Source organism: Hyperoodon ampullatus (genome assembly GCF_949752795.1).
Source record: "Hyperoodon ampullatus genome assembly, chromosome: 18".
Classification (NCBI taxonomy): domain Eukaryota; kingdom Metazoa; phylum Chordata; class Mammalia; order Artiodactyla; family Ziphiidae; genus Hyperoodon; species Hyperoodon ampullatus.
Window position 1 is genome coordinate 34,597,253 of NC_136931.1, and position 132,645 is coordinate 34,729,897.

Sequence of the window (132,645 nt, forward strand, 5' to 3'; positions counted from 1 at the left end):
ACACCTTTCTGCAGGTGAGCTGTACCTGGAGGGAGGAGGCCTGGGTTCAAATCCCAGCTCTGCTACCCTTGGCCATAGGAGTGGCAGAGTCTCTCACACTCTGGGCCTCAGTTTTCTCATCAGTAAACTGAGGTGCTGATACCCAAGTTTGGGGGACAGCGAGGCACATGTCCTCACGGCCAACAGGCCAAGTTTCTGAGGACAAAATAGCAAATGCGCCCAGAAGGAAGGCTCGATTCCTAGAGCTGAGGAAGCCCAACCATGAGGTCCAAACAGGAGAGACAGAGGTGCTCAGGGGGCAGAGCCCCTAACGACCCTCCACGTTATCTCCCCACCTCCTGGTGACAGTCTGCAAAGCCACCAGGCAGGAGCAAAAGCCGAAGCCCCCAATAGCATACGCCCCCAGACAGTCCTGCTGCCCAAGAACTCCCAGGCTGACTCTACCCCAGCCTCTAGGGACCACAGGCTGTCACTCAGTCTTGGGGTCTAGAGACCTGAGTTCCAGTCCCAGCTCTGCCACTAACGTGTTCTGTGACCCTTACCTGATCCGGGCCTCGGTTTTCCTTCTGCCAAAGGAGATGGTTATGTCAAACCTTTGAGGCCCAGCTCTGGGCTGGGCTAGGAACGGAGGCTAAATCATAAAACAAAGAGAACTGAGGAAAAGTTGAAAAGCCTGCTGTGTTGTCATCTGGCCCCAGAGGGCTAATTCCAGGGGTGGGGTAGGGAATTGTTCCTTGCTCCTGAAATCCTCCCTTCCACTCTTCCTCTGGATTAGGCATTACCCTCGTCAATCTCTCCTCTAAAGCACAAATACCTTGTCACCCCTCCCCACCCAAGGCTCCAGCCGCCAGGGATAATAAATCCAGTTTGCCATTTCCTGTGCCAATTCTAATGATGGTTAGTGATTGCATGGGAGGAGTTCATCTATTCATTCACGCATCTTGACAGAGATTTACGCATTCACTCCTTCAGCAGATGGGCACTAACACCTTCTATGTGTCAAGAGGAAACTCAGCTCCAGGCGCAAGTTTTCAGAAGGCAGAGACCTTGGTGCCCCCTTCCCCCAGGTGTCTGCAAAGGGCTCTGCACACAGGAGGTGTTCAGGCAACAATGTTTACTAATGGACCAACTAAACAGCCAGGTTCCCATACTGGAAAGAACAGTTATATCTTCCCCCAACTCTTGCCTGAAATTCCACCATTAGTTATTCATTCCTTTAAGCACTATCTTCACTAGGATCCCCCTTTAGAACAAAAACACTTTCATGCCCATGTTTCATTCCTGATCCCTTTCCCCTCGATAACAAAGAACAGAAAGGGGAAGTCTAGCTGGCCTTCAGGGACCTCATGTGGTGCTACTTCTGCCCAAGATGGCAGAACACTGGGCTTCCCACGGCCCACCCAAACAGTGGGTCTGCTGGTGACAGAAGATTTAACCCAGAGTAGCCACTGTCCAGGAAAGGGCAAGAAAGATTTAGGTTTAAGTCTTAACTTCTGCACTGCTAAGTTGCCTATTTAAAAAGTCAGCAGAGCCCAGAGGAGGGAGAGAAAGCTGGAGGCATAATTTATACCAGGATGATTTCCAAAGAGTAAGAAACCATGAAAGAATTCTCATATAATGCTGTAGTGAGTAAGTCCTTTCTAACCTGACACAAAACCTAAAAGCCACCAAAGAGGTCAAGGCGCCCCGGCCCCCTCCCTGCTCTGGAAGTGGCCTAGCCTCTGGGGTGGATACAGCAGTGTCAGCACCTCGGGACTGCTTTCTGGGGTACAAGCAGCATCAGCATCTCATGGGCCCACACGCCCACGCAGAGCCTAGCTGGACCTCAAGGGAGCAGCTGTCCACTGGGTCAAGGAAAGCGGGAAGGTGGGCCTGAGCCAGAGAGAGCTTCCAGGCAGCACCGGGTCCTCACCCCAAGGCCTTTAGGGCTGTGGACAGGAGAGGAGAGGAAACACAATGCCCGGCCCTCCAGACATGCCCTGCACACCCTGAACCCAACTGGGAGACAGGGCAGGAAACCCGACGGGAGGCGCCCCTGCCATCAGCCTCCAAGCACCTGCTGGGAAGAGGCAAGGTCCTTGCATCCGGACCCCCAGGGTGGGTTAGGGGCGCTCTCCCTCTGTTTCCAGCCAGGGTAACCAACTCTGGGATCCTAAGCTCCTCGTCCAAAGCCTCCTGGCTGGGATGCAAACTCAGAGCTGCCCACTCCAAGGCCCAGGCTCCTTCCTAACCCCGTGTCTGCATTTCCTGAGGTGTGCTCTGCCCAACAGCAGGGCCGTGAAAAGCCACATGCACGCCAGTTTCTGGTCACAGGCAGTGCTGGGCTTAAGCATTCTCTTCCTCCTTCTCTAAAGATACCCTGTGCACATTAGCAAATTCAAGGTTCTGAGAAGTCCTGCAGGAAAGCAAGTTGCTGAATTAATGAACACAGCTAAGCATTTCCCAGTCTTTTTGGTTCACGAGGCCCTTTTTGCATTAAATCTCTAAGGAATCCTCTTGGGGAAATGATGACTTTGGCATCTCCAAGACTCGGCTCAGGGATCCTCCCCCAAGAAGACTCCCTGGCAACTGTGGCCCACAGAGGCCACTATCTGCCCCTTTTCTGAGAGCCTGGGAGCTCTCTCAAGCTGGGCCCCGACTCCCCCACCTCCACCTTCCCCTGGGCTGGGCTGCGTGGGCACACAGGGACCAGCCCTGATCTTGGCCTTCACGGTAGCCTTCGGGGAAGACTGGAGGAGGCCCTGCCCTAGGGCAGTTTTCAGCTGGGGAAGCAATCTGCCCTGGGGAAGAGAAAGTGGGAAAAGGCACTAAATACCAACCAGGAAAGACCCGCCTGTCATACTTCCTGCCTCTCCCGCGAAGGGCTGCGAAGTGCCCCCTACCTCAGTCTCCCCACCTGCCATAAGCAAAGCAGTGCGGGGGGTGGAGACCTAAGGCCCAGCCCCGCTCTGCCGCTCGCCCGCTCTGGGCCTGATTCCTCCAGGGGCAGGGAAGGCCCCCAGGGTCTGCGAGGTCCCTTCTCACTGAGACTACCTACCAGAGAAGCTAGCCACAGAGAGGGCAGTGGGAAAGGCACATGGAGAGGCACCTCCACGCAGAGCTCAGCAGGCCCTGTGGGGGCCGTGGCCTCCCCAGCACCCGTGAGGCATCACTGTCTATCTTGTCTGCCTCCCAAAGCCAGTGCCTCCCCCAGAGGTCCTCCCTCGGACTCCTGCCACACCAGCCACTAAAAGTGCCCGGCCCTAATCCAAGATGCTAAGACCCCCCTTCGCCAAGGCTTCCTGAGAACTGTGCGAGGTCAAAGGGGCACATGGGGGGCAGGGGCGGGAGGGCTGCCTGGTGAAGCCCAGCCCAGAGCCCGGAAGAGCCCTTCTACAGGGGAAGCAGCCCCAGCCGACCTCCCCTGCACCCCTAAAAGCCTGGCTTCCGGAGCCACAAACACAGGGGCTCGGGAGCCCCTCCCCACGGCTGTCCCCCGAGCCCAAGCTCCCCATTCCTGCTTGGGCACCCTTCCTTCCAGGCTCCGCTGGGCACAGGAAGTCGCTGTGATGGAGGCTCAGTCCCCGGCAGCCACATGCCCCCCAAACCCAAGCCTCCCCTGGGATTTTCCACCAGGGCTCCCCACGCCTGTCCGCGACCCCAAAGACAACGAGCCCCGTCCTGCTCACCCCCGGCCAACCAATTCCTCCAGGGCTTCCTGAGACCTTCTTCACGGCTGTGTGATTTGACTTATTTCGGTTCCCCAAACAAGCCCCACCCTTTTGTCTCCAGGCTCAGACAGCCTAAAAGCACTGCCTACCTCCCCACCCCCAAACTCCCTCTGCCTGGCAAACTCCTACCTGCCCTTGAGAGCCAGGCTGAGCTGCCACCTCCTCCAGGAGGGCTGCCCAACCTTGACTCAGTGTCTGCACTTCCCACCACAGAACACGGCCCCTGGCCTGTCGCTGCCCGATCACGTGATGGCTCTACCAAGGCCATGTCTGGCCACGCGCTGCCCTGCTTTCAGGACCCAGCAGTGCCTGGCACATAGCGGACACTCAAACCCCAAGTTCATGAACTGAGTCAAATACAGTCTGCCCTGAACTGCAGGGTCTGGCCCCCAACCCTGGTGTCCCTAGTCCCATCTGCTTGAGCTTTGGCAGGTCACCTGCCTCTCAGGCCTCGATTTCTCACCTGAGCGATGGGGACGAAAAATTCCCCCACTCCCCAGCCTGTTCTGGCAGTGAAATGACCTCGTGGCTATAAACTCCTTATAAATCCAGAAACTTCGCACATGGAAGGGGGCCAACCTTGCTGTGTTGTTTCTACCACAGGAAAACAGGCCCCAGCCTAAGGCTCCCACACTGCGATCCAACAGGTGCCCACTGGGCTCCTGCCTGTGCCAGGTACCAGGTGAAGTGCTGAAGCAAACAAGATGGACACAGGGTCCCTTGGGAGCCCATGTTGCGGGGAGGGAAGAGACGTGTGCCAAAGAAGCCACACGAGGCAAAGAAATGCCAGGGTGGGAGCGGGCCCAGCCTCAGGCCGGGCAGTCAGGAATGCAGGAAAGCCTAGTGGTTGTGAGCACAGGCTCTGAGACCAAACAGGCGAGAACCCCAGCTCCACATCAGAGGAGCTGTGTGACCTGAGGCACGTTAATTAACCTCTCTGGGCCTTGGTTTTCTCATTTGTAGAATGGACTGGTGATGGTACCGAATGCCCAAGGGCCTCACACAGAGGCTGGCACACAGGGAGTGCTGTTACGTGGGTCGGCCCCAACTGGCTCCAAACAGGAGGGGTGGGCCTGAGAAACTCTGACATCACTCCCACTCCATCATCTCCAGCCGGGCCCAGGAGAGAGAGAGAGAGAGAGAGAGGAGGTGGGCCTTGGCGGGCAGGAACACGGCCGAGGACTAGGGCACCCACAACAAAGACCTCAACAACAAAGACCTGGGGGACACACTTCGAGACCCAGGGGCCTCAGCCTCACTTCCTGTCAGCCCCCAAAAGGCAGCTCTTCTCTTCTCTTGCTCCCCTGCTCAGAAAGCAGGGTCGTCTGACAAAGGGATGCCGGGGTGCCAGCCCCTGTCCCAGGCCTTGCCTGGCACTAAGGCACCCCTTCCCCAGGGGACCTGGCAGTGGCTCCAGGGAGTCTGAATATTTCAAAAGAGGGCACTTCCCCATTAGCCCAGGACCCCATTAAAGCAACGCCTCCAGATAACTTATTCAAAGGGCACCTCCTCCCCCAGGCGGATGGGGCCCGAAGGAGAAGCCAGGGAGTGGGGTTTGGGCAGCAGCGGGGGGTGGACCCGGGAGGTCCCTGGCCCGCACAACAGGCAGGTGCGCAGGAATAGGGTCACCCTGACTACTGCAGAGATGAGGAGACTGAGGCCAGGAGGAGAGGACGACCACCCCAAATCCACATCCCCCACTGAGCAAGGCCAGGGAAATGTGCCTCCAAACAGCTCTGACCAGGAAATCACACTCGCCCCGAGGCTGTGGAGCCCTCTGGGCCTCAGTTTCCCCATTTGTGCAGAGAAAGGCTGTACTCCTGGATTCTGGGCCTCCCCCTGCTCGGCCAGCCAGTGATGCCAGGAACCGTCGACCCAAGTCAGCTGCACCTGAGGTAGTGAACTAAGCCACTTCCAAGGGGCAAGAAGGCCTGGATTCCTGGAAGACAAAGAGGCCTCCAGCAGGTACTCTGGGTCCTGAAGGTGGGTGGTGGCACCACTGACCGCGTCACCCCCGGGGGTCTCACGATGCCCGAAAGCCAGGCCTTCCAGGCTGCCACCCCCAAGGGGGCACGAGTTCCCCCCTGGGTCATCCACCCCATCACCTCCAGCCCAGCTCAGAAGAAAGCAAGAGAAGGTGGGCCTTGGGGGCCAGGATCACGTCTGAGGACCAGGGCACCCGCAACAAAGGCCTCAATTTGTTTCTTTTTCCTCAGGCACAGCTGCAGGGTAACTCCTTTCAGAGCTCAAGGCGGGTGGGCAGACAGAGACACGAAGAGGAGGAGAGAACGAGGAGGGTGTTCCTGGTGCCCCCAGCACCGGCACCAGCAAGAGGGGGTCTCAACACGGAGCCCAGGGGGAGGGGGAGGCTGCCAAGTAGAGCAGACACACTTGCCCCCCGTCTTCTCCTGAGCCCGAGGACCCCTGAGGGGGGGACACGAGGCAAGGCGGGGCTCGAGGTGGGGAAGCACTCTAAGCAGAGGGGATGCATGGCAAAGGGCACAGGGGGCAAGCCGACCTGCTGCCCAAGCCAGGGGGTGGGCCCAGAGTGCCTGAGACATAGAACTGGGGGCGGGCGGGTGGTTCGCCAACACGGCCAGGGGGGCAAAAGCCAGGAGAAGGGGTTCCAACGTGACACCAGACAGGAGGAACCCACTGACGCGGGTGTAAGAGGAACCCAGGAACCCCACGGGCCTCCTCTCCAGGGCTGTCCCACCTCATCTTCACAACAGGGTGGGCTCAGGTCTATCCCCCAGCACAGCACTTAGTGCCCCAGAAGACGCCTGTGAAATACACCCATCGGAGATCAGCACGTGCAGGGAGAAACGAGGATCCCAGGCTTCACGGCGAGAAGGGCAACCAAAGAGGGAATGAGCTCACCTCTGCCCAGGGCTCACGCCCCGCCCCATCCCGACACCCTGTCCTCCTTGGAAAGCTTGGGGTGGGTGCGGGCGTGGGGAAAGGGAAGCCCAGGGAACGGAGGTGCTTCAGCCCAGCAGGTCTGCGCCCGGGACTGGGCAATGCCCCAGCCATGACGTAGCCCCTTGTGAAATGCGTGGGCAGCGGCAGGTTGAGCCAGATGCCAGTGGCTGTCAGGTGGGCACCGTGCCACCCTCCTTGGGGGGTGTTGGCAGGAGCCACAGGTGGGCAAGCGGAGCCTCTGCCAGCAGGCTCAGCTGGGAGGATGGGGGCAGAGCTGGAGGACCCCTGGAGGGGCTGGCAGGGTTCCACACACACAGGCTGGGGGGCTCGCCACTGCCAGGGACCTCCAGGCCTCGGCTTGCTGGTCTCAGATGCCTGGGAAGCATTTTTCACGCATTTAACTTTTCCAGCAACCTGCCTGGGCGCTGCCATTTTACAGATGAGGAAACTGAAGAATAGAGAGTCAGTGATTACCCCCAAGGGCTACCGGCTACCAGGGTGGCCTCTCAGTGACACCCCTCAGCTGGCTCTGCCCATCCTCACCTCCGAGGCTCCCTTCCCTAGGGAGGTCCACCCTCCCACCCAAGGCAGGACGGGGCAGTAATGACAAACACCTCCACTTGGGTAGTGGCTTCTCTGTGCCAGCCGTACCACGTACATCCCTTCGTTTAATCCTACAACTACCTGGCACGCTGGGTAGCATGAGCAGCCCATTTTATAGATGCAAGAAACTAGCTCAGCCCCTTGCTCATCTCGCACACTGCCGGGAGGAGGCACAGTGCGGCTGAACCCAGGCCATCACCCAGCTCTGCCCGGAGACGGGCTGGACGCGGTGACCTCCGGAAGACCCAGCTCCTCTGGCGACTGTTCAGACGCCAAGGCCTCATTCACTGAGCCAAACTAACTCCCAGCTCTTTCTACATAGGCCTTTTTAAAGACAGTAAACACCCCAAAGGTCCACCATCAGCACTTCCCTCTCATCCCTAAGACCCGACCCCACAAAAGGCTAGAATCGGCTACTCGGACTCAGGTGCCCAGTGTGACCCACTCTACCTGCTCCCTCAGGGGGCCCTGGAACTTTCCCGGGTGAATTAAGCACTGCCCTTGGCCTGGGCAATGGGATGTGGAAAGCCACCTTCAGCTCAGTGCGATGTGCCCAGGACAGGAGGAGAGAGGTGAGGGACAGGCCACTGGCCACCCCTTCATGACCCTTCATGACCCCTGGTAATGGTGGGATGGCAAGTCACGGAAAATGCAAAGGGCTGGGTCATCCACCTCCCCGCTGAGGCAGGACTCGAGCACGGGTCCAAGAACACACAGCCCAGTTGGGGCGCGAGCCCTGACAGCCCGGCCACCCTGCAGCGGGGACAGGTAAGACCCTCCGCCAGGAAGGCTCCCCCGCACCAGCCCTCCAAAGCCACCCAGAGCTCCTGTTCAGCTGTGCTGCCCCCCACCAGCCTCCCCAAAGGCACAGCGTCCCTACCCAACCCCAGGCTTCTAACGCGGCGGCTCTCCGTAAGGTGGTGTGTGCAAGTGGACGCCCCCGGGGACCGACTCCCTGTGTGGCCCAGGACGAGATGGTGCCCTGTTGGCCTTGGGCTTCTCCTCCGTCAACTGGGGACAGATGACACTACCACACAGGGTGGTGGGGAGGCAGGGAATGGGTTAGACCAATAGTTACAAACTGTAAAGGGTGGTGCACATGCCCAAAGTGATGTCAAGGTGGGCCTCTGTCTCCTCTTGAGAAGCACCTCTGGCTTGTGTGGAAGCCCCACTCCTGCCCTGTTCCCCACCCCCTACCCCCGGCTCACTGCGCCAGCCCCCAGCCCCGTAGGGCCCATAGGAAGAATGCCTCTCCCCAGACCCACTCCTGGCAAAGAGGCCCCATGAGACCACCCTCACCCCCGACCCCTGGGAAAACGGCCGCCAGTAAACAGTCACTTCTTTTCGATGAACGACCACTGGCGACTTCCCCCCCAAAGCTCACACCTTCCCCGCCGAGGGCAGAGAATGCACACAATCTGAGCGTCCCCTCCCCTACACCAGGAGCCACAGGAAAACTCCAGGGAGCCCAGGGCCCATCTGGAGCGGGGAGGCCCGCAGCCTGGTCAGAATGGAGGGCGCTCAGACGGGCCTTCCAAACTCCACGCCCCGCTGGACGCCTGCACTTCCTGTGGAGCCAGTCCCACTATACTTCCTCTTAAGTCTACCCGTTTCATTTCTCTGTCTTCTTCGGCCTTGTCCAAGGCAAAAATACATGCATGAAGTCACAGATCCAACGTCCTATTTCCAAATTTTTTTTCTGAAACGTATTCAAACGAATACCTACATTTGAAGCATGTTCATCCACATCCAGGCTAAACTGCCCGAGGAGCAGGGTCCCCACCCTGAGAAATGCTGGTCTGGTCACCCCTCACATCGTCCACCTGCATGTCTGTGGCAGAGAGCTGGTGACAGCCCACAGTCACACAGCCATTCCAGGCAGAGCCAGCCTGGGCTCCGGCCACCCGTCCAGGCCTTGGGGACCGGGGTTCTGTCTCCCAGAGGCCCAGCCCAGGCCTCTGCTTTCCCACCCACCCCCACTCAGGGCTGGTCAGGAAGGAAGCCCCCAGGGCCAGCTGTCCTGAACCCCATGTGATGACACGGACAGGAGATGCCTGCTTCGCCCTGTGTCTGTGCACGTGTGTTTGGATGAGTGGGCAGAAAGATCCCGAAAGACCCACTCCCCATGGTCCACATTGGTGGTCCCGGGACCTTGGGCTAGGAGGACTTGGAGGGAAAGAGAGACTGTTCCATTTTCTTGAGACATCTTGGTTCTTTGCCTCATGGGCATGCATCATTTTCAGGGTTTGGTTTTTGCTTATTCTTTTTCAATCTAACAACATAAATTCAGTTGCACTTCCCCAGTTAACTTTTACTTTCATTGAGAAAAGTAAAGTGTACTTGTAAGGGTAAAATTACAACCCTGTAAAGAAACGCGGGCACCTGAGAGACAGTCACGGCAGTCTAGGTGGACCAAGCCAAATAAACACCAGCACAGTCATAACAGCACCTTCCGGTCAGGCCTGGAAAAACCGGTGACAAGGCACCTCTTTCTTGTCCAGAAGCCCCCTGACCTTGCCGTCTGCCCAGCAGCCTCCAAAGCCTCCCCTACCTCCAGTCCAGACCCTGTCCATCCACTCCCAGTCTAGGCCCGCCTGGTGGGGAGGGGCGCTGCCCCGTGGTCCCCTCAGGCCCAGGCCACTAGGACACCTGGTGCCCCAGCTCCCCTCCCCACATTACCTGGCTCTCCTCCAGGGCCCCTCGGCAGCTGGGCCAGGGTCACAGCCAGCGTGGCAGTGGCCACCGCCTGCCCCTCCTAGGCCAGTGTCCAGGCTCACACGTGTGAAGGCTCGTTCCACCAGCTACCTAACGAGAGTGAGTCACATCTGGGACCCACAGCTTCCTGCTCTGGCGGTGGGAGCAGCAGAAAGCCTCGCGTTCAACCCTCAGCTCAGGGCCTCTCGGGGGGTGCAGTGGGGCTCTCCCAGCCACAGAGAGCCCTCAACAGGAGTGGGGGAGCTGTCAGGCCAGGCTCCTGACTCCAGTGACTTCATGGAAATTGGAAGCTTTAAGCTGGAACCATATTCGAGAAGTAAAAAAATAAAACAAGCACCAAAAGCCTGCATTAGAAGCCCGGCGACAACTTATGGAGGCAGGGAGTAAACGCCTCCCTAATGCGCAATTAGAAGCAAGAGCGGCCTGGCAGGGAGCCGCATCCTGGCTCTGCCACTCACACAAGGCTCTGAGCCTCAGTTTCCCCACTGGGATCATGGGGTGCTCAGTGGTGAGGCAGGAGACTAGGAGGGGCTGGGAAGCAGGGCGCACAGACCTCCCCAAACAGAGGGGGAAAGCGCCTCCTGGTCCTCAGGGAGCCCTCTGAGCATGTGACATGGGGACCCGGGATCATCTTCTACCTTTTATCCTGACAGTAAACCCTACTGTTTAGTAACAAAGTAGGGAACGGACCCCAGTTTTCCTGGCTGACACGCCCTGCCCTCCCCAGGTCTCCCTTCCAGCTCTTTCCTCAGAGGAAGCAGACGCTTCTCTGCTGACCTGCTGCACCCCGAGGCCCAGCCACCTGGCACTTGACACCTCACCCCTCATACCAACTGCGAGGTCCCAGCAGGCAGGACCTGTGCACACAGGCTAACGCACCCAGGATCACTATTTAAACACTGACTGTGTGCTGGGCACCATGCACAGCCTCATGAGGAGGTCCTGCTATTATGCCCATTCTATAGAAGAGAAAACTGAGACTCAGGCTACTCACTTGCCCAAGCACACACAGCTTAAAAAAAAAAAAAAAGGCAGAGCCAGGATTCAAACTCAGGTCTGTCTGACTCTATGGCCTAGGCTCTCTCAACCACTCACATCATGACCCTCCCCAGAAGCAAAGAAGGGCTTCCCTGGAGACAGGCTGATCCAAATCCCACTACGCCCTCCTTGGCAGGTGCCCTCGCCCGAGATCTCCAAGCCCTGGCACTCGGTGCTCCCAAACCTGCCAGCGAAACTTCCCCAAAGGAGGGGCAACTGAGGGCTTTCTCAGCATCAGGCAGGGAAGACTGGTTTCTGTTCGCTCAAGGTGCCAGGCACAAAGCACAGCCCAACCCTCTCCTGTTCCACTCAGTGGCACCCGCCCTCCTCCCCGTGGGCAGGACTCCTCTCTGGTGCTGGGGACACAAGCGTGACTTGGACACAGCGTGCCCACCACCAATGACATGGCACAAAGGTCTGGGAGAAGCATCCATGAAGGCAAGATACGTGGTCCGGAGCTCAGGGGAGAGAGACCTCACCCACCTGGGGGAGGTTCAGGGCCTCCCTGAAGAAAGGGACCCAAGAGAGGGTGTCCCAGGCCCGGGAGATGGCCCAGCCAATCCCTGACTGGTGCGTGGGAGCAATAGGCTGTAGAGAGTGGCAAGGCCGTGAAATAGTGGGCAAGAAGGAATAAAACTGCAGCAAAAACAAGGCAGACACAGTTGGCAGTCGGCCAAGAGACAAATAACACTGAGCTCTGAGCACATAGTTTGGCCCCATTTGACAAACCCAGATGTCAATCCCTTTCCCCTTGGGAAGAAACCCCAGAGCACCCCAGCGTGTTTCAAACTCCAGGCAGAGTTATGAGAGGGAGTGTAGCAGGGAAACCATCAATACTACAGGCACCACACCCCAGAGCAGCCCGAGAGGGGTTGGAGCAATCAGGCCTGGCGATTCGCCCCCAGCCCAGTCCCTTGTCCCATGAATGTGGGATGAAGAGGCTGAGAGCTCTGCAGTCAGAGTCCCCATCAAGTGACCTTGGCCAAGTTACATGATCTTGGCCGCTCAAGGAGCCCATCTGTAAAGTCAGGACAACATCATCCAGCTTCTTGGGAGGCTGTGAGGGCTAGTGAGAAATGTGTATAAGGCACACAGTAAGTGCTCAGTTATAGCTGAAGACAAGGGAGGCTGCACAGAGGGTGCTCTCTCAGTTTTAAGCCCTAGATCCTGGCTCTACTGTACGCCTGTCCTGTTCAAAGAACTTCCATGGCTTCACGGTACCTCCTGAGTCAAGTCCTGGCTCCTCCTCTCGAGCCTCCACACCTGGCCCAATTCGTCTTTCCATCCTGATCTCCTTTCACCCCATGATCCAGCTGCCTCACCCTGCTATGCCTTGGCTCAAGCCTTTCTGTCACCAGGAATGGTCAAAATGCTACTCATCCTGCCAAGACAAGTACAAATGCCACCTCTTTCAGGAAGCAATGCCCCATCGTCGCCTCCGCTGGGCCACAGTGCCCCAGGCCTCTCCTTAGAGGATATACACTGTTACCTTCCTTCTGTAGCATCCATTTCCACTTCTAGTAACAGCTCCCTATTCCTATGGAGAACCAGCACTTCAGGGGTGGGCTCCTGATCAGTGTCCACTGAGGAATGGGCGTGTGACTCAAAATGTTGAATTCTGGGACTTTTGTTGGAACTAAATGGAAAAAGAAGATGCTCTCGTTTCACTAGGCTGGGAGGATATGAGCTGGAAGCTGCTGGGCTCATGTGTGCCACAGTGGTAGTCAGCCTCCAGTGACCCTTGCCTCCTGGTGTCCACGCCCTTGTATGGTGTCCTCCCACATTACCTGGGCGACCAACAAAATACTGCAGAAATCACATGTTTGACTTCTGAAGTCATGAAAAATACTTTGGCTTCCACCTTGCTGCCTCTTGGATTACTCCCTCTGGGGGAAGCTAGCCAACGTGCTGTGAGACACTCAAGCAGCCCTGTGGTGAGGAACTGAGGCCTCCTGCCCACAGCCAGCACCAACCTGCCATCCATGTGACTGAGTCACCTCGGAAGCAGATCCTCCAGTCCCCGTCAAGACTGGACTGATGCACTCTCACTGTAGCATCCCTACCTGATCAGAAGTGACAGAGGGACACCTCTTCTCTTCCAGCAGACCCACCCATCCCCAGTACCAGGCACTTAAGAGGCCTTCATGACATTTCTGCCAAACTGACCTGCACCCAGAATCTCCTAACAAGAACATAAAGCAGAAACGCAGAACCCACTCCGTGCAGGCAGCAGCACTCCCCCTGCCTGGGAGGACAGAGCAGTCTGGCTCAGTACTGGTGTCAGGTCTGCTGGCCCCACTCCTCCAGGCCCCCAGCTCTTCCACGCTCTGGGCCAGGAGATCCCCAAGGAGACAGCCTCACCGAGGCAGGCACAGCCTTGTGGTCCCGTCACTCACCCTCCTCCCAGAATGATTTTTCACACTGGGGGGGTGGGGTGCATTCCAACGCAGTGACTCACCTCTGGCCCCTCTGCCATCATCTCTTCCCAGTCGACTGCAAACTCAGGGATGTGCTAGGATCCCTTCCTTCCCCAGGCTGGGAACATATGGAGATGCTCTAGCTCACTCCTTCAGTCCAGACGAGAAGGGGCCGACTGAGGTCATGCAACCAGTTACAAGTTATAGGATGGAACAAAGGCCTTCACTCCTAATCAGGGGTGGTCCTAAGGGGTGAGATACAAAGCCACTCCAAAAAAGCACATGTGTTAATAAGTAAACAGCACCTTTGCAACCAAACTCAGCTCCCTTAGCCACTGCCCCGCCTATGCAGAAATCTAAATAGCTGCTGCTTGTCTCAGTTAGAATGCCAGTCGAGGAAAAAATGAACAACCCTGCATCATGTTGGTGGTACAGCCTGCCAGAGGGCAGGGGGCTGGCTCCCATGACCCCCATGGCCCCAGCCTCTGCCAGGCCTCGGGGACAGGGCTTTGGAGAAGGAAAGGGCAGCCCAGGTCACAGGGTGTTGAGTAACTGCAGAGAATCCTAAAAGAACAGATGTGAAAGCAACTGCCCTGCCAACCAAAAGTCCTTATTTCCTTTGAAAAACTTGGCAGCTGGGCTACACCAGCGGCCGCCTGTCCTTCCCCACACCCCGTCTGGTGTGCACTACTGACGGACAGGGAGGAAGACCATGACCCTCCCTACAGACCCTGGGAAGGAGGTTATGGAGGTGCCACGAGGTGAAAACAGACCTTTCATTCAACAGTTGCACAGATGTACGTATATTTTTTTACACAGAGGAAAATCCGGAAAAATATACTCCAAATCTTAGGAGTTATCGCTAGGTGATAAAATTTAGCACAGTTTTAATTGCATATTTTCTCATTTATGCCTGTTTTCCAATTTTCTCTAATGAAAATATACCTCCCATGTAATTAAAAGATAACAGGGAAAAGCAACTACTATGAAGAAAAAGCAGGAATAAGGAAAAACAATGGCCTGAGACTGGAAGGTCTCCACCCAATGCCAAACTCAGCACCACCTGTAACCAAGTGAAAATGGAAAGTTTTTATGATAATTTAAAATATTACTACCTTAGGGACTCCCCTGGTGGTCCAGTGGTAAAGAACCCACCTTCCAGTGCAGGGGAGACAGGTTCAATCCCTGGTCAGGGAACTAAGATTCCACATGCCGGGGGGCAACTAAGCCCGTGTGCCACAACTAGAGAGAAGCCCGCATGCCACAACGAAGAGCCCGTGCCGCAACGGAAACATCCTGCGTGCCGCAACTATAGATCTGACGCAGCCAAAAAAATAAAGAAAATAAATTTAAAAAAAAACAAACTACTACCTTAAAGCCATTGAAGATCACAAAAAGAGATTGAACCAGACAATGTGAGCCTCCCAGTAGAAGTCTGCAACCCCATTTCCAATGTGCTCTTGTGTGGGAAAAAAGGCCAAACTAAATTAGATCAAGGCTCCAGATACAACTACCAATCTATAGGAGGTTCGGTGGATAAAAAACACATTAAGCATTATAGGAAGCAAAAAAAAAAACATGGCACGAGAGAGAGTGAATGAATATCAATCATACAGATGAAAAAAGACTTGAGAAATCTATCAACCAATCTCATTACATAGACCTCATTTGGATGCTGATTTTAAAAAACTCAAATAACATATATATATATTTTGACACTTACGAAACAATTGGAAATTTGAACACAATACACTGCATGGATAGCTATGATCTTAAAGAATATTGCTAAGTTTTAGGTGTGGTAATAATACTCTGGGGGTTTTTTGTTTTGTTTTGTTTGTCTACTCCTTCTCCTTTAGGAATAGTTCCTCGGTATTGCATGTTCAGTTCCAGATCACTACAATAAAGCAAATATTGCAATAAAGTGAGTCACACACATTTTTTTGGTTTCCTAGTGCATATAAATGTTATGCTGACACTATACTGTAGTCTATTAAGTGTGCGATACCATTATGTCTAAAAAATGTACATACCTTAATTTTAAAAGACTTTATTGCTAAAAAATGCTAAGGATCATCTGACAAGGCAAGGTGGCCACAAGCCTCCAATTTATAAAAAAAAAGAAACACGATACCTGCAAAGCACAATAAAACGACGGATGCCTGTACTACAATTTTTACAGATGAAGTGATATGAGGTCTGAAGGAGGGAAGTGTGTGGGAGGAGAGATGACTCCAGGTTGGCCAAGAGCTGGAAACCGTGGCATCTAGGGGACGGGTATGTGGGGGTGGACGTGCTATTCTCTCTTCCTCTGTGGGTGTTTAATTTTTCCATAATGGAATGTTGAAACACTGTCACTGTAAGAGCTCTGGCATCTTTTGTCTCATTTGAGTCTCACTTGGTGAAGGCGACACGTTCAGCCCCTTCCTACAGATGAGGAATGCCCCCCACCCTGCCCCCAGGGAGTCTCAGAGCCAGTAACACAGAATCAGCCTCAGCCCTGCTCCCGACTGGGAGGGGTGGATGCACTCTCAGCTTGAACCCTGAGCAGGGCAGAGACACCCCCAGGCCCCTCTGCGGAAGAACAGGAGGCTGCAGGGCTGCAGACTCCACCGCCAGGTACTAGCCTGGAGCAGCGGCCACCTTCTCCTTCGCCTCCACCTCCACCCAACTCCCCACACAGGAGCTTAAAGGCTTCCAGTACCAGCCTGGGCGGCGGCATCTTAACCCCTCTTCTGGCAAAGCCCTCCGGTGGGAGCCCCTCCCCGTCGCATCCTCTGACTGCAAAGCAGTTTACCGGGGGAGTGGGGCGCCCAGGACCTCCACGCCTGCAGACACGGCCCAACCACAAACCTGAACCCAGTCTGCAGTGCCACAAACCCTACAGAAAATAATCCCCAGTGCGTACAAAGACTTAACTTATGGGCTACTTAGCGCCGTGAGCTAACTGCAAAAATACTGGAGAAAACCCTAAATGTCCAGCAATAGGGGACAGAGAAAATCAACCAGGGTTCCTAGTATACCAAATGCTGGAGTGGGCCTGATACGTGTCTGAGAACTCCAACAACTCCACTCCCAAAGCCTGGGGGCAAGCAGGACAGACACAGTAAGAAATGTTGTGATGCTCATTTTTTTTTCTTGTCATATGTTTAAAAAAAACCCCAAAAACAAGAAATCATCTGGAAAGACGTACACCAGTACGCTAATAGGTTACATTAATGGGTACAGATTCTGGCTTTTCTCCCCACTTTACTGCTTAGGTTTTCTGATTTTTTAGTAATAAGTGTGAATTATTTGGGTAATTAACACAAAATTCAAGCCATTTGAAAATAAAAAATGAGCTGACCTTCTCCTCCTCCCCAGGAACGCTGCTCAGTCTTGGCCCAGGAGGCAGAAGTTGCCTGGCTGTGGGACTTCTCAAGGCCACACGGCCTCTCTGAACCTCAGCTTCCCCATCTGTCAGACACCAAATCCACCAAGTGAGCTCTTCCCACCTCCTCACAGAGCCTGTTCCCTCCTCTGTGACATGGGTACAGTAAGGCACACCCGCGAGGCCACACAAACACCACCTGCCTAGCCTCCCCTCCCCCACTGGGGACTGGCGCCCTCACTTCCAGCCTTGCTCATTCCTCTGCCTCTTGGGCACCTGGTGACCCTACACCCAGCGTGGTGGGGAACCAGGGGCATCAGAGGCCAAACGTGGAATGAAACAAGCCCTACGACCACACCCCCAGATCTCCAGCTGCTCGAGGCTGACAGGCTAGTCCCTCCAGTCCTCTGACCACCCTCCAGGAAGGCGGTATAGCCCCGATTTACAGAGAAAGAACCAGAGACTCAGAGAAGAGAAATAACCGCCCATCTACATATACCAAACCAAGATGAAGACTGCAGCCTGGGGGCCCTTCTGTGAGCTCCTCCTACACCCTCCTCATGGGGTATCAGCAAACCACCCCGCACCCTTTCTGAAGAGCCAGGCGCACTGCTTAGGGCTGCGGGCAGGACCGAGGGAAGACGAGGAACGTGGTAGGACACACCAGGCTGGAGCCACAGAACTTCCGGCTCCTCCTCCCCCTCCCCTGCAGCCCCCCAGCCCCTCTCCACACAGCTGGTAGGCGCTCAAGTGTAGGTTGAGCAAAGGACGTGCAATGCTGCACCCTCTGGCTGGAGGCGCAGGTGGGCGGAGGGAAGAACCCAAGGTGGGGCACCAGGAGGGAAGGGGAGAACCCAAGGTGGGGCACCAGGAGGGAAGGGGAGAACCCAAGCCTTGGCCTGGCACCCTGGGATCAGGTGTACAATGGCACTCTCCCAGGAGCGCAAACTCAGAGCCCCCAGAGATCAGACGGGACATCAACCAGTGATGCTGGCTGGCTGGCTGGCTGGCTGGGGACTAGGGTAAACTGGAGGCCCAAGCTCTGTGTAAAGAGAAGCTGCTGCCGAGCTTCAGCCAGTAGCTGCCACAAAGGAATGTGGCCAGTGTTGCAAGCCTTCTGCATTATCAAAGGAAATCAGAAATCTGGGTTTTTACAGAAACAGACTCACAGACATAGAAAACAAACTCACGGTTACCAAAGAGGAAAGGGCGGGGGTGGGGGTGTGTGGCTACACTAGGGGTATGCGATTAATAGATACACACTACTGTATATAAAATAAACAACAAGGATTTATTGCATAGCACAAGGAACTATATTCAATATTTTGTAATCATCTATAATGAAAATAATCTGAAAAATATGTATTTTTAAAATTTTTATATATATAATTACATATATGTAACTGAATATATATATATATTACATATATATAACTGAAAAAAAAAGAAATCTGGGGTTTTTTTACATAAAATCTCATGGTTGCAGATGCTGGCAATTAATCCAAAATAAATTTTAAGCAGTTCTCCTATCAGTGCTCTGGGCTCACTGCTGTGTGGCCCTGAGCAAACCACTTAACCTCTTTGGGCTTCAACTATCATCTGTAAAGTGGAAAAATAACACAGGGTATTGTGACAATGAAGTAAGACAAAGACAAAGATGTATACTTTGTCCATATTAATGATAACAAAAAGCAACACTAACAATAACAGCTAATGTTCAGGGAGTGCGAGGCACTGTCCTAAGTAACATCAGTTAAAGTCATTTCATTCATACTATTAGAGAGGCATTTTTTTTTAACTGTGTATTTCGAAACAGTTTCAAACTTTCAGAAAAGTTAGATGAAAACTACAAAGAACTCTCCTATACTTTAATTCACGTTTGCCTATTTGTACCATTTTCTCTCACTTTCTTTATTATCTGTCTATACATACGTTTCTCTTTAATATTTGAGAGTGGTTTGCTTATACCGTGAGCCTCTACCCCTAAATACTTCAGTGCATGTTTCTTAAGAACAAGGATCAATATAGGTATCAGGTCATTTAATATTGACACACTACTTTAATCTATAGTCCATATCCAGTTTCATCAGCTGTCCTAATAATGTCCTTTCTGTAATTTTTTTCAGCCCAGGTTCACATAACTGCATTTGGTTGTCACGTCACTTTGGTCTCTTTTAATCTGGAACTGTTCCTGGCTTTTGAGATCAGTTGTCTTATTCTGTCTCCATTTTATAGATAAGAAACTGAAGCTCAGAGAGGTTGAAGCACCTGCCCAAAATCACACAGCTAGGAAATGTTGAGCTTGGACTCAAGCCCAAGAGGTTCCCTCCAGAGCCTGTGTTCTTGTCCTCCAGGCATAAAAGCTTGCAAATAATGGCCTTTGTTGTTAATAACCGGAGACAGTGGCTCCCTCTGCAAACAGGTGGATGGCTGATCATGGCCACCTCACTCAGCAGGTGGTCATTAACTGAAGAGGTGGCCTCCTGTGCACACACTGGCTGGACCTCCTGCTGCCAGCTCCCCACACTTGGCAATGGCCCTGGCCCAAGGCCCACCACCCCACCCTGTGGGGCCCCATTTAGCTCCCTCTATACAAGCTGGGCGGTGGAGAGCTGAAGGGGACCACAGCTCCTACCTTGCTTTTTCCCCCTCTTAAAGTGACAGTCCAGGTACAAACGCCCACGTCCCAAAATCAGAGCAAGGCAAATACCCCAGGGACAGAGCCTGAAGTCAAAAGGACCCTCAGGCCATGTCCCTGACCCACAGAGCACCAGACTGAAGGGGACCCCTGAGGTCAGTTGTCCAAGAGGGGGCTGAGCACATGCTAAGACACACGACAGAGTTGCACTGGAGAGAAGGGTTTATAGGAAGAAGGAATAGCAAGGGCTGGAGGTGGGAGTGGAGCTCTCGCGGCAAGGACTCAGGACTCCAGGGCATCACGCTGCCTGTGTTACGTGCAAAGAGGACCAGGAGGCTGTGGGCTGATCCCACAAACTCAGCTTCCTCAGGGAGGATCCACATGGATGTGGACTTGTCCACTCTTCTCTGGCCAAAGTCCCTACCCCCAATGCCAACCTAGGCCGGGCAGCATCAGCTTAAAAAACCACTCTCTTTGGTTCCCAGATGGGTGTGGCTCAGGGCCTGGAAGCTGCCACCAGCCTTGCCTCCATCACCTCTAGCTCTTGCCCACCCACCAGCTAGGCCCCATCAGACAGCTCTCCAACAGTTGGTCGTGAGCCACAAATATCAGCAGACTCGCAGTGGGAGGGGCAACACTGTCAACAAGAAGTTTGCAACTTCTGCCTGAGTTCCAGGCCATTCTGGAGACTAATTTGTGCTGAAATATCTCAAAATCCTGGGACCTTCCCTTTGGATGCCCTATTAAGTTCCGAAGTTTACCGACCTCACCTGCAAACCCAATTCCAAGTTTCAGAAGCAGAACAGGTCTTGAAAATTTTCCAGAACAAACAAAAATGGAATAGTTTTGCTTTTCTTCTTCATTGTAGACAATTTTGAAAATACAGAAAGTATGAAGAAATAAGAAAATGACCTATCGACAAACTCTCCCAAAGATATCACAATGAAGACCCCTCCGTCCATCCTTCTAGTGCACAGACCGGCCTGCCTGCTCTGTGAGTCTCTCTCTACAGAGGTGTTTGGGGTCAAGGTGCAACCACTCTGTCGCCCCTACTGGCAGGGGGCAGGGATCACGCCTAACTCGCTTTTCTGCCTCCTACCAGGGCAGGCCCGTCGAGGCTCCCTTGCTGGAGTGAGCCACGGAGGCAACATAAGCCATTATCCCCCCATTAGCAGTCCCTTTGAGGCCAGCTGCAGAGGAAGGGGATCCAAGAGGTGAGGCCAGCAGCAAAGTCCAGAGCATCTCCTGGTAAGGAGTAGGAACAGGAGGAAGAGAGAGGTGGGCAGGTAGGTGGGCGGGCAATGTGCTTTACCCTTGAGGGGGATTTAATGGGCTCACTTAAGACTGCCTGCTGGGGTGGGATCAGGCTCCCAATGGGGACTTAGTCAGACTCCACCAGCACCTGGCCAGAACAGGATGGGAAGACCAGAAGACCAGGCCCTAGTCCCCACTCCAGGCCTAACTTGCTACAAGACCTTCAAGGACTTCAGCTTTCCCACCCATAAACGGTGCTCATCAATCTGGCCCTAACTCACAGGATCAAACGGTACAAGGGACATGCCATGGCTTTGTAAGCCATCTGGCCTCAGAAATTGGAACTCTCCCACCTCTTCCTGCCTTCCTCCATAAAAGGCCCAAGAGCAACCGCTCTCAAAAGCCCAAGGGCCTCGAGGGCTGAGGAAGAAGACCCAGCCTCTGAGGATCCCAAACATTCAGCATTGGGGGAGGCAGCTCCAAAAGTCACCCTGTGGACCCAACTCCATGCCCCAGACCCAGCTGGCCACTCCTGTGGGGCTTCCTCACTACACTGGGGGTCCTCCCCTATAGTTCCAGGTCCACAGCGGGAAACGCTCACCTCTCCTAGGAGGGCACCTGCCCACTTGTGAAAGCGGTGATTGATTGAATGCCAGAGGCCCTCATCTCTGAGCCCAAAGCCCCAGCCTGCCAAGTGCCCTCAGCCTCACGCCCTGAGACCATTGCAGTCCTGCTGGTCATTCATTCGTTCATTCATTCATTCATGCTTCTGTTGACCATCATCCTGGACCAGGTCTGAGGAGGCTTCAGCAAGCAATGAGGGCCCTGAACCTAAGGCCAGTCCAGATCTGGCCATTCCAGGCACAGCCTAACCACCAAGGGCACCAGTGGTCCTCACCTTAAAGGCTCTACTTCTAGTGAAAGGGCCCAAACTCTCATTTTCCAGCTCTGGCTCTGGGACTCAGAAAGAACATGAATTCTTCGCCTTTGAGGAAGGGGACCCAAGATATACACCAGGAGAGAGAACAACTCCAGCCCACACTGAGAAAGGATCCATCATCTCACCCCCAACCAGGGATGGTTACCATGCCGTTCGCGTAAAAGGGTAGGTTTCGGGAGTGTCCCAGTGGGGACGCAAGCCAGAGCAAATGCCTCACCGGCTCTCCCATCTACACACTGCCCCCCTTAACTGGTGAGGCGTCCTGCTCACTGTGGCTGTGACTGGACTGCTTCCAACCCCAGGCCGTAGTCTTGCCCTTAGCTGAGCCTTCTCCCTTTGAGTTATTTTTTACTTTAAACAGACCATATTGACCCTCCTGGGGCCCCTGCCTTGCCTGAGTCTGAGAAACCTGAAAAACCAGCCCCTCTTTTTTACCATCATAAGCCAATGGGCGTTCCAACAGAGTGGTCGGAGCGTGCCAGACCCAGGGGGGACGCAGAGCCATGTTCCTCAGTGAGGTCTCAGTCTTGTCATCCGGAAAGTGGGGTTGGGCCCCAGTTCCTGCGCTGAGGTCCTATGTGGGAAACGTCTCCCCGCAGTGCCTGAGCGAGGGGGCATCTGAGAAGAACCACCCCAAGCTTGGGCCAGAGAAAGAGCAAGACCGGGGAATGGGGCGGGGGTGGTTCCGCGGGGCGGGGGAAGGGGGCAGTGGGCCGGCCCCGCGCCTCTCCCCGGCTCCCGAGGCCCGGGAAGGCAGGCCGAGCGAGGCGCCCGGCTGCAGCCGCCCCCGCCCACACCCACCCCTCCGCTCGGGTGCTGCCTGGCGGGCGAGCAACGAGGAAGCCGCAGACGCCCCCCACGCCGACGCCCTGCCACGCGGGGGTCCAAGGACCCGGCCGGCGGACGCGTCCCCAGGCCCCGAACCGCGGCGCGCGCCCCCTCGGCCCGGCCCGCCCGCCCGCCCGCCCAACGCGCCTTTCCCCGCCGTCCGGACCGCGCTCACCTGCCGCCGCCGCCGCAGCCGCCGCCGCCGCCCCGCTCCTGCGCCGGCCGTCGCCGCCGCCGTCGCCGCTGCCGCCGCCGCCCGAGTGGGCGCGCCGCCGCGGGCGGGATCGGGATGTGCGGGCGGGGGCGGCGGAGCGGCCGCAGGCGCCCCCCGCTGGCCGCCCGGCCCAGCCCGGAGCTCTGGGCCCCGGGCCCCGCGGCCGGGAGAGAGGGCGGCCCGGACGCCCCGGCCCCCATTCGGGCGCCGCGTGCCGCCACCCTGCTCGGTTTTCACCAGAAACGCTGAAAACGCACAAGCATCCCACAGCCGCCGCCCGCCTTCCCACGCGGGTGTGGGAGCGAGCGGCCAGGCACCCTCGGAACGTGAGCAGGAAACAAAACCTTTTCAAAACACATTCTCTTCCTCAAAGCCACGCACGTGTTTGAACGCGCCAGGTGCAGCCCCACTCCCAGAGGAAAACACTTTCTAGCAAATTCTTTCAGCTGTTTCTGCTCCAGACTCCCATCCCACCCCCACCAGTAACGCCGTTTCTACAAGGACCCATGGACTGTGGTCTAGTGCCCTCCTGCCAAGATGAGGGAAACTAGTCGAAACCTACTGTCTCGCTCAGGCCTTAAACTCCTAGGGGTCCGGAGGCGGGAGCTGCCCCAGCACCTGCGAGAGTCAGGCCTTTATTGACCTTCTTCTCTGGCACCGGGAAGACCAAGACCGCTTCAGAAAGTAGCTGTCCTCAGAAAGCAGGTGCCGTAACCTCGTCGTGATCGCACTCACCGCTGCCTACATCCCGGGTGAGGCCCCAGAGCTGGCAGCAAAAAAATCTCTCCTGTTTCCGAGGAACCCAGGCTGGGAGAACAAGAAATCCCTCCTCTGAGTCACCACTGGGAGGGACAAAGGAGGCTGACTGAAGGGGTAATCAAGAGCAGGAGGCGTTTAACTCATAGACCTGCATGAGTTTCTCCCTTCCCACTTGTCCAAAGCGCCCTTATGCCCACCGTGGAATCCCGAGGCTCCCACTTTGCTGAGAGGAATCACGTGAGCATCTGTTATACCCATTTCTCAGGTCCAACCTCAGAGGCCAGAGCCCCACAGGAAAGATTCCTGGGAATCTGCAGTTTAACGAGCCCCCAGGTGATCCTATGAGAAGCAGATTGATGAACTCTGGTCTACTTGGGACCCTGTGGTGGAATCCTGGAGCCAGGTACCACAGCTTACTCCAGGGGGAAGGAGACCCTGGATGTGTCACAGCCTTGACCCTGCAGTGGGCCTAGAACCCAGCCCAGAGGCCACCTACTTTGGAACTATTATGAGGAATCAGATGATGGGATGCTGGAAGGTGAACATCTGATTTCCATTCCAGATGGCAGGTGGGAAGATCCCAGCTGAAACGTCTGTCCTCAGCAGCAAGCCCTCCCTGGAGACTGGTCAGGCACCTCCTTGGGCTCCCACAGCCTCTGGGTGTCCAGACAGTGGCCCTTGGCCCTCTAGGCTGGAGCCCTGGTGCGGTCACTGCTGCTTCCTGAGGGCTCACAGGGGAAGGTTTCCCAGCTGCTGGGACTTCCCTCCACAGGAAATGGGAAGCCCTGCAGTGCACAAGATGGTGGGCACACCTCATGCTCAGCAGAGCTGACTTGGGAGCTGTGCCTGCCTGCCTCCTGCAGCCCTTCCCCCTCAACCACCCAGGAAGTCAGGGAACCCACCTGTGTGCCCCAAGGCCTCAAGAACAGTGAGTGTCTCAGCCCCGCAGCAGTGCGTTCTGCTGCGTGAGGTCAGCCCTGGAGAGTGAGGTGGAGCCGTGGGCATGGGATGGCCCAGTTGGGGCTTGCTCTCAGCTGTCTCCCTCCATTGGCCTCTCCATGCAGAGCTCTAGAAGCCTTCTGCCCTTCGTGATGGGGGGTGGGGCGGGGAGCGATGCTATGATTTCCCACCCTGTTGTGTGTGTCATCTTTATGCAACTCTGTGACCAACTCTCTTGACAGCGAACAGGAAAGCGGAGCCAGAGAAAGTGAGTTAAGCATTGATGCTTGCAAAAGCACTCGCCATGAACTGCCAGGATAGCTCCATCACCCCATCAGTGCTCTGGTCACCTCAGTGGCAGTCACCTCCTTGCATACTCAGTCCTCAGTCAGTGATTCTCAAACTATAGCCAGCATGAGAATCGCCCAGAGGCCTCGTGAAAACACACCCTGCCGGGCCCCACTTCGAGTTTCTGATGCAGCAGGTCTAGCAATGGCCACCGAGAGTTCTACCTTCTACCCAGCTCCCAGGTGATGCCAATGCTGCTGGTCCTCAGGCCAGCCTGTGTAGCAAGGCTCTAAGGCACTGGTCTCCAAATATGGTTGGATCCTATTCCCAGAGATTCTGATACTGGGGTAGGTCTGCGAATATGCATTATTAAAAAGCCCATAGTGAGTTTAGTTCATGACGAAGATGGCACTTGAAATCAGAAAGGGAAGGAATAGCTCCTTCAATCCATAGTGTTGAATTGGCTACCACTGAGGCAAAACTATTAGAAAGCACCTCACACCATACTAAAACAGCAGTAACAACAACAGTCAACCAGTAGAATCAGATCTTTGTGTATGAAAACAAACCTTATAAAAGAAGATATTTTAGGGCTTCCCTGGTGGCGCAGTGGTTGAGAGTCCACCTGCCGATGCAGGGGACACGGGTTCGTGCCCCGGTCCGGGAAGATCCCACGTGGCGCGGAGCGGCTGGGCCCATGAGCCATGGCCGCTGAGCCTGCGCGTCCGGAGCCTGTGCTCCGCAACGGGAGAGGTCACAGAAGTGAGAGGCCCGCGTACCGCAAAAAAAAGAAGATATTTTAGTAATTTCAGAGTGGACAAGTCTGCATAGGAAATCAAATCCACACTGAAAGGCTGCAGTTAAAAGTTGAACATCTCTCTCCAGGTGAGGGGTCTCCAAATGTCCACATCGAGTATGTTTGTGATTTTAATTATCCACTGTGTTGAAAACCTCCACAGCACGTTTGTCTGAAGAGTCCCTCATTAACTGCCCCAGGGACAGAGTCCCCCATGGAGGGCCGGCATCTGCCACTAGAAAACCATCAGCATTTGTTGCCTGAATGAATTTCTGTGGTAGGCAACAGTTCAGGGGTCTTGATTCACTTGTGTAGGGAGAAGATTCAAAAACCTAAAATAAATCACTACAATGGAAGCTATGATTTGCTTATCTCAGCAAACTCAACCCTTCTCTTTATCAGGCCAAGCAGGACAGCATGCCAAGTTGGTGCTTGTCATTGCAGTCCTGGTGCAACTTCATCACTCATCACTACGTGGAGCCGCGTGAGCCTTCCCAGCCAGATGGTCCTTGTCACTTACCGCTAAGGAAGAAGGAGCTTTCTTCTTGCCCTCACTCCCCCGAGTAGCACTTGTCATGGACAGGTGTTCTTTGAGTACCTGTGGAATGGGCTATGCAGCTATCAATTTTTAATTAGAAAGGGGATATGTACTTCACAGTAGAAGAATGAAACAATCCAAAGATATGAAGGATTGGAAATCTGTCCTCTCCTTCATGCCACTCCCTGAGAGAATGGATTCTCAAGGCTTGGGTTATATTCTTTCTACACCCTTCTCCTTGGCAACCCAATTTTACGTTAGAAAACTCACCAGATTAAATCATTAGGCTGTACACCTTAAACTTATACAGTGCTGTAGGTCAGCTGTATCTCAATAAAATTGGGGGGGAACAATGGTCAGAAAAGATGGTGGACTGAACCCGTTATCTACTCCTGCTACCTCCTTACACCTACTAAAACAGCAATGAAAGGATTTTTTAAGGCCCATAAAAATGAAGAGAATGAGAGGGGAAGTAAAGAGTACAAATCTGGAAGGTGGAAAGCAGATGGACCAGTGGTACTGACTTGGCAGACACAAGAAACTGAATCATCCACTGGCAGTTGGGAAGTAAGACTCAATCCCAGTTATACTGGAGTAAGCTCCAAAGTCTCAGAAAGTGGAAGTGCTGGGTATCTCAGGAAGCAAGGTACAGCTCAAGTAAAGAGGGTAGGTTGAAAACCTAAGAAGCAATTAAGAGTGCCAGTCTCTCCCCCACCCCTGACTACCACCACCCAGCTGAGTACCCCTCCCCAGGCAAGCAGAAATCTGCAGGGTTTTTCTCTAGAAAAGCTAAAATAGTCTCTGGATTGGACCACACCAAGCCCAGCTGTGGGAAAAGAGAAATTTAAAGGGCAAATTTATACAGGAAGCTGAGACATACCCCGCCCCAAGCCAGGCCTCTTCTCCACTCAGCTAGTCCCAGGGGGTTGGCAGCCAGACCATTACCCCCAGGCTGGAGGGATTCTCTGGGGAACCCCTGAAGATCCTCTCCTCACCCCCATCAAGCCTGATCACCCTGAGAGAAGCACACAGCTGGCTGCCACACTAAGTGCAGAGCTTCCCACAAGCTTGTTAGGCCCCATTCTTACACATGTGCAGGCAACCAGAAGACATCAGGAATCCGAGGAAAGCCTCTAACCCAGGAAAACAGAGTCCAAGACAGCAAGAGGGGGAAAAAAGTTCACAGAGACTATACAGGCAAACAATAACTGTATCATTAATATCTTCAGAGATTCAAAAAATACATTTGTAAACATGAAAACGAATAGGGTACTATTTTTTGACAAGGAACATCTGAGGAAAAAAAAAGAATCCTCAAATGAAAACATGATAGCAGAAATGAAAAGCCAACAGAAGCGTTGGAAGATAAGATTGAATAAAAAGTCAGAGATGGAAAATAGGGAAGAAGAGAGAAGAAAACGAGAGATCGGTCCAGGAGACACAATATCGGAATAATTGTGGAGTTCCTGAGAAAACAGAAGAAAGGAAGATAAGAATTCAAGATTTCCCAGTACTAAAGGTCATGCGGTGTCAGATCAGAAGGGCCCGTACTATCTAATGCCCCAATACAAGTGACAAAAATAGAACCACCAAATTTCCATAGTAGTGAAATTTCAGACCATTGGGAACCAAAGAGAAGTTCTTAAATGTTTCAAGAGAAAAAAACATACAAACAAACAAACAAAAGGTTACAACCAGCTTTTCTCACAACAACAGTGGGAGTGATGAAGGAATGCTTTCAAATCCTGAAGGAAAAATGCTTTCTAACCTAGAATTCCTACCCAGCCAAACTATCAGTTGAGCATAAATGAAGAACAAAGACATTTTCAGATGTTTACTGTCTGTGCACCCTTTTCCAGGGTACTGGAATGTGTGCTAAGGAAAGGAGAGGGTTTATCAAAAAGAGGGAAACGGGATACAGAGAACAGGAGCTGCAACACAGGATACGTGATAGGAATGTCCAGGTGGAGGTTGGACAGACCAGGGTGACGTGTGCACAGGCACAGCAGGCCAGAAGCTCCAGGAGAGATGCCTCTGATGCACCTGAGCATTTAGAGATGCTTAGAAAATTGGCAGAGTTTAGGGTGAATTAATGTGGAAAACTGAAAACAAAAAAACTCCAGGAAAAACAAAAAAGCTTGTGCATAAAAGGGAGTCATATTATCATCCAGCTCAATGGATAAGAACAGCATCTACACAGTCACGATAACGCAACCACTGTATATTGTGCTAAGCAAAATTCAATATAACTGTGTTGGGAGGTTGGGGCACAGAAGTTTGGGGTTGGTGAGAAGTCAACACACACACAAAAAATCAAGAAGTGTATTAAAGGTATGTTATTTAGAGACAAGGAGGTAAACACTCCACCCCCCAAAAAAGCAGAGAGGGAGAAAGCAGAGGGAGGGAATGGGAGACAAACTTTTAGAACGACTGGTTTTAAACTATAACACAACTCCTGCTCTGTCCCTATCCACCTGCTTTTCACTTCCTTGGCAGGGCCCCCTCATGCCAGCCTGGCTGCCTTACGCACCCCTATCTCCATAGGCTGTTCTGTGTCGCCTTTTCCCCTTCACTTAGGTCTTCCTGTGGAGATGTCTTGCCTACTTATATGAAAGCACTGTTTTCCTGAATTGGATTTTAGAAAACAAAGATGCATGATGTAATCACCTTCCAACTATTTTGAGTGCTTGCACAAAACCACATTCCTAAAGATACCTGCTGAGTGATTTAAGTACAAAAGTGGTTTGCAACCCACATTGAGCAATAGCTCTTTTGAATATTGATTGACACCATTTGATTAGGCCACTTGATACTTTTAATCTCCTTTCCCTTCATTTTCATGTTGGCATTAAACACTGACATTTTTATCTCTGATGGGTTTCTCTTCAACGTTTTAATCCTGTGTTTTGTTTTGTTGCGGTACGCGGGCCTCTCACTGTTGTGGCCTCTCCCGTTGCGGAGCACAGGCTCCGGACGCGCAGGCTCAGTGGCCATGGCTCACGGGCCCAGCCGCTCCGCAGCATGTGGGATCTTCCCGGACCGGGGCACGAACCCGTGTCCCCTACATCGGCAGGCGGACTCTCAACCACTGCACCACCAGGGAAGCCCAAATCCTGTGTTTTCAAATTGGAGTTAGTTACTCGCTTTAGAAACACACATATAACACAAATTTATACTATTTCCCAAATAGATTATTTCACATATTAATTTGGGTTGTTGACGAAAAAATTTAATAGTCAATCTAAGAAAGAAATGGTAAATTTTACTTGGGCCAAACTGAGGATTATAACCCAGGAGACAGGATCTCAGAGAGCTCTGAGAACTGTTCTGAAGAGGTAAGTGGCGGAGTCCAGTAGAGATGTGATTTTGCCAAAAGGCGTATGTGCAACCAAGCACACATCTTGGTAGACGGTCGCTGCTAGCCACAAGAACAAACATCTTAGCTAATGGTTTTCTAAGTATGGGAAGATGCAAGAAACTGGGTTCGTAAAACCTTCTGAAAATATCTAACTATCTGAAGGCCAGTCTCTCAGTCTTCTCAGAGCACAAAGTGCTTCATCTGATCTTCACGTTGAACTCCTTTCAGGGTGTACTGGGGGTCAGCAGCTGCGGTGGCTAAGGACTGGATGGTGGGCAACATTCTTCACTTTACAATCCCTTGCCTTTTGTTCTTAATTTTGACCAAGTTTTGGGAGGCATTTCGTGACCAGTTTGTCCCATGATGCCAAGAATGTTCGTTCCCTGGTCAGGCAAGGATTTCGTTGATAGGCCACTCAATTTGCTATTACTGGACTAGGCCCTATGAACAGTAACCAAAAGCCTCTGGACCACCTGTCTTACTAGTCTGTTATGGTCCAGGAAAGTTCCCTCTTCCCACATCTAGAGTTACACTATTACAGTCATTATCTTGCATATTTGATCAATTGTTTCAAGTTGCTTAATCATCATTAATTTTATCTGAGGCTAGGCACACATTGGTAATGCAAGAAACAGTAATCTTGTAAAATAGGCAGAATACAAGTAACATAGCTAGTAACATTAATAAGGTCATAAGTAAGTATTTAAGAACTTCTATTAGGTGCAGCCCAGTATATCCCCAGGTCATCTGACCAGTCTGTTCTGCACCAATTGCTATCTTTAAGGGAAATGATATATTGGCATTGTACAGAAAGTTCACCAAAGATGTCTGCATGTACAAGATTATTATGACCCCTTACAGGATAGAGAAAGGAATGTTATCGTCTAAGGAGTTACATGGCTGGTACCAGAAGGAGAAAAATTCATCTTTATGGTTGAGCAGGTATTTCTGCCCTTGGGGAGGTCTCATTAATGCATAATGCAGATGCATAAGGCACACCAGAGGGGAGGGAGGAGGCCCAAAGAGGCAGAGAAAATTTTTCTTTCTTTAAAGAAAACCATTTAAAAATGCCGATGAAATAAAAATTCATATTTTATGGCAAGACAATTTAAAAATAAAAATTTTTTAAATTAGACAAGCAAGAAGTATAAAGCATTCTCCTTATAAAGTGAAAAATGGCCCCAATTTAAAAGTCAAGGGCTTCCCTGGTGGCGCAGTGGTTGAGAGTCCGCCTGCCGATGCGGGGGACATGGGTTCGTGCCCTGGTCCGGGAAGATCCCACATGCCGCGGAGCGGCTGGGCCCGTGAGCCACGGCCACTGAGCCTGCGCGTCCGGAGCCTGTGCTCCGCAACGGGAGAGGCCACAACAGTGAGAGGCCCGCGTACCGCAAAAAAAAAAAAGTCAAAGTTGTTGCGTTCCTAAGCTAACCTGGAAAATATAGAACATCTCATCACAGACTTTATTGAATGCTAATGAACACAGATTACAGCAAAAATTCTACAACTGCAGCCTAAGAAAGTGATTTCAAGGGAAGTATCTCCTTAGAAGATGAGAGCTCCTAAAGAGCAGGGAGATCACCATCTGGAATTTCCGAAAGCTACTGTTCATCCTTTTTCCAACAAATTTTTTCCAGCAGATTTTCCCAATAAAATCCAAGGCAGTTTTTTACCTACTCTTGACCCAAATAGCTGGATCCCTTTTCTTGCCAGAGTTCCCTCTCTTGGCTCACTGTATGATTCATTCTACTCTAAGACAGACAACTTATTTTTAGAGAGAATTTTACGGTTGTTGCTGCTACAGTCACTGAATGGTCTTAAAAGATTAAGTTAGGGGACAGGTGGGGGGGAAAATGATCAATAAAACTAATATCTTTTTATCAGTTTTGCCAAGGGCAACTTTTTACGTGGAAGTACAGAAAAAAAGTAGCAGGGTGTAGTTTCAGACGACCATGTTGCATTTATAACATTTAAATCCTAGTAAAAATATCAAAAAGCAACTCATGAAAAGTCACCTAAAAGATAAAACTGGGGGAATCCTTTTTTTTTCTCAGTAAAAGTTCAGAAGAAAAAAGCCATCAAACAGCAACACTTAATAAAACCCCTATTCAAGTCGAGCTGAAAAGTACTGGACATTTCATAAGCGCTTATTAGCTTATAAGAGCCTTGGGGTATCTGACATGTGAATTTACCAAAGCTACTTGCAAGCAAACGTCAGCATATAAAAAGGAACGAAGTAGATCTGTATGTGCACTGACATGGAAAGATGTCTCTATATGGTAGGGGATTTGCAGAATACTATAGAATGATACCACTTATGTAAAAGGGGAAATGACCCCTCTGAAATTATATTTGTGCAGATATGTTTATGTGTGAAAATGCATTTCTTTTTAAATCTTAAAGTATACATCCCGGGCTTCCCTGGTGGCGCAGTGGTTGAGAGTCTGCCTGCCGATGCAGGGGACGCAGGTTCGTACCCCGGTCCGGGAAGATCCCACATGCCGCAGAGCGGCTGGGCCCGTGAGCCACGGCCGCTGGGCCTGCACGTCCGGAGCCTGTGCTCCGCAACGGGAGAGGCCACAACAGTGAGAGGCCCACATACCGGAAGAAAAAAAAAAAAGTATACATCCCGAAATATTAAAGAAGCTGGCTCTAACATTAAGGGATTAAGAGGGTGAAGGGTAACTAACTCCTTTTATGTAGCTATTTACAAATTACATTTCTTCACAATGAACATACATTCACGTATTTGTTGAGAAATTAAGTAAATTCACTGTGTCTGGGTGTATGGACAAAATCATCCTGTATATTCAATTTATTTTCTAATTTACTTTGAGAAATTTCTGGGGTGCTATTTAACAGGATTATACTTTATTGCTTTTTTTTTTTTTTTTTTTTTTTTTTGCGGTACCCGGGCCTCTCACTGTTGTGGCCTCTCCCGTTGCGGAGCACAGGCTCCGGACGCGCAGGCTCAGTGGCCGTGGCTCACGGGCCCAGCCGCTCCGCGGCATGTGGGATCTTCCCGGACCGGGGCACGAACCTGTGTCCCCTGCATCGGCAGGCGGACTCTCAACCACTGCGCCACCAGGGAAGCCCTATTGCTTTTTAAAAGAGAACATTTCCAGTAACTGGAGTGGGCAGTCTGGATTTACCAGCCAGTTGCCTACAGACTGCTGAGCTACTCTTCACCCAGAACCAAGCTTTGTAGTCATCCTGAAGCAAACTATTCAGGGTTTTCCCCACCACCACTCCCTTGCGTTCCAGGGAAGCACCACTGGTCCATGCCATAGGACTGCCAGTTCTGCTCCCTGGGTGAGCATAATTCTGAACACATGCTTTAGTTGCACTTGATTATTAACCCTGCTTCTTTCTGTTCCTTGGAGAAACTAACATTTTCACTACTCTATTGTAAGAGTCTCTGTCATCTGCTCCATTGAACAAATGGCATCTCAATTTCTTAGTACAGCAAGCACAACCCCTTACATTAAAGCAAAGAGTAAAACTGGGTTGGTACTTGCAAATATCCAGATCTGAGGGAGTCCATCCCCACAGTCTTGCAATGGCTATGGGGAGGCCAAAAGGATATCTTTGGCTAGGACATGGGCAAAAGAAAAAAAAAAAGCATCTTCAAGCAGCTTCTTCTCCACTGCTGGCATTTAAAAAAATGAAAACCCACAGAAATGCTATCTGTACAGATACAAGAAAACCTCTTACCAGTCTAAATTGGGCCATCCTTAGAATTACAAGATAATTTCTTTTTAAAGTAGCTATTCCAGTCTTACATAAAGGCTCATACCAGAGGTTATGAAGATAAATCAAAGCACAAAGCCTTTATTGAATTGCAGATTATGAATAATAAACCCAATGGTAAGCACTGGGGGCAGATGTGTGCAGAAATGCAATTTATAAAATTTTTAAGGCGAACAATTGACATCTTTGAAGAAATCATTGTTAGCTTAAAAAAAAAAAAAAAAAAAAAAGCTTCCAGATGTGCAATTCATTCAGAGCATTCAGGGTAACCGGTGCCCAGTGATATGACCTCAGGAAATGTCGAGATTTCATAAATCACTTGTATCAAATCTCTTTTTCTGGTAAATTCCTTACTGCCTCTGCAGCGGTAACTAGACAAGATTGCAAAGCTTTCAAGATGATTCAAGCCTCCAGCACCTCACAGGAGTCCGCATTTCTTAGCACAGAAGGCAATGCTAATCAAAGAAGGAAATAAATAAAAGGTTATTAAAAACAACCACAGGTTCATTAAACTGCTAAATACGTGTATCTATGTATATTCCACTCAAAAAAAATGTTTATCTCAATAGTCCTTCACATTTCATATCCAGAAGCTACACTGGCTGCCACCTATCCTCTCATCTTTAACACCATGCGGTAAGACGGTGCTTTTTAGTAGTGAGTACAGTGTGAAGACTCTGATATTTGTAACAAGTCTTTGAATTGTTTTAGGATTACAGGACTTTCAAAAGACTTCTTTAAAAAAAGTGACTGGAAGTTTCAGTATGTAAAAATCAGAGGGAGGGGATCTTAAATTTCAGAGATTATGTTTAGGGACAAAGAGACATTTTGTGATAAGCCGCAACCAAATATAAAAGGTAATATGAAATGATTTAGGGAACAGCTATGAATTGCACAGAACCCAAGCAGAAAGCTGAAGATAAATTTAAACTCAAAGGAAGTGGTTGACAACCAAAAATCTCATTCTCTTCAAAAAGTACGGCTGACTAATCCATAAGGGACAAGGACTACATTTCACCAAATTACTGGCTTTATAGAATGCTCCTCCTGGGCCTCTTTCTTCTCCCCTCCCCACCCACCCCACCAGTGGGTAACGACCAGCTTGTTTTACTTCATAATCTCTCGTTACCACAGCATCTTTAAGATAAAACAACACTCCTAACAAATTCATCCAGACTGTTTCCTTAGTAGAGACCTTCCCTGTAATCAGGACACGTAGAAGCTGCTGCAATGAAAAGAAGCCATGGCTGTGTGGAACCAAAAGGACTTAAATTAAAATGCAAAATTAAGATGATGTGCAAATACCAATCAACACGTTCGCTGAAATACACAAAATAAGAGAACACCTGACTTCCCTGTTAGCATCTGTTCTTATTGACATGGCTAACATGTCTCTCAGTAAATCCAGGAGATACCTCAAGTGTTTAGTCATCAAAGGGGATGCACTATCTCCATCTCTCTGGTTCAGCCTCTTTCTAAAGTGTTACCTCCTTCAGGCTAGTAGATTATGGACTAGGCTAAACTTAAACTTAATAAGGCACATACTCAAGCAGAAAATATAAAGGCCAAATACTCAGAAAAAACAGAAACAAAAACCCAACCTGACATGAGTAAAACAAACATTAGCACATTAGCAGTTTATGAGCTAAAAGCCGTCCTTAAGTAAATATTTAACTCTGGATATAAAACAGATCAGCAGACCTTATAAGCAATTCCTTTGGTTAATAATTTTGTCAGCATTCAATGTATACAGACATTTAGTTCATTCTCTTTGAAGAAAAAATGTTGCTTAAGGTGTAAAGTCAGGACAGCTCACAAGATGGTCGAGAAAAAGGCTTCTGGGTGATGTAGGGTTTTCAAGTCATGCAAATGCTCTCCGGGGTAAAATCTGGCTTCTTTCTTAGTTATGGTAACTACCAAGTAGCATATTAGAATTCATTCTTTAACATTATTCCTCCCATAAATGTTCTGACAAAATTGCAGGCAGTTAAGAGTCTTGAGGTTTAGAAACTGAGACAAGGTAAAGACACCACTTCCAAAGAATTACTTACACGTATCTTTGATCCCACTTCAATGCTACATCATCCTCTTTCTACACATTTCACTAGATGTCACTGATGAAAATTAGGATAAAGAGTAACTGTTAACTATAACTTTCCTGCTCAGGTTTAATAGAGTCATTTATTGAATACTCCACTCACAAAATACTTTACGAGAATGTTGCTTTCCACTAATTCAAACAGTTTAATGAGAGTAAGAACTGATGGATAAGCATAAACTCTTCTGATTATTAATTTTGACATTTTAATATTTATCACAGCAAAATTGGGACTATTTTTTATGCTTTACCATTTAATGCTTGAAAAGTTAATTGAGAAGCAACCAATTTCCTATCAACATTCCAAGTTAGTGACTGAAACACTAAGAAATCAACAGCATGTGATAACTGAGGGAACTGATTGGTTTCAAACTTTACATCAATATTAAAGTTGAGAAGATACGTCATGAACAATAAAAACATCAGCAAAACTTATCCCAAAATAATATCCATGGTGATTCCTAGGGATTTCTACAGAGCAACTTAAAAAACTACATCCTAGTCATCGGGGAGGTCTTTGCAATGAATACACGTCACAGCAATAGGGTCCTGCAGCTCAGAGCAGCCATACTCTCTTGTGACCCACCTACAGTTCAGAACCCCCAAACACTAAGCCATAGGTTAAGGCAATGAAAAGAAAACACAAGGAGATTTAAGACTCCAGAGGAAAAAAGGCTATTAAAAATGCTCTCCCTACCGCACGTGTTTTGCTCTGTGAAGACTTTATCTAGGAATATCTGGAGCCAAAGCAAATGACCTAAATATTAAACCTAAATATTAATGAGAGGCTCAAAATGCAAGGAAAGGTAAAACACTCAAAACAGGACAAAAATATAATATGGTCAACTGGTGAAGACTGGAGGGCGACTACATGTAAAACCAGTGGATCCCACAGATCAAAGCTAGATTTGCAAGCCACGCGCAACATCTCCAAACAAATCAAAGACACTAAAAACTGGGCACCTCCACGGACACCTTAAAAATGGAAGAAAAAATGCATTTACCTTTAGCATCAAAGCATAACCACTCAGGTTTTGTGCTGACACCTCTTTGACCCATCAGCACCTCTAAAAACCAGTATTTTGAAAAGTTTATTATGACTTTTTAAGGAGCTTCCACACCAACCAGGTACACATACGCCACTGCCAGGGAAATGTCACCACAGTGAGGCAGGATTTGTAAAACCCCATTCTACAAGTACTAGCAAAGGAAGGTTATGACTCATGGATATGGATGGACTATAATATTTAAATGGCACATTTCTGACATATTCACAAAATCTTTATAGAAAGTATTTAAACTCAGAAAAGAAAAAAGACAGGAGTCAAATACAGAGATGAAATGTACAAAACAAATGAGCAGGCAAACTAAAAGTTCTTGAAAGTATTTTACTTCAGGTTGAAAAATGAACAGCTTCCACACCGTTCATTGCAAGATACACAGTATTCACGAATACAATGCTGGTCATTTGAGGAAATGTACACACCTCAATTTCTCCTTCATGCTTTTCTTTTAGAAAGATACTGTTTACCAAAAAGAAACGTCAGCAGTACAGGAAAAACTATTTTCCCAATAAATTTACGAAAACCTAAGATTCCCAATGGAATCAAGATTATCTTCCCGCTACCACCACCTTAATATAATCACATGCTTATTGAAACACTAATATCTGCACCCTAAGAGTACATTTACTTTCAACAATGAGGGTGATTCTTTAAAAAAAACTTCAGTGTGGTAAATGTAACATGGATCTCTGCAAGTATTAAGTGTCTGAAATAGGCAGCTAATACTGGATTTAATATTATTTTATAAATAATTGTTCCCTTAGCAGTAAACATAAGTCTACACATTCACAATAGTCCTAGAAAATAAATACTGTGATTACGCACAATATGTTATGACAAACTAGTTTCAAAAAACAGAAGCTCAACATCTTGATAAAAATTCTGATCAGAATAAAATGTGACTCTAAAATTTAAAACATTGTCAAAATAACATCACATTTAAAATCTTCCACGGTTTACACAAGTATTATGAACTTCCAGTTTTGGAACACATTTTTTTGTTGCGAATTAAAATACGAACTTACTGGAAACTGTTAATTTCAGTGATGACATCAGTTTTGGTCTTATTTTAGCATTATTTGCTTTATAAAAAGTTGCACTAAGTGTCCATTAATGGTCTGATTGGTCTTCAGTATTTCATAAACATATATAAAAGAAATTCCTAAAAGCCAATAGTACTTTATAGGTATATATTTATAAAAGAACCTCATCTCAGAAATGGCTGTAATTAACAGAGCCAGACATAGTGATGCTAAACGTAAGAGTGTTCACCTTGAAAGAAAGCATTTTCAGAAATATCACTTACATTCTATTAAATACTCCCAACCGAGTTCCAAACTCAACATGTGATGAATAACAGAATTATACATCTCATTTGCACTCAAAACTGACCACAACCAAAATTTACAGTATGATTGAAACAAGCCAATGTTTAAAAAAGTTTTAATTAAAGGTAACAATTCCATGAAAGGAGAGGATAAAGAATGGGATGACAAGAAGTATTTGGTCTTAATAAGGCAATACAAAATAGATCCATTATCAAAGACCATTTAATTTTTAAAGATCAACAATACCAAAAGCATAAAGTGGAGTATAAGAAAATAGTTTTTTATAAGTATGATTTAATTAAAGCTGTTTACAGTTATTCTCTCCCACAGTAGTTAAGCATGAATTTAAAAAAGAATAAGAGATGAGAAAAACAAGCACACGCAGCACACAGGGTTAGAGGAGCCAGCATGCAACGTCTGTGGAACTCGAGGTTTCACTGCAACAGGAATGGGACCAGACGTGGGTGGCCTTTTTTTTTTTCCTATTAGGAAGAAGAAGAAAAAAAAAAAAGACTGCAAAGGAAACAAACACAAAGTCATGTAATTGCCCATTGCCCAAGACGACAGCACTATAGAAAACAGTTGCAAGTTAATTCTTAGAGATGACTAGAGATTTTTCAGTGTTTACACAAAAGTACATAGTACATTTTTTTTTTTTTTTTTTTTTTTTTTTACAAAATAAAGTAAACGTCATTTGCCACCATAATCTTTTCTTTAGAGAGGAAAATTTTTGCAGCAGGTCACAAGGGTTCTATTAAGTCATTTGAATGTTGAGGAAACAAATTGAGTAATAGAACTAATCACTTCCCTATAGATGGATGTTAAGATGACAATTCAGATTATTTTTCAAACTAATCCTGAGAAAAGTCTGTTTACAATTTAAACAGTAATGTTATGTAAAAAGTATTAACAAATCCACTATTACAAATATCAATTTCCTATATGGTCATCTATATATACACACAATAAAATGGTAAATATATGCAAAAATATTAAAAAAAAAAAACATGCACAGATCACTTTCCCCTTTGAAATCTGGACTTCCTATAAGATACCTGTTTTCCTTCCCCACCCCATCCTCTGAAATTGTTTCTTGTTTCTATCACCCTACCCACACTGAATAATACTATTCCCTATAACTCTGCATAAAGCCAATGAGAAATAGATTTATTTTACATTCAAGCTTTAAATCTTAAAATGACCCTGTTATAGCATATGACTTATCAAATGAGCAGCCTTTTTTTTTTCCCCCTTTTTTGCTTGCTTTTTGTTTTTGCAGTTGTCAGTCTTCATGATCCATTCCGTGGCGAGCTGGGAAAAAACGCAGTTGCTAAATCAACGTCTGAACAGTGTAAGGCTCCCGAATGTTTCCCAGGAGTCCCTATCCAACTGTCCTGAGCATGAGATCATTGCACACAGAAGACAGTCCATCGTACAACGCCGACTATCTACAGAGGTCTGAGAGGGGAGCGTCCCTCTTGTGTTTCCTCTTTTTGCCATGGTAATACTGATTATTTGATTTGCCTTGATGTTGTTTGTTTGTCATCAAGGAACCATGGCTTGTTTGGGTTGTACCTTGGAAGCCTTTGCTGGAAGAACGAAAGAGCCTTGCTGATCCATGCTGCAGAGAAGGAAAGCGGTCAAAAAGACATCAGTATTGCAGATTCCACAGAGCACCGGCTAAGACCTACCTCGGGGAGCTTTCACAACCAGGAATATGCTGACTCATCTAGCAGGCAGAAAACGATGCTACAGGGGTTAACTCTCTCGGGCTCTAAAACTTTTAAATATCAAAAAACATAGACCACTTCTTCTGTTAAGAAGAAGCCCTGTCTTTTTAACAGAGTATATGGAATGTAAGGCTTTTCTTAAGGAGCCTATCAACCAATACACCACGTAACAAATGGCATTACTGGAAGAAGCTGTCAGACATGCAGGTGTGTTGCCAGGTCAGGGGTCATCACAGCTGGCCCCTCCTTTCCTGCTATCACGTGTCACTTTAATTGCCATTTCTAAACGAGCCTGTGTTTGGTGCACATGACTATAGGTAAAGTGGATTCTGCGAGTCACGTCACACATGAGGTGACTGACATTAACAGTCAATCTGTACCGCCAAGGGGCCTTCCCCAGGGTCCCTGATGTACTGGGAGAGGGTGTGATGGCCTTAGGCCAGAGTCTAGTACGAAATGACTTCTTCCCCTCATTTTGATTCATTACTCATGATGAATAAAATTTCAGGCAACTGAAAAACTTACAATAGAGTGTCTATGGCCTTTTTAAGTCAAAGCTAAAGCTAATCAGCTGACCGTGGCTGACTGCTGTCTGATCATTTCAACACAGCAACTAGGTATTGAATTTTAAAATAAAAAAGGATATATTATTCCCAGATGTGCACAACACTGCAATGAGATCATGCAAAAACTTCACGTGAGTTTACTTCAAGTACAGCTGAAACTTTTTATAACTTGAAGCAATTTTTTTTATGTTGAATCTGTAATAAGGTGGGTTGGCTGGGACACCTTATAAGGACCAGGTGCTAGACTCCCACAAAGGTTTGTGTTACAATGGTGTCTCACAAAGATCCTCAGGACATCCTGTTACTAGAAGCACTGTCATGCTTTGGCACCTCTCAGAACAAAATATGTTTGTTTTTTAACCTAGAGCTTTCTTTAAACCCATAATATGTATATGAATACGTATGTATATATGTATATGCATGTACAAAACTCTAAATATTCTATACGAAATATTAACAATCAAAAACACAAACTCCACACACCTGGGATTTGTTGGTGCTGTTGGATATGTTAGTGGTCTGGGCGCTCTGCATTTTCCCGCCTGCCTGAGAGGACTCCAAGGACACATCCTGCGACCCTACCCGGTTCCCAGTGGACGGGCGGCAGAGCAGCTGTTTCGGGGTTTTGCACGGTGTCGCATCGGAATCCTAACACAAGTCACATGAATTATAATGTGACACAGTAATAATTTAGACATTCAATATTAAGAAAGGAAAAGAACTTCAGCTAAGCACTCTCTGGACTAAGTCTAATAAATATTTGGGAGTTAAAGGAAGCACACTGAGGAATTTATAAAATTAACTGCTTAAGTTTTCTTCTAAACATTTAAAGTGGCTTATTCTATCAGAGGGTTTCTGTTCATTGTTAAATCCACTGCCCACGCCTGACCTTGTTAATCGGCCTTGAAGGAGCTCATAGAGGTCCAAGTTTATTTGCATTTTTATTTACAGAAAATGAACCATGGTATAGTTGAAGGAGCATGATAAAGAGTGAGCACCTAGGTCCCAGTCCCTGATTCAATGTCTTCAACCAAATACAGAACAGTCACTTTACAAAGCTCGGTCTCTCAGAGTCTGCGATGACAAATCAGTGCTCCCTCCCCCAAACACACCGAGCGGATCAGACTTCCCAGAGACACTGGTCTGAGCCCACCTGTTTCTGGGCTGCTGGGGCCATGACTGCTACTCTCTCCTCAGGTCTACCCTTCCCCTCACACTCTGCCCAGCATTTCAGAGACACATACTCTCAGTCCCTAAGGCTCCCTCTCGAGGCCGTGTCTGCTTTCACCCCTCTGTGTCTGTGACATCTAGCTCAGCATCCTGTCCTCCACAGCTCTGCTCTAGGAACCAGAACTGCCCACAGGTAGATCCTGCATGTGAGCCTTTATGAGTCCATTATGATAAATGGTCATCGTCGACAACAGAAAACTATGCCTCTTCCATATTCAGATTATTTAATGTTATACACTTAATGAAGCCAATAAAGCCCATTTTATTAATAGATCTTGATTTTAAGTAAACTCAGGATAAGACAGAAAGTAGATTAGGGATTTCCAGGGCACAGGGGGAGAGAAGAAATTAGGGACTGCTAATAGGTTTGTTTTTGGGGTGATGGAAATGTCCTGGAATTAGATAGTGGTATAGCTGCACAATATTATAAATATGCTAAAAAAAAACCCACTTAAGTTGTACATTTCTAAATGGTGAACAAGAGAGCATATATCCCATTTATATAAAATTTTGAAACAGACAAAACTGATGTATGGTATTAGAAAATCGTAACGGTGGTTACCTCTGAGGGTAAGATTGGGAATTTACTTGAAAACATCATGAGGGAACTCTTTGGGGTGATGGTAATAGTCTGTATCTTGTTAGGATTTGGGGTTACACATGTGTATGCATTTGTTAAAATTTAGTAAATGTATAATTAAGATTTCCTTATACGTTAATTTTATATCAAAAGAAAAAACTGGACAAACACTGAACTGTGGGTTAACGATGAGTACACAGCACTACTTTGTGGGAAGTGTGCTAATGTCTGCAATACTTTGAAATGTGTCAAAGAATAAGATGAACTGGTGAATGAATGGACAGCTCTGTGATAAGCCAGTAAAATGTTAATGGTAGAATCTAGTGGTGGTGTATATGGATGTTCACTAAAATCCTTTCACTTTTGGCTGTATGCTTGAAAATCTGAACACAATGTTGAGAAAAAGTACAATCATAAAGTTATTAAAATTTCCCAGGAACAAATAAGAAAATGAGCTAGCCTTGGCTCTCTAGATAGAGTTATACCCCCGACAGAACTCCTAAGGGTCTAGGTTTAGAAAACGATGTCTTCATACTTACGACGTCACTAGAGCTGGACTGTGTAGCGGAAGAGGAAGACACTGGACCTGATGAAGAGTTTGAAGAGTGTTTACTAACAGATTCCGAAGTTTTGATTCTACATTTTCCAAGGGCTTCATTTTCTTCAGATAGATTATTATTACATTTATCTAACTGCTGAGTATCTACTATCAAGGTAACACCATTTCCTGAAAGAGTGGCAAAAGATTGGAAAACGTTTCTTCCCATTAAGCACACACAACACAGAAAAGCCTCGAATACTCAATCGATGAAAAACTCTTACCATTGCATGAAGGCTCAGGCCTATTCTGCAAGCCCCACTGCTTTGATATCCAGTCTCTATATGTGGCAACTTCATCTGTTACTCTAATTATTCTACCTAATATGCTGCAAGTGTTTAAAAAAAAAAAAAAGAGGGGAGGTACATTAATTTGAAGATAAGAAGCCACAACCAATTTTGACCCAATGGGCTGATTTTAGTTAAACTTTTACCTCTCCGTTTCGTTGTTGGGATAGTACTTTGCTATTGGCGATACAGCATGACTCAGAACAACGTAGGCATAATCAAAGGCCTGTTTCACTTGCATGGCCCCATATGAACTCCTTCCAACATCATTACCTTTAAAAGAAATATATACGTAAGATATTAAAACTTACCGTGGCTTAAGATGAACTAAATGTTTGTGAGTCCTCTCCTGGGCGGGCAAGGGCACTCACTATCCTGCTGGAGCGGCACCCAGAATCTGAGCTGTCAGTCAGTCCCACAGCTCCCCAGGCTCTATAAACGTGTGCATCACGCATAAGTATGTTCTTGTGGCATATAAATTGCCTAAATGTCTTCTGACCCAACAGGACTATCCCAAACACAGTCATGCAAATAAAAGAAGTAACTGCCTGCTTTTCCGTAAGAGGGAAACCAAGCTAAATTATAAATACTTATTTTTTGCTTGGTAGGTATACAGACATCTCCTTCACCAAATTATGAGCTCCTAAAAAGCAAGGACCATCTTGCTGAAAAAACCTTTGTGTCCTTTATGTAGGGCAGGTTCCCAGTGAACATTTCCTCAATGAATAAACACAGAACTTTCTTTTTTTTTTTTTTTTTAATTGGCCGCACTGCACGGCATATGGAATCCTAATTCCCCGACCAGGGATCGAACCTGAGCCCCCTACATTGGAAGCGTGGAGTCTTAACCACTGGACCGCCAGGGAAGTCACCACACAGAACTATTAATGTTTATAAGATGGCTCATCAAGCCAGAAAAGGGCTCCTAGGCAACTACTCTATCTCTTTTAACTCCCTTTCCTTACTCATTTTCAAGGCCAATACATTAAAGCAAATGACTAAAAGCATTTCCATTGAAGTCCGATAACACGGAATCTAAATATTTTACAATTATATCAGGAAAAAATATTGCCCAGAAAAACTAGGATACAAGCAAGCAAACACAGCATCATGAAAGCACAGGAGGAATTCATTTTCTGCTCACTTTTAAGCCAACATAAAGCTGGAAAAAGCACAGGGAGACTATGCAAAATTAAAGAGGTAAGAAGGGGTCCAAAGGGAAACTAAACTATCTCTTGGTACCCTTTCCCTCATGAATTCTGAGACATATGAGCGTGCTCACTCCCTCTAAGGACCTCAAAATCCTCACTTAAAGCACCGGCTGACAACTGGTTAGAATCAGGAGCAGTGAGGACGCAAGAAAGAAGAAAAATGGCACCAAACTGGAGATGCACAAACCCACCCATATAGTTAGTACCCACTCTCCTTTGCCTTTAAGAGTCGAATGGATTCTACTCCCAACTCAACTCATTTGCAAGTATGCAATGTGTTTTTCTGCTGTGTGTGTGTGTTTATGTTCATGTGTTTGCTTATAAAATATTTTGAGGGCTTCCCTGGTGGCGAAGTGGTTGAGAGTACCCCTGCCAATGCAGGGGACATGGGTTCGTGCCCTGGTCCGGGAAGATCCCACATGCCGCGGAGCGGCTGGGCCCGTGAGCCATGGCCGCTGAGCCTGCGCGTCCGGAGCCTGTGCTCTGCAACAGGAGAGGCCACAACACTGAGAGGCCCACGTACCGCAAAAAAAAAAAAAAAAAAAAAAAAAAAATATTTTGAGGAAAAAAATGACTACAATTACAAGTTAATGCTTAATTTTTCATCTGAAGAGAGTTTAAAGTACAATATGATGACTGACAATGCCCTTTCCTTCCTCTTTCTTTTTTTGGCCGCACTGCGAGGCTTGCGGGATCTCAGTTCCCCCGACCAGGGATTGAACCCAGGCCCTCAGCAGTGAAAGCGCAGAGTGAGTCCTAACCACTGGACCGCCAGGGAATTCCCAATGCCTTTTTCTTTGAATGTCCATAAATTTACCTAAATTCAATACCTGGTTGTAAAGGATCTTCAATATAAAGCATGGATGGCCTGTAGCCGTCTAGCATATTTTTCTGTACTTCATCTTTGGCCACATAGGAACCACCATCCTTTATCCGGATGCCAGTCTTTAAATAATTGAAGTGTCGTCCATATAATTCAAAAAATTCTATTAAGAGAACACCATAGTTTGTATTGGGGATGCAAGCATCTTCCCTGGGATGTAACTAAAATGAGAAGAAAAAGAATTATATTGGACTTTCTCTAAATTCAAGGTGAGGATAATAAATGACATTCTAACTTCTATAAACAGTATTATTATAATTTTGGTTTAGTATAGCAGCCAATAGGTCATGGAGTTAGAGCAGGCTAATCATAATAGTACTTCTGTTATAGACAACCTAAATTAAAGCCCCATGGGTGTGGGGGGACCTGGTGGGGGACAATTTATAAGGCTGAATTTTACAGCTGCCCCAGGATGCTGAGAGCGCGGGCTTGGTCCAACATCAGGGAAGTCATTCTGACTCACCAGCAGAGTCACGCAGTTGGCAACACTGCGCCACATAAATACGCTCACTGATGAGATCAAGACTTCTAACTCATCTTAACCAGACAGCAAATCTCAATTCCAGATAAACTTACAAGAGTAGTTGCTGAGAAGACATTCTTAATTTTGGCATTTGTGTTACTATTTACACCTGTGGAAACCACACCATATTTCTGCATGCTAAAATTTGCAGTGAAAAGTCTCAAAAATACTAGAGCACACGGGATTAAAAATTTTTTTAAATATTCTTCCTTAGGGATTTTAAAATACTTATTTGCTAAATTATAAAAAGGTACCTAGTTTAAAGGGAAAAGTCATTAAGTAATCAAGGGAGACACTCTAATTAGAGCTTGATTTAAATTTTTTCCAAAATGATTCCCAACTGATTTATTTTAAAAATGTTTAGTGTACACTAGTATGGTATAACTTACCTGAAGGAAACTCACTGCCATTAAAAAGAGACTATAAGAACCAATTCCACCTGTAAATACTTCATTAAGGTCCCTCTGTAATAAGAACTGTTTCAATACTAAAACCAAGTATGGTAATACAGGATATTTCTGGAAAAGAAAATTGTATTTTAAATGAATTCCTACATCAATAATAGCTCTAAGCATTAACAGCATATATGGTCTCTAAGTATAAACTGGTCCTTACATTACAAACTTTGGTGGACATATGTAATATACTTAATTTTCTATTTTAAAAACAAGCTATAAAAAAGTAAGCTATAAGTAATTAAGGATTGTCTCCTCACATCTAAAATCTAAAACATGTAGACGTAAATGACAGCACCCAAGCACTCACTACAGGACAGAAATGCTAGCAATACATATTGTGTGACACTGATTTATGACCATTACTGAATAATATTCAATTGTAAATAGGTAACAGAAACAGTACAGGACAATGTCTCAATTCTTTTTTTTTTTTTTTTTTTTTTTGGCCACACCTTCCAGCTTGCAGGATCTTAGTTCCCCGACCAGGGATCGAATCCAGGCCCCATGTAGTGAAAGTGCAGAGTCCTAACCACTGGACCGCCAGGGAATTCCCATCTCTTAAAGCACTAAATCAGTGGGATTTTAAAGAATCACTTCTTGTAGGTGGCACTCCATAGGCAGACCAGGGTCCTTCAGATGACTCTGCAGAGCCCAGAAGCAGGAGCCATCCTGCCTGCTGTTCTCCATGCTGGCAGGTGAACACACAGACACACCTTCTGTGCTTTACAAAGGGTGAGAACATCCATGCTGGCAAATATGGACAGTGTGAGCCTGTCTTTCACTCAGGCACACACTCATGAAGTACTCTCCACAAGCCAGGCCCTAGGCTAGGGACGCTGAGGGGAACAAAGCAGGCACAAACATCAAGAAAGAAGTCAACAGCCATTACCTAGGGGTGGTAGAATTACTAGTGATTTCCACTCTTTTCTTGACACTTACAATGAAAACAAACTGCTTCCATAAGAAAGAAAAGTTTATACTTTTGCAAATCATGTCAAAGTAAGCAAGCATGAGAAACAACAAAAATATGGAGAAATAATCATTTTTAAACACTACAGTTGAACTCAGAAATATAGTCTCTTTAAAGAACAACTAGGCGGGCTTCCCTGGTGGCGCAGTGGTTGAGAGTCCGTCTGCCGATGCAGGGGACACAGGTTCATGCCCCGGTCCAGGAGGATCCCACATGCCGCAGAGCGGCTGGGCCCGTGAGCCATGGCCGCTGAGCCTACGCGTCCGGAGCCTGTGCTCCGCAACGGGAGAGGCCACGACAGTGAGGGGCCCGCGTACCACAAAAAAAAAAAAAAAAAAAAAAAAAACCAACTAGGCAAATTTCCAACAGAATTTTTTCTGCATATATCCTCTGACCCAGAAATTCCACTTCCGGGAATCTTCCTACAATTTATTAGTGTAAAGAAAGATGTAGGCATGGAAGGATGTCCACCAAGCACTTTTTGTAACAGAAAAAAACCACTGGAAGCAACACCAGGGAAGTGCTACACAAAGCACAATAATCCTGACAAGGGACAACCATGTAGTCAGTGAAAAGAATGAAGGAACCCTGACTGTGCTGATACAGAAAAACGCACCAAAATATTAAGTTAGAAAAAAAGTATTAGACATCTTTATATAGTGTTCTATATTCCTTTTGTTAAAAATTTCAAGAAGAGGATAAAAAGCAAAGAAAAAAAGCCAATGAAGGCACATCCTATGAAGCTGATCTAAGCATATAAGGTATAAGGGTGACTCACTTTTCACTACCCTTTTATACTGGTAAGATTTTTTATCATACGTATTATTCTCAATTTTTTAAAAAGTTTCTTTCTGGTAAAAAGAAACTTTATACACACCCAATACCTCCAAAAGAGTGGGATTACAGATAATATTTCTTTTCTTTTTCTGCTTTTCTATACTCTGCTCATTTATACAAGAATATAATGTTTACCACAGGGGAGTTAACATTTTTTCTGACATGAAAAGAAAAAGGTGAACCTGAAGAGCTGCTAAAAAAAAAAAAAAAAAAAAAAAAAAACATCGTGGGGGCTTCCCTGGTGGCGCAGTGGTTAAGAATCCTCCTGCCAATGCAGGGGACACAGGTTTGAGCCCTGGTCCAGGAAGATCCCACATGCCACAGAGCAACTAAGCCCGTGCGCCACAACTACTGAGCCTGCACTCTAGAGCCCGCGTGCTGCAACTACTGAGCCCATGCGACACAACTACTGAAGCCCGCGTGCTCTAGGGCCTGTGTTCCGCAAAAAGAGAAGCCACTGCAGTGAGAAGCCCGCATACTGCGACGAAGAGTAGCCCCTGCTCTCAGCAGCCGCGTGCAGCAGCGCAGACCCAATGTAGCCAAAAATTAAATAAATGAATAAAATAAATTTATTAAAGAAAAAAAAACATTGTGAATGGAGAGAAATGATATTCTACATAAGCCAAAGCAGTTCACAGTTTTAGTTTTGGGAGAAAAAAGCTGATGGGTTTAAGCATGTGAAATGTTCTGAAGATGATACTGACAAATTCTGCCCTATCTGGGAAGAAAACAGAATAAGCAGAAACAGACTTAAACCACTTCAAGATAAGATAAGGACACCTGCAGGACCTATCTTACAGGTGACTTGGGGATTAAAATCTAGAAAAGGCTCCCTAGAGAGGGTCTTAATCTGAACTCTTGGAGAGAAGTTCTTCAAAAGCTTCCTCAACCCTTAATTCTTACTTGAGGTCACATTATAAATTACTGATTATTACAAGCAGATTCAAGGAAAGTAAAACCACTGCACAGAAAAGAAGCATCTGTCAGCGATACACATATAAAAATAGTTTAGCCAAGTATATCAGAACACCACCACAACAGAATCTCAAAACACAACTCCATTTCTAATATTTTCACTGAATAAACACTATAAATTGTCTGACCTTGGTAAAATCTTTGATGAGGTCAGCTGCTCTCACACCATTCTGTACATTAAAGCTGATATCAACTTTCACTTCAGTAAAAGAATCTGTTAATTTAATAATAGGTACCTAGAAAGAGAAGACAGGTAAAATTTAAATACTTTAACGAAATTAAATGACAAAATCAGGGGATGGAAGGTTATCTGACTTGAGGTCTTGACCTCCTCATGAGGACATAAAAACACTGAGTATTCTGAACACTCCATACCATAGTTGACTTGGCTTTCTAGATATTTACATTACATATTTAGCATTTAACCTCATGCAATATATTTTGTAATTTCTACTAACTGAGAGTTTTTAAATCAGGTAACAAAAACTTTCTCAACATTAATATACTTTGGAGAACAGTTTCCAACTCAAGAAAATCAAGAATTATGAATATCAGCCCACAGCACCAAACTGTTTCCAGTAAGAAAACTGCTAGATTCTTAAGTCACACACAGTAAGTCACTGGCCTTTTTGGTCAGTTTTGCAAACAGCCCAAAAAACAACCTAACAAGAGAACTTAAAATGTAAGAATGATTCTCAAATGAACAATGATAGGATGATTTATATGCGATATCAGGAATTCTTTAAAAAAAAAAAAAAAAGCTCTATTTCTACCATGCATTAGAAAACTCAGGCCAGCAAACTTTGTGTACAGAACTGGATTTCCAAATTAACAGCTTTTAATAAAAAACAATACAAGTTGTTTTGCTCTAATAAAACCTAATATGCAAAAATCCAAACTTCTAAAATAGACATATTTATTTATAAAATGAGCTTCTGTGAAAATTCTTTAATGTCCATTCCGTTAGTTAAAATATGACTTGATTTACAAAATTTCAATTAATACAATTCTTCAAGGATACAAAATATGATAGAAAAGTAACAGCTGTGCAACTATAAACTTTATCAGATATCCACATTTTTACTTACGTTTTTATATTAAAAATCTACAGTATTATGTATGATAAATTGAATAATACTTTTTAAAGAAATGTACAACCAGAATAATTCACTTGTCTCACAAACACAACTTTTTATGTACAGCACTGTGATCATTAACAAAAGGAAGGAATAATGCACTCACAATCCGAGGTGCTCACCAAAATTAAATTTTAATTTTACAAGTTTCATGCATAAGTAACCTAGAGAGTTTAAGATGAAATGTTGAAGAACTTACAGTTGCTTTGTCTAGAACTTTCACCGAATCCTCATCTGCAACTTTATGCTTCCGAAGAGCTTCTTCCAGGGTCCAGAGGGGTAGGTTCTCCCACTTCCCAAACACCACAAGATCGATGTCACTGAACACGGAGCACACACAAGAGTTGTTTCAAGAAGTGAGAAACTGTACTTGCTTTAACTCATTCAAGCTACAGATAGCAGGTTAGTACAATGGAACTCTATTTCTCACCCCGCCCAATGAAGACTAAATGTGTTGGTGAGGACTGTTTTTAGAGAGGAAGTGGAAACTGGTGATTTTAACAAACTCCTCCTTCTCCTGGTCATTTCCCGGGGTGATTTTAAAAGAAGTAACACCTCAAAAACACCAGTTAACGTAACGTTTCCTGTTCATAAAGGCTTCTGGTACTAAAAAACTTAAGACCTTCCAAGTGAATGAGGTTAACTGATTGTGACTTACATTATTAAGTATAAAAAGCAAGATGCAGGCAGTGTATCTAGTATGCTACCATTTGTGTACAAAAGGAAGAAACACACATTTCCTTTTATATGCATAGAATATCTCTGGAAGGATATGCAAAGAACTGGTAATAGCAGCTCCTCCAAGGAGAGAAACTGGGGGAGAGAGGTGGGATCCAGACTTTTCACTGTAATTACGTGTGTGCTCTTTTCAAATCTGAACTAGGTAAATGTAGTACTGTTCATAAAATTTAATTAAATTATTAGAAAGAGTGACTCAGGTTTTGCTGAGGCTCAGAACCTAAACAAGGAAAAATATTAATGGACTCAAAGTTGAATATTTTACGGCTTTTGTAGGCCTAAGACAGCAATGGGAAGAATGGAAATTGCTAGGATCCATCCACTTTAACACATTTTAAGTTTGGGTAAAGTAGACTGAATCAAACTCAAATGAAAAAAAGTGATGGATGCCTATAGTGCACTTGAACATTTGTTAAAAGGGTAAATCTCAGGTTGAGTGCTCTTACCACAGTAAAAACAAAAACATCATAAGAGTTTTTGCTTCGTAAAGACCACAGCATTTCAATTTTTACAGAACGGGTACTCACTCCTCAAGGAAGTCTTACTAACCCCCAAATCACCCACAACACACACGCCCCACCCCCAGCTATCGGCCAAGACAGCCCTCATTTGAGAAGACCGAAACAAACAAGAGTCCTGAAAAGACCAAGACTTCCCCCAGAGAAGAGTTTGTACCCTGATTTTCTGAATCAGAACACTGGAACAGGAGCTAATAGTATGAGTTCTTAATAAAAAATGAGAGACCTGGCATTCCAGAGAATACAAAGTTCTAGAGCATAATCAGGTGTTTTACCATAATATTACAGTAACATCTGTGTTAGTGGGTTAAGTTACGGGGTTGAACAGTTCTCTGCAGTGACATTCTACCTCAAGATAATTCAAATAAAATACAGGTACGTGAATTTTTGTTTCATAAATCTGCTTTGTTTCAACTCTTACACATTCAACAGTCAAAGTGCATACACTCTAAAAAAATGTACAGTCCCTTAAAAGTGCCATAAACGTACTAACCTAGTAGGTAAATACAGGCCAGTTTTAAAACTTCCAAATATCTGGACCTAAAAGAGAAAAAATTGTTATATTAAAATATCAGATGAAAAGCCACCAAGCTATGGAGAAATGCAGGGTTTTGCCACCCTCTACTGGTAATTTTTAGTACTACAAGAGCACTTTTTTTCTAACACCATGCTTTCATGAAGTGGGATCCCGTGGCTTATAGGCAGACATTCGGAATATAGCTTAAACTTATTAGGTTCAAATATCAAATATCAAATATGTAGACGTAAATAGAAACCTTTCGAAAGTAATGTTCAGGTCACTAATGTTCCCTGATAATCTAGAGAAATAATCACAAATCCTTAACTTTTGTTCTCTCAAAAGGAATCTTCTCATAGATTACTGAATTAGGGTCAGACTACTTCAGTTCCAGGACAAGTGCCAGCCTATAGGCCATCTCCACAGAGAACACCAGGCACTGTCATTATAACATCATGCTGTGGCATAAAATCAGGACATATCCTATCTCAAATCACAGAGAACAGTAGAAGACTCAGGCAAATATGTGTCTGCAAGTAATTGCAATAAAGGATGAACAATGGAAAACGTTCAACTTTTGAGGTGAGATGGACCCAGGAACCTAATCACAGCCTCGTGCTCCTCATCTGCAAAAAAACTGTGGATAAAATCCCCCACCTCAGAAGGAGGAGGACTGATTTAGATCAGGGCTTCTCAGCTTCAGCACTACTAGCATCCGGGGCAGATAATTCTTTGTGTTGAGGAACTGTCCTGTGCATCATGTGGTGTTTAGCAACCTCCCTGGCCTCTACTCATTATATGCCAGGAGAACCTCACCAGTCACGATAATAAAAAATGTCTCTGACATTGCCAGATGCCTCGTGGGGGAGAAACTTGTCTCCAGGTGAAAGCTGTCAATCTAGATCACACAGGAGAAACAACGTGGCATACAGTGGCTGCTCAACAAAATATTATTAGTGTCCTCCCCTCTTCCCTGTACCTACAGTATCTTATTTGAAGCTTCTTTGTTTTGCCAACTGGACCAGAAAAACTTCCCTGGCTTCACCTTTACCAGCCCATGACGGAGTCTAAAGAAAAGCTATATAACACAATGTACAATGTAATGGATTCTAATAAGTTACTTCTTCGAATGCACAAAATTGTACAACAGACCCTCAAAGGAGCCCTAAAAAGTGAGCGTCAACAATAAGAACCACAAATAAGCAGAGGAAATCTTGGGCAAAAGTCTTGTTCACTGGGTGGGAGCTATACTGGGAGACAAGGAGTGATTAGAAAAAGAGAAGAAAACAGCAGTTTCAGGAAAGTAGAACACACGCCCGCATTAGCCTATGAAGACGAATTTCAAATGACATAAGAAATTCCTACTTGACATCTTCATTCAGCTGTACACAGTTATGTAATGTTCATACGGACAGGCTGGAACAAAATAGTAACAGCGTTTTGATACATCACATCCAAATAACCCACTACTACAAGGAGGGTTTATTTGTCTTTCTTCTCTTTATAGTAATGATTCCTAAAAATAGTTTGCAGTTAGTAGCTGCTATTCAGTACTGCAAAGAAACAGCTTTAAGTAAGTCATCCAATTCAATGCAAATAATTAGGAAGCCCAAAATTCTAAAGGCTGAAGAAAATTCTTTGCTTTTAAAATTTCCTTAGATCACAACTCTACAGATGCACAGACACAGGGATGTTACCACCTAAGCACCCTCCGACCCAGACAGGTACTCACGTCAGCACTGGGCCAGAGCTCCTTAATCACACTCTCGATCCTGTTCACCACCTCCATTCGCATCTTCTCCTCCTCTGGTCTTGGAGACATGTATTCATAAAAATCACTTATTTCTTCATGCAGACTGAAAAAGAAAAGCAGAAAAGTTCATATGAGCAGGGCCAGACTAATGAGCAATCACTAGCTTAAATAATCTTACCTGATTAAGTCTACAGGATAACTCAGCTGATGATTTTACATGCATAGATTTCTCACCTTAATTTTATTTATTTTTTTATTTTTTTTATATATATGTGTCAGCATACAGTACTTGTCTTTCTCTTTCTGACTTACTTCACTCTGTATGACAGACTCTAGGTCCATCCACCTCATTACAAATAGCTCAATTTCGTTTCTTTTTATGGCTGAGTAATATTCCATTGTATATATGTGCCACATCTTCTTTATCCATTCATCTGTTGATGGACACTTGGGTTGCTTCCATGTCTGGCTATTGTAAATAGAGCTGCAGTGAACATTGTGGTACATGACTCTTTGTGAATTATGGTTTTCTCAGGGTATATGCCCAGTAGTCGGATTGCTGGGTCATATGGTAGTTCTATTTGTAGTTTTTTAAGGAACCTCCATACCGTTCTCCACAGTGGTTGTACCAATTCACATTCCCACCAGCAGTGCAAGAGTGTTCCCTTTTTTCCACACCCTCTCCAGCATTTATTGTTTCTAGATTTTTTGATGATGGCCATTCTGACTGGTCTCACCTTAATTTTAAAGTTACAATTCATGCTAAAATGGGAACGTACAAAATTTAATCAAAATGCCAAAATAAATAAAACAAGAAATTCCAAATTCCAAGAAGCCTTAATAGAAGTGTACTAGCAGCTCTCACAGCATGTATTATCTGCCTGTGCAGAATATTTGCTGGGCACTGGTGATTTTTAAATTTCTTAAATTTCAAGTATAAGGTCTGGCCTCTGCCTTTACACTTCTGATCCAGTAGATATGAACACAAGAAGATACAGAATCTAGGTGACAAAGACAAGCTTCCTGGCAGTGGGGATGACCCTCTAACCCCTCTGTAATCCATTCCTCACAGGAGCAAAACAGCGTGTCTTTCAGAATGTTTGCTTAGTGAATTAAGTGTCAAATGAATAGGTCAGCCAGCGAATATCAGCAAAGACCTGAAAAGAATGGCTGGCAGACAAGGCTCCATGAAGGAGCTAAGAAGACTTCCAGAGACCGAGAGGTACGAGGCACACTCAGGGAGCACCGAGCAAAGGGCACAGCCTGTGGCGGAGGGAGGAGTAAAGGGAGGAACAGCAGCTGAGAGGAAGGCAGCACCTGATGACAGCAGGCTTTGAACAAAAAGCTAAGAAGTTCAGACCTTCCCCGGTGGTAACGGAACTATTTAAATGCTTCTGAGAGGGACCAAGGAAAGACTGACTTAAAAAATGGAGCATTTTAAGAAGATTCATCTGGCAGTGGTGCAAACAATGGATTGGGAAAGAGACGAGACTGGAGGCGGAGGAATGGCTCATAAATTACTGCAACTGTAGAAGAACTAGCTGAAGGCCTGGATGATGGTGGAAGGAGAGAAATGGGCTCCAGAAGTGCCACACACACAGACACAATGGCTGGGTCGCAGGGCATGACCAGCAATGGAAAGACAGGAGTGAGGACACCTGCAAGGGCTGAGGCCTGAGCGGCTGGGGGCATCAATGAACAAGATGAAAGGAAAAACTAGGCTGGCTAAGGGGCTGGGTGTAGTCAATTACTACTGCAGAATAGAAGAAAACGAAAATAGCATTCCTTAACAAGCTGGCGCAACCGTGAAGAGCTACCTTTAGGAGGGAAAACTGAATATAAAATGGGAGGAAATCTGCTAAACTTGTGTTGGACGCAGACAAGGTGGGAGGCCAGGCTCCAGGTGGCTGGAGGTAAGCCGGAGTGAGGTTGTTCTCGTGGTGTCTCAGTCTAGCACAGCTGTGATGGACCGGGAAGCCAGGAGAAGGGCACTAGTTAAATAGCAATGGGTGCCAAGTGCCAGAGGGGAGCATGCTGGGGGGCAGTGGTAGGCAGTGCAGCCTCAAAGTAACAGAATCTGGAAGGAGGGGTGTGCCCGCAGTGGCAAGCCCATTCAGGTCCAGAGCGGGTACAGGATTCAGAGGAAGCTAGAAACACCAGGAGATCCAAAATGGTTATAAAGAAAGGAAAGAAAAATGTCTTAAGTCCCAACCTCCACTGGCTATAACATTTTAAATGTGGCTGAGTAAGCAATCAACAGTTTCTGCCTCTTCTGATGTTTTATTTTTAGACAGAGTCAAAAAAACTTGAGTTCCAGACTCAGGCTCTGCCTGAGGGCAGCTATGTTCTTTTTGAAATGCGACTGGCACTTTCTGGCCTCGGTATCCTCAGGCACAACCAAGGGGCTGGCAACAGGGAGCCTTTTCAGCCCCTTAGTTTCAAACCCTGGGCCATTTGGTAAGGAATGATTTATAGCAGTGTTCTGCCTGTTCACTGTGCAATACCACAGAAAACTGGATTTTAAAACTCCAGGGAGATCTGCAGGTGGAATCAAGTCTTCCTTGGTATGCTTCTAGGTACCCTAGGATCTTCTGATTTTTTTTTTAAGCTTCCCAGGTTTTAATATATTCTCTAAGGTTATCCCCTTTGGCTTCTTAAAGACAACAGCTAAAATGACTAGTCATTACAGAGTTTACAGCTTGCTTTACTCTTCTGCACTTTTGGCAGGGATGAGGGCCACAAATTATCAACAAAATAAATGGACTTCTTGTCTAACTGGATCATTTGCTATGTATCAGAGTTTATTTGTGGTTCAAAAGCACATCACTGTAGAATACTTCCATTTTAACCAATGGAAAAAAACCTCCTAAATTTGACTGTTATCTATTCTACAAAGGCCCACTTACACATTTTCTAATTCAAATACAGGCAAAAAATATTTAGGCTGTCTTCCAGTTAATCTTCAAGTCATATGAAACTAAGTAAGAATTCATCCTCTGAACACTACTGAGTGCCTATGTTCAGGGCATTACAAGGAAAAAGGCTAGTCACACATGATCCTTGCACTGGGTAGTTTCCATCTAATGATGAAAAGAAATACTCATTTGAAGTAGTTTTGTGATGTGTAATATATATATTCCGCACTGTTCCACCACAGGCAGGTTGCAGATGAACAGGAGTGCTTTCCAATGATGATAGCTTCGGGAAATGGAAAGGGCTTGCCTTGCAAGGTAGTAAGGTCCCCGTCACTACAAGTATAAATAAAAAAACTAGATAACCATGAAGCAAACAAAGGTCTTATAAGAGATTCCTGAACTTGGTAAAAAGTGGAGAAGATTCTAAAATTCCTGTCTATCACTAGGCTTTTAGGTTTCTAATTAGCACATTAATTTGGAGACAAGATATTACAGTGTTACGTGACAAATCCTTAAATGAAGACTACCCTAAACTTTAAAAATCCATGGAACCATCTTCCCATTTAGGAAAATATGGTTCTACAGCTTATCTGTAGATTTGCATTTGCCATATTGAAAGGGGGAAAGAGGAATAAAGGAAAAAGGGAGGGCTATTAAAACAAAAACGTACTGGAACAGTAAGAACAAGAGAACCCATCTCAAGCCTGCCAGGGTCATCTCCTTACCCACACCAAACACAAACATCATTACCTATATCTCGTCTATATTTAACTAGCTACTTGTAAAATGCTTAAAGAACTAAGTGAGAAATGTTGGTATATTTAGGAAATAAATTTCCAGTAAAGATTTAAAAATAATTCTGAGGGGCTCTATCCCTGTGGACTGCATAATTTTACTGGCATGGTGCCATGTCTATCTAGGGGCTTCAAAAATCCTGAAGGAACTGAATCCCATTTTTGGAGTAACTACTACATTCCTGGCACACTTCTGAGTGACATGATGACCTAATAAAGGCTGGAAACTAGAGAAACTTTGCAAGTCTGCTTTCACATATTAATGCAACTTTATGCCTCTGAAATCAACGACTCAGAGAAAACTTTAGTTTCTCCCACATCTGGGTCAAAACTCAATATGATTAATTAGTAAATATTGCTGTATGCTACATACGCAGCCTTACGGTTTCTCGTCTTAAATTATAAAATACAACTCTCCTGTGATCAAAACTCCTGAGTGATCAAAATACAGTGACCTCTGTCAGGATATCAATGTTTTCTTTTTATAAGATAAAGTGAGCAAGAAAGCACACCCACTCCCTGTTTTTAAAGGAAAAGTACATAATATAAAAGCAATATGATAAAGTAGGTGCTACTATACAACTGGAGAGGATACCACCCCCCCAAAAAACAGAATCAAAATTAATTTGCTGGGGTAAAATTTACGTTAATCTCAAAATTAATGATAATACAAAAATTTAAAGTGACAAGGAAGAAATATCAACAAAAAATAGCTTCTGTATTTTAAAAAGTACAACCCCACAGATAATTTAGGTCAAAACAGAGACATGAAAAAAAAAATTGCTTCTGCTCTGAGAAAAGTTCCACCAGGGAGAAATGTTAGCCTTTCAAAATGGCCCTCAAAGGCTCAGTTTCTCTGGCTATCAAAGGGAAGAACTGCTTCACACCCTTTCAGCTGGGTTGCCCAGGGTGGCAGTGTGAGTCTCTTAGGAGCTTCTGTACCCTCAAAACCAGAGGCAACATGGCAGTCTCCCTGATGCCTCCAGGCCAAGGCAGGCAGATCCCCCACTGCTGGCCCCTCTGCTCAACACTGCCCCCTGCAGTTCAGCCAAAATCTGTTCAGGGGCTAACCCTGCTTCCTGAGGGACACCTGCCCAGCTTGCAATGTGCCTGAGAACACTGCCACATCAAGGTCAAGCTTTCCAGTTTCCATAACTGAAGTCCTCATTAATTATAACTTCAGACTTACATGAAGGCATGGACAAAGTTCTATTCAATTACTGTCAATTACTTCCCCCCCCCCAAAATTTTAAGATTAATAATAACCAATTTTGACAAGGACATATGGAAAAGGCACTCACATGCTGTGTGTAAAAATATAAATTACTACAACCTCTCCAGAGGTGGTTGTATTAATTAGTGATAAATAATGTTTATATAAATCATTTTTTAAATCCCATTATTTCATTAAAATCAGGACCTGGAAGAGTATCTTATCTGCAGTCCCATGTTTACTGCAGCATTATTCACAATAGCCAAGATAATGGAAACAACCCAAATGTACATTGACAGATGAACAGATAAAGAAAACATGGTCTATACCTATAATGACATATTATTCAGCCTTAAAAAAGGAAATCTTGCCATTTGCAACAAAGACAAACCTGAAGGACATTATGCTAAGTAAAATAAGCCAATCAGAGAAAGACACATACTGTATGATTCCACTTATATGCAATATTTAAAACAAACTCATAGAAGCAGAGAACAGAATGGTGGATGCCAGGGGCTGGCATGGGGGTGTGGGTGGGGAGTTGTTCAATGGGTATAAAATTTCAGTTAAACAAGATGAATAAGTTCTACAGATATGCTGTACAACACAGTGTCTATAGTTAACAGTACTGTGTTATGCACTTAAAAATCTGTTAAGAGGGTAGATTTCATGTTGTATTCTTACCACAAAACAAGTGAGGGGACACAAGGAAACTTTTGCAGGTGCTGGATGTATCTATTACCTTGATTGTAGTAATGGTTTCATGGGGGGTATGCATATGTCCAAGCTCATCAAGTTGGATATCTGCATGAAATACGTGCAGTTTTTTGTAAAGCTGTTTAAAAACAAATCCCCTTCAGAAATATTTCCATGAGGGAACAAGGATATTCACCACAGCATGATTTAGGATACTAAATAATTGAGAAACTGCCTCGATGTCCATCAATGGGATCCAGTTAAATAATCACAGGAGTACTCATTGATCTTCCCTTGAACTATAGCCAATAACCCATTAAAAAGAATGATGAAGAGCTATACGAGCTGAGAGAGAAAGATCTAAGATTTGTTATGTTTAAAAGAAAGGATCCCTTTCATGTACATTAAAAGACACACACAGGGACTTCCCCGGTGGTCCGGTGGGTAAGACTCCATGCTCCCAATGCAGGGGAACCAGGTTCGATCCCTGGTCAGGGAACGAGATCCCTCATGCCGCAACTAAGATCCCGCATGCTGCAACGAAGATCTCGCGCGCTGCAGCTAAGACCCGGCACAGCCAAATAAATAAATAAAATAAATTTAAAAAAATAAAATAAAAACACACACACAAAGAGAGAGAGTCACAATATGTTTCTATTTGCATTACAAGTTTTCTGGAAGGAGAACTGTTAACAGTGATGGCTGTAGGGACAGGACATGGCAGGAGAGGTAGGGACACTTTAGTTTTTTATTTCATACCACTCTGTATAATCTTATAATTTTTTAAAAACCACTAATGTTTATTTGTTTGTCTGCTTTTCTAACAGGAATCATCATTATCTGTTTGGAGAGATTACAGGTCACTTGTCATCTTCTTTATATTTTCCATGTGAAAAATACATGTGTGTGTGTATTTCCGCAAAGCTTCGCCCCACAGAACACGGTCTATATACCATACTGTTTATGGGGATTAAACCTGGTGAGTGAATTTGGGGGTGGGAAGAGACTCACTTTTTCTAAAGTATACACTGATATATATAGTCTATCATTTAAAATGCATACATGTTCATTACCATTGTATAGTTTCATAACAAGATCTTTATAACAAGGAAAAATATCATTAAAGAAAATAAACACTTAAAGGAAAAAGACTCAACTTACTCTAATAATCGAGCTTTGCAGACCAAAAGGCTACACATCAGGCAGCTGGAAGACTTGAGCAGAGAGGGACCCCAAACCGGGGCACGCAGCAACTGACACATGACACAGTTGGGAAGTTACTGCATGCATGATGCAGTGAGTATAGTAGTAAGTTTCTGCTGCTGTCTGACTCACCCCTTCTAGGGACTTAAATGTGTGTGTATATGCAAGACAAATTTCTGGAAGAATACATAAAAACTGCTCGCAGTGGTTTCCTCTTGGCGGGGAGGGGGTGGGACTGAGGTCTGAGGTATAGGGATTTATATAGCCTTTTGTACTGTTTGATTTTTTTCAAATGCAAGTAGGCACCAAGAGAAGTGAATAACAGCAAGCCCTGGGGCAATCCCTAGAGCAGTCTGAGTGACACCTTCAGGAGGCTCTAGAATTTGATTTTTACAAAGAAACTGTCACACACACACACACACACACACACACACACACACACACGTCCTATATTTCCAGCTGCCGGCTAGACTTCTCTACCTATATGTCACCTCAAACTCATTCAAAATGAAATTCCTTGTCTTTTTCCAAAACCTAGCCTTCCTGCTTGCATTTTCTCCCCTGAGTTATTGTTTCCCCAAAATGGAAACCAAACTGGTCTCCCTGCCCCTAGCTTTCCCCTTCTCTGGGCCATCTTCCACGTGATCACCCTTCCTCAAGCTATCTGTGTCATTTCCTGATGCCTCTTCCCCCCAGTACAGCCACAAAGAACTGTGCTAGAACATGCCAGGCCTCTTCAAGAGCCCCGCCCTTGTACAGGCAGGCCCTGTGCCTGGAATACCTTTTTACTCAGCCTTTGAGAGCTCAACTAGCACCTCCTCAGTCAAGTTCCCAGAAGCAGTGTTACTTTAGCTCCTCCTCAGTGCTCCTGACCCTCTAGTCTTAGTCCTACCTCCTGCCCAGCAGTCAATCCAAGCGAGTTCACAGCAAATGCCCTGTTCACAGGCCTCCCTGCTCCGACTCGACTCTCCGATTCAGCTCTGTGTCCCCAGACCCAGGACGCAGTACAGAAAAGCACTTCTTGAGGAAGGGACCCTGAGCTGACATATGTACATCTACCCACTCTCATGTCCACATGTCATAAAACTTCATGTCAGGCATAGAAGATACGAGTTTGATTTTAGGCGCTAAAAATAGGAGTTCACACAAACAGGAAACACACTTACATACTAGAACACTAGAGAGAGAGTGTGAAAGGGATTTCCTGTCAGGAGACAGCGCAGGGCTTTAGTTCATGTCTCTTAGCCATTTGCCCCCAGACCTATCTGAAGAGGTGAGACGTTCTTCCCTCAAAAAAGCATTAGGAAAAAGTCGTCTTCAAGTAGAAACAAATGCCAAAGGCATTTATAACCAGAGGAACATGAAGCTTCTTTCTTCACAACTCTATCTCACCATAATTCACTTCCAATATTTTAAAACCAAATTGGCAGTCTTACACTTCAAATAGGGACAACTCAGTTGAGAATTTAACAGTGAGAAGACATGGTATTCGAGGGTCATGTTATCCACAAAAAACAAAACTAACGTAATAAAAGCCAACTTTGACAGATTTTTGGCAGTAAAATTATATTTAAACACATACATCAGGATCTGAGATTAAGAATACCAGCTTTTATTTTGGTTGTAATCAAGAGAAAAAACAATAATATATAAAATCACTAAAGACAAGCAATTTTTAAAAACCCTGAAGTTATAATAAAAATAACTGAACCTGGGACTTCCCTGGCAGTCCACTGGTTAAGACTCCCCTGCTTCCAGTGCAGGGGGCGCAGGTTGATCCCTGGTCGGGGAACTAAGATCCTACGTGCCACGCGCGTGGCATGGGAAGGAAAGAAAGGGAGGAAGGGAGGGAAGGAGGGAGAGGGAGGGAGGGAGAGAGAGAGAGAAAGAAAGAAAGAAAGAAAGAAAGAAAGAAAGAAAGAAAGAAAGAAAGGTGTCTCAAACTGGCCCTGTAGATACTTCTTCCAAGTCCATACGTTCTCTATGAGAATTTTTAAATTGTGTGTTTTCACTTCAATATTACTCTAATAACATTAGCATGAGCTTGTTCTGGATCATCTAGATGCTTCTCTGGAAACAGAGAGCTGCCCAAGGATTCCTCAGCCCACATGTGCTGTTGTGTTTACCATAAAGCTAAGGCCAAAGAATAGGATTTTAATTGGTCTGTACTAACAGTCAAGAACAGGGTAAGACCTGATACATGTATCACACATATATGCCAAGTAAAGGTCAAATGGCACCCCTGAACATTTCTACAGCTTTCAGAATAGAGAAAAATGATGAGAGAACTGAGTTGTCACATGGCAAGGTACTAAAGGCATTTCCAGTGCATTCCCAACACCACAGCTGGCAATATCATATTTACATTGAGAGTAGCAATATGATTTGCGTAAAACATCATCTGTCCCATAAATTCATTTTAATTTTATTGATTCTGTCATTTTATCTGTATTTACCTGGTTGTTTTGTTTTTGTAACCTTTTTTAAACATAAGAAATTTATCCTTGTGTGCATTCTTACATTATAATAAAAATAACTCAAGCTAGGGTGCCAAGAGCAATCGATGGAGAAAGGACAGTCTTTTCAGAAAATGGTGCTGGGGGGCTTCCCTGGTGGCACAGTGGTTGAGAGTCCGCCTGCCGATGCAGGGGACAAGGGTTCGTGCCCCGGTCCAGGAAGATCCCACATGCCATGGAGCGGCTAGGCCCGTGAGCCATGGCTGCTGAGCCTGCGTGTCCGGAGCCTGTGCTCCGCAACGGGCCACAACAGTGAGAGGCCCACGTACCTCAAAAAAAAAAAAAAAACAGAGACAGTGAAAAGACAACCAACAGAATGGGAGAAAATATTTTCAAATCATATATCCAATAAGGGATTAATATCCAAAATATACAAAGAACTCCTAAAATTCAACAACAAAATCAAATCCCGATTCAAAAATGGACAAAGGCCTTGAATGGACATTTCTCCAAAGAAGATCTATGGATGACCAATAAGCACATGAAAAGATATTCAACATCAATAGTCATTAGAGAAATGCAAATCAGTACCATCAGATTACTTCAACCCATTAGGATGGCTATTATCAAATAAACAGAAATTAACAAGTGTTGGTGAGATGTGGAAAAATCGGAACCCTCCTGCATTGCTGGTGGGAATATAAAATGATTAGCTCACGTGGAAAACTGTGGCAGTTCCTTAAAAAGTAGAATTACCATATGATGCAGCAATTCCACTCCTAGGTATAAACCCAGAAGAATTGAAAGCAGAAACTCAAGATACTTATACACCAATGTTCATAGCATTATTCACAATAGCCAAAAGGTGGAAACAAACCAAATGTCCATCAACAGATGAATGGATAAACAAAATGTGGAATATGAGTTGGCATTAAAAACGAAGGATATTTTGATATATGTCATAACATGCATGTTAAGAACATTATGCTAAGTGAAACAATAAGCCAGACACAAAAGGACAAACATTGTATGATTCCATTTATATGAAGTACCTAGAATAGGCAAATTCAGAGGGAAAGCAGAACAGAGGTTAGTTACCAGGGGCTGGAGGGGAGCGGGGAATGGGGAGTGACCGTTTAATGGGTAGATAGTTTCTGCTTGGAATGACGAAAAATTCTGGAAACTGATAGTGGTGACGGTTGGACAGTGATGTGAATGTACTTAATGCCACTGAACTGTATACTTAACAATGGTAAATTTTATGTTATGTATATTTTATCACAATAAGAAAAACTTAAGCTAACACTGGATATCTGCCAAAAATATTTTTTGAAGATCTTAATTTGAGAAACACTGCTACAGAGTTAGAATTAAAAATTAAACCATTTATGTAATGTTTAAAAATATAGACACCAATGGTATATATTGCTATGGATGTAAACATAGAAGCGTAAAAACATCAGCATTGCAAGAGTGGTTAGCTCTGGGAAAGGAGGGAGGTAAATGGGAGGAATGCCAAACAGTGTTCAAGTGTATCTGAAAAGTTATATTCCTTACGTAAAGGAAAAAAAGAAAAAAAAAAAAAATGGAACAAAAGAAGGGAGGGAGGGAGGGAAAAAAAGGGGAAAAGTCAAATTTGTTAAATCCAGATGGTGGGTACTCAGGGGTTCATTGCTATTCTGTATCCTCTCCACATGTTTGAAATAGTTAATAATAAAAATTTGAAATGACTAAGAATCAAAAGTTTACATAATAAGGAATTAAAACTTCCTTTAGCCATTCTACACAATGAATGAGCAGACAGCCCAGACACAGGCCATGTTCCCAATTTACCATCAAGAGCACCTTCTACTTCCCATCTTCCCCTCCCCCCAGAGATCTAAGCTGCCATCAACAAGCAGTCAAGAGTTGTCAATCAGCATTCACTAGCCAGACTTTTCTATCTCTCACTCTGAGACCATAATTGGTCCTACAATTTTTGCTTGCCTCCAAAATTGCAAGTTAAAAAAACACTAATTCCCATTAGAATTAATGTAAAAACTGCAGCATTTCTACGTACAATTAAATTCATACCAGGCTAGTAATACAGTTACGATTGGTTCATAATTACTTACTGCAGGTAACTGAAAATTGTCAATAAAAGGCAAAAATTCCCAAATAAGCCAGAACCTGGAAGCAACTGCAACTTGGAGCTTTGCTACTTTGCCAGTTATATCAAAACTGTACAAATAAGATCAGGGTAGAAATAACCCTAGAGCCATTCATAGTCATTCTTTCTCTCTCTCTCCCTCTCCCTCTCTCTCTCTCTCTCTCTCTCTCTCACACACACACACACACACACACCACAATTAGATCTTTCTTTTTTCTTTTAGCCAAAACACTATTTCCACTTAAGTATGGGAGATGTAAAAGTACACCAGGCTCAAAATGACACTAAGAACCAAAAGAAGGAACACTCCTAGGTATCTATCCAAGGAAAATGAAAACGTATACCCACGCAAAAGCTGTTTGTAACAGCATTATTCACAATAGCCAAAAAGTGGAAATAATCCAAGTGTCCATCAATTGATGAATGGATAAACAAAATGTGGACACACTGAAATGTTATTCAGCCACATACAGGAATGATACATACTACAACATGGATGAACCTTAAAAACATGCTAAGTGAAAGAAGGCACACACAAAAGGACACCTATGCTATATAATTCCATTTATATGAAATGTCCAAAATAAGCAAATCCGTAGAGATAGAAAGTAACTGCTCGTGGATATGAGCTTTGTTTTGGCGGTGATGAAAATATTCTAAAACTTATTCTGATGATAGCTGCACAACTCTGTGAATATACTAAAAAACACCTGAACTGTACATATCTCAGTGAGGTTATTATTAGGGAAAAAAGAAAAAGAAAGGACAAGCTGCCACTACAGACCCCAAAAGATTCTGCCTTAACTTGTATGTTACCACAAAGCAAAATAAGAGGAATAGGAGAGTCTATAAGTCAACAGAAAGAAGACTTGTATATCCAGGTAGTAAATGACTTAACATAAACCCAAAACAAAACAACTTGACATTTTACTTAGCACATGGACCAAGGTAACAGGCAAATTGTTACACTTTTTGAAATACTGAAAGATCCAAAAAGGACCTAGGGATCCCAGGGTCAACACGTATCTAAGGCATTCAGAACTTTTAACGCAACATCAATCTAATCCGAGAGTCCCAATAGCTTCTCCACATGTCATTAGAGAGTCCATGAATCTGCGCCTGCCCACCTCAGCTCCCTCCTGGGCACTGCTGGTTTCACAGGATAATCCTCAAGCATCCACAGAAAGTCAAAAACAAAAAAAACAGGGCTTCCCTGGTGGCGCAGTGGTTGAGAGTCCGCCTGCCGATGCAGGGGATACGGGTTCGTGCCCCGGTCTGGGAAGATCCCACATGCCGCAGAGAGGCTGGGCCCGTGAGCCATGGCCGCTGGGCCTGTGCGTCCGGAGCCTGTGCTCCGCAATGGGGGAGGCCACAACAGTGAGAGGCCTGCGTACAGCAAAAAAAAAGAAAACAAACAAACAAAAACAAAAACTCTTTTCACCATTAACTTCCCTAACAATGAGCATATATTTATATGTCCTTAAGTTTACCATTACTTAGGAAGTCTTGTCTCATTTTACGGAAAGTTATATAAATCTGAATAACTCTTTGACATTCTCCATTGGAAGACACAACCACCCGTTTCTGGAACTGCTGAATCCCTCATGTAATTACCCCTTTCCTGGGCATATGATCTTCTGGTCAAGGACAAACTGCCAATGTTCTAATTCAGTGGTGCCAAGTTCACTATTACCTCACTTTCAGATAAGAAAGTGATACGTGTGAGAAAAATCAGAACATTAACACACTAGAAACTTCAAAGTAGAATAATAATACAGCCAACACATTTACACATACCTCAACAAACAAACACACACACCAACAAACCCATGGGGCAAAAATCTCACAACCACTATTCCATGACAAAAATAAGTAAACGGATAAAGCCCAAATCTCCTTGCGGGTAGCGGGGTGCGGGGTAGGAGCCTGGGAGCCTTCAGAAAAGTGGTAACAGTTTCCCTCATTCACCGTTAACCTTCACAGTCTTTCTAACACACAATGAGACCAGCAATTTTACTTTGAGGAACACAGATGGAGAAACTGGCTCAAAAGTAAACAACACTTATAAGTATGTTTCTCATGCTTTATTCACAACAGAAAATGAAAAGCAACTTAGATGTCCAACAACAAGGGCGTGCTTTAGTAAACCCTGGTATATAGTCATGTAGGAAAATATGTTCTACCCTCTCCAAAAAACACTGCATCGTAGACTATGTAAATACATGGAAAAGACCATGCAAAATGTAAACTAGGAGAAGCAATAAGATCTTTCAAGTAGAAGAAAATTGTATTTTTTTAAATGGATCTTTTACAATGACACTTAAATAAGAGTTTATGGAGACTACTATTAGTTGATAATTTTTAATGAAGAGCTTCTTTGAAATGGCGTATTTGTTGTTATTTTACAGTCAAGTTGATCAAATATACAATACAAATTATTGAATATACAACGTAAAGTTTCTAACACTATTATGAAAGGCAAGCACCAAAGAAAACGCAGAACTCATCAAATCCTCTTGATATTTCTTGCTGTTTTGACACAATTATTCTGGCTACCATTATCTGTTAATCATCTTCACATCACTAACCTAATTCAGCGTTTTTTATAAACTATTTCCAAGTCAGCAGCCAGCACAATGGCACTGGGCATGAAGACATTCAGGGTCTGCAGAGCAAACCCAAAACACTCCTCAAATTTTTGACAATTATAAACAAAAAAATTGCTCTGCTACTCTTGTGTCTTCACTGAAATATTTGCAAATTCAATGAAGTCCAGAAAATTCTCCTGAGTTCCCCTCGACACTTCTGCAACATGACCTGGCTGGAGGACAATTTAGCATTTTGCCCCAGCAATCACAGCACATGTGCACACAGAGGCATCCACAAGAATGTTCACTGCAGCACTGGAATAGGAAACAGTGGAAACAACATTTGTGTTCACCAGTAGGAAAATGGCTTTAAAAGTTACGGTACAACTATACAGTTGAATTCTACACAGCACGTGAACTGACACAAAAAAATTTCCAAGATACATTATTTGGAAAAAAACAAAATTTACAAAATAAAGTCCACCCAGTAGGAAAAGTTCTGGGAGGATCCACAGGACATTGGAAACAATCATTACCTCTGAAGAAGAGGCTGGGGCTAAGAACAAGAATGGTGGTCAAAGGAGACTCCTGACTTCTCTGTAACGTTTTGAGTTTTTACAAGGACAATAAATTCATGCCTTATTTCCATAATTATAATTTAAGAAAAATCTCTGGGTCATAAATTGCATGTGATTTATCTAATATTCCATTAAGGGAATTCAAATCTATATGAACACAGGTGGTTTGAGTCTAACTGATAAAGGGCATTGAAGGTGCCCTGTCTTCACGTTTAAATACAAAAACACACTTCCCTCTGTACCTCTCCAACAATGTAAACATGTTTCCTTCCTTAAAAACAACCCCAGGGGCTTCCCTGGTGGCACAGTGGTTGAGAGTCCGCCTGCCAATGCAGGGGACGCAGGTTTGTGCCCCGGTCCGGGAGGATCCCACATGCTGTGGAGCGGCTGGGCCCGTGAGCCATGGCCGCTGAGCCTGCGCGTCCGGAGCCTGTGCTCCTCAACGGGAGAGGCCACAACAGTGAGAGGCCCGCGTACCGCAAAAAAAAAAAAAAGAAAAGAAAAACAACCCCAGACACCCTCCTCGCCAAAAAAAAAAAGGAAAAAAGCACTTTTAGTACAAGACCAAATTTTTTAAAAATCTTACACATAATCTCAAACTCCTTAATAAGCATTTTTACTTTTCATCCAAAAAACGATAGTGTTACAAAGCCTTAGCCAAACTTCACCTCATTAAGATGATGTCTGTTGCCCACATAACTATTTTGAAGTTGTTTCATTCACCTGGTCTGGTATTAATCAATACAGAAAAGTTACTGGGAAGGCAAAGCTATTCCATTTTGAGCATAATTTCAGAGGACTTCCAGCATCTCATCTCCCACCTCAACAAGGAATCCCTCTTATAGCAAGGGGGTCCAAGGGATTCTGACAATTAGCCGGATTTGAGAACCCACGCTCTAAAAGTGGGTTTTAAGCAGTACTTCTTAATCCGTGCTGCATATGATTATTATTTTTTAAATATGATGTGAAAGCCACCACCCACTGCAGACCTATTAAATCAGAATCTCTGAGGAGTGGGTTCCAGTCATCAATTCTCTTTTTTAACTTCCTCAGATTGAGAACCCTGTGTTGAAGTAACTGGTTTCGGCGTTGCCCTTATCAAGCTCATTAAGCAGAACACCATTATCTGCATGGGCCATAGGAAACACAGTGGCAGCCAGCAGAGGAGGTGAAATACCAACGCCCAGTTTTATTTGAAATCACAGAGCTAGGCTAACAGGACCAGATTCTCTATAACTAAGATCCATTATAAACTAGGGCTAGTAAGAAGCCCTGATTTCAACTAAAGATAAAGTCACTCCACTAACTTGAAACTTGGTAAAGTCATTTAACCTCTCTGAGATTCAAATTATCAATTTTTTAAAGGACTGGAATAAATGACCTCCGAAGACCCTCTGATCTCAAAGCCCATGATGATTCTACCATGTGGCCACAACTCAATCAACTCCGTAAGCAGAGTGTCCTTAAATAAATGCGTGAATATCTTCTGCGAGTATCAGATTCATCATACATATAATTTTGTGCTAATCTACAGAAAAATTCTATTCATCGTCACACCATAAGAAATCCTAACTGAACATAATTAGATTCTATCAGATCAATCACAAGTGAAAATTAAACTAGTCACATAAGTCTCAAAATACATACAGGGACTTCCCTGGTGGCGCAGTGGATAAGACTCCACGCTCCCAATGCAGGGGGCCCAGGTTCAATCCCTGGTTGGGGAACTAGATCCCACATGCATGCTGCAACTAAGAGTTTGCATGCCACAACTAAGGAGCCCTGGAGCTGCAACTAAGGAGCCTGCGAGCCACAGCTAAGACCCAACGCAACCAAATAAATATTTCTTTAAAAATTAAACAAATAAATAAATAAATAAAGCTATCAAAATAAACAATCTAATCCTACACCTAAAGCAACTAGAGAACGAAGAACAAAAAAAACCCAAAGTCAGTAGAAGGAAAGATCAGAGCAGAAATATATGAAATAGAAATGAAGAAAACAATAGCAAAGATCAATAAAACTAAAAGCTGGTTCTTTGAGAAGATAAACAAAATTGATAAACCCTTAGCCAGACTCATCAAGAAAAAAAGGGAGAGGATGCAAATAAGTAAAATTAGAAATGAAAAAGGAGAAATCACAACTGACACTGCAGAATTACAAAGGATTATAAGAGACTACTACAAACAACTATATGCCAATAAAATGGACAACCACGAAGAAATGGATAAATTCTTGGAAAGGTACAAATTTCCAAGACTGAACCAGAAAGAATTAGAAAATATAAACAGACCTATCACAAACAATGAAATTGAAACTGTAATTAAAAATCTTCCAACCGCGTTTCGGCTGGAACCACCATCTTCCAGTAATTCTCCAAAATGACCAACACAAAGGGAAAGAGGAGGGACACCCGCTACATGTTCTCTAGGCCTTTTAGAAAACATGGAGTTGTTCCTTTGGCCACATACATGCGAATCTACAAGAAAGGTGATACTGTGGATATCAAGGGAATGGGCACTGTTCAAAAAGGAATGCCCCAGAAATGTTACCATGGCAAAACTGGGAGAGTCTACAATGTCACCCAGCATGCTGTTGCCATCACTGTAAACAAACAAGTTAAGGGCAAGATTCTTGCCAAGAGAATTAATGTGCGTATCGAGCATATTAAGCACTCTAAGAGCCGAGACAGCTTCCTGAAACGGGTGAAGGAAAATGATCAGAAAAAGAAGGAAGACAAAGAGAAAGGTACTTGGGTTCAACTGAAGCGCCAGCCTGCTCCACTCAGAGAAGCACACTTTGTGAGAACCAATGGAAAGGATCCTGAACTGTTGGAGCCCATTCCCTATGAATTCATGGCATGATGGGGGTAAAGAAAATAGAAGACCTGGACTGTATAAATGTTTATCTTAATTGAGTCGAAGTGTGTGACCCCCCCAAACAAATATTTAAAGCACATTTTAATTGTGTCCAAATTCAATGGGTGACATCTTTTTACTTTTCAAATTTAGTGTTTTTTCTTCCTGAAAGATGTGAGGTAGTTTGTTGTGCAGTATACTCCACTGGTTAATAAACTGCTAGATATTATTTATAAAAGATTTGTACTAGTTTGAAAATAGTCTCTAAATTCCTATGAACAAAGGATTTAAAATAAATGAATGAGGGCTTCCCTGGTGGCGCAGTGGTTGAGAGTCCGCCTGCCGATGCAGGGGACACAGGTTCGTGCCCTGGTCTGGGAAGATCCCACGTGCTGTGGAGCGACTGGGCCCGTGAGCCATGGCCGCTGAGCCTGCGCGTCCGGAGCCTGTGCTCTACAGCGGGAGAGGCCACAACAGTGAGAGGCCCGCGTACCACAAAAAATAAATAAATAAATAAATAAATGAAAGGTTAAAAAAAAAAAATCTTCCATCAAACAAAAGTCCAGGACCAGATGGCTTCACAGGTGAATTTTATCAAACATTTAGGGAAGAGCTAACACCGCTCCTTCTCAAACTCTTCCAAAAGATTGCAGAGGCGGGGGAACACTCCCAAATTCATTCTACGAAAACACCATCACCCTGATACCAAAACCAGAAAAAGATATCACAAAAAAATAAAACTACAGGCCAATATCACTGATGAACATCGATGCAAAAATCCTCAGCAAAATACTAGCAAACAGAATCCAACAGCACATTAAAGGATCATATACCATGATCAAGTGGGATTTATCCCAGGGATGCAAAGATTCTTCAATATACACAAATCAATCAATGTGATACACCGTATTAACAAATTAAGGAATAAAAACCATATGATCATCTCAATAGACACAGAAAGAGCTTTTGACAAAATTCAACACCCATTTATGATTAAAAACTCTCCAGAAAATGGGCATAGAGGGAACCTACCTCAACGTAATAAAGGCCATATACGACAAACCCACAGCAAACATCATTCTCAATGGTGAAAAACTGAAAGCATTTCCTCTAAGATCAGGAACAAAACAAGGATGTCCACTCTCACCACTATTATTCAACATAGTTTTGGAAGTCCTAGCCACGGCAATCAGAGAAGAAAAAGAAATAAAAGGAATACAAATTGGAAAAGAAGAAGTAAAACTGTCACTGTTTGCAGATGACATGATACTATACATAGAGAATCCTAAAGATGCTACCAGAAAACTACTAGAGCTAATCAATGAATTTGGTAAAGTTGCAAGATACAAAATTAATGCACAGAAATCTCTGGCATTCCTATATACTAACAACACAAAATCAGAAAGAGAAATTAAGGAAACAATCCCATTTACCATCGCAACAAAAAGAATAAAATACCTAGGAATAAACCTATCTAAGGAGGTGAAAGACTTGTACTCAGAAAACTAAAACACTGATGAAAGAAATCAAAGGTGACATAAACAGATGGAGAAATATACCATGTTCTTGGATTGGAAGAACCAACATTGTGAAAATGACTCTACTACCCAAAGAAATTTACAGATTCAATGCAATCCCTATCAAACTACCAATCACATTCTTCACAGAATTAGAACAAAAAATTTTACAATTCATATGGAAACACAAAAGACTCCGAATACCCAAAGCAATCTTGGGAAAGAAAAACAGAGCTGGAGGAATCAGGCTCCCTGACTTCAAACTATACTACAAAGCTATAGTAATCAAGACAGTATGGTACTGGCACAAAAACAGAAATATAGATCAATGGAATAGGATAGAAAGCCCAGAAATAAACCCACACACATAGGGTCACCTAATTTATGACAAAGGAGGCAAGAACATACAATGGAGAAAAGACAGCCTCTTCAATATGTGGTGCTGGGAAAACTGGACAGCTACTTGTAAAAGAATGAAATTAGAACACTACCTAACACCATACACAAAAATAAACTCCAAATGGATTAAAGACCTAAATGTAAGACCAGACACTATAAAACTCTTAGAGGAAAACATAGGAAAAACAATCTTTGACATAAATCACAGCAAGATTTTTTTTGACCCACCTCCTAGAGTAATGAAAATAAAAACAAACAAATGGGACCTAATTAAACTTAAAAGCTTTTGCACGGCAAAGGAAACCATAAACAAGACAAAAAGACAACCCTCAGAGTGGGAGAAAATATTTGCAAAGGAAACAAAGAATTAATCTCCAAAATATACAAACAGCTCATGGAGCTCAATATCTGTCATACAGAGTGAAGTCAGAAACAGAAAAACAAATACCATATGTTAATGCATATATATGGAATCTAAAGAAAAAAAAATGGTACTGGGCTTCCCTGGTGGCGCAGTGGTTGAGAGTCCGCCTGCCAATGCAGGGGACATGGGTTCGTGCCCCGGTCCGGGAAGATCCCACGTGCCGTGGCGCAGCTAGGCCCGTGAGCCATGGCCACTGAGCCTGCACGTCCGGAGCCTGTGCTCCGCAACGGGAGAGGCCACAACAGTGAGAGGCTTGCATACCGCAAAACAAAAAATGGTACTGATGAACCCAGTAGCAGGGCAGGAATAAAGACACAGACATAGAGAATGGACTTGAGCACACAGGGCGGGGTGCGGGGGGAAGCTGGGGTGAAGTGAGAGTAGCATCGACATATATATACACTACCGAATGTAAAATAGTTAGCTAGTGGGAAGCAGCCGCATAGCACAGGGAGATCAGCTCGGTGCTTTGCAACAACCTAGAGGGGTGGGATAGGGAAGGTGGGGAGGAGGCTCAAGAGGGAGGGGATATGGAGACATATGCATGCATATGGCTGATTCATCTTGTTGTACAACAGAAACTGAAACAGTATTGTGAAGCAATTATACTCCAATAAAGATCTATTTAAAAAAATAATTAAAAGATATAAATAAATAAAACTATAAAATAAATACATTTGGAATAAAGAAATTTTTAAAATAATTCAACCTTTTCTTTGTCAATGTTCTGATTTAAAGAATTTTTTTCCCATTTTTTAAAAACTGTGGTAAAATATACGTAAAATTTATCATTTTAACCATTTTTAAGTGTGCAGTTCTATGGCATGAAGACATACACATCTACTCAGCCATAAAAAGAAACGAAATTGATTTATTTGTAGTGAGGTGGATGGACCGAGAGACTGTGATACAGAGTGAAGTAAGTCAGAAAGAGAAAAACAAATACTGTTATGCTAACACATATATATGGAATCTGAAAAACAAAATGGTCACGAAGAACCTAGAGGCAGGATGGGAATAAAGATGCAGAACTACTAGAGCATGGACTTGAGAACACGGGGAGGGGGAAGGGTAAGCTGTGACAACGTGAGAGAGTGGCATGTACATATTTACACTACCAAATGTAAAACCAATAGCTAGTGGGAAGCAGCCGCATAGCACAGGGAGATCAGCTCAGTGCTTTGTGACCACCTAGAGGGGTGGGATAGGGAGGGTGGGAGGGAGGGAGATGCAAGAGGGAAGAGTTATGGGGATATATGTACAGCTGATTCACTTTGTTATAAAGCAGAAACTAACACACCACTGTAAAGCAATTATACTCCAATAAAGACGCTAAAAAAACAAAAAAAGACATACACATCTTGTGAAACTATCACTACTATCCATCTATAGAACTTTTTTTTTTTAAACCACTTTACTGAAGTATGACTGACACATAAAATATTTCATGTATATAACCATACTTGTAAAACTATCACCAACCATCAAGGCCAAAAACATATCCAACACCTCCCGAAAGTTTCCTCCTGCCCCCTTTATTTATTTTTTTTAATGTGTGTGGTAAGAATACATAACAAAAGACAAAAGACATGGGTTCATGCCCCCGGTCCGGGAAGATCCCACATGCCGCGGAGCGGCTAGGCCCTACACTATTAGTTATAGGCACCATGCTGTATAGATCTTCAAAACTTGTTTATACTGCATAACTGAAACTTTGCTCCAGAACTTGTTTTTTTTCTTTTTTTTGGCTGCATTCGGTCTTCGTTGCTGTGTGCGGGCTTTCTCTAGTTGCGGTGAGCGGGGGCTACTCTTCGTTGCAGTGCACAGGCTTCTCACTGCGGTGTCTTCTCTTGTTGCAGAGCACAGACTCTAGGCGCACGGGCTTCAGTAGCTGTGGCTCGCGGGCTCAGTAGTTGCAGCATGCAGGCCGTAAAGCGTGCAGGCTTCCGTAGTTACAGTGTGTGCTCCACAACTTTTTAATCTTCCCCAAATGAAACTCTGTACCCATTAAACACTAACTCCCCATTCTGCTCTCCCCCGCCCCCAAACCCCTAGCAGTCACTGTTCTACTTTCTGTCTCTATGAATTTAACTACTCCCTAGGTATCTCACAGAAGTAGAATCTCATTCAATTCTGTCCTTTGTGACTGGCTTTTTTTTCCACTTAGCACGTCCTTAAGTTTCATCCATGTCATACCATGTGTCAATTTCCTTCCCTTATAAAGCTGAATGATATTGCATTGTGTGTATATTATAATATTTTGTTTACCCATTCATCCATCAATGAACACTTGGGTTGCTTCATTCTGATTTTTTTTTTAACTGTATGTTACTTTGAAGTCACATACAATAAAAATGAGAGAACCTTACATCACCACATTTCTTGGGGGGAAAAAAAAAGACCTGTAAGCAGATCATATTCTGGGCCATAAAACACAACTTAAAAAATTTTAAATCATACAAAGTATACTCTCAGACCTCAATGGAATTAAACTAGAAATCAGTAATTTAAAAATAGCTGGAAAATCCCAAATATAATATTTGAAGATTAAATATGCAATACTTGGAGACTAAATAATTGGGAAATTAAAACTTGGGTCAAAGAAGTTGTCTCAAGAGATAGTCCTAACTAAATGAAAGTGAAAATATAACTTATCAAAACTTGTGACATGCAGGGCAAGCAGTACACAGAGTAAAATTTATATCACTGAATGCAAATATTAGAAAAGAAGAAAGGGATTCCCTGGTGGCACAGTGATTGAGAGCCCACTTGCCAATGCAGGGGACGTGGGTCCGAGCCCTGGTCCGGGAAGATCCCACATGCCGCAGAGCAGCTGGGCCCGTGCGCCACAGCTGCTGAGCCTGCGCTCTGGAGCCTACAAGCCACAACTACTGAGCCCACATGCCACAACTATGGAAGCCTGCGTGCCTAGAGCCTGTGCTCCGCAACAAGAGAAGCCACCGCAATGAGAAGCCCACGCACCACAACGAAGAGTAGCCCCTGCTTGCTGCAACTGGAGAAAGCCCGCGAGCACCAATGAAGACCCAGTGCAGCCAAAAATAAATAAATTTATTTAAAAAAAAAGAAAGAAAGAAAAGAAGAGAGATCTAAAAATCAATTATCTAAGTTTCTACCTTAGGAAACTAGAAAAAGGTGAATAAATTATGTTCAAAGTAAGGACAAGGAAAATAATCAAAATTTGAGCAGAAATCAGTGAAAAAAGAAATCTATAGAGAAAAATCAGTGAAACAAAAGCTGACTCTTTGGAAAGATCAATGAAATGGATAAACCTCTAGCCAAATTGAGAAAAAAGAGAGAAGACACTAATTACTAACATCAGAAATGAATGAAGGGCCATCACTACTGATCCTATGGATATTAACAGGAAGATAAAGAAATATTATGAACCCACAAATTGATACCCTAGATAAAATAGACCAATTCCTTGAAAGAGACAATCTACCAGAATTTATACAAGAAGCAAAGAACAATCTGAATAGGCCTATGTCTATTAAGGAAACTGAATCAATAACTAATAACCCTCTTAAAATAAAAAGCAACAACCCCAGATGGGTTCACTAGGGAAATCTACCAAAGATCTAAGGAAGAAATTATCTTAATTTTCTACAATCTCTTCCAGAAAATAGAAGCAGAGGAAATCGTTTCTAATGCATTCTCTGAGACGATTACCCTAATCCCCAAACCAAAGACATTATAAGAAAGAAAAACTACAGACCAATATCTCTGAAGTATCTCTGAACACAGATGTAAAAACCTTGAACAAAATATTAGCAAACCAAATACAACAATGTACAAAAAGAATTATACACCATGACCAAGTGGGATTTATTCCAGGTATGCAAGACTGAGTCAACATTCAAATATAAATTTATGTAATCCATCACATCAACAGGCTAAAGAAGAAAAATCCTATTATCATATCAAATAGACAGAAAAAGCATTTGAAAAAATCTAACACCCAATCAAAAACACTGAGGAAGGGAATTCCATGGTGGTCCAATGGTTACGACTGCAGGGGGCACGGGTTCAATCCCTAGTTGGAGAACTAATATTCCCCCATGGCTCGTGGTGCACCCCCCCCCAAAAAAAAACAACTCAGGAAACCGGAAATAGAGGGGAAGTTACTCAACTTGATAAAGAACATATTACAAATTATCTTATAGCTACTTAATGATGAGAAATTAGATGCTTTCCCACTAAGATTAGGGACAAGGCAAGATGTCCACTCTCACCACTCCTAATCAGCATCATATTGGAAGTCCTAATGCAATAAAACAAAACAAGGAAATAAAAAGTGTACATATTGGAAAGGAAGAATAAAATTGCCTTTGTTTGCTACTGACATGATTATCTATGTAGAAAATCCCAAAGAAGTAACAAAAAAATTCCTGGAACTAATAAGCCATTATAGCAAGATAACAGGATACAAAGTTAATAAACCAAAGTCAATTGCTTCCTTATATACCAGCAATAAACAAATGAAATATGAAATTTAAAATGTAATACCATTTTTAAAAAAACCCAAACAGAAATAGTTAGGTATAAATGTAACAACATATGATCAAGATCTATATGAAGAAAAGTACAAAACTCTGATGAAAGAAATCAAAGATCTATTCCATTTCTTTGCAACTTGATCTACAGATTCGATGAAATCCCAATCAAAATTCAGCAAGACATTTTGTATATATCAACAAACTGATTCTAAAATTTATATGGAAAGGCAAAAGATCCAGAATAGCCAAAATAATATAGAACGAGAAGAATAAAGTCAGAGGAATGACAATGCCTGACTTCAAGACTTACTATGATGCTAAAGTAATCAAGACAGTGTAGTACTGGCGAAAGACTAGACATGGAACAGAACAGAAAGCCCAGAAATATACCTACACAAAATATGGTCCACTGATCTCTGACAAAGGAACAAAGGCAATTCAATGGAGCAAGGACAGTCTTTTTAGAAAATGGTGCTAGAACAACTGGACACTCACATGCAAAAAAATGAATCTAGACACAGATCGTCCATCTTTCATAAATATTAACTAAAACATGGATCATATACCTAAATGTAAAACACAAAGCTATAAAATTCCTAGAAGATAACCTATGAAAAAATTTAGGTGACCTTGAGTTTGGCCATGACTTTTCAGACACAATACCAAAAGCACAGTCCATAAAAGAAAATTGCTAAATTGGACTTCACTAAAAGTAAAAACTTCTGCTCTGCAAAAGACATTGTCAAGAGAAAGAAAAGGCAAGCCATTGACTGGGAAAAAATTTTTTACAAAACAAATATTTAAGGGACTTCCCTGGTGGTCCAGTGTTAAAGAATCCACCTTGCAATGCAGGGGTTGCGGGTTCAATCCCTGGTCGGGGAACTAAGATCCCACATGCTGCAGGGCAACTAAGACCGCGTGCCACAATTAATGAGCTCACGTGCCTCAACTAGATAGGCTGCGGGTCGCAAACTACAGAGCCCACGCACCCTGGAGCCTGCCTGCGCACCACAACTAGAGAAGAGGAAACCCATACACCACAACTACAGAGAAGCCCGAGTGTCGCAACGAAGAGCCCGTGCACCACAACGAAAGATCCCGTATGCTTCAATGAAGATTCCGCATGCTGCAACTAAGACCCAATGCAGCCAAAAATAAATAAAATAAATAAATAAATAAAAATTTAAAAATACATATTTAATAAAGGACTGGTATCCAAAATATTTAAAACTCAACAATAAGAAAATAACCTAACTTAAAAATGAGCAAAACATGGAGTATCATCTATAAAAATATCAAATTCTATGCAGTACACCTGAAATTAATAATACAATATTGTAAGTCACCTATACTTCAATTTAAAAAAAAAAAAAAGCAAAATATCTGAGGAGACACCTCACCAAAGAAAATACAGATGACAAGTATAAGAAAAGATACCTGACATCATATGTCATTAGGGAACTGCAAATTAAAACAATGAGATACTACTATACACCTATTAGAATGGCCAAAATCCAAAACACTGACAACACCAAATGCTGGAGAGGATGTGGAGCAACAAGAATTCTCATTCATTGCTGGTGGGAATGCGAAATAGTACAGCCACTGTGGAAGACAGTTTGGCAGTTTCTTACAGAACTTAATATACTCTTACCATCCATCCAGGAATCTCACACTCCTTGGTATTAACTCAAAGGAGCTGAAAACTTATGTTCACACAAAAACCTGCACACAGATGTTTATAACAGCTTTATTCATAACTGCCAAACCTGGAATAACCAAGATGTCCTTCAACAGGTAATTGGATAAATAAGCTGTGGTACATCCATACATTTGGAGTACTATTCAGCAATAAAAATGAGCTATCAAGCCAGGAAAAGATACAGAGGAACCTTAAATGCATACTGCTAAGTGAAAGTAGACAATCTGAAATGGTCATATACTGTATGATTCCAACTATATAACATTCTGGAAAACACAAAACAATGGAGACAATAAAAAGATCAGTGGTTGCCAGGGGCTCAGGGGGAGAGAGAGATGAACAGGTAGAACACAGGATTTTTAGGGCAGTGAAACTATTCTGCGTGATATCATTCTGTATAATGATGGATACAAGTCATTATATATACATTTGCCAAATCCACAGAATGTACAACACAAAGAGTGAAACCTAACAGTAAACTATGGACTTGAATTAGTCGTAATGTATCAATATATGGCCCATCAATTGTAACAAATACAATAAATACAATATATTAATTATAGAGGAACTGTGGTGGGAGTGGGGAAGTGAGGGAGTATATGAGAACTCTGTACTTTCTGTTCAATCTTTCTGTAAACGTAAAACTGCTCAAGAAAAATCATATACACACACATATACACACACATATATACATAAAACACACACACAGACACACACACACACACACACACACACACACACACGGCTCTTGGGGAAGGAAAGAGGATCCAGCTACTTCAGAACAGAAATGTCCATGAATATCTCCACTTTGCCCAGGTCTCAGTCTTCCCTGCCTACTGACTCCCCAGAAGGGGCGACCACAAACTGCTAAGGAAGCTGAAGCCAAACCATGATCTAGAGGCTCAATTCAGGTCATCATCTTGGAGCCTTCCTTTACAGAGGTCATACTACCCTTCCTTTACACACCTTGCTACATGGTTTTTATACGTAAATAGTAACCTTTAAAATAAGTATTTGATTGGAGGTAAAGTGTTAAACATTTACTCCCGGTAGGAATCCTTCCTATAATGCTGTATGGGTTACAGCATTCTTTAGCCTAAGGTTAAAGAATATTAGCACAAGATGAAGAAACATAATCCAAGTTTCATTTAAAGGAAAAATAAATGTATTACTCTGGTTGTCAAGTTAAGGCTGTGAGAATTCTGTCTCCTGAGCAGAGGCTCACAGGCCACTACATCCATCATGGTTTTCTTCAGCTACCACAAGCTGAAAGCAAAGGTCAGGTGTGCCTGTGGGCCAAGGGTCAGGTGTGCCTGTGGACCTGACAGTCCCAGCCACCGACCAAAGGCCACGTACAGTTCACTACTGCCTCTTCCACACACCAGGCACTAGTCGGCCCAAAGCCCACTTCAGCTCCTGCAGCCCACCTTGCTTCTCTTTTCTGAGGGATGACAGGTCATTAACAGAGCTAGTTAAAAGTTATATCCCCTTTCTCACTCTTATCCTGTTTTCCCTATGGGAACCGTACCCTCAGGACAACCAAATGGTAGAGGAGGAAAAGTTTCTCCTTTTAGGAGTGTTTCGCTAATAAATGATAAAGGATCAAGAGAATAAGAAGATCCCAAGTTTACAACTCTAATAATGAACTAATATTTATAGGCAATGATTATTAATGGCTACTAATATCACAAAAATAAAGACATTCAGATACTATATGTCTCCTGGGAGAAGTACACACCACCCTCTATGAAGTATTCTTGCAAAAAACAACAACAACAAATCTAAACAAGCCTCTAGATCTAATTACAAATTTATAGAAAATACAGGGGGACACAGAACATATTAAATTGATACCACAGGAATGCAATTAGCAAAACTCAGAAAGTAGAAAAATCTACAGGAAAAACAACCCAGCTTCTTCAACAAATAAATTAATGGGGGGAAAACAGACGGCAGAGAAAGCTGTTGATTAAAAGATTAAAAAGGCATTTCAACCAACAGCAATGCAAGAAACTCATTTGGATTCTGATTTGAACAAACTGTTAAAAAAATAAGTATGGCACAACTGGGGAAATATAAACATTGGGTATTTGAGGTAACTAAGGAATTATTGTTAACTTATTCAGGTGTAATAATAGTATCAAGATTATGGTTTCTTTTTAAGTCCTATCTAGAGACGCATGCATACAGAAACATTTATATAAAATGATGCAACATCTGGAATTTGCTTCAAAATAATGTGGGGTGGAAATGGACTGGCATGCAAGTGAAATGAGTTTGGCCATGGGTTGATGACTGTTGAAGTTGTGTGATGAGTACATGGAAGTTCATTATCTATTCTGTGTACTTTCATACTGTTTGTGATTCTCCACAATAAAAATGTTTTAAAAAATGAAGTAGAGTAATTTCAGATCTCAAATTCCTCTAAGAAAGGTCAACCATTATAGTCCATCATAGTAGATCCTGTTCCCCATCTATCGCAATTATGCTAAATACTACACAGTCAGCCCTCCGTATCTGTGGGTTTCACATCCAAACAATCAACCAAACACAGATCAAAATCTCAATCCGAGGTTGGTTGATTCCACAGATGCAAACCCCACAGATACGGAGGGCCAACTGTATTCACTGCACTACACCATTTTATGTATGGGTTTGAGCATACCCGTGTTTTGGTATCCATCCTGGAACCGATCCCCTATGGATACCCAGGGACCACTGTAAATCCAAACTATCCCTTTAGGGCTTGTCATATAAAACCAATACAACCAATTTTTCCTTTCCAACCCTCCACAACCTAACCAACCTTTCAAAACATTAGCAAAAAATCTCTACACTTCTCAAAGTTTGCCCTTACCTCACTAGTCAAAAGCAACCTCTCCACCTTATCCAGTTTATCCAACCAGACCATAATTTCTTAGAAGGCAGAGAATGTTTTACTGTCTTTACTTCCCACAAAAAGCCTAGCGCAGTGGCTTGCATACAGCAGTAGATTATCCAACCAAAAAACCGTGTGGATCATTCTGGTCATTCTGGTTTGGAGATGAGTCACAAAATCAACAAGTAATAAAGAACCAAAAGCAGAGGACATGTTTATAAAATCTGTATGTCATAAAGAATGGATGAACATATTGTGATAGATCCATACAATAAGAATGCTACTCGGCATTAAAAAGTAACAAACAACTATATTACACACAATATGGATGAATCTCCAAAACATCATGCTAAGAGAAAGAAGTCAGGCACAAAAGACTGCCCAGCATATATAATTCCATTTAATCAAAATCCTAGAAAAGGCAAAAGTGGTTGCTCAGGGGAAGCGATGGGGTAAAGCAACTGACTGTAACGGGCATGAGGGTACTTTCTGAGTGATGGAAATGTTCTATATCTTCTTTCTACATCTTGATTGTTGTGGTCACACAACTGTATATATTTCCAAAAGTCACCTATCTGTACAATTTAAATGGGTGAATTTATTATATATAAATCATATCCTAATAAAAGCTATTTATAAATCATAAAATTAGAATTAAAAATTACATATATTTGTAATAGGACAGAACAAGGGCTCTTATAAATAAGACAAACATCTCCAAGAAAAAGGAACGAAACGGGGTCATTTGTAGAGATGTGGATGGACCTAGAGTGAAGTAAACCAGAAAGAGAAAAACAAATATCGTGTATTAACGCATATATGTGGAATCTAGAAAAATGGTACAAACGCCCTATTTGTAGGGCAGGAATAGAGACATAGACATAGAGAACGGACATGTGGACAGAGGGGAAAAGGGGTGGATGGAATGAACTGGGAGATTAGGTTTGACATAAAAACACTACCACATGTAAAACAGATAGCTAGTGGGAACCTGCTGTATAGCACAGGGAGCTCAGCTCAGTGCTCCGTGACAACCTAGATGGGTGGGATGGGGGTGGGTGGTGGGATGGGGGGTGGTGGTGGGAGGGAGGTCCAAGAGGGAGAGGATATAGGTATACATATAGCTAATTCACTTCATTGTACAGCAGAAACTAACACAACATTGTAAAGCAATTATACTCCAATAAAAAAAAGATAGGCAAGGGAAATAAGAAATTGAAAAGAAAAATAAATAGCCAATTAATGTGAAGGCATGTGCAAATGAAATCAGTAAAATACTATTTCTTACCTATAAAATTGGCAAAAAATGTTTTCTTTTGTATTGGTATTTGCTTTTATTTGTAACATGTAGCATTGGTGAAAGTTTAGGGAAAATTTGGACTCTTGCACACTGCTAATGTAAGGGTAAACTGATCCAATCTTTCCACAGGAAAATTTGGCAAAAGCCTTAAAAGATATAAACATTCTCCAATCTAAAACTTTATCCTCAAGAAATAACCATGTGGCAAGACAATTTATGGAGAAAGAATGGTCTTTAACAGATGGTGCTGGGACAACCTCATATCCACAGGCAAAAGAATGAACTTGGACCTCTACCTCACACCATATGCAAAAGTGAATTCAAAATGGATCAAAGACCTAAATTTAAGAGCTAAAACTGTAAGACTCTTAAAAGGCAAAATAGGGGTCAATTTTTGTGATCTTGGCAATGGTTTCTTAGATATGACACCTAAAGGACAAGAAACAGAAAAAAAATAATAGACATATTGGAATTTATAAAATAGAACAAACAAAACTTTGTGCCTCAAAGGACAATATCAAGATAATATAAAGACAATCCACAAAATGGGAGAAAATATCTGCAAATCATCTGATAAGGATCTACAATCCAGAATATATAAAGAACTCTTACCATAAACAATAAAAAGTCCACTAGAAAAAAATGGGCAAGCAACTTGAATAGACATTTCTCCAAAGAAGATATACACGCAGCCTACAAGCACATGAAAAGATGCTCAACACCCTTAGTCGTTAGAGAAATTCAATCAAAACCACAATGAGGGCTTCTCTGGTGGCGCAATGGTTGGGAATCCGCCCGCCAATGCAGGGGACACGGGTTCGAGCCCTGGTCGGAGAGGATCCTACATGCCATGGAGCAACTAAGCCTGTGCGCCACAACTACTGAGCCTGCGCTCTGGAGCCCACGAGCCACAAGTACTGAGCCCGCGCGCCACAACTACTGAAGCCCGCGCACCTAGAGCCCGTGCTCTGCAACAAGAGAGCCCACTGCGATGAGAAGACCACATGCACCGCAACGAAGAGTAGCCCCCGCTCGCGCCAACTAGAGAAAGCCCACACGCAGCAACAAATACCCAACGCAGCCAAAAATAAAATAAATTAAATAAATTTTTAAAAAAACACAATGAGATACTACTTCACACTCCTTAGGATGGCTATAATCAAAAAGACAGATAATAAAAAGTATTGACAAGAACATGGAGAAATTGGAAACCTCAGACATTGCTGGTGGGAATGAAAAATATTATAGCCACTTTATATGACCCAGCAATTCCACTCCAAGTTATTTACCCAAGAAAAATGAAAACACATGTTCACAAAAAAAATCTGTACATGAATGTTCATTATTTATAATAGCCCAAAAGTGGAAACAACCCAAATGTCCATCAACTAATAAATGGATAAACAAAATGTGGTATATTCATACACTGGAATATTTAGGCATAAAAAGGAATGAAGTACTGATACATGCTACAACACGAATGAACTCTGAAAACATGCTAAGTGAAAGAAGCCAGACACAAAAGGCCACATATTATATGATTCCATTCTTATGAAATGTCCAGAATCATAAATCCACAGAGACAAAAAGTCTGTATGAGGCTTCCAGGATCTGAAGGGGAAGGGGATAGTGGAGTGATAATGGGTACAGGGTTTCTTTCTGTGGTGATTAAAACATTCTGGAATTAGATAGCTGTGATGGTTGCACAATCTTGTAATGGTTTAAAGCCATTGAATTGTACACTTCAAAAGGGTGAATATGATAGCATATGAATTTTATCTCAGTAAAAATAAGTAGAAAAATAGAAGAAATAATCCTCACTGTGGCACAGGCTTAGCTAAAAACATCTTTTAAAAAACAAAAGATTGGAAACAAACTAAATGTTCAACTGGGGATTGGTGAAATAAATTAAGGTGCATTCAATCACTGGAATACCATGTCCACACACAGTAGGTACAGAGTCACACTAAAGGTAATGGGGTATGTTTAAATGCTGTAGAAATGTATTTCATATGCAAGATATTTGTCATATTAATACATTTTTTAAGTCAAAAAAGTATGCCCACAATAGTCTGATACCCTTCTCCCAAAGTAGAAAACAATCTTAAGATAAAAACCAGTTCTAAGTTCTGGCCTCCAGATTGTGAGAGAATAAACTTCTGTTATTCAAAAATTTTTTTTCTTTAAATTGGAAAAAATTTTAAGTATACCCATAGTGGAGTCCATATTGATAGGCAGAAACAAGGAAATACAGTAAGTAGATTAAATATATTTAATAATTATAAAAATATCTACAACAAAATATGCTAACAATAGTTATGTCCTGGTACTAGTATTATAGGGGCTATTTTTTGTTCCTTTGGTTTAGCTGTATTTTCTAATTTTTTGACAATTAGCACTTATTAGTAGTATATAAAACATACATTGATTTTAAAAACAAGTATTCTGGGACTTCCCTGGTGGTGCAGTGGTTAAGAATCTGCCTGCCAATGCAGGGTACACGGGTTCAATCCCTGGTTGGGGAAGATCCCACATGCCGTGGAGCAACTGAGCCCACGTACCACAACTACTGAGCCCGTGTGCTGCAACTACTGAAGCCCACGCACCTAGAGCCCAAGCTCCGCATTTCTCTAATGATTAATGACGTTGAGCATTCTTTCATGTGTTTGTTGGCAATCTGTATATCTTCTTTGGAGAAATGTCTATTTAGGTCTTCTGCCCATTTTTGGATTGGGTTGTTTGTTTTTTTGTTATTGAGCTGCATGAGCTGCTTATAAATTTTGGAGATTAATCCTTTGTCAGTTGCTTCATTTGCAAATATTTTCTCCCATTCTGAGGGTTGTCTTTTGGTCTTGCTTATGGTTTCCTTTGCTGTGCAAAAGCTTTGAAGTTTCATTAGGTCCCATTTGTTTATTTTTGTTTTTATTTCCATTTCTCTAGGATGTGGGTCAAAAAGGATCTTGCTGTGATTTACGTCATAGAGTGTTCTGCCTATATTTTCCTCTAAGAGTTTCCTAGTGTCTGGCCTTACATTTAGGTCTTTAATCCATTTTGAGCTTACTTTTGTGTATGGTATTAGGGAGTGATCTAATCTCATACTTTTACATGTACCTTTCCAGTTTTCCCAGCACCACTTATTGAAGAGGCTGTCTTTTCTCCACTGTATATTCCTGCCTCCTTTATCAAAGATAAGGTGACCATATGTGCGTGGGTTTATCTCTGGGCTTTCTATCCTGTTCCATTGATCTATATTTCTGTTTTTGTGCCAGTACCATACTGTCTTGATTACTGTAGCTTTGTAGTATAGTCTGAAGTCAAGGAGCCTGATTCCTCCAGCTCCATTTTTCATTCTCAAGATTGCTTTGGCTATTCGGGGTCTTTTGTTTTTCCAAACAAATTTTGAAATTTTTTGTTCTAGTTCTGTGAAAAATGCCAGTGGTAGTTTGATAGGGATTTCATTGAATCTGTAGATTGCTTTGGGTAGTAGAGTCATTTTCACAATGTTGATTCTTCCAATCCAAGAACATGGTATACCTCTCCATCTATTTGTATCATCTTTAATTTCTTTCATCATTGTCTTATAATTTTCTGCATACAGGTCTTTTATCTCCTTAGGTAGGTTTATTCCTAGATATTTTATTCTTTTTGTTGCAATGGTAAATGGGAACACTCTTGCACTGTTGGTGGGAATGTAAATTGATACAGCCACTATGGAGAACAGTATGGAGGTTCCTTAAAAAACTACAAACAGAACTACTATACGACCCAGCAATCCCACTACTGGGCATATACCCTGAGAAAACCATAATTCAAAAAGAGTCATGTACCAAAATGTTCATTGCAGCTCTATTTACAATAGCCAGGACAGGGAAGCAACCTAAGTGTCCATCAACAAATGAATGGATAAAGAAGATGTGGCACATATATACAATGGAATATTACTCAGCCATAAAAAGAAACAAAATTGAGTTATTTGTAGTGAGGTGGATGGACCTAGAGTCTGTCATACAGAGTGAAGTCAGTCAGAAAGAGAAAAACAAATACTGTATGCTAACACATATATATGGAATCTAAGAAAAAAAAAAAGGTCATGAAGAACCTAGGGGTAAGATGGGAATAAAGACACAGACCTACTAGAGCATGGGCTTGAGGATATGGGGAGGGGGAAGGGTAAGCTGTGACAAAGTGAGAGAGTGGCATCGGCATATATACTCTACCAAACGTAAAACAGATAGCTAGTGGGAAGCAGCCACATAGCACAGCGAGATCAGCTAGGTGTTTTGTGACCACCTAGACAGGTGGGATAGGGAGGGTGGGAGGGAGGGAGATGCAAGAGGGAAGAGATATGGGAACATATGTATATGTATAACTGATTTACTCTGTTATAAAGCAGAAACTAACACACCATTGTAATGCAATTATACTCCAATAAAGATGTTAAAAAAACATAAAACTGCAACAACAACAAAAAAAGAGAAGCCACCGCAATGAGAAGCCCGTGCACCGCAACGAAGAGTAGCCCCCGCTCCCTGCAACTAGAGAAAGCCCGCGCGCAGCAACAACGACCCAACACGGCCAAAAAAAAAACCCACCAAAAAACAAGTATTCTAAGGAACAGTGGTATTAACACCTCAAACAAAGAAAAAAACCAAGGGTGAATAACTAAATTTAAGAATAAAGATATCTGGCTTCCCTGGTGGTGCAGTGGTTAAGAGTCCGCCTGCCGATACAGGGGACACGGGTTCGTGCCCCGGTCTGGGAGAATCTCACATGCCGCGGAACGGCTGGGCCCATGAGCCATGGCCGCTGAGCCTGCGCTTCCATAGCCTGTGCTCCGCAACGGGAGAGGCCACAACAGTGAGAGGCCCGCGTACCGCAAAAAAAAAAAAAAAAAAAAAAAAAGAGACATCAAATTTAAAACCTCATCACAGAGCTAACACTTTATTAAATCCAAATTACTAGAAAATAACTTTTAAAACTCCACAACCACAGTCCTAATGCATCCTTACTCTTGCTTTGGCAGAAATTTACAATACAATAAATTTACAATTTATAATACAAACTTGACAGTGCTAAAAGTTATGTTATTTTGACAAAAATCAAAACAGTGACTTCAAGGGGCTGGTAAGAGAAAGATAAGAGACCAGGTCCTTATTCTCAATCCAGAAAATGGTTCCAATGAAACATGGTTTATTCTAGCATAGATATGAAGATAATATATTTATTCTACACAGTCTGAAGGCACTGTTCAGATGTAAAAATACTGTAAAAAAAAAACAAAAAAAAAACCTTACTACCACCAACAACAAAAAAAATCACCACTAGGGACTTCCCTGGTGGCGCAATAGTTAAGAATCCACCTGCCAATGCAGGGGACATGGGTTTGAGCCATGGTCCAGGAAGATCCCACATGCCGCAGAGCAACTAACCCCGTGCGCCACAACTACTGAGCTCGCGCGCCACAACTACCGAAGCCCTCACGCCTAGAGCCCATGTCCTGCAACAAAGGGAAGCCACTGCAGTGAGAAGCCCGCACACTGCAACAGAGTAGCCCCTCTCACCGCTAGAGAAAGCCCGCGTGCAGCAACAAAGACCCAACACAGCCAAAAAATAAATTAATTTAAAAAAAAAGTCACCACTAACCACAGGGTTTAGTCCCCACAATATAGCCAAGCCAACAGAAAGTAAAGTTTATTCATAGCATATGAAAGGAAGGACTCTAAATTTTGAAATCAACTCTGAAGTTATCCTTTTATATGTTTTTAGAAAATGAAAATAAAGCTCTACTTCATACTAGTTTCTAAGAAAAAGCAACATGTAAAGGAAACACTGTAAAGTAATTCAACGATAAAAGAGAAGTAATATTGCTAAGCATAAAATCAAAGCAAATCGAAAAGTAAGGCCCTTTTAAGTCAATTTTACTTAGAGATTTTTAATTGCAGACATTCTCAATACTGCCAAGAAGTTTTTAAAATAAAAATTAAAGTTAAAATTAGGTGGAGTTATTTATGAGAAGGTTAATATGATAAAAGTATAATAAACTATTGCTATTCATATGAGAACAGCTAAAATAAAAAACAGTAATAATACCAAATGCTGGCGAGGATGCAGAGAAACCAGATCTCACATACGTTGCTGGTAGGAATGTAATGTGATACAGCGACTCTAGAAGAGAGTTTAGCAGTTTCATGTGCTTACCAAATGACTCAGCACTTATGGGCATTTATTCCCCCCAAAGTGAAAACTTACATTCACATAAAAATGTGTACTACATGAATGTTTATAGCAGCTTTATTTGCAATAGCCAAAAACCATATAAACTCTTCCGGAATGTCCTTCACCAGGTAAACTGTTAAACAAACTGTGGTACATCCAAATTTTGGAACACTACTCAGCATTAAAAAGGAAGGAACTATTAAACATGCAACAATTTGGAAAGAACTCAAAGGAGTTATGGTAAATGGAAAAAAGTCAAAGTAAAGTACTCTATGATTCCATTTATATAACATTTTCGAAATGAAAAAATTATAAACATGGTGAGCAGATCAGTGGTTGTTCGAGGTTAGAGATGAGGGTGTGTGTGCATGAAAATAAAGGGACAGCATGAGGGATCTTTGAGGTGATGGTATAGTTCTGCATCTTAAAGACGGTGGCGGTGGTTACACAAATCTACACATGTAAAATTGCACAGAACTAAACACATACACACTACACAAATGAGTGCACATAAGACTGGTGAAATCTGAATAAGGCTATGGATTATAACAATGTTGATTGCCTGGTTTTGATATTAAACTATAGTTATGTAAGATGTTATCACTGCACGAAACTAGGTGAAGGGAACATGGGATCTTTCTGTACTATTTTTTGCAACTTTCTGTGAATCTATATTTCAAAATAAGTAGTTTTTAAAAATTAGATGGGGCTATGCATGAGAAGGTTAATATAAGAAATACAAAAGGTTTAACATAGCATATGGAACATGGTAAAAAGGCTCCATGAGCACTTTTATTTTATAGACCACTTTTAATAAAGCAACTAATTTGAAAACACAGGTTTCTGTATACTATTCAAACTATTTTAGCAGAAAGCATGACTTGAGCTAGAATTCCAGAGTTCAGTTACCAGATACTACATGAAATCTCTTATGCACACGGCAAGATTTTTTTCCATAGTCTGAATCCGTTCAAGTGATTAAGGAGCCAGTACACAACAAAAACAGCTCCACATTCAGCTTTTTCCCAAAATCTTTAACTCAAATTTCCACATAACCCAAAGCCCTTAGTATAAAAAAAGTCTCTAATATCATTAAGTAACTTATAGGATGGAAATAAATTAACACCTGCTGTTTGGGTTCAAATTAATGAAAAGCCTAGTTCAAGGGCATCCTCAACTATGATAAATATTCTCTTAGAAAAAAATAATTTCCTGTCATGTTAAAAATGGTAAAAATGAATTTAAAGTCTTTTTGGTGTTCTGTAGCAGCTGAGTCCCTAACAAATATTCAGAGGGTTAGGAAGAACACTCTACTGGCCACCCTTTGAATCCCTGAAGTAGGCTGAGCTGTCCAGTCAGCTCTGTAGGAAAGAGGCAAAACAGGAGTCTCAGACCAGCTGCTGGGAACTGGACCCTAATTCTTCAAATGAGCATCCTCTTTGGCCTACAGCCCCTTCAAGACAACTCCATACCTATGTGTGTATAAATGATTAATACATACAGTCTCCAGTGCAGTGGGTGTGATCCTGAAATAGTTTCCTCCACTAAATGTTACTCTAAAGGACAAAAAGAAAGCTGAGTAAAATCATACAACACCTTGCTTTTCTACTTTCCATAGAAAAGTGGCTTAAATTTTTCTCAGGTATAAGAATACCCAACCACAGGGCTTCCCTGGTGGCGCAGTGGTTGAGAGTCCGCCTGCCGATGCGGGGGACGCGGGTTCGTGCCCCGGTCTGGGAGGATCCCACATGCCGCGGAGCGGCTGGGCCCGTGAGCCGTGGCCGCTGAGCCTGTGCTCCGGAGCCTGTGCTCCACGGGGGGAGAGGCCACAACAGTGAGAGGCCCGCCTACCGCAAAAAAAAAAAAAAAGAATACCCAACCACAACTGTCTGACCAGTCCAATACCAGCAAGGGAGCCCTTGAAATTGTCTCCCCATTGACCCTTCTGGACTCCTAACACTATTACTGGTAGCGGTTTCATGGAAGAAGTTGTGATGTAAGGCCATCTACTACACCAGGACCAGAACTGCTGTAACACACACTCCCTCCTCCTCCCTGCCTTAGACTTTCCTAGTATCCCTTTCCCATGCTTCCTTTCCAGAAAAAAACTAAACCTTCTGTGTGACCCCACGGTAGATTCCAAAAAGCTCTAGTCATTGTTTCTTTCTGCCTTTCGGCACCTAAAAACTTAATGGGTGTTGAAGAAAATTCCACACGCTAAAATGCCAATGATTCTGACGGTGTGACAGTGTTCACTGTCACAGATTTTAGACAGAAGATGAGTTGTGGCATGGTAGCAACTTAGTTGAACACAGTATACTAGATTTGAAATTCTCAAATATGAATTATGTTGTTAGTGTAGAATCTACACTGCAGAAAACCTGATGTCTTCTTGAAAGCACATTTAAACACCCAAATGCAGTAAAATTCAATAACCTGAAGATCCTAGTTCACTGAAGAATTACTGTGGGCTACATTTGCAAATGCACAGAAATTATACTTAGAGCAAACCCTTGGAATAAGGCCTCTAAATTGTTTCATGTTAATCTGCCTGCTCGCTTTGGAGCCCAGCACTAACACCAATCCCACTGATCATATTGTGTAGAAATAGTCAGAAAGAGGCCATAAGGCCATTGCCGAAGAATAGCGTCAACATCTCGGACTTACTATGATACAGTGTACAACACACATAAGAAAGGACACTGCCCCACTGCAGTAAAGATGACTGTATCTCAGCCCCAAAATTTCATCTCCCTGCTAGACAGTTCTATCTAAACATCACCATACCTTTTGCTCCAAACCAACAGTCATAACCCTTATTTTCAACAATAACACTAACATTACCCTAGTCACTCAAATTCAAAGTTGTTATTAAATCCATGAAGGGAGTCAGAATCTTTTCCATTCTTACCTTGTGGTACCTCTCACATTCACTCCTTCCCATTCCCATACCCATCATCCCAGTTCAAGAAATTATTCCTTAAACCCAAGTTTCCCACCAGGGACTTCTTGATGTCCCACAGTCAAATTCATACTCTAAAACGTTGTTTTGAACAAGTCATCCAAGCCTTGAAAAAATATCTACAGACTTGGCAGTGCAGCCAACACAAGCCTATCCTCATGAGCTTGGACAAGCACCAAGCACCTTCCACAAGAAGTTTCTGGACACCTGGACTCAGGACCAAGGACTCTGAATCTCCACGTTTCCCATGTTTGCTACCTTTTGGCATCTCCTCTTTCTCCATTATGATCAACAATTAAATCTCTGAAAAGCAAAGGGCTTAAAGCTATTTTCATGGACAACCAGAAGGAGCAGGTGGACTCGTCCTACACCATAGCCAGCGCTGAAAGGGGATGAATTCCAAGAAACAGAATAAATGAAAGCAACTTTATAAAGAAAAAAAGAGGGCTTCCCTGGTGGTGCAGTGGTTGAGAGTCTGCCTGCCGATGCAGGGGACGCAGGTTCGTGCCCCGGTCCGGGAGGATACCACATGCCGCGGAGCAGCTGGGCCCGTAAGCCATGGCCACTGAGCCTGAGCATCCGGAGCCTGTGCTCCGCAACGGGAGAGGCCACAACAGTGAGAGGCCCGCGTACCGCAAATAAATAAATAAATAAATAAATAAAAGAAAAGCAAACAAACTCCCTGGATCTGGGGTACACAGAGAAGGCTGAGATGGTAAGCCCAGGTGAGTTTTAATTTTGAAAGAGGACCATGAAGACTTCAGGATGAAATCCAAACATCTTACTCTACAGTTAAGAAATTTCCATCTTACCTCAATTTAAAAAAAAGAAAGAAAGAAATTTCATCTTAACTAGTGATCTAGTGGGTAAGAGAAAACATATACATAAAAGGAAAATCAAACATAAGCAAGCTATACCAAGAGCATGAAACAAGTACTACAAGATTTCAGAGGAAGAACCAAAAAAATCATGAACCTGGGCAACAAAGTCAGGATTTTGAACTGGATCTTGGAGTGTTCAGGGAATAAGTCAACCAGTCTGGCCAAAACAAAGAACACAGAGAGATCAAACATGTGAGACAGAGTGTGTATACAGCTGTCCCACAGTTCCAGTCCACTGTTCATGTGCTTTTTCTTCCTCTCGCTATCTGGACAGTCATGTCAGTTCAGAGGCCAGGGACCACCACGATTTGTTAATCTGTTAGCTAAATGTCAGTCATCCCAAGAACTTGGAATAGCTTTACTATATTTAATCTCAGAATAGCGTAACATTGAGGTGCACTCTGAAATCAGATTTTTTAAAATACCTGTATTAAAGAAAGCAAAACTTTTGTAAAAGTCAAGAAATAAGGATCCATAAATCACAACAAGAATTTTTAAGCACCCAGACGCTTTTGCAAAAACACTCTTAGGAACCGCTTAATAAAAATTTAAAAATTTAACTGTTGACATCCTCTAAAGAAGGAGGCAAAAGAATGGAAAGTCGGATGAAGTGATAAGCAGTTTTAAGACAGGTTTACAATCAGTTTTTAAACAGTAATCCCTCTGGGAAATGGAAATTCCTCTCCTTAATCCCTTTGAGGACAATATAATATTTGAATCAGGAACAAGAACATCTTGCTTCTACCTAAGTTCAGATGTGAGCCTTTTACAGTATCCTCAACATTAAATAGCAAGTAAAAGAGAGGAGAATTTCTAATCTACCAAAAAGAGAGGCAGCCAGCATTTTGGATTTATAATGTATCATTGCTACATACATATGCAGAAGCTTCAGTAAAATGAAATTAGGGAACTTCAAGATTTTAGTTTACAGTGATTACTTAACTGGAGCTTATTCCTGTGAAATGAAACTACCAGAATCCCTCAATATCAATTTGCTTGTCACTAAACCACAGGTTTATGCTTCATCTTGGAAATGCTAACAGGATGGAACCATGAGCCTTTTATTAAAACGAGATGACCATGGAGAGCGCCCTTGAAGCTTAGCAACAGAGGACTAAACCCAAAAAGGTTCCCCTCTGGAAAGTGAGGACAGGTTTGATATGTACCCCAATGCCAGTCCTAAAATGCTTGACTGCATTTTCCATAAAAGGTGGGAGTTGTAATAGTAGCATACAGCAGACACCAGCCCACTAGAAGCAGATGGAACCCACCAACTCATTTTACCCAGACCTTCAAAAAGGTACACAGAACTCTCTCTGCTTGCCAAAGCAGGGCAGATCTGAATGGATGAATCTAAGAAAAGGTTTCACAAGGGACTACTAATGGTGATTTCATTTGCCTACTGTAGCCCACAATGTAAAACAGGATCTGAAAAATGAAAAGCAATTTTAAAGCTCATTCTCCATACTCAAGCTAAACACACACACACACACACACACACACACACACACACACACACACACACACGGCCCAAAAGCTTTATTTTACAAAAAAATTTTTAAAAGACTCTATAATCTATTCCAGCACAAGGGCTCTTCCAGAAGGGAAATCTAGCTGGAAACAGTCCCTGTTTATGTACATAATTCACTAGGGGTCAGGTAAGATTCCATTTTGTAACAGCTGAACTTTAAACAGAAAGTCATTAGTGGTGCAACACTCATTCATTAGCATAAAGTTACCCCCTAGAATGAAAAGCACTGGCTGTCTCTGCCAGGATGACAACTTTACAGGGAGAAACTGGGGCCAAGGACCATGAACTCCTAGAAAGTTCTATCCGTCTGAGAAAAAGAGCTCACCATCTTCATCAGCCTAAACTTAACTGTCACCCCATTCCTCACTCCCCACAAAGCAAGGCATCGCTAATATAGGAAAGTTTTAAAAATAAAAAATAAAGAGATGGGCCAAAGGGTCAATAGCAGGCAAAGCCTTTCAGGGCTGACACGATTCCTGTTTGGGATTGGGGGAGGGGGAGGAGCTTTCTGGATGTTTCTATTCTTGGCAAGGAAAGCACCTCCAAGTCCTGTACCGTCAAAAGGCACTAACACAGGAACGTTCTCAGGGAATGAATGATTTGCCTGTGCTAAGCGACTTCATTTTGGGGTGTGATGATGGGGAGCAGGGTGGGGAGGGTTAGAGGGCTGGAGAGGGAATAGAGGGAAGGTGTCTTTGACTAGGGGGGATGGGAGGAAAGAGTGGATGGCTAACGGGGGCGGGGGGGTCCAGGGAAGGCGTGGAGGGTTAAAAAGGAGGATGTGGATGACTAAGGGAGGTGAGAGGAGGGTGTGGATGGCTGAGGGGATGTCCAGAAAAGGCGTGGAGCTGAGGGGGAGGGGGGAAAGCTGTGGACCGCTAACGAAGGTTGGGAGAAGGTATGGATGGCGGAGAGATGGAGGGATGGCCATCAGCCCCCTGAGGACCAGTAAAGAAAGCAGGCAGAGGGGGGTGGCCTCACCCAGGCTCCCCCCCAATCCCCCTTCTGTGGGCGTGTGCCCGGCTGCGCGTGTGCAAGGGCCAGGCCGCCAGGCCGCAGGGCCACCACTCACCCCACGACTCCCTGGTTGTAGTTCCTCCGCTTCCACGGGGTCCCGCTGTACAAGCCCCCGCTGCCGTCGGCCCGGCCGCCCCCCGCGGCCCGCCCTCCGCTGGGCTGCAGCAGGCTGTAGTTGAGTCCGTAGGTGCTGGCCTTATTGTCGCGCTTCCTCTTGTTGCTGCTGCCCGAAGCTGGGTCGGCGGGTTCCGCGGCGGGGACGGCAGCCGAGGAGTGCGGGGACGAGGACGCCAAGGGGGACGGGGATGCCGAGGGGCCCGCGGCAGCCCGGCGGGCCCAGGCCGCGGGCTGGTGGTGGTGGTTGTTGTTGTTGGTCGTCTCCAGGGGCAGGAAGTCCCGCTGCTCTGCCGACAGCGCGTGGCCGCCCAGCAGGCGATCCCCGGAACGGTACATGCCGGCCGGGGCCGGGGCCGGGGCCGCAACGCCCGGGCTGCCGGTGCTGCTGCCGCTCCCGCCGGTGGCCGTGCTGCTGCCGCCGCCGCCGCCGCCGCTCGCGCCGCCGCTGCTGTGACAGTGGTGGTTGAAGTAGAGGTTCCTCAGTCCCTGGGTCGTCTCCCAGATCTGCATCCACAGACTGTTGGACGGTCCGAGCTGCTCTGGCTGGAACCAGGCGATCCTCGGATCCATCAAACGGCGGCGGCCGCTGCCCCCGCCCCTCCTGGCTGCCCGCAGGGCCGCCGCCGCCGCCGCCGCGCCTCAGGCGCACGCCCGGCCTCGGCGGCTGCTGCTGCTGTTGCTGCTGTTGCTGCTGCTGCTGTTGCTGCTGCTGCTGCTGCTCCCGGCCCGCCGCGGGCGGCGCGGTCGCGCTGTGAGCCCGGCCGGCGCCGGCGGCGTCGCTCCCGCCCTCGGGGGCTCCGCGGGCCCTCCCCCCCTCCCTCCGCCCCTTTGCCGAGCCCCTGTCACCGGGGTCCCCGTGCAAATGGCGGCTGCAGCGGCTGCTCTGGAGAAGGGCGATCGTCGTCGGCGGCAGCGGCAGCGGCGGCGGCGGGACGCGCCTGCTCCGTAGCGTCCTTGCTCCTCCGGCCCCGGGGCGGGGCCCCTGCCGGGTCCGCCCCTCACGCCCCGCCCCCGCCCCGCCCCCACAGCGCGCGCCGCGCCGCCGGTCCAGCCCCAGAGGTCGCGCGGTGCGTCACAGAGGCTGCGGGAAGGTGCGTCTGGGGCCGAAACCGCCCGGCCCAACCGTCCCGGCGCCGGCTAGGGAGAGGGTAGCACGTACCTGGGCGTCCAGGCGGCCCTGACGCGCGTGCCGTCTCCGGTATCAGTTTCCCGGTCCCTGAGGCTGGGTGGGGCCGGACGGAGGTCGCCGCCCCCTCCGCAGGGAATGGATTGTGGGAGGTGCCGCCCCGCCCACTGTCCCCTCCCCCAGTCTGCAGCGCCGGGACCCCCTGGGCTTCTCCGACCCCTCCCGACATCTCCGCTCTAAGCACTGTTCCAGAGGGGAGAAAATGCGCCCCCTCGCCACCCGAGCATGTGTCCTGGACCCTGCCTGGACGCAGGCTGCCGGGCCATCCCACTACTCCCTGCGCCCGCTCTGCCGCGCCCTGGCTGGGCTTGGGAGCCGCAGGCCTTGGCGGAGGGTCCCCCCACACGACCCCGAGACTGGAGAAACCTGTGCCCACCTACAGGGCTGGACGCGCTTCTTCGTAGAGTGCGTCACACACCCCAAACCGACTTTATGCAGAATTGCACACAGAAACGCACACAGACGCACCGGCAGGGAGACAGGAACAAGGTGTTCGGCGTGTAAAGAAACTTCACTTGCCCTTAAGGTGCACCAGCAACCATGAAAAACCCTTCTTAGTTCAGAATGAAAGAAAACCCAAAACCTTTTAAGCCTAATTTGAGGACCATATTGTTGGCATCAGCAGAGATTTTCCACAAAGTGGTTATTTGCATATCTTCCCAATTCCTGTGGAGAGAAGACAAGGATTTTAAGTGTTTTAAATCAAGAGAAAAACGGAAAATAAGTTAGTACGTTTCATGTGTGCCCTCTAAGGTTGGTCCAAAGTCCAGAATGAGCCCCTAACGCTCGATTTTGGCCTATTTTGGGAGCTCAATTTCCTGGAAAGGTTTTTTTGGCAAAGATGAAAAATTAACAAATTACGAAGCATTGCTCTACCTTTTTTCTTGCTCAGAGAATAACATGGGCATAAATATGGAAAACACACCGAAAACCCTAAAGAATTTTGGTTCGTTCTGTTTGTTGTTGCTTTACTATAAATCAGTATTAAAAGTTTTCTCAGAATGAAATTTGCTATGTCCTGAGAATTACATAGCCAGGAAAATGAGTAGTGATATTTTTATGCTATTCACACTGGCAAATTAAAAATAAAGCATTGTATAGAAAAAAGTTTCTTTTCATGACTTCAAATTTGTTTTAAACATTCAAGTGAGAAAAATACAAAGCCAAAAAAAAGTAAACATTACCAAGATCCCGCCGTGTAGAAATAACTACCATGAAGACTTCGATAAACACTCTTCGAAAAATTTCTCCATGCATATATATGTTTCAAGACAGTCTTTCTTATTTTTACTTATTTCCTTATTTATTTTAAATCTTAGTCTTTTAAAATAGTTTTTCAGATGTCCAAGAACACATTAAATGATATTTAAACCAAAAAAAAAAAAAGTATTCAGAATTAGCAATAGTACACGCCAGAAATTAACATTTGTTATTTTTGAATGCTTGTTTCTTCAGGCAAACCTTCAGAACTACTAAAGTATTACCAAAATGATCATATGAGTTAACATACATAAAAGTTGTTTGTAAAATGTGGGCTGTAAGGCAAGACATCACTGTTCTTGTTCACCTGCAGGTAATGCTGACTGGTTAGCCGTGTCACATGACCATGTTTCAAGGCATTCATTCAGTAAATCTTGGTTGAATGTTTAGTATCCTTGCAGAGCTGAGCTAATTGTGTTAGAGAAGATAAATAAGCAACCAGGGCCTTTGGCTGCCTTCCATGAATTTACTGTCTGCTTAGGGAGGCAAAAAAAGGTAAATATTTAAAGTCAAATTAAAATGCATTCAGTTAATTCAACAAACATGTCTTGAGCAATTATTATGTGCCAAAGTCTGGGGATATAGCAATGAACAATACTGACGATGTCCCTGCCAAGCATATAAGGTCAGACAGTGGCTAAGTGCTGTGAAGAGAAAGAAAGCAAGCTAAAAGGATAGTGACGGTGTGCTATTTTTAGATGGGCTAATCAGGGAAGGCTGCTCTGAGGAAGTGATATTTGATCAGGGACTTAGGTGAGGGAGTGGACCATGACCATCTAGGGAATGACACATCAGACAGAGGGAATAGCAAGTGCAAATCAGCAAGTGCAAAGGCCCTGAGGCAGGAATTTACTTTGTGTGCAGGATGATAAGGCAATGTAAATGAGTGTTGAATGTGTATAGAATCATAAAGTATCTCTTCTGGAAGTTTCCTCAAAAACCACCCAGTCTAAAACAATAGGGAATTTTAAATACGCAAAAATATATTCACTTTCCACAACAAATCTCAATGTTTTGTCTCAAAGTAATCTACTACTGGGACCAAAGAGAAAGACTACACTAATTTCAATAATAAATTTTGATTACTCAACCTTTTCATTTTGCTATTTAGAACATTACATTCTTGGGCTTCCCTGGTGGCTCAGTGGTTGAGAGTCCGCCTGCCGATGCAGGGGACACAGGTTCGTGCCCCGGTCCGGGAAGATCCCACGTGCCGCGGAGAAGCTGGGCCCGTGAGCCATGGCCGCTAGGCCTGCGCGTCCGGAGCCTGTGCTCCGCAACGGGAGGGGCCACAAGAGTGAGAGGCCCGCATACCACACACAAAAAAAGAACATTACGTTCTTTAAAACCACCTTCATTAAACTGATGAGCCAAAAAACACAGCTATCAAAAACCCAGACATTGGGGACTTCCCCAGTGGCACAGTGCTTGGAACAGTGCTCCCAATGCAGGGGCCCTAGGTTTGATCCCCAGCCAGGGAACTAGATCCCACATGCATGCCACAACTAAGAGTTCACATGCCACAACTAAGGAGCCTGCCTGCCGCAACTAAGACCCTGTGCAACCAAATAAATAAATTAATTAAAAAAAAAACAACACCAGACATTATCCTGCATAATATAACATCCTATTCATTCTCAGCATTCTTGTTCTTAGGGGGGAAAATACTGAGCTGATGGTCTCAACTTGCAAGATTTACAGAAACACCAAGATTCTGCAGAGTAAAAATTGAGTAGATAAATGAGAAGAAAGTTGCCCAAGAATCAGGCAAATTTAAGTACAATTTTGTTGATTTATTAACTTGAATAAAACAGAAGGGGAATTGCACATACATACTACTACATGGTGTTATTAATAATTGTCATTATAACTAAATCTTAGACAGTGTGTGATTATATTACTCCAGAGTTCACAAAACCATGAATAATAGTCACATAGTTATAATTATTAGTATCTTCTGTGTTTAGCAAATGAAGTATTTGCCCAGGTATTAATAATCTTGGGATTAGGTACCATTTACAACTTTCCCTTTTTTGCACAGAATATACACCATTGTACCATGTTTGTTTCCTCCTTTGTGAGTACAAAGAGGATTCCAAGTAGGGAATTACATTTCAATGAGACTTCAAAATAACATGCAATGTGGAAGCCTGTATCTTGTTCTTTACAATGGAAATTTCTCCCATTCCTAACTTTTAGAAAAAATATTGCTCAAATGGTGTGCATTCTGGGATCTTTGGAGTGAGAGTATCTGTGTGTGTATGCATGTGTGTGTGTGTTTACACACGTGTGTGTTTAAAGTCTTTATACTATAATTTCTATACCATAAAATTCACTCAATTTAAGTGTACAATTTAATAACTTTTACTAAATTTACAGAGTTGTGCAGCCATCACCACAATCCAGTTTTGGAGTCCTATGGGTTCAGGGCCTGAATAGGACAAAAGGCAGAGGAAGGAGGAATTCACCCCGTTTTTCATGCCTTGCTGATTCAGCTGAGACATCTCACCTCATCTCATCTTTTCCAGCCTGGACTGGGATTTATATCATTAGCATCCCTGGTTCTCAGGCATTCAGACTTGGACTGAATCACACCACTGGTTTTCCTGGGTCTCCAGCTTGCAGACAGGAGATCATGAGACTTCTCAGCCTTCACAACTGCATAAGCCAATTCCTCATAATAAATCTCCATATAGATCTCTATATATGGATATATATTACATATATAAGAAATCCAAATAATAGATAAAATATATATCCTCCCGGTTGTTTCCCTGGAGAACCCTGACTAATATAGGTCATTGGTGCTAGGAAGTGGAGATGCTGCTCTAACAAATACCTAAAAATGTGGAAGCAGCTTTGGATCTGGGAAGTGGGTAGAGACTGGGGAAGTTTGGAGGCACATGGTAGAAAAGTTTTTCCTGCCATGAACGGCCCTTTAAAGGTAATTTTTTTTTTTTTTTTTTTTTTTTTTGGCCGCATGGCTTGCAGGATCTTAGTTCCCTGACCAGGGACTGAACCCAGGCCCTTGGCAATGAGAGCACAGTGTCCTAACCACTGGACTTCCAGGGAATTCCCCCTTTAAAGGTCATTCTGATGAGAGGTCAAATAAAAGAGATCTGTAGAGAAAGTCTCCGTTTTCTTTGGGGATACCTAGGTAGTCATGAGCAGTATGTTGGTAGAAATATGAATGGTAAAGGCCATTCTGGTGAGGTCGCAGATGGAAATGAGGAACATGTTATTGGAAACTGGTGGGAAGGCAATCCTTGTTATAAAGTGGTAAAGAACTTGGCTGAATTGTGTTTGTGTTCCAGTGTTTTGTGGAAGGTAGAACTTGCAAGCAATGAAATTGGGTATTTAACTGAAGCGATTGCTAAAATAAAGTGTCGAAGGTGTGGCTTGGCTCTTCCTGGATGCTTATAGTAAAATTCAAGAAGAGAGAAATGACTTAAAGACAGACTGTTAAGCAAAAAGGAAGTAGAACTTAATGATTTGGAAAATTCTCAGCCTATCCATATTGCAGAAAATGAGAACACTAAGGATATGGCCAAGTGACCATTTGGGGCATCAGGAAATGAGTAAGGATATGGCTGACACCCCAGGAGGAAAACTGCCAATTTAAACTGAAGGAGAAGGAAATAGGAAGGAATGAAGGAAGGCTGTCAAACTTTGTGGATTTTACAGGATGAAACCGTAGAGCTATTTGGTGAGATCATGTGCTATTCTTCAAGACGAGAGAAGAGTGACCCCAAAGGCGATTCAGAGATCATCAGGGCTGCCTCCTTGGTTTCAGAAAAGAAGACCATTGCCTTGTTTCTACCAGGCCAGACAGCCCCTGCCCAGAGCCAGACGGGCAGGGCTGCCCAGAGCTGTGGAGATGGGGCTTCCTAGAAGAGTCCTGGGGGCCAACTCTTGCCTAGTAGGGCTCTGGAGGTAGCACCTCCACCCCAGTGGAGGTGGGACCACTGCCCCAGTGGGTCAGGAAGGTGGGATTTCTGCCCCAGTGGGCCTGGAGGGGAGAGCATGGAACCAAAGAGGGTTATTCTGGAGCTTTAAGCTCTCATGGAGTTTGGCTTGCTGGGTTCTGGACTTGCTTGGAACCCATCACCCCTGCCTTCTTCCCTGTTTCTCCCTTTTAGAATGGGAATGTCTGTCCTATGCTTGTCCCATCATTGTATTTTAGAAACACATAATTGGTTTGGTTTCACAAGTTCACAGCTAGAAAGGAATCAACCTCAGGATGAATCATACCTCAAGTCCCATCCATACCTGATTTGGATAATATTTAGATGAGACTTTGGACTTTAGACTTTAGAGCTGATGCTGGAATGAGTTTAAGACTTTTGAGCAAATGTATTTTGTGTGTGAGAAGGACATGAATGTGGGGGATCCAGGGGCAGAATATTATGGATTGAATGTTTATGTTCTCCCAAACCCTACTCCCTGATGTGATGGTATAGGAGTCTGGGGCTGGGGGAGTTGAGTATAGGATTAGGAATAGATGAGGTCATGAGGGTGGAGCCCTCACAAATGGGATTGGTGCCCTTAAAGAGTCATGAGAGAACTAGCTTCCTCCCTCTGTTCTCCACCATATGAAGATACATCGAGAAATTGGCAGTCTGCAAGCTAGGGTCCTCACCAGAACCTGACCATGCTGGAAACCCAACCTTAGGCTTTCAGTCTCCAGAACTGCAGGAAATAAATTTTTGTTGCTTATAAGCCACCTTGTGGTTTTCTGTGGCATTCTGTTATGGCAGCCTGGACTAAGACACTTGTTCATGAAAGAAGTTTCCAAAGCCCCTGTGGAGAATCCAGTTTTACTCTTGCTCTTGTTCTACTTTGATAGTCATCTTCTGCTTTATGCCCATCAGATAAGTGTGGTCTTCCCTGCAACAAAACCATTCCTACTACCTTCAGACAACCTCCAGACCTGCCCTATTTTACCTCCAGGACACACTGAGAGTCCATTCACTTCCGTCTCCTCCCACCTTATTCTGCTGAGCCCGGGCCACCAACACTCCTTGCCTGGGCTGCCACAATACCGTTCCAATTGTTGTCTCAGAGCATCCACACTTCAACTTCGCAATCCAACATGTCACAGCAACCAGAGTGAACTTTTAAAAATATGAAGTTGACTATAGCCTTCGCCTTCAAGTGTATAATAAAATCAAACTCTAGATTTTTTCTGCCCAAACCCATTCCTCCCAGTGTCTTCTGCATCTCAGTAAATGGTGACCCCATTCTTCAAGTGGCTCAGGCCCAAATCCTTGCCATCATCCTTAACCTTTCTCTTTCCTTCCCACCACCCATCAATTCCACCCTCAGTGCTGCAGGCTCCACCTCAGACTAGATCCACCTACTTTCCAGGAAACACACCAGCGCCACTTCGATCCCAACCATCATTGTTTCCTCCCGAGATGATTAAAACAGCTTACAAACTGGTCTCCCTGCCTCCACCGACGCCTCCCTTCGGTCTGTTCTCACCCCACGAACCATGTGATCTTTTGCAAAGGTAAGCCAGACTACCTTTCTCCTCTGCCCCCAATTTTCCAATAGCTCTGCATCTTGCTCAGAGATCCTTACACCCACAAGGTCCTATCCCATCTGACCCCATCTCCTCTCTGGCCTTGTGTCCTACCACCTGAGCAATGGCTTGCCGCAACACCAGTCTGCCGACTGTTTCAGAACTCTCCAGCAAGCCGACAAGGTAGGGCCTCTGCACTTGCTGTCTTAGGCTGGAACCCACTTCTCTTAGCACTCTGTGCAGCTTCCTGACTTCCTTCAGGTCTCTGCTCCCATGTTGCTGCCCGTGAGAGGCCTGCCCTGACTGCACCCTTCACTTCTGTTCCATTTAGCCAGATTTATTGTTCTGCTTTAGCATTTATTTGCAACCTTTATCTGTCTATTCCTTTGTTGTCTGTCTTCCCCTACTATAATGTAAGCTCCAGGACCACAGGGGCTTGGTTCGTGAGGCAACGGACTCTAAGACACATGCCCCAACCCATGATCCCCACTTACTGGTGTTTAATTCCTTCCTCTTCCATGCGGGTGGGACCTGTGACTTGTTTCTTTTATATATATGTGTGTGTGTGTGTATATATATATATATATATATATATATATATATATATATTTAGGCTGCACCGGGTCTTAGTTGCAACATGCAGGATCTTTGTTGTGGCATGTTTTTTAGTTGAGGCATGTAGGATCTTTAGTTGCGGCATGCTGAGTCTTAGTTGCGGTATGCAGTCTTCTTAGTTGCGGCACGCGGAGTGTTAGTTGCAGCATGCGAACTCATAGTTGCGGCATGCGTGTGGGATCTAGTTCCCCAACCAGGGCTCGAACCCGGGCCCCCTGCATTGGGAGCATGGCTTCTTACCCACTGGACAACCAGGGAAGTCCCATGTGACTTGTTTCTAACCAACAGAATGTGACAAAGTGATGGGCTGTCATTCCCATGATTATGCTACATAATATAAGACTTTGTCTTGCTAGTGGATCCACTCTCACCCTCCTGCTGGCCTTGAAGAAGCAAGCTGCCATTTGTGAACTGTTTGAGGGTGGCAACTGGGAACTTAGCACCTCTGACCAATAGCCAGTTGAAAACCTGAAGCTCTCAGTCCAGGCACCACAAGGAAATGATTCTACCAACAACTGGAGTGAGCTTAGAAGCAGATGAAGAATTCAACTGAGCCTTCAGATGAGAACACAGCCTTGCGGACATGTTGATTGCAGCCTGGCCAGAGCCTGAAGCAGAAAACTCAACTAAGTAGTGCCCAGACTCTTGATGCACTGAAACTGAGAGATAATAAATGTCTGTTGTTCTTAGCTACTAAATTTGTGGTAATTTGTTATTCAGCAATAGAAAACCAACATAGATTTTTTTCTTCATCATTCTATCCTGAGTACTTAGAACAGGATCCAGCATATATTAGGTGCCCAATAAATGCCTGTTGAATCACTATATTATTATGAAAAAACAAAACAGAGAAAACAAAGTGGACAATAGTGTTATAATATGCTATCACTTGTGTGTGTGTGTGTGTACCTGCATAAATGTAGAATTTCTCTAGAGGGGTCTACAAGAAACTGACAAAAGTCTGGGGAGGAAAACAAAAGTATTAGAAATCCGTGAAGGAGGGAGACTTTCATTTCATTTTATACCCTTTTGGACTGTTTGAAAAATAGTTTTATGCTATAAATGCTTAAACACATACACAACAGAACAAAATAGCCCCCGTGACTTCAGATTTGAATGTTTTCTAAAGTAAAATCACTTCTTCAGCACTTACTCCTTTAGGCGGTGCTCTGCCTGCCCCATCCAAGCAACACCCTAGTCTATTATTCTTCCACCCAATCCCCCTCCAGGATGTTTCGTGGCAAGCATCTTCAACAAAAGAATTGCTACGGGGACTTCCCTGGTGGTCCCGTAGCTAAGACTCCATGCTCCCAATGCAAGGGGCCAGGGTTTGATCCCTGGTCAGGGAACTAAGATCCCACATGCCACAACTAAGAGATTGCATGCTGCAATTAAAGATCCCGCATGCTACAATCAAAGATCCCACATGAGGCTTCCCTGGTGGCGCAGTGATTAAGGGTCCGCCTGCCGATGCAGGGGACACGGGTTCGTGCCCCGGTCCGGGAAGATCCCACATGCCGCGGAGAGGCTGGGCCCGTGAGCCATGGCCGCTGAGCCTGCGCGTCCGGAGCCTGTGCTCCGCAACGGATCCTGCATGCTGCAATGAAGATCCCGCACGTAGCAATATGCCGCAACTAAGACCCTTCGCAGTCAAATAAATTAATAAATATTTTTTAAAAAGAATTGCTACAGACAGAACTAAATATATTTTGGACTTGCACATCATGCTTTGACTGCCTCACAAAGAAGCAGAAAGGCAAATTTTGTTTCCAGGCATGTGTAAGCTAAGCCACCGGGGCCTTTTCTACAGTAAAATGTGAGACAAAATGTGCCAAGTTTTTCCCTTATTGTTATCATGTATCCAGTCTAAAAGCCATCTCATTCAAGAAAATTTTGAATAATTTAAGTTATAGAGTTACGCTGGAGTTTGGGGCTGGTCTGATAAGCTTTGAAAAATGTGGCCAAAATAATGCGGGGGGGCAATTTCCATATTGGTTTGGCAGAAGGGAAAAAAAGCCAACTGAAATTTGCAGGCTGAGGACAAATGGACTCATTGCATAGCAAGGAAAACTGAGTCAGAGAGTATAGCATAGAGCTCTGAGAGGCCACACACCATGTGCCACAAATAGAAATTGCCAAGGTTACCACTTACCAAAACAAACAATCAAACAAAAAACAAACACACACACCACACACACACACCCGCCCCCGTAGACATCATGCCAGTGGGATAGTTTCAAATTTGTAGCCCCGATCTGTTTTGAAACTAGCCTATATAACAAATTTAAGATATACTGAAAGCCATTTCTCTTAGTGCTCTAGAAAATATTTGACATAATTATTCACTCTCAGTAATTAGCAAGGTACTATGACCGCAGCAACACAAGGTTACTGACCTTGTTCAAAGTTCTAAAACTGAATCTGAAAACATACAATCATGAGTGGTCAATGATTAATCAACATCTGTGAATTAACGTCTAAAAAACAGTGAGTAATAAGATATCACCGCTATCCAGCTTCTCAAATCGTAATTCATTTCGTGTGAGGGTATATATGTGTAAAATATTTCAGTTTTTCATAGGTTGGCTTGATTGTTCCATCTGTTCAAGCCACGAAATTTGCCAATGTGGCTACAAAGTCATGACTTTGAATGCTATGAAGATCAAAAGCTGTGCTCAGCCTCTTGGCCAAAATAACATCCTTCCCAAGAAACATTTGGATACTGAACTAATTGGTATTTTTGCCATTCATTCCTACATACATACATTTACTCGTTCCACCAACATTTAACACTGGGGTACAAAGAGGCATAAGTCAGGGGCATCATTCATAATCCAGTGGTCCGTGGGTGTGTGGGTGTGTTTTCTAATCAATGTATGTCATTGTAGCCCAACCTTTTTCATTTGACTGGAATGCAAGCACCTGGATGACAGGCATAGGGGATGTATAATTCAAATGGGGCACCTGGGAGCCCCTGGAGCAGAGTGTCCTGGTGACACATCCTTGTACTCCCAAGAAGTAAGAAGAATGATCAGTAAGAAGCTAGCTCAACATATCTCAAAGAAACAAAATTGCACGACTCCCTCATTCCTACTTCTATCGGTCTGTGGACACATGTAATAAAAGCTTCTGTTCTATAACTGTTCAAATACATTTCACATGGCAATCAGGCAGTTGAGAAAATTTGACTCTAGTGGAAACTTATGTTCATCTATAATATCATATGACCTATAGCTCATTTTTCCAAATCACAGTGAATTAAATATCTTACTACCAAATATGAGAGACCCTCCCAATAATGTTCTCTTACCTTTATTTCTTTTATAGCCATTTCAACTCATGAATTATTAAAGAAGCAAGAGGAAATGGAAAGTGAATAAGAAAATTACTTGAAACGTCCCTGTGGAGTTGGACGAGCTTTCACGTAATACCACATAATGGGCTTCCAGGGATGGAGAGGGAGGATAAAGGATTCACTCTAAAAGTCACACACACTCATTTGGAAAAAAGTCTCAATTTCAAGCATACATTAGGGCTTCCCTGGTGGCGCAGTGGTTGAGAGTCCGCCTGCCAATGCAGGACACACGGGTTCAAGCCCTGGTCTGGGAAGATCCCACATGCCACGGAGCAGCTGGCCCTGTGAGCCACAATTACTGATCCTGCGCGTCTGGAGCCTGTGCTCCGCAACAAGAGAAGCCGCGATAGTGAGAGACCCGCGCACCTCAATTAGGAGTGGCCCCCACTTGCCACAACTAGAGAAAGCCCTCGCACAGAAACGAAGACCCAACACAGCCATAACTAAATAAATAAAAATTTTTTAAAAAGCATACATTAAGTTACATACATACATTTTTTGTTCCTCTCAGATTGACAAAGATTAAACAGTGTGATTATACCCAGTGCCGGTGAGGATACAGGAGAAACAAGCCTTGTTGACTGTGTGTGGAAGGGTCAAGTGGAGCAAAACTTCAGAGGATTATGTTGGTCCATCTATCAAATTAAAAATGTGTATGTCCTTTGTCCCAGTGTTTTAGTCTACTCAGGCTGCCATAACAGAATATCACAGACTGGGTGGCTGGCTGAAACAACAGAAATTTATTTTCTCTCAGTTCTGGAGGCTGGAAGTCCAAGATCAAGGTGCTGATGGGGTTGGATTCTGGTGAGAACTCTCTTTTTAGCTCGTAGGTGACATTTTTTCTCTGTGTCTAAATGTGCACACAGAGGAAGAAAGCTATCTCTGGACTCTCTCCCTCTCCTTTAAAGAACACAAGTTCTGTTGGATCAGGGCCCCACACTGATGACTTCATTTAACCTTAATTACCTCCCTAAAGACCCTCTCTCCAAATACACATTGAGGGTTAGGATTTCAAGATGTGAATTTGGCAGGGGGCAGGAGTTAGGGTCACAGTATAGTCCATAACACCCAGCAAATCCAGTTTTGGAGATTTATCCAACATATGTGTTTGCATTGTGCACAAAGATCTTTAAATAACAATATTTAAAACTGTATTGTCAGGCTTCCCTGGTGGCGCAGTGGTTAAGAATCTGCCTGCCATTGCAGGGGACATGGGTTCGAGCCCTGGTCTGGGAAGATCCCACAGGCCATGGAGCAACTAAGCCCGTGCGCCACAACTACTGAAGCCCGCATGCCTAGAGCCCATGATCTGCAACACGAGAAGCCACCGCAATCAGAAGCCCATGCACCACAACGAAGAGTAGCCCCCGCTCGCCGAAAGTAGAGGAAGCCCAAGCACAGCAACGAAGACCCAATGCAGCCAAAAATAAATAAATTAAATAAATAATTTTTTTTAAAAACCAAAAACTGTACTCTCTTCTGTAGCCAAAAACTGTAAATAACCTAAGCATCCATCAGGAGATGGCTAGTCAAACGAATTAAGGTACATTCAGTCAATAAAATACTGCTATGCAACTGTTAAAATGAATGAGCCAGCACTAAACACAGTGACATGGAGAACTCACTAAACTATATCATTAAGTGGAAAAGGCATGGTGCAAAGCAGTGTATAGAATATGATGCAATCTCTGTAAAAAGGAAAAAAAATTAAGCACCAATATTTTCTGGAAGGATTTACAAGAAACTATTGACAGTCATTACCACTAAAGAGTGAACTTGGAGCATGAGGAGGAAGAATTTGTTCCTTATACCCTTCCATACTGTTTGTGCTTTGCCCACCCTCACTGCTAGGTGAAGGCACGTTACTTTTTTTTTAAGTAAAATATTTACGTAGAAAAACATTCATCATTTTAACCATCTAAAAGCGTACAATTCAACGGCACTTAGTGCATTCACAATGTTATGCAACCATCACTTCTCTCTGGTTCCAAACATTTTCATCACCCCAAATGAGCAATCACTCTCCCTTCTCCACCCAGCCCCTAGCAACCACTAATCTGCTTTGCATCTCTATGGATTTACCTTCTTTGTATATTTCTTATAAACAGAATCATAAGAGTGTGGCCTTTCTGCCTGGCTTCTTTCACTTAGGATAGTGTTTTCAAGATGCATCCATACCGTAGCATGTATCATTCCTTTTTATGGCTGAACAATATTTCATTGTATGAATATCCTACAGGTAGTTTTTCTGTTCATTCGCAGTGGGCATTTGTATTGTTTCCAACTTTTAGCTATTGTGAACAGTGTTGCTATGAACATTTGTTTACATGTTTTTATTTGAATACCTCTTTTCAGTTCTTTTGGGTACATACCTGGGAGTGGAATTGCTGGGTCATATGGTAATTCTATGTTTTAACTTTCTGAGGATGAATATTACTTTTGATTGTATTTAAATATTTAGTTACATGCCATAAATGAGCATGTATATGACAGGCTCTTGAGAGATCTTTTAGTCTGGTCTCTCTTTGACAATGGATATTATTTATTGTAGTTAAAGCAGTAATTTGGGTTTAACATTATATTTTGTCTTAGGGTCTATTAGATATCCTGTATAAAATGGAAAGTCTAGGGCTTCCCTGGTGGCGCAGTGGTTAAGAGTCTGCCTGCTGATGCAGGGGACACGGGTTCGTGCCCCAGTCCGGGAAGATCCCACATGCCACGGAGCAGCTAGGCCTGTGAGCCATGGCCGCTGAGCCTGCGCATCCAGAGCTTGTGCTCCGCAACGGGAGAGGCCACAACAGTGAGAGGCCCGCGTACCGCAAAAAAAAAAAAGGAAAGTCTAATGCTCTTGCTGTTGAATTGAACTGAAACAACGCATCTCAGAAGGATACAAGTATTCTTCTGTAATATTAATATCCTTAGACAAATGCCATGCAATAAACAGTCATTATTCTAATTTTAGAAATATTGTTTGTTTATTTGTTTATTCAAAAAAAATAACTATTGCCTACTTCACTCCCATTAGGAGGGCTATTATCAAAACATAAAAAGTAGCAAGTGTTGTCAAAGATGTGGAGAAATTGCAACCTCACACTATTGCGGGGGATGTAAAATGGTGCAGCTGCTGGGGAAAACATCATGGTCGTTCCTCAAAAAATTAAAAACAGAACTACCACACCACACAGCAATTCCACTTCTGGGTATATACCCAAAAGAGCCTGCATGTAGCCACCAAAAGAGCCCACACGCAGCAACGAAGATTCTGTGTGCTGCAACTAAGACCCGGTGCAGCTGAATAAATAAATAAATATTTTTTAAAAAAAGAATTGAAATCAGAGACTTGAGCAGATATATATACACTCATGTTTATAGTAGTGTTATTCACAATAGCCAAGAGGTGAAAGCAACCCAAGTGTCCATCAACAGATAAATGGATTTTTAAAAATGTGATGCGCGCTCAGACATGGATGATCCTTCAATACATAATGTTAAGTGAAATAAGTCAGTCACAAAACAACAGATATCATATGGTTCCACTTATATGGAGGTACCTAGAGTAGTCAAATTCATGGAGACAGAAAGTAGAACGATGGGTGTCAGGGGCTGTGGGGTGAGGGGAGATAATGTTTAATGGTACAGAGTTTTGGTTGAGGAAAATGAAAAACATTCTGGAGATGCTTTGTGGTGATGGTTGCACAACAGTGTGAGTGTCCTTAATGCCACTGAACTGTACACTTAAAAGGGATGAAAATGTAACTTTACGTCATATTTAAGTATATTTAAAAAATATATTTATGTATATTTTGCCACAAAAAAAGAAGAGGAACATACGCACACATATACACATGAATAAAAATAACTACTGAGCTCCTGCTAAGGACACTGAAGGTACATATAGCAGTGAACATAACGTATAATACATAGCCCTTGGTCCGCTTGCGCCCCGAGCCGCGCACACGTGGTGACGGTAGGATGGTGGAGTAGGTACCTTTTGCGGTTCCCATAGCGGGTGACAAAACCTTGCTGGTGTGGGAGCTGAGCTCTGGACCCACTGCCGAGGCCTTGCAATTTAGCCTTCCGTATTCGGTCTGAGTCTTCCCAAACGCAGCAGTGGCCGGTCCTGGGTTCTATGCCATCATCAAGTTTTATTCAGCAAGGGATGCCCACAGAGCCCAAAAGGCATGCGACCAGAAGCAGCTTTTTCAGACATCTCCAGTGAAGCTTCGTCTCGGCACCAGACATAAGGTGGTTCAACATAATACGCTTGCCCTAAACAGCTCCAGATGCCAAGCATTGGCAAATTACTACTTTGGTTTCAATGGGTAGTCAAAAGGATCATCAAGCTTCAGGATCTTTCTAACCTTGAAGAAAGGGAAAATGAAGATATTGTGACACCACTTCAGAAGCAAAGCCTGAAGTTCTTTTGTGCTTTAGAGGTGGTGTTGCCCTCCCACGAGTGCAGGAGTCCTGGAGTTGGCATGGCTGAGGAACCTTTGGATAAGTCGGAGGAAGGGTCATTATCAGTCCTTATGAAAAGGAAGGTAAGCCAGAAGCTTGCTATTCAGAAGGCTATGACAGATGCATTCCAGAAACTGCCGATTGTGGTTTTAGAAATTGGTAAAATAGCTGTGGCATATAGACCCTGTGAAGAGGTCACAGATGCTAGAACCGAAGAGGAGCTACAGGATTTAATTCAAGTATGTGGAGATAAAAACTCAAGGGGTACACAGCCAGTGTAGCCATAATTCAAAACAACCAGCAGGATTTGGAAGACTTTGGCATGTCTACTCAGCTCTGTCATCCTTAGGAAAATGTGAAACTCTGAAACTGCTTTTGAGGCAGGGTATTTCTAGGACTTTTCCAAGTCCCGAGCCTTGTCTCTGGCCCCTTATTTGAAGTTTGGAGAGCAGGATTGAGGGCCATCAGTGTACATCTACAGTTGTGGACACAGGAGAAGACACAGGCCTTTTAGAACTCCCCTCAAAGAGAATTGCAGGGATTTGGGAACAAAGTAACTATGGCCTTAAGTGTGATTATGCTACAGTGTTTAAAAACTATTCATGCCTTTCAAGTAAGGTATATTACCCAGATCTCAGCATCTCATATATATCTTGTGTTAAATATTTTGCTGAAGAACCTTTCTGTAAACCAATTATATGGATGCCTTGAATTAGGGATTAAGTTGTCAACGTAATTTCTAAAAGAAAACATTAATGTACTGCATATAGGATTTTTATTCAAAAGGAGCAAAAAATGTGTTTCATGTCATTGAGAACTTAATTTGGGGCTAGATTTCTGATTATTTAACTCACCCCAATGTTGCAAAGTTTGTTTTGAAGGGAAGAAAGTAGAGAAACAAAAGGTGGTTATGTTCTGAAAAATGTAAAAATTTTGAAAGTTTTTCCTGTACAAAATAATTATTTTAATTCAATTTAAATCAGTCAAGGAAACTTCAAACATATCCATGTTTGGGCTTTAAGAAGTCTAGCTTCCTGTGAAATGTGAGAGGAAAGGATTCCGTATTGATACTAAAGATTTCGGAAACCTGATTATAACAACAAATCCATTCCTAAATGAGGCCAATCTTGGAATCAGTTCCATTTAGAAACCATTATGTGCTAGGCACTGGAAATAAGATGAAGCTCCTTCTCTCTTGGAGTTTAGGTGTTAAACGTGTACCAGACAATTAAAAAGGAATAAAATTAAAGAGATTATGAAAAGAACTGTGAAGAAAGTAAACTGGGTGCTAGTTACAGTATTTCAAGAAAATTACTTAACATGCTGACTTTAACATTCTAAGTACCTTCTCCATGTGTGCACACAGGGTAGATGTCTGAAAAGTGACACTGTAGTTTTTTCTAGATTAATGGCTCTGTTGAGACAAGGTGGGATGGGGGAAGTTTTCCCGTGCTAATGTAAAGGGCCATTCACTTGGTTTTAGACTCTCTTTCCCAGAATGAATTGCTCACCTGCCCCAAACCCCTCCTACAGAAGTTCTGGAGTCATCACTGATTCAGTGGTAACCCCTAGTAATAGAGTGGTGAATTAATAACGAGACGTGAATACTGAGAGTTTGGAGGAAATGGCAACATTTTATTTTATTATTATTATTATTATTTTTGGGGGGGGGGCGTTTTTTGCAGTACGCGGGCCTCTCACTGTTGTGGCCTCTCCCGTTGTGGAGCACAGGCTCCGGACGCGCAGGCTCAGCGGCCGTAGCTCACGGGCCCAGCCGCTCCGCGGCATGTGGGATCTTCCCGGACCGCGGCACGAACCCGTGTCCCCTGCATCGGCAGGCGGATTCTCAACCACTGCGCCACCAGGGAAGCCCTATTTTATTATTTTTTTAACATCTTTATTGGAGTATAATTGCTTTACAATGGTGTGTTAGTTTCTGCTTTATAACAAAGTAAATCAGTTATACATATATAAAAAAAAACATAGCCCATGATTTGATAGAACGTACTGTCTAGTAGGGGAGACAAACAAAAAATTAAAAAATTCAATACACACACACTCATACTCTTAGACACATACATATGTATCTTTATCAAAACATATAATTTGTCTTAAAAATATAGATGTGTATTTTGTAATGTAACTTTCTTTTCACTTAGCAGTCTTGGAGATCTCTAGGTGTTAATACATGTAGATCTACTTTCCTCCTTTTTTTTTTTTTTTTTTTGCAGGACGCGGGCCTCTCACTGCTGTGGCCTCTCCCGTTGCGGAGCGCAGGCTCCGGACGCGCAGGCTCAGCGGCCATGGCTCACGGGCCCAGCCGCTCCGCGGCATGTGGGATCTTCCCGGACCGGGGCACGAACCCGTGTGCCCTGCATCGGCAGGCGGACTCTCAACCACTGCGCCACCAGGGAAGCCCCTACGTTCCTCCTTTTTTAACTTCATACGGAATTTAGCCACCCCTCTACAGATGGGCATTAGTTTGCAATCTTTTGCTATCATAAACACTGCTGTAAGGAAGATCTTCATAGGAGTCTGCACAGTTCTATATCTTAAAATGCATGTCTTTTAATAACGACTTTATTTTTATTTTTCTAAATTAGTCCCCAGACCTATCCAAGTAATCATCAAGGTGATCCCCCCTCACAGATGAAGAAATGAGGCACAGTTTAGATAAGGAAGTTCTTATATTTTTTATACCTGTCATCTCTCCTGGATTAAAACATTGTTTTTCAAACTAGGTGTATTGCTCTGATTTTCCAGTATCTCATTTCATCTCATTCCTGTTAGACAAGAACTTATCAGTTGGCTTTTCAAGTGCAGTTTCATGTGTAGTTCAGCAAGTATTTCCATCCACACACTCATAGGTTAGATCTCAAAAATCAGCTTTGAAGTTAGTTGTTTGGACCTCAGAATCCACCAGCAATTATGAGTTTTAGGATGAAATATTTCTCTCTTGAATTTGTTTCCCATGTAATTGGCAATGACATGACAAATATGGGGAGTGCCATCATATTTTCCCACTAGTATTTTTTCTTTTTTTGCGGTACGCGGGCCCCTCACTGCTTTGGCCTCTCCCGCTGCAGAGCACAGGCTCCGGACGCGCAGGCCCAGCGGCCATGGCCCAAGGGCCCAGCCGCTCCGCGGCATGTGGGATCTTCCCGGACCGGGGCACGAACCCGCATCCCCTGCATCGGCAGGCGGACTCTCAACCACTGCGCCACCAGGGAAGCCCCCACTAGTATTTTTTAACACATTTTTTTCAAATAGCTATATTATTCTGATCCTAAGTAGTTCAAAATATAATTTAATCGATCATCAAATCCATTTCTGTTAAATAGAGATGTGGGCTGGCGTAAGCAATTTTTGATATCTGCAGAAGGAAATTAGTTTGATAAATGGAAATGAGAATTATCTTCTATCCTAAGGCAGGAAATCTAAGATAATCACCCTGTACATTGACTAGAACCACTCCATGGGTATGGCTAATGCACAAAACTCTTGCACACCCAGAATGTAAATTTATGAACTTACGAATTTTACACACACATAGTTTTGCCCCCTAAAATACAACTTAAATATGTCTTGTGTTGCTTTGGGTTCTCCGAGAAGCAGGCACTGAGCCAAGGTTTCAAGTGCAAACAGTTTATGTGGGAGGTGATCCCAGGAGACCCCAGTGAGAAGAAGGAAAGCCAGATGGGGAAGGGAGGCAGTGATGAAGGGTTTGTTTTAGTCTTAGTTACCAGTGTGAGTAACTAAGCCTTAATCCTGCTGGAGCATGCGGGCACCTCAGAGCCACACCCCATCCAGGGGACAAGTTTGCTGGGTAGTTATTACACCTCTGCCTGCCAGTCATTGATGGAAGGAATGGGAAGGGGGAGGTTTCATCCATTTCTTGTCATGCTGGGGCAAAGAAACACCTGGGGGCCAAAGAAAGTCCTCAGGCAAGGAAACGTAGGGGCTGGCAGCAGGAAATTAGGCAGGTGTGCGCCAAGGGGGCAAGGATGAGGGCAGATCTGTAGGATAGCATCTGACATATCTGTCTTCCTAAAACTTCTAAGCAGGATTAGTTGCCTCTTTTCCCCTGTTTCTTCCAGAATTTATTTGGCTGCCCATGTCATTACAAATCGCAGAGACTCACAGGCCTCTCATTCTCTGCAGGGACGCTGCAAGCTCCTGGAAGGCAGGTACAGCAACTTGCTCGTCTTCCAGCGCTAGCAGGAAAGGGCAAGGTGAGCGCTAGGTAACACGCGGCTTCCAGATCCCTGTTCTTTCTAAAGCCCTCTTTAAAGCAATGCAAAAACCTAGAACACAGGAGGTTTCTCCAGTTTCTGGTTGCTATTCTTTCCAAATGTAAAGAGAAGAAATCTGGGCTGATTTATTGAATTTAAAATATAATGTTCTAAATAAAAGTATATATCAAATGGTGATAAGTACTAAAGAAGAAATATACAGCAGAGTAAGGGCGTATAGTGTGTATAGGGTGTGCTATTTTATTTTATTTGTTTTGTTTTTTTGGCTGTGCTGTGTGGCTTGCAGTATCTTAGTTCCCCAGCTAGGGATTGAACCAGGGCCCCAGCAGTGAAAGCACCGAGTCCTAACCACTGGACCACCAGGGAATTCCCAAGGGTGTGTTATTTCAGATGAGGGGTGTGGGAAGGGACATCATAATATATGTTATATATAATATATATAATACATTATATATACATATAAGTGTGTGCATATATATATATATGTATATATATATATATATATACATATATATATATATATACACTTCTTTTCCTTTAGTAATTCAAGTCCTAGGATCTTGTGCATAGATATTCACATAAGTAGTAGAATATTCACTTCAGCATTGTCTGTAGCAGCAAAAGACTGGAAACAGTCTAGGTACCTATCTAGGTAAGAAACATTTGTATAGCTTTAAATACGTGTTGGGCACTGTTCTGTGTTTTACAAATATTAACTCACTTAACCCTCAACAACAAACCTATTAAGGGTCTAATGTCATTATTCCCTTTTTCAGATGAGAAAACTGAGGCATGCAAATTAAGTCATGTTTCCAACTTAACACAATAAGGAAGTGGTAGAATCGGGATTCAAACTCAGGCTATCTGGCTCCAGAGTCTAACCTCTTGACCTGGATGCAATGCTGCCTCCCTCTCCAAGGGGAGATTAATTAAATCATGCTTCCAGCCCTTTAATGGTATTCTATGGAGCTGCTAAAAAAAAAAGGGGGGGTGGGGGAAGGTTCTATAAAAGTTGGTATGGAAATATCTTGAAGATATTAACTAACAACATGAAGGTACTGAATAGTATGAAGAGTACCCTAAGATTTTTATACAAAACAGGGGCAGAACACATATATGAGCTTTATCATGCAAAGAGCATTTCTAGAAGGATGCATGTAAAACCGGAAGGGGTATGTTTTTTGGGGAGAGGAACCGGGAAATAGAAAAACTTTTCAAGGACTTTTCTGTTATTGTTTAATTGTTTATCATACACATGTAATACCTCTTGAATATAATTTTTAAAAATTGAGGAAATTCCCTGGCAGTATAGTGGTTAGGACTCGGCGCTCTCACTGCTGTGGCCCAGGTTCAATCCCTGGTCAGAGAACTAAGATCCTGCAAGCCACGCAGCATGCCCAAAAAATAAAAATAAAAAAACTTTTTTAATTAAAATAAATAAATAATTGAAAGGCAATGTAACTTCTTTCAATAGAGCAATGGGAAATGTCATCTTCTGAATTTTTCAGAACTTATTTTACTTTATACTTTAAGGTCAAAGTGAAAGACCAAAGGTGAAAACTTCCTTATCTTTCATATGGTTTAAAAATTTATTTGGTGGCTTATCAGTTTTACTTTTATCAAATTGTGAAACACATTAAATTCATGTGTAGGGCTTCCCTGGTGGCGCAGTGGTTGAGAGTCCGCCTGCCGATGCAGCGGACGTGGGTTCGTGCTCCGGTCCGGGAAGATCCCACGTGCCACGTAGCTGCTAGGCCCATGAGCCATGGCCGCTGAGCCTGCGCGTCCGGAGCCTGTGCTCCGCAACGGGAGAGGCCACAACAGTGAGGCCCGCGTACCAGAAAAAAAAAAAAATTCATGTGTAAATTTTAATGAAAATAATTGCACGATACGGAGTTATTTCCTTTGAGTGTGTAATGTTTTAAAAATGGCCATGGGACTTCGCTGGTGGTGCAGAGGTTAAGAATCCACCTGCCAATGCAGGAGACACGGGTTCAAGCCCTGGTCTGGGAAAATCCCACATGTCACGGAGCAACTAAGCCCATGCACCACAACTACTGAGCCTGTGCTCTAGAGCCCGTGCTCTGCAACAAAGAGAAGCCACCGCAGTGAGAAGCCTGCGCACCGCAACGAAGAGTAGGCCATGCTCACCACAACTAGAGAAAGCCCGCACACAGCAATGAAGACCCAATGCAGCCAAAAATTAAAAAAGAAAAAAAAATGGCCATGATTTTAAACTTCTTTTCTGACTTTGTACACTAATCTTTGAAATAAAAAAGGAAAAGGAGGCGACTATTTCTAACACCTTTGTGAAATCATTTCAGCTCCATGTTCTGTACCTATTCCACTATCTGTAATTTAAAATTTCATGGCCCTAAAAACAAATCCATTATTCCTTTAATTCAATAACATACAGTCTAAAAAAAAAAACTTCATTTCTTCCTATTTTACTTGAATAACTTTAATTATCTTTATGTTAAATAAACTCAGGAAATTGGTTCCTACAAATGAGAGTAGGAAAGCATTTTTCCTGGTTTCATTCATACTAAATGGAAGTAATTGAAGACTATAACTTCTTTATTCAAAAAGAATTTGTTTTTTTCATGGACAGGCATACATTGCTGAAAATGTTAAAAGTTTAGGGCAACTGTGTTCTCATAATTAGGATTCCTATATGAGATTAGGGAGGATAAAAATATATTTAAGCAAAACTGGAAATCACTTGTTTGTAATTTCTCACTCTGCCTAGAAAAAAATGACTCAAATTAATTCTGTTCATTAAAATAAGGGGACCAAAATAGTTTCAATTAAAGGTATAAATTTCTCTAATAAGGCAAAGTTTGAGAATCTTCCACTATATGAAGAAATAACATTTTTTTGGTTAGACAGTAAGACTAAGGTGAACTTTTAACTCAAAGACAGGATAAGATGAAAAGAGTGTGTGTTAAGACTTTGAAACTCTCAATGTTTGTTACCAACAGAAGCAGTAAACAGGTTTTGAGGTTTGGGGAGGAAAAAAGCAACTTCTTTAAAAGGTAAATTAAGATTTCCTAGGTAGGGACTTCCTTGGTGGCGCAGTGGTTAGGAATCTGCCTGCCAATGCAGGGGACATGGTCCTGGTCCAGGAAGATCCCACATGCCGCGTGTCAACTGAGCCCGTGAGCCACAACTACTGAGCTCTCGTGCCACAACTACTGAAGCTCGTGCGCCTAGAGCCCATGCTCTGCAACAAGAGAAGCCACTGCAATGAGAAGCCCACGCGCCGCAATGAAGAGTAGCCCCCGCTCGCCACAACTAGAGAAAGCCTGCGCGCAGCAACAAAGACCCAACGCAGCCAAAAATAAATTAATTAAAAAAATTTTTTCCTAGGTAAATTCTTCCTCAACTCAAACTACAGGTACTTTCCTCCTAACTTGAGTCTTGCTTCCCATCTCAAATAGACAAATAGACCACTATTCAATTAGTTCCATAACCTGGAAGCCAGGATCATCCTGGGATTTTCTTTTGCTCTATCGTCCATATCCAATACATCACCAATTCATTCATTTCTAGTAAATGAACACCTGTGACTCCTTTCTTCAGCTACTGCCTTGTCTCCTTTTTCCCTTCACAAACCTCTCTGAAAACTGGTCTCCGCACCAGCTTCATTTCCTCCCCTCTCACATTCCCCCAACTCCCTCCAGGCTGACGTCTGACTTGATCACTCCATGGAAAGAGCCCTTGCTACTGACACCGGTGACATCCGAGTCACTAAACTGGTGGCCGTTTTTCATCTCTCCTCTTCCTGGACCTGAATCACATTCCACGATCTTGGCCCCTTCCTCCTGAAAGCATTCCCTAGTGACCCTGTCTTTGCACTCTTCTGGTTTTTCTCCTACCTCTCAGGTTGCTCCTGTGTATCCAGGTAAGCCTCCACTGACCTCGCTGACTAGAGCAAGTCTCTCTTATGACCTCATAACAGCCTGTACTCTCTGTTTGTAGCACTTCTCACGTTTGTAATTTTACGTTGACTATGTCTGTCTCCTGTGAGTCCATAAGCTCTATAAAGACATTTTCCTTACCTTGGTGTCTACAGAAGCTGCGTGCTTGGCACACAGGCAAGTGCTAACATGATGAAGAATGAAGTGCTACAAAGGAAGGGTATATAGTACAAGATGCTATGAGTGGCTAGAACACTAACTCCTGACCTTGTCTGGAGGATTAGAGAAAGCTTCCCTGCAAAATTGCTATTTGAGCTGAGTTTTGAGGGATGAATAGGAGTTCCCTAAGTTAAGTGGGAAAAGAAGCCAGATGGTGGGTTTGCATACACATGTGACACGGAGGAGCATGGTGCATTCAAACAACTGAATAAAGGACAGAATGGCTGAAACTTAGCGAGGCAGATAGCAGAGCAGGAGGAACCAGGGGTCAAGCAGGGGGTTATGGTTAGGATGACCATTTAATTTAATGTCTAAACTGGAGAACTTTTTTTCCCCTAATTTAAAAACATTATTTTTCTAAGTTTTAATTTTGATATAATTTCAAAGTTAATGAAAAGTACAAGAATAGTTCAGAGAAGTCCCATGTACCCTTTATCCAATTCACTAGTTCTTTACATTTTGCCCCATTTGCTTTATTTCTTTCTACATTTATATATAGATGAATTTTTTTTCTGAATCATTTGAAAGTAAGTCAGAGACATCCTGCTCCTTTACTCCTAAATGTGTCAATGTGTATTTCCTAAGAACAAGGACATTCCCTTTCATAAACACAGTAATCAAATCAGGACATTTAACAGTGATAAAATACTACTATCTAGTCCACATTACAAATTCAACTTGGTCAGTTGTCTCAGTTATGTCCATTAGAGCTGCTTGTATCCTGGTCCCAGACCCAATCCTGGATTTTACACTGTCTCATTAGTTTCCTTTAATCCTAATCCAGAGCACTTCTGACAGTCAAATAGAGTGGTGTTAATAATTATGCTGGACTCTCAGGCAAACCTGGACATATAATCACGCTACTTGCAGGGGATAGCAAGGATTTTAAACTTTGTCTTATGGGTGATGGGAAACATTGAAGAATTAGAGCAAAAAGCAAGGAAGCAACATAAGTTATTTCAGGTTTCAAAAAGACTACTCTCACTCCAATGTGGAGAAAAGATAACAATGGGGGCAGTATTTGTTTAATAAAACACTAAATGTTGAATGAATAAAGAAATCTGTTAATAGACAATTACATCTAGCTCATCATTAGAGAAATGCAAACCACAATGAGGTACCACCTCACACTAGTCAGAATGGCCATCATTAAAAAGTCTACATGGGGGACCTTCCTGGTGGTCCAGTGGTTAAGAATTCGCCTTCCAATGCAGGGGACACGGGTTCGATCCCTGGTCAGGGAACTAAGATCTCACATGTCACAAGGCAAAGCCAAACAAATAAAATAAAATAAAATATTTAAAAGTGTCTACAAATAACAAATGCTGGAGAGGATGTGGAGGAAAGGGAAACCTCCTATGCTGTTGGAGGGAATGTAAATTGGTGTAGCCACTACAGAAAACAGTATGAAGTTTCCTTAAAAAGCTAAAAATAGAGTTACCATATGATTCAGCAATCCCACTCCTGGGCATATATCCAGACAAAACTATAATTCAAAAAGATACATGCACCCCTACGTTCATAACAGCACTATTTACAACAGTCAAGACATGGAAACAACCTAAATGTCCATCGACAGATGAATGGATAAAGAAGATGTGGTATACATATACAACAGAATACTACTCAGCATAAAAAAGAATGTAATAATGTTATTTGCAGCAACATGGATGGACCTAGAGATTATCACACTAAGTGAAGTAAGTCAGAAAGAGAAAGACAAATACCATATGATAGCACTTATATGTGGAATCTAAAATATGACACAAATGAACTTATCTATGAAACAGAAATAGACGTACAGACATAGAGAACAGACTTGTGGTTGCGGGGGGGGGGGGGGCGGGAATGGGGGAAGGAAGGACTGGGAGTTTGGGATTAGCAGATGCAAACTATTATGTATAAGATGGATAAACAACAAGGTCCTATTGTACAGCACAAGGAACTATATTCAATATCCTGTGATAAACCATAATGGAAAAGAATATGAAAAAGAATGTGTGTATATGTATAACTGAATCACTTTGCTGTACAGTGGAAATGAACACAACATTATAAATCAACTGTACTTCAATAAAATTTTTAAAAATTAATTCAATAGACAATTGCATCTAGAAGTGCACAGAATACTTTTTGACTTAAAGTTAGAAGAGTAACCAACTCAGTATAAAATCACAAATCTCAACCTGATGTCCGTGTGTGAACTGAAAAATCCATAAACAATCTGAACTCTGATGCAGAATAAAGGTATGTATGTTTAAAAATATGTCCACCAATTCTTTGCTATTCCTTTCTTCAAGATGTGGAACTTAATTCTCCTCCTCCTGAGCGTGCGTTGCACTTATAGGCTCACTTACAACAAACAGAACATGGCTGGAGTGATGGCGTGTTACTTCTGAAAATAGGTTATATTTATTTAATTTTTAAATTTTATTGAAGTATAGTTGATTGACAATGTGTTAATTTCTGCTGTGCAGCAAAGCAATTCAGTTATACATATACATATTCTTTTTCATATTCTTGAAAATAGGTTATAATCAGCTCGGTGCTTTGTGACCACCTAGAGGGGTGGGATAGGGAGGGTGGGAGGGAAGGAGACGCAAGAGGGAAGAGATATGGGGATATATGTATATGTATAGCTGATTCACTTTGTTATAAAGCAGAAACTTAACACACCACTGTAAAGCAATTATACTCCAATAAAGATTTTTTAAAAAAAAAAAAGAAAAGAAAATAGGTTATAAAAGGCATCTCAGCTTTCTCCTCTCTCTCTTGGACTATTGACTCTGGCGAAAGCCACTTGCTGTGTCATGAGGACTGAGGCTTCCTGCCAATTACCAAGTGAATGGGCCACCTTGGAAGAAACCCTCCAGCCCAGTCAAGCCTTCAGCTGACTGCAGCCCTGGACAACATCTTTACTGCAACCTTGTGAGACCCAGAGGCAGAACCACCCAGCTAAGTTGCTCCTGAATTCCTGATCCACAGAAATTGTGAGATAATAAAGTTTGTTATTTTAAGCTATTAAATTTGGGGTAATTTGTTACACAGGAGATAACTAATGCAATGCATTTATTTGAAGGGTCTATGATTTTCATTAGATTCTTAGCATAATTAATGACCTAGAAAAGGTTAGGAATTACTACTGTAAAATACGTACTAGATTTCTAAAAATCTTTGGTCCCCATCTTATAGTTTCTATGCATGTATTTTTAATAAAAGTTTGGGATTAGGTCCAACAAATGAGGAGATTCAATTTTCCAAACCACTGGAAGATTCAAAAGAATGTTTAAAAGTGCTGTCTCAAGAACAGGCCTAGAGATGCAAACCATTATATATTGAATGGGTAAACAACAAGGTCCTGCTGTATAGCACAGGGAACTATATTCAGTATCCTGTGATAAACCATAATGGAAAAGAATATGAAAAAGAATGTATATACTTTTATAACTGAATCACTTTGCTGTACAGCAGCAATTAACACAACATTGTAAATCAACTATACTTCAATTAAAAAAAAAGAGAACAGGCCTAGAAAAGCAAATTCACCCCAACCTATCAAGCTAAGATCTAACAGACTCTCCAGTGGAAATGAAGTGATTTTTCACGTTCAAGAAGGAAGGTTTACCCTAAGACCTAATCACGATTCTGACATGACAATACATCCTTGAATTACTGTTAAAGAAAAAAGCCAAGCTGCAGAACATTATGTGCCTATTGTAGAAAAAATATATTCATGTATGTCTAGATGGATGTGCCCAGAAAGTTCTAGAAGGATACCTATCAACCAGGGTTTTTAAGTTGCAAGCAGCAGAAACTGAGCATGGCTATCAAAAAATAAAGTTTATTATAAAGTTCTAGGGTAGCTCACAAAATTGATGAGAGGGAGGGAGAATCAGTTTCTGTAAATGGACAGGAAATGCAGACACAGGGCACGAAGGACCTGGTGCAGCCATAGGAACGGCCTAGTAAGAAACTGCTGCCCAAAAGAGGACACCTTTGTGACCACAGGCCTCTTGCTCCTGCCACAAATATCTCACAAACACTTGACTTGGTGTTGGCTCCATAGCAGTCCAAGTCCTGGGGCAGAATCATCCAAAGGACCAAGAATTACTTTGGCAGCAGACAATCTATCAGTATCACAGTCCACTTATAATAGAAATAAATACTTAGAAATAAATCTAAGCATACAATGAGGTACCACCTCACACTGGTCAGAATGGCCATCATTAAAAAACCTACAAATAACGAATGCTGGCGAGGGTGTGGAGAAAAGGGAACCCTCCTTTTCTCACTGTTGATGGGAATGTAAATTGGTGCAGCCACCATGGAAACAGTATGGAGGTTCCTCAAAAAACTAAAAATAGAGTTGCCGTATGATCCAGAAATTCCACTCCTGGCTATATATCCAGACAAAGCTAGAATTCAGAAACTATAATTCAAAAAGATACATACACCCTTACATTCATAGCAGCACAATAGCCAAGACATGAAATAACCTAAGTGCCCATCGAAAGATGAATGGATAAAGAAAATGTGGTACATATATACAATGGAATATTACTCAGCCATAAAAAGGACTGAAATAATGCCATTTGCAGCAACATGGATGGACCTAAAGATTATCATACTAAGTGAAGTATGTCAGAAAGAGAAAGACAAATACTATATGATATCACTTATATGTGGAATCTAAAATATGACACAAATGGACTTATCTATGAAACAGAAACAGACTCACAGACATAGAGAACAGATTTGTGGTTGCCAAGGGGAAGGAGTGGTAGCGGAGGGAAGGACTGGGAGTTTGGGACTAGCAGATGCAAACTATTATATATAGAATGAGTAAACAATAAGGTTCTACTGGACAGCACAGGGAACTGTATTCAATATCCTGTAATAAACCCTAATGGAAAAGAATATGAAAAAGAATGTATATATGTATAGCCGAATTACTTTGTTGTATAGCAGAAATTAACATATTGTAAATCAACTACACGTCAATAAAATAAATTTTTTAAAAAGAAATAAATCTAAGCAGTAACAAGACAGAGACGATGACAGATTTTATTTTGAAGGGGACAGAATATATGGACTAACCATATACTATAAATCCACATTTTATAAAAATAAAATGGCAAGGAAAGGAAGGAAGTGTTCCGTTCCTAAAAGCGGATGTTTTAAACTAGTATAATACAACTTCACTGTTGCTGAAAACAAAGTGTTTTTGGATATGGAGAAGAGAGTGTTAAAATTGCTCATGTCCTATATATCAGTTAAATTAGGCATACCTTGCAATTCACAGATAGCGGCGTTTTTTACAAATTTGCTTGCTCTGTGTTTGTGTCACATTCTGGTAATTCTCACAATATTTCAAATTTTTCATTATTTTTATATTTGTTACAGTGAGCTGTGATCAAAGATCTCTGATGTTTACTATTATAATTGTTTTGGGGCACCACAAACTGCACCTAGATAAGATGATGAACTTAATAAATTTTGTGTGTGTTCTGACTGCTCTACCAATGGGCTGTTCCGTTACTCTCCCTCTACTGGGCCTCCCTATTCCGAGACAAAAAGATATTGAAATTAGGCCAATTAATAGCCCTAACTGGTCTGTAAGTGTTCAAGTGAAAGGAAGCGTCGCATGTCTCTCACTTTAAATCAAAAGCTAGAAATGATTAACCACAGTGAGGAAGGCACGTGAAAGCCTAGATCAGCCAAAAGCTCAGCCTCTTGCACCAAACGGTTAGCCAAGTTGTGAATGCAAAGGAAAAGTGCTTGAAGGAAATTAAAAGTTCTACTCCAGTGAACACAGGAATGATAAGAAAGTGAAACAGCCTTATAGCTGAAATGGTTTTAGTGGTCTGGATAGAAGATCAAACCACCCACAACATTCCCTTAAACCAAAACCTAATCCAGAGCAAGGCCCTAACTCTCTTTAATTCTGTGAAGGCTGAGAGAGGTGAGAAGCTGCAGAATAAAGTTTGAAGGTAGCAGAGATTGGTTCATGAGGTTTAAGGAAATAAGTTAACTCCATAACATAAAAGTGCAAGGTGAAGCAGCATGTGCTGATGTAGAAGCTGCAGCAAGTTATCCAGAAGATCTAGCTAAGATAATTAATGAGGTGGCTACACTAAAGAACAGATTTTCATTGTAGATGAAACAGCCTTATACTGGGAGAAGATGCCATCTAGGACTTATAGCTAGAGAGGTTATGTCAATGCCTGGCTTCAAAGCTTCAAAGGACAGGCTGACTCTCTTGTCAGGGGCTAATGCAGCTGGTGACTTTTTAAGTTGCACCCAATACTCCTTTACAATTCCAAAAATCCTAGGACCCTTAAGAATTATGCTAAATATACTCTACCTGTGCTCTATAAATGAAACAGTAAAGTCTGGATGACAGCACATCTGTTTACGACATAGTTTACTGAATAGTTTAAACTCACTGTTGAGACCTACTGCTCATAAAAAAAAAAAGATGCCTTTCAAAATATTAATGCTCATTGACAAGGCACTTGGTCACCCAAGAGCTCTGATGGAGATGTACAATGAGATTAATGTTGTTTTCATGCCTGCTAACTCAGCATCCACTCTGCAGCCCATGGATAAAGGAGTAATTTCCACTTTCAAGTCTTATTTAAGAAATACATTTTGTAAGGCTATAGCTGCCATAGTCAGCAATTGCTCTGATGGACCTGGGCAAAATAAACTGAAAACCTTGTGGAAAGGACTCACCATTCTAGATGCCATTAAAAATATTCATGATTTATGGGAAGAGGTAAAAATATCAATATTAACAGGAGTTTGGAAGAAGTTGACTCCAACTCTAATGGATGACTTTGAGGATTTCAGGATTTCAGTGAAGGAAGTTACTGCCGATGTGGTGGAAACAGCATGAGAACTAGAATCAGAAGTGGAGTCCGAAGATGTGACTGAATTGCTGCAATCTCATTATAAAACTTTAATGGACGAGGAGTTACTTCTTATGGATGAGCAAAAACTTAGTTGATAAGGAAGCAGTAGGGTTTGAGAGGATTGACCCTAATTTTGAAGGAAGCGGATAAAATGCTATCAAAAGCTTTGCATGCTACAAAGAACTTGTTTGGGAAAGGAGGCGTCAAGAGATGCTTCACTGGTGACTTAAAAAATTGCCACAGAGGGGCCTCCCTGGTGGCGCAGTGGTTGAGGGTCCGCCTGCCGATGCAGGGGATACGGGTTCGTGCCCCGGTCTGGGAGGATCCCATATGCCGCGGAGCGGCTGGGCCCGTGAGCCGTGGCCGCTGAGCCTGCGCATCCGGAGCCTGTGCTCCGCAACGGGAGAGGCCACAACAGTGAGAGGCCCGCGTACCGCAAAAAAAAAAAAAAAAAAAAAAAAAAAAAAAAAAATTGCCACAGTGCCCCCAGCCTTCAGCAACCACCACCCGGGTCAGTCAGCAGCATCAACATCCAGGCAAGAGCCTCCACCAGCAAAAAAGATTACAACTCACTGAAGGCTCAGATGATGGGTAGCATTTTTTAACAATAAAGTGTTTTAAAATTAAGGTATGTAGGACTTCCCTGGTGGCGCAGTGGTTAAGAATCTGCCTGCCAATGCAGGGGACACGGGTTTGATCCCTGGTCCTGGAAGATCCCACATGCCGCGGAGCAACTAAGCCCGTGCACCACGACTACTGAGCCTGTGCTCTAGAGCCCACGAGCCACAACTACTGAGCCCACGCGCCACAACTACTGAAGCCCGCGTGCTCTAGGGCCCACGTGCCGCACCTACTGAGCCTGCGTGCTGCAACTACCGAAGCCCGTGCGCCTCGAGCCCGTGCTCCACAACAAGAGAAGCCACCGCAATGAGAAACCCAGGCACCGCAACGGAGAGTAGCCCCCGCTCGCCACAACTAGAGAAAGCCCGCGCGCAGCAGCGAAGACCCAACGCAGCCAAAAAGGGAAAAAAAAAAAAAGTATGTACATTATTTTTTAAACATAATGCTATTGCACACTTATGCACTGGGAAATCAAAAAATTGGTGACTCACTTTATTACAATATTTGCTTTGACACGGTTGTCTGGACTAGTATTGGCAATATCTCCGAGGTCTGCCTGTACAATCAAGTATTGGTCCATGCAATTTCAAAAAGGCAGGAAGCAAGCCTACAACAGAACTGGCTGAAGAGGAACGCTGAAGAGATAAGAACTTTCCCTATCTTGATTACTCAAAGGTATTTCTTTGAAAGACTAAAGGCAAAAGATAAAACTACAGATAAAGAAATGTAATTAAATGACTAATATTTCAAAATCAATTCTATTTTAAAATGAGTTTCCATCTTAAAGGCAAAAAGAAAAAGAGAGAAGTAAAGCAGTAATTTTTATTTCCTTGGATAAACATGCCATGGCAGGTTGGACACTTAAAAATATTTTCTAGAAAAAAGGCTCTCACGTGAGCTTATATTTCAACTCTTAAAACAGTGTATATTCTTAATGGACTATTCTGGATAATTTGCAAATAACTGTATTTTAAAGCAGACTTTTTTTTTCCTACATAAAAACTACAGTTTCTATTTTACTGTGCCATGAATAATATTCATATGCTTGCTGAGCTATTATGTAAACAGCCGTAGAGTATATTTAATCTTTTCCTATCTTTATTGTTGTTCTGAGTAGCAAAATTAAATGGTAGCAGTACAGACTCTTAATGCCTCGGAGCCTAAAAAATTGGGGGGATGGCACATTTCCAATGTAATAACTCACGTTCTACTGTTCCATAGGGTGATTCTGCATTCAACACCTGCAACAAGCTTGCTTAATAAGACAGAAAATCACTAACATTTATTTGTTCAACAAATATTTATCGAGAGCCTACTATGTACTAAGCCCTGTGCTAGATATTTTGCATAATGTTTACAGGTTGGAAAGTGTGAGAAAGATTACAAAATTGGAAATTGTATCCTCCTTGAAAATGAATATATGCTATAAACATTTGAAGCAGGGAGAACTCTGAAACTTTTCTTCATTGGAAGAATTTGTCTCTCAAAACCACAATGAGCTATCACTTCACACCTGCTACAATGGCTATTTTCAAAAAGACAAGAGATATGTGTTGGTGAGGATGTGGAGAAAAGGGAACCCTTGTGCAATATTGGTGGGAAAGTAAATTGTGTAGCCACTATGAACACAGTAGGGAGATTCCTCAGAAAATTCAAAATCGAACCACCGTATGATACAGCAATTCCCCCTCTGGGTATAGATCTGAAGGAAATGAAGTCACTGTCTCAAAAAGATATCTGCAGGACTTCCCTGGTGGCACAGTGGTTAAGAATCCGCCTGCCAATGCAGGGGACACGGGTTCGAGCCCTCGTCGGGGAAGATCCCACATGCCGCGGAGCAACTAAGCCCATGCGCCACAGCTACTGAGCCTGCGATCTAGAGCCCGCAAGCCACAACTACTGAAGCCCGCACACCTACAGCCCATGCTCCGCAACGAGAAGCCACCACAGTGAGAAGCCTGTGCACCGCAACTAAGAGTAGCCCCTGCTCGCTGCAACTGGAGAAAGCCCCCAGGCATCAACGAAGACCCAACGCAGCCATAAATAAATACATACATACATACATACGTACGTACGTACATACATACATAAAGTTTATTTAAAAAAAGATATATGCACCATTTGTTCATTGCAGCATTCTTCACAGTAGCCAAGACATGGAAACAAACTAAACGCCCATCAGTGGACGTACGGGTACAGAAAATGTAGTGTATATACACAATGGGGTAGTATTCAGCCATAAAAAAGAAGAATTCGTGACAATGTGGATAGACCTTGAGGACACTATGCTAAGTGAAATACATCGGAGAAAAACAAATATTGTATGATCTCACTTATATATGGAATCTAAAAAAAGAAAACAAACAAAACCCCCCAAAACCAAACAACTGAACTCATAGGGAGAGCAGATTGTTAGTCACCCGAGGTGGGCGGTGGGGGGCGAGCAAAACGGGCGAAGGTCGTCAACAGGTACGGACTTCCAGTTATACGTGACTGGGCATGTCATATACAGCACGGGGACTGCAGTCAACAATACCGATTCCACAAGGCCACCATCACCTTGATACCACAACCAGACAAGGACGTCACAAAGAAAGAAAACTACAGGCCAATATCACTGATGAACATAGATGCAAAAATCCTCAACAAAATACGAGCAAACAGAATCCAACAGCACATTAAAAGGATCATACACCATGATCAAGTGGGGTTTATTCCAGGAATGCAGGGATTCTTCAATATACGCAAATCACTCAACGTGATACACCATATTAACAAATTGAAGGAGAAAAACCACATGATCATCTCAATAGATGCAGAGAAAGCTTTCGACAAAATTCAACATTTATGATAAAAACCCTGCAGAAAGTAGGCATAGAGGGAACTTTCCTCAACATAATAAAGGCCATATATGACAAACCCACAGCCAGCATCGTGCTCAATGGTGAAAAACTGAAACCATTTCCACTACGATCAGGAACAAGACAAGGCTGCCCACTCTCACCACTCTTATTCAACCTAGTTTTGGAAGTTTTAGCCACAGCAATCAGAGAAGAAAAGGAAATAAAAGGAATCCAAATCGGAAAAGAAGAAGTAAAGCTGTCACTGTTTGCAGATGACATGATACTATACATAGAGAATCCTAAAGATGCTACCAGAAAACTACTAGAGCTAATCAATGAATTTGGTAAAGTAGCAGGATACAAAATTAATGCACAGAAATCTCTGGCATTCCTATATACTAATGATGAAAAATCTGAAAGTGAAATTAAGAAAACACTCCCATTTACCATTACAACAAAAAGAATAAAATATTTAGGAATAAACCTACCTAAGGAGACAAAAGACCTGTATGCAGAAAATTATAAGACACTGATGAAAGAAATTAAAGATGATACAAATAGATGGAGAGATATACCATGCTCCTGGATTGGAAGAATCAATATTGTGAAAATGACTCTACTACCCAAAGCAATCTACAGATTCAATGCAATCCCTATCAAACTACCACTGGCATTTTTCACAGAACTAGAACAAAAAATTTCAAAATTTGTTTGGAAAAACAAAAGACCCCGAATAGCCAAAGCAATCTTGAGAATGAAAAACGGAGCTGGAGGAATCAGGCTCCCTGACTTCAGACTACACTACAAAGCTACAGTAATCAAGACAGTATGATACAGGCACAAAAACAGAAATATAGATCAATGGAACAGGATAGAAAGCCCAGAGATAAACCCACGCACATATGGTCACCTTATCTTTGATAAAGGAGGCAGGAATGTACAGTGGAGAAAGGACAGCCTCTTCAATAAGTGGTGCTGGGAAAACTGGAAAGGTACATGTAAAAGTATGAGATTAGATCACTCCCTAATACCATACACAAAAATAAGCTCAAAATGGATTAAAGACCTAAATGTAAGGCCAGAAACTAGGAAACTCTTAGAGGAAAACATAGGCAGAACACTCTATGACGTAAATCACAGCAAGATCCTTTTTGACCCACATCCTAGAGAAATGGAAATAAAAACAAAAATAAACACATGGAACCTAATGAAACTTCAAAGCTTTTGCACAGCAAAGGAAACCATAAGCAAGACCAAAAGACAACCCTCAGAATGGGAGAAAATATTTGCAAATGAAGCAACTGACAAAGGATTAATCTCCAAAATTTATAAGCAGCTCATGCAGCTCAATAGCAAAAAAACAAACAACCCAATCCAAAAATGGGCAGAAGACCTAAATAGACATTTCTCCAAAGAAGATATACAGACTGCCAACAAACACATGAAAGAATGCTCCACATCATTAATCATTAGAGAAATGCAAATCAAAACT

The 132,645-nt window shown here is 43.4% G+C and overlaps 2 protein-coding genes and 1 pseudogene across 5 annotated transcripts; 2 read left to right on the forward strand and 1 right to left on the reverse strand.

Annotated features, from left to right (window-relative positions):
• Positions 1-39,008: 39,008 nt before the first annotated feature.
• TENT4B (terminal nucleotidyltransferase 4B) lies at positions 39,009-96,555 on the reverse strand (the record flags this gene model as incomplete). Of its 3 annotated transcripts, none has more annotated exons than XM_079724185.1 (12): positions 39,009-39,185; positions 40,344-40,508; positions 42,210-42,256; positions 42,493-42,596; positions 42,702-42,828; positions 44,597-44,810; positions 45,562-45,690; positions 48,541-48,648; positions 49,748-49,868; positions 51,298-51,344; positions 53,054-53,177; positions 95,924-96,555. In XM_079724185.1, the coding sequence occupies 12 exons, from the start codon at positions 96,553-96,555 to the stop codon at positions 39,009-39,011; spliced, it is 1,995 nt and encodes a 664-aa protein (XP_079580311.1). The 3 variants fall into 3 exon arrangements, with proteins under 3 accessions (XP_079580311.1, XP_079580309.1, XP_079580310.1); XM_079724183.1 differs by having other exon boundaries at positions 42,210-42,397; XM_079724184.1 differs by lacking the exon at positions 45,562-45,690 and having other exon boundaries at positions 42,210-42,397.
• On the forward strand, positions 70,048-70,530 carry LOC307066740 (large ribosomal subunit protein eL21-like; the record flags this gene model as incomplete). Its single annotated transcript, XM_079723985.1, has 1 exon — positions 70,048-70,530. The coding sequence occupies one exon, from the start codon at positions 70,048-70,050 to the stop codon at positions 70,528-70,530; it is 483 nt and encodes a 160-aa protein (XP_079580111.1).
• A 14,959-nt stretch (positions 96,556-111,514) lies between the features above and the next one.
• On the forward strand, positions 111,515-112,664 carry LOC307066821 (RAD52 motif-containing protein 1-like; annotated as a pseudogene). The gene is made up of 2 exons: positions 111,515-111,535; positions 111,910-112,664. The product of its transcript is annotated as an RAD52 motif-containing protein 1-like (transcript).
• Positions 112,665-132,645: the final 19,981 nt, after the last annotated feature.